Below are 144179 nucleotides of genomic sequence, written 5' to 3' on the forward strand. Positions count from 1 at the left end.
CAGTTCCTAGGTTGAAGGTGAGGTGTATGAAGTTTACATTGCAAATAATCCAATGTGTACATATGGAGACTTTACAAATTTACCACAAGGCAAGCCATACATGGTTTGCAATCACATTTACTTTCTCTTCCTTTGGTACTTTGGATTGGATGTGAATCATAGCATGTTTATCTATCAAAGAAAGCTCATAAATGTAGATCTACTATGAGTATTCAGCTATCGCCATGGCCCGTACTTTGTAATTGATGTAGTAGATCACCTTACAAGTAGTGGAGCCCAAGAACTATTGCTCTAACAAATTGTAACTTGTAATGTGGCTTTGGATATTTGTAACATTTTGAAGTATTTAATTGTGTTATGTTATTGATTTTTGGATGTGTATATGATTGTAAATTGTAGGGCATGGCCCTCACCATTTGTAACATTTAGGGGAGAGAGAGAGAGAGAGAGAGAGAGAGAGAGAGAGAGAGAGAAGGATGAAGCAATCTATTGGAGTGAGATTTTTATTTATTTTGGTTTTTGAGCAACGAGAGCTCTTGGAGCGAGCTTTTTTTTGTTAAATATGAAATGTACTCGAGAGAGACAACGGAACAAAGTGAGATTTAAAAAAAAAACCACAATAATTGAGAGCTTTTAGAACGATCTTTTTTTGGTTAAATATGACATTTAAGCAAAAAGAAAAAAACTTGCTCCCTTCTAGATGATCTATAGTGATAGAGTCATGGTCTCCACTTCTGTTTGCTTTGGTTGCTGGGGCCATCAACATAATGATGATTGACTTCTCAATCCACTTTAATCCCTCAAACACTCAATTGAGACTTGCGGAGAGGCTCTAGGTACAAGACCAGCTCTTGAAGCAGGTCAGAGAAAACCTATAGTTGTCTTCGCACATGATTTGATGACCACTGCAGATAGTTGCATTATAAAAGTTACTTTTGGCTTGCTCATGTGACAACTTCATGTCGAGTTCACTTGCATTTGGGGAGAGTTCACATAGTTCACATTGCCAAAGACGTAGTACACACAATTTGTGAAGTTTACAACTAATCCAGATGCAAGTTTACATCTTCTCTTTTTTGCAATTAGTTTAGGCCAAGTTCACATGCAAACCAATGGTTGAAATGCATGTCAACATGTGATGCAAATTTTCAGCTATAGATCCCCTCCAAAGGTGGAGTATCCTATAGTGACAAAAATGGGGACTTAGTGGCTTTTGGTGGGTCCGAAAAAGGATGCTCTTCTTCTTATGTGTTTCAACCTTTATTTACGACTTTGATCAGAAAGGTTTTTGATTTTTTCAAAATCGTAGGAACTCATTGAAGGGTCTCATTTCGGGGCGATTTTGTCACCTCAGAAAATAAAACAGTGACGTGGAAAATCTCTAAGGAATAGCTACAGTATTGGGGTTATTTTTTAGGGAAAATTACCAAAATACCCCTCTAATTTGTGGAGATTCCCAAAATACCCTTTAAATTTCAAAAATTCCCAAAATATTTTGTCATAAATTTTCAAAATGCCCTTCAAATTTTCCAAAACTCCCAAAAAAATAAAAAAACTTGTTGCTTTTCATAAGAAGACTTATTGTCTATCAATCCAAGATGCTAAAAGTAGAATTTGAGTTGGCTATATAGGTTTTGGAGATGAATTGTTTCATTACTTTTAGACAAGATTGCCTTTCTTTGCTAGGTAATTTGTGACAAATTAAGGGCTAAGCACTCAAAAACGGATCTCAATTGTCAAAAAGTAGTAAAGATTAGAAAATCTTGAACAATCCAACGAAATTAGATACAAGGTATTTTGGGAATGTCCACAAATTAGAGGGGTATTATGGTAGTTTTCCCTGGATTAAGGCTCTGACTGGGAAGGCAGAAGATGGCTCCTCTTACGCCGGAGCAAGTGGAATTCTATGAATCAGAAGGTCAGAGAGAACATGAGAACATGAGAGAGAGAGAGAGAGAGAGAGAGAGAGAGAGAGAGGATTTCGCCATGTTCATTGTGAAGAAAAATTTAATCATCACATGAGAGCCCTTTATGAGAAGCATTTGCTCTCAGACTGTTGCATAGATTCTCGTAGATGAGCATTCACATTGTAAGATTTGAGTGATTGTCTTCTGAATGTTGATTTTGATTAGGCACTAAATTGATTTATAGATGGATGGATAATTAATCAGGTAAACACCAGGTACAATGCTCTAGAGCAATGGCTTCATTATGGCTAAGTCTGCCTTGCATCCCATTTTGATACGTGACAATGAAAACTTGAAATTATCGTTGGGTAAGTTCCAACCCACACAAAAGGCTACACGATCTAAGTGCTCTCTCAGAGAAAGTCTTAGTGACATAGACATGTCTGTCAGGACGCAGACTACTAAAAAAGACCTGCTTCACTGTCCCTGCAGTTCGCTTTGCAAAATACACTGCTCAAGACCAACACAACGGCATGGAAGGTGTATGATCTACTTTACATGCCCTCTATTTCGGCCTCCTTAGTCATGTCAGGAATGCCAGAGAGTTAGCTCTTGTACATATTTAAAGGCCCTTGGCCTACCGAAAGCAGTACATGAAAACGCATCCGGTCCTCAAAAACTTGCGTTCTCAGGGGATGTCCGTACAACAGTGCCACGCCAGCATGTTTCTGTAAAACGTGGGATTCCATACAGCTGCCATGTCAGCAGCAGTTAGCGTGATTTGCGGGCATCCGTATAGTTGCCACGTCAGCATGTCTTCTACGCAAGCTTTGTGATGTGTGTGTGTTTTTGCTTAGGCCCCATCGGCCGGGGTCCCATAAGTTGTTGGGAGTAGGATTTTAATCCTAACCGATTTTAATAATGGGCCACTCGGAGAGGATCTGTAAGTTGGCGAGGACTTCATCTTCTTCCGCTTTTGCTAGGGTTCAGGCCCCTCGGCTGGTATCTGTGTAGGTTGGCTAGGGTTAGCGCTAGGGAGTCCTAACCCTTTGGGTCTTCAGTGGCTTGACACGTCCGCAGTTTGTGACATCCCCTGTCACAAATTGCTTACGTGGCTTGACCATTAATAAAGAAACCCCTAATAAGTTGTTCCTACTTATGGGGTAAGTGACGAGGGGCCAAAGGGACACAAAGAAGCATTAAAAAAATTGCGTAATAACAAAATTGCGTAATAACTGCTGACCTGTCTGGTTGTATGGATGCCCGCGATGTGCGCCGCTGATGTGGCAGGTGTACGGAATTCCACGAATTGTGTTGACTGCTTTGAGTGGCAGCTTTTGGCACCAGATGCTTTTTGAACTGAAGCTTTTCATGTAAACTGCTTTTCCAAGGCCATGGGCCTTTAAATAAGTCCCTTGGGCCTCTCTCTGGCTCATTCAGAGCTGACAAGCAGGTGAGCAGAGGAGAGCCCAGGGAACCTGTACTTGCTCGATTATTTTAATACAAAAAGAAACACCGAAAGGGGTGCCATTCTTTGGGGCCAATCTCTCTTGGCACGGAACTACTCCGGGCCGTGTCGGTCTCGAATTGAACTGTGATTTCAAAGTGAATCTATCTCTTATGTCGTGACAGATTTTAGACTTGGGGTGTCCAAGTTTGTTACAGTGGTATCAGAGCACGCCGATTTCTCTTCTACCGGGAAATCCGATCCTTCTTGCGGCACCTATGGATTCTGTCACAAAGTGGTGACGTGGCATGTCCTACCGCCTGACAAGTTGATGATGTGGCAGAACAGTACGGCATTGCCGAACTATACGGATAGTGACGTGGCAAGCAGTCTGTACAGACCCTGGAAAATGAGCTGACAAGCTGACCGCTTTTTGCACTGACAGGACTGTACGGAATTCCATTAGATGTGCTGACTGCTTTTTGCTGGCAGATTTTGGCCAAGTTGCTTTTGGAAGCATTGTTTTTAAAGTTTACTTCTTTTGGGGGCTCTGCTTTTAGCATCCCCTTGTAAGAATAAATATGTCACGTGCACATCTAACCCTATGTGCATGTGGACAAGCTATCTCAGGTCTAGGTTTCAGGTCCGCCTAGGAAGTGTTCTAGCACCTTTGTGAGCCTGTGTGCAGGCCGTGCATGTCCAGGTATTTAGAGAGTTGCATATCCTCTGGTTGCACAACCATTAGTACCCAACATGTCCATGTTCCAGTCAGTGAACCCAACTTTGGAGGCAATACATTTTATTGGCTATTATTTAGTTTATTAATTAATTATGCCATTATGGGGTCGTGAGGCTGTTGGGAAGGCTGCTCGACCCAGCTTGCTGCAGCCATAGAGGGAGACCTTGGGCGCCCATTTCTAGCAGAAGAGATAGAAGGAGCTTAGGCTTGTAGTGCTCTCTCCTCAGCAAGACGACAGAGACTAAGCGTTTTCAGCCAACAGGACAACCAGCGATTTGGATTCTGCCAGATCCTTAACGTTTTCAGTTGTAGATCAGCCCAGCGTTTTTCTCCAGCAGATTCACCTAGCGTTTTCAGTTTCCATCGCCAGATTCAGCAGGTCAAGTAGCGTTTTCAGATTTCAGCCCTTAGCCATTGCAGATTTTTCCCCTAGCCTCGCAGACCTCACCTACCCGCAGCAGATCCTCGCCGTATCGTCGAGTCAGCCAACGTTTACAGTTTCAGCCCGTTGTTTTCAGATTTCAGCATCTGCGTTTTCAGCGCATTGTCGTCGAGTCGTCGTCATTGCCATCCTCGCTGACACAGTGTCAGTGCTCAACAAAAAGTCCGCGTTTTGCAGATTTCAGCATTTCAGCCCTCGTCCTCGTCGTCGTCATCATTGTCGTCGACATCGTCGGCAAGTACATTGCATCTAGACCATTGTACCAGATTTGTGCAATCTATAGCATAGATCTCTTTCGCCATAGAGAGGGGGGCCCTTGATGGAGGGTTTGAGAACTGTCTGGTGTCGTATTCTCTCTCTCTCTCTCTCTCTCTCTCTCTCTCAGTCTCAACACCTTCATTCACAGTAGCATTCACTTTGTTTGTGATCACCGCACTCTCTCTTTAGAAGAACAGAAGGCTCTCCCTTCCGTAAGTAAAAGGAACTCTTGAGCACAATTTGGAGCACTGATCTTGAGCAATATCAACATTCACTTCTGCTGCACCCTACATTGGTATCGGAGCTTTTGGCAGTGTTTTGTATCACTCAAGGAAATGACCACAAGAAATTTTTTGCTTGTTGCGGTCGGCCAATCGACGTGAGGTGGGAAAAAGCAACTTTGGTGTGAGCGCAAGGCCGCCAAGGGGTGCGCCGGCAGGGAAGAGTCGAGCTCGGATAAGAGAAAAGACTTCTCAAACACCAATTGCAAGCTAAAGAATTCAAGAACCTCAAGAACCCAAGTTCCTCGAGAACTTAGTACCCAAGATCTCAGTGTATGGTCATCACCCGAAGCGGAATGGATACTTTGCGTGAAGGTGATGAAAGTGGAGTTGGTGACGAAGAAGTTTCTCCATCAGGAGGATTTTTCCCGATCATACCTCATCCCCATCTATGCCATGGGTTGCACCAAATCCTATGGAGGCTTTGGTCAAGTCGATGATGGACATGATGCTACAACAAGAGGCGCAACGCGCCGCCATGGAGCAAGCATGTGAAGCTCAACGTATAGCGGTTGAAGAAAGGCATGTGGCTATGGAGTTAGAGCATGAGGCGTCGAGAGACCAACGCACACAAGAGTTGGTCCTACAGGTACTCACCTCGAGATTCGAGCCAGTCAAGGATGTGGGCAGCTCATCAGGTAGCACAAGTAGAGATGCGGACTCCAACAATCTAGTCACTAAGAAGTTGACATTCAGTAAGTATGATGGTAAGATGGATGCTAATGTTTGCGACAACTAAGAAAACAAGGAATAGCAAGGTTTTGACCGCAACCATGTAACTTGCCGGTGATGCCATTAATTGGTATCAAGCATGGCAAGAGGCATAGCTGGCCGCGCACCTAGAGGAAGCCAAGGAAGGCGTGCCCCTTTCTTTCAATTGGGCCGACTTTCAAGACAAGCTCAAGGCGCGGTTTATGCCACCTTAGTACGTAGCGCGGTTGAAAGAAGATTGGCGCAGTCTCAAGCAAAATGGTATGCCAGTTATGTCTTTCTCTAACCGTGTTTTGCAGCTCGGCATCCAATTACGCAAATTGGATGATGAGCGCAAAGAGGCAGTCCTTTTCGGGTTGGACGATGTAACAAACTTGGACACCCAAAGTCAAGATTCTACCGCGACACAACAGAGATTCACTTCAAAATAGTTCACAAAGACGACAGGCCCGACGTAGTTCCATGCCAAGAGGTATTGGCCCCAAAGACTGGCACTCCTTTCGGTATTTGTTTTTATATTAATCTGTGTTCAAAGTATAGAGAGGGCCCGCGGGTGCTCACTCTCAGACTCTACGTCCAGATGCTTTGAGAAGTGAGCCCCTAAGGTCAGTTATAAAGATTACACGAGGTTGCTACAAGCAGAGCCCGCAAAAGCTTCAAACTCAAAAGCAAAGTTCCCAAAAGCAATTGATCTTCCAAAAGCTGCTAAAAACAACCAGTGTTATTTCCGGAAATTCGTATGCACCGCCACGTCATCAGCGTAATTTATGGAAAAATTGTATGGACAATCCAGTGCAAATTCCGGCGGGATTTCCGGGCTGCCACGTCATCATTCAGCCTGCCGGCGCATTTCAGGGGAGACTCTGCCGCATCACCAGTTTGTGACATACCCCCCTCTTGAAAGAATTGTAATCGCCCTCGATTACGCCCGCAAAACTGACAGAGGCCATAAACTGTCTTAGTAGACATTGACTGTTACTACCGACGCACTAGACACAACACATCTAGCACTTGTACAAATCGACAGTCACATCACAGGACAGTCACACAAGAACCATTGACTGTTACTACCGACGCACTAGACACAACACATCTAGCACTTGTACAAATCGACAGTCACATCAAAGGACAGTCACACAAGAACCAAAATCTTCTGAATCTTCAGCTATTTCACTGGGTATCAAGGCTTCTAATTGAGAAGGGGGAGGTTGAGGGAGTTGTTGCCTCTTGAATGATCCTCTTGCTCAAGGAAAGGATCAATAAATCTTCAACTTTACCACCATGAAATAAGAAAGACTTAAATGTAGGGCATGTCTTGCGAGGAGGAACTTGTCCAGCGTCCCGACATTCACGAACGAGTACTCGACTAGGGTCGGATATATGTGCCACTAAGTAAGCCCATCTTGATATGGCTGATGTCTTTTCAAAATGAGTTCCTTTGGAAGCTTTATGTTGCTGATCATTCCAATAAGAAGTAGGTTGCTTAGAATTGTAACACTTCCAAGAATATTCATGCTGAGACTTTTGTTGCTCGCATGGAGGTACTTTTTGTCTAGTTGTCTTTGAGAATCCATTCTTTGGGTGAGAAAATTTGGGTTCCAAAGCCTTTGGTTTGAGTGGTTCTTCTTGGTCGACCATTGAAGCTTCGAAAGAAGAAACTGACTGTATAGGCCTCGCGGAGCGCGAAGAAGTATAATCCTGAAGCATGTCCAAACGTGATGCCATCGATGTAACAATAGAAATAGCTTGTTGGATCTGCTCTTTTAGAATTGCTATCGAATTGTCGGGCATAATATGGTTGTCGCCATCTTGTGATCGGGCCATTTGATTGCTTAAGAGGGAGTAATTGGAACTATGGCGTGATGATGTCTCACATACAACCTGTTTTCTTGCTATATGGGGTTGGCCTCTAAAGCGGGTAATGGGGTGTTGTAGAACCAGTTTTGGAAGAGGGCTCTCTGTTACATGTGCCAATGAGGGACCAAGTTCGGGTACTTGTTCTGGGAGAGGTTCCGGTTCCGGGAGAGGCTTTGGGGTACCGGGAATGATAATGACTTCAGGTGTCGAGAGAGGGTACGCCGGCAATTCTGTGTCGGGAAGCTCGTCTATGTACGAGATGTAGGGGAAAGTTGTCCACTGGTTTGCATCGGCCATTGCAAGGGAGTGCACCGCACGCGGGAATTGAGTAGCAAGAGGCTAGAAATGGCAGTGCTGGCTGTTTGTGAGAGTTCGACGACCAGATTTTTGAAACGCTGGATGATTGGCATCGTTATGTGATGTTCTCTTTTTTAAAAAAATAAAAAAGAAGCTTTCACCAAAAGGTGCCCACTTAGGATAAAATTTGGGCAGCCAGACCAGTTTGTGGGTTGGCGAGGCACTAAGGATATAGCCGGCTGATTATGCAGCACTGGATTATTGGGTTACGTAAAAAATTTCCTCGAAAGGTTGCTGCACAACATGAAAGGGCAGCCAGCGAAAGTGTTTCAGCAGTGCAAATAGGCAGCCAACATTTCATGAAGGGGCACGAGAGACGGCATGTCTGCTAGGAGGAAAGGGTGCGAGTACACGGGTGCAAAGGGGTTTAACCTGATGAAGGGGTGCGAGCTTTTTGGGTACGCCGCACACACACACATAGCTCTTCATCTTTTATTTATTGAAGTGAAGTAATAAAAATCAAGTTACCTCATGTGTTCGTGTGCGTGTTTGTACCACCGTTCGGCTGTTGCCATACAACGCCGGGAAAGGGGAAAGAGGGTAGCGATGAGGGTGAGAGGCTCAAAATCCGTCGGGCCTCGGAAATTTTTTCTCTTATACCACTGTAAAGATTCTAGTTACTAATCCTTAATTAAATACTTAAATTCATGATTAAGACTTAAGTACCTTAAACTTGACTCAGAGATAAGACTTAGAAGATTCTGTGTTTGATTGATTGATTTCTTGAAACTGTGATACAAAGGCTCCTTATATAGGAGATGAACAGGTTCATATGAAAAGGTATGACCCTTCACGAAGAGACACATCCTTTAGGCGAATAAACACATCCATTCGATGAAGAGCCGCAACCATTGGTTGAAGGGGCATGACTAGTCGTCGAAGAGTGTGGCTGTTGATGAAGAGGCATGACTTTAGAGAGAAGGGTTGTGACCATTCGAGAACAGGGTCCTCCTGGGTTAGTCACACTACGCGTTTGCATCTATAATGAATCAAGAAGAGTGTATAATGTACAACAAAGACAAACAATACGTCACAATCGTGACAAGAGTTCCCACCAACTTATGGGACCCCGTTGGATGGGGTTTAAGTGAGCTAAAGGCATTAAAATTTAAATCCGGGCCAACACACAAGCACACACACACAAAGCGTAAAACTTGATGACGTGGCAGCCTGTATGGAATCCTTTTCGCACTAACATGTTGACGTGGCAGCCGTACGGACATCCGCAATTCGCGCTGACATGCTGACCTGGAAGCCATACGGATATCCTTAATTCTCATTGACATGCTGACATGACAGCTGTACGGATTTCCGCAAAACGCGTTGGCAGCTTTGGGCGCTAGTGCTTTTGAGCCAGTTGCTTTTAAGTTTGACTGCTTTTCAAGGCCAAGGGCCTTTAAATTTGTGCAGAGGGCTCATTCTCTGGCATGCTTCAGTGTGAAGGTGCAGGGATTCAAGGATCGGCATTGTACTCAATTGAAGCAATATAAAGAAATACCAAAAGGAGCGCCAACGTTCGGGCGAGTACTCTCTAGGGCGGAATTCCGCCACTCCGTGTCGCGTGTGCTCTCTCTCTTTTAGTTTAGTTGTTATTGAAGTGCTAAAAGTCTGTTCAATTTGTTCTTTTATATTGGCACGTGGTGTCTGTCTCGTGATCGTGGTATCAGAGCATCAGGCGTGTGCTTTTCTCAAAACATACGGGTCCTATCAAATAGTAGACAGAGCACTTGGGCACTTTGGAAATTGTAATTTGAAGTATCTTTGTGTCCCGACCCCAGACTTATTAGCCACTCCTCGTCTTGTGACAGTGGTATCAGAGGACTGGTACAACCAAATGCTTCCCAGTCTGTAGCCTGCGTCGCTTGGAGGTTCAAGCATACAACCGAACGCTCCCTAGACATCCCGTCTGCGTCGTTCGGAGGTTTTCCAGCATACAATGAAACGCTCCCTAGACATCCCATCTACGTCGTTCGAAGGTTTCAAGCATACAATATAACGTCCCCCCACACACCGCAGCCCGTGTCGTTTGGAGGTGTTGAGAGTAAGTACTGCTCAGATTTCTTAATACTCCCCTCGTAAAATAATTATCCAGATCCGGGCCACGAGTAACAACAACAATACCCCCCCCCCCTCCCCACCACAAATAACCACAAGGGTCCCATGAGTCAAAACAACACTTTTTAACATTCAATCATAGGACTATGGATTGGGTTGACGTGGTAATGTATGGAGCTGCTAATGTGGCAAAGTATACGGACACATGACGACATGGCACATCCTCTGTAGGAATTGCTTTCTAAAAGCCAATTTTAAAAGAGATGAATTTCAATTGCTTTTGATATGTTATTGTAGAAGATTGTCACGTTTGTGACTTAACTACATTACAATACTTACTCATTGATACAGATACGCGAAGTGCCATGCCAAGGAGAACCCTTGTGCTTGGATGGTCACACCCCTTTGCCCAAGAGACGTGCCTCTTCGCCAAAAGCCATACTTTTTCGACGACTGGTCACACCCCTTCGCTCTACGGGTGTGACTCTTCGCCCAATGGTTGCAGCTCTTCGCCGAAAGGATGTGTCTTTACGTCTAAAGTCGCGTCTCTTCACCATGAGACGTGTCTTTCCATTTATGTCTCTTTGTCTCCTATATAAGGAGCCCTTGTATCACACTTGCAATCAATCAATCAAACACAGAGTCTTCTAAGACTTTCTTTGAGTTCAGTTCAGTTTCTTAAGTCTTAATCATGAGTTTAAGTACTTAATAAAGGATTAGTACCTAGAATCCTCACAGTGGTATCAGAGCAAAAATTTTCCTGGGACCCTACGGTTGTGAGCCTCTCATCCTTGACGCTACACTCTACCCCTTTCCCGGCGTTGTATGGAATCTGAAGAACAGTGGCCTACGCACACATCTCGACATGAGGTAACATAAAATTTTTGTTCTCGTATAAAAACATAATACAATCAACCAGAGGCAGCAGCATGGCTGTGTGCATACGTGATTCTCGTGCTACTGCATGGGTAAGAGCGGAAGTGTGTGCCTTTTCAAGTTACAAGGTGTACCTGTGAGTACCCCTTCGTGTGAGCACCCTTTGGCGGACTTCCTGCTCCGATGGGCTGAATTACATGCGGGTTGCTTTGCACCCCTTCGCCGGTGTCTCTTCGTTGGTGCCCCTCCGCATGGTACAACCAACCCAAGTGGCACCCTTCTCAAGTGGCATCATCAACGCTGCAAGCCCATGATGGCAGCCTTTCGGCAATTATTTTCTACGCCAGGCAATAAGACAGCGTAGCGTTTTTTCACTGTCCAGCCAGCGTTTTTTTTTAGCAATGCCCAACGCTGGAGTTTATTAAGTGGCTGCCCATTAACAATCACAGGCCAACTTTGGCCGGCCGCCCAATAAGTGAAAGTAGGCACCCTTTTGGTTCCTCAACATTAAAAAAAAAAAAAAAACCAAGGCCAGGCAGCGTAAGAAACAGATGGCGCAAATAACGAATCAAGCCTCTCCTCTCTCTCCCGCGTGGTGGAATTCCTCTTCCAGCGCTGGCAATTTGCTCGCATCGGCTCACGCACGCGATGGATGGCAATCAATTTTGGATTCCGGTGCCTTATCTCTCGTACATAGACGAGATTCCCGACGCAATTTTGCCATCGCACCCGCTCCCGGCACCCGAGGTAATTCTTATTTCCGATACTTCAGAGCCCAAACAATTGGCTGCACCCGCACTAGAGGTCATTATTATTCCGGATTCTCCAGAACCCGTTCCAGAACCCGTCCCTGCACCTTTTCCCGCGCCACAGGCCGTGCTGGCCCAGCAGGAATATTTGCTTTACGTCACCCACCGCCACGAGACACAGTTCCAGACTTGGGTGGTGTGGCATATTTTTCTCACCTGCGACTCTCAGCACCTTCAGCATTACGAGTTTATACTTGGGCTGTCACAAAGTGATGACGTGGTGGACAGCAGAAACCCTAAAATTCTTGCAAACCCTAATTTTTGCCAGAAACCCTAATTTTCGAAAATCGTGGAGGTATTTTTTTTTTCCTTAATGATGAGCGACGTGAATCTTGCTTTTTCTCTATGCAATGAGAAAAAGGGAGAGAATGCTTTTGCTTTCAAGTTTTGACTCTCTGTGAGAGAGAGATAGCAGTTGCTTTTGATTTGAAGCTTTTGGGCATCCCTTGTAACCTTTAAATTAGTGGTGACGGCCTCACTTCTCAGGGCATTTGGACACAGAGTCTGAGAGTGAAACCCTAGCCACTCTCTTGTACTTTGATGTGATTAATATAAAAAGAAATACCGAAAGGGGCGCCAGTCTTTGGGGCCAATATCTCTAGGCACGGAACTCCGCCGGGCCAGTGTACATCTATTGTGATCTGTGACTTGTTTTGAATTGGTTATTTGGTGCTGTCGCGGTTGATTCTTGACTTGGAGTGTCCAAGTGTGTTACAGTGGTATCAGAGCACGGCCGATTTCTCTTCTACGAGAAATCCGATCCCCAATTTTTTTTCCGCGGCACCTATGGCTTCATGCAAGGATCAGTCGACTCCCTCTGCATCTGGAGATGCGGGCAGGGATCACAACGAAGATTCCGGCAGAGAGTATGGCCCGCCTCGGCCTACTCAGGCAGAGCAAAGAGAGATGGAGCGTCGTAAATTGATCGACGATGCAACAAAGATGATGCTTAGTTTTGCGAAGGACCCGAAATTGGCAAAATATATGAGCGAGACCTCTTTTTAGGAAGTGCATGCACAGTGGTGGCAGAAAATCACTATACCATCCCCGAAATCTGCTTTCAAGAAATTTGATCCCAAACAACATTCAGAGAAGGAACTAGAAGAGGTGGTTGATGCACGGATCGCTCAGCTTTTTGACGCACAGAAGAAAGCCAAAAAGCACGGCAAAAAGCAGAAGAAAAGCACTGACTTTCCAGGTTATTTGGGTCGTCAGTCGACATTTGACAAGGCAAACAACAGAAGAAGTGTGTTCGATTTGAAGGAGTACCCAATTCTTCTTCTTCTTCTTCTTCTTCTGACAGTTCTTCCAGATCTTCAAATTCAAGCGAAGAAGACAGAAAAGGTAAAAAAGCGAAGCAAGAAACAAAGCTTCGGAAAGGACAAGAAAAAGGCAAAGAAGACTAAATCTCGCCTAGAGACTGACAGTTCTACTGAGGACTCGTCTACAGACAGCTCAGATTCTGATGATGGAAACTTTTATGCGAACAAGAAGAATTTTCACAAAGCTAAGTAGTATGACTTTCTCGAAGATAAAAGCAAGAAAGTCCGAGAGTTTAAGGAAGGTGGCCACTCGATCAAGTTTGATACTTTTCCAGGATACTCAGATGCTTCGAAGGCTTTGTCTTTTATACAACAGTTTGACATCGCTTTCGCGGGAGGACGCTATTTCAGAGCACTCCAAGAGTCGGAGAGCTACCTCTTACTTTGAGGGGAATGCTCGTACTTGGTGGTCCACTCTTCTTCTAAACAAGACTGCGCCAGTTAAATGGCTGAAATTTGAAAAGCTTTTTATTTCTTCTTGGTTGACGCAAGAATATGAACGAGATGTACGAGCTGCTTGGAACCATCTTCGGATGACCAAGAAAGATACAATCAATGCTTATTGTGAATGATTCTGGAGCTCTTTTCTACCCACCTCTTCATTCAAGAAGATCTCATTCAGAGAACAGATTGAGCGGTTTACCTTGGGTCTACCTACAGAGATCCGAGATCACTGCTTGGAACGGAAGTCAGCTTCTATTCAGGAGTTGATGAGTCATGCGAAGCGGGGCTTTGCCATTCACTCTGGCAGTCTGACCTACCCCACAGATGAGGCCATGACACAATGAGCCGAACAGACTTCTGGGAATGAAAGTAGAAAGAAAAAGAGCAACCCAGAGAAAAAGGATGCACGACCCAAGCTTACTCCTGTGGAGAGAGCTCGCTTCATTAGAGAGGGGAAGTGCTTTGGACGCGGGGAACATGGACATATCTTCGCGAAGTGGCCTAAAAAGGCACAGAAAGAACAGAATGATAAGAACGACGACAGGCCTGACAGTTCGAGAGCTGCTGAGGAACGTGGCAGAAAAGGCAAATAGAAAAGCAGAACTGGTACCACATGGCGTGGGACCTGCATCGAATCTAATGAATGAAAGTACAAACTTTGCCGCTCTTGGGGCAAAGTTAAGGATCACGAAGCTCTTTTGAAGGAGCCAAGGCCAACTTCTTTTCACTTGGAATTGGTGGCTCGATTTGGAAATTACGCCCGACAGACTGACGCCACAGGCGGAGGTAGTTCGACTGGCACCCGGATGGGATGTTGCCATTACACCGAGCATTGGCAAACTTCGTTTGCAATGACAGGGGTGCCAGGACACGCGAGTGACGTTCTTCTCAGGATCCCTTGGTACCACACGAACTATGCCGTGGTTGACTACCGGGCCGAGAAAGCGACTTTGATAAATGAAGGGCTTAGAGATTGTACTTGATGAACTTTAGTTTCTTACTCATTCTTTTGGGAGAGAACTGAACGATGGATAAAGGTTGAATATGTTTTGACCTGATCTAAAGAACGCCAAGATTTTTCTCCACACTCATGCCGATTGCTTTTCAAAGGGCCTGAAGATCATACCATTGATCTGATACCTGGAAGCACGTTACCGAACCGGCCACCCTATCGTGTGAGCCGAGTGCAGAATGAAAAGATTATGAACCCAGTGAAAGACCTCTTGGAAAAGGGTCTTGTCCAGCCTAGCACTTCACCGTATTGCTCTCCAGTGTTGTTGGTTTTGAAGAAAGACGGATTTTTGAGAATGTGCATCGATTATAACGCTCTCAACAAAATCACCATAAGGAACAGATTTCCGATTCTTAGGATCTATGATATACTCGAGAGGTTACAGGGATCCTCGTGCTTTAGCAGGATTGACTTGAAGAGTGGATATCGTCAGATCAGGATAGCGCCAGGAGATGTCTACAAGACAGCTTTTCGGATGACTTTTGGGTTATTTGAGTTTTTGGTGATGCCTTTTGGCTTAACCAATACTCCTGCGACATTTAACCGGATGATGGACATGATTTTTTCGAGAGTACAGGCTATTTGTTGGCACTTTCTTTGACGACATCATTGTTTACTCCAAGAATGAGGCAGAACACAGAGATTATCTGCTTCAAGTCTTTTAGGCATTACGAGATCACACGTTGGTGATTAATGCAAAGAAAAGTGAATTTTTCCTACCAGAGATACACTTTTTGGGACACATTGTGTCAGCAGCAGGAGTGCAAATGGACCCGGCCAAGATAGAGACTATCCGTGATTGGCCCGATTTGAGGAATGTCCATGAAGTTAGAAGCTTCTTGGGACCGTGTTCGTACTATAGGCGGTTCATACGAAAGTTTGCAGAGGTTGCTTCCCCTTTGCATACCTTGACACAGAAAGGAGTACCTTTTTCGTGGGGACCCACAGAGGTGACTGCCTTTCGGACATTGAAAGAGAAATTGACTACGGGACCTATTTTGACTTTGCCGGACTTGGAGAAGTCATTTGAAGTATATTGTGATGCTTGTGGTCGTAGTTTGGGTGCGGTCTTGATGCAAGAAGGCCATGTCATAGCTTACGAGAGCCGTTTGTTCTCTAGGCCGGAGATGACAGCACAGACCTATGAGAAAGAGCTTTTGGCGGTTATCCATGCTCTTACTCAGTGGCGGCATTACCTACTCGGAGCGGATTTTACTGTCTTTACAGACCATCAGAGTTTGCGCTACTTCTTGTCACAGAAGCAGCTTTCGGAAAAGCAGATGCGGTGGGCGAACATCTTGTCACAGTTCCACTTCCAGATTGTCCATGTGCAGGGATAGAAGAATGTGGTGGCAAATGCTTTGTCTCGGAAACCGTTGGTTCTGGCTATTTCCGCGATACATCATAGGAGCTTCGAGGATATGGTCGATCAGTATGCCACAGATACAGATTTTGCAGATATTTTCACACGGATACGGGATGGGGAGACAATAGAGCTGGATACTCCCTTCGGGAAGGCTACTTGATGAAAAAGACTATGTTGTGCGTTACACAGCCGTTGAGGGAAAAGGTTATGACTGAATGCCACTGTCCATCTTTTACGGGTCACCGCGGCATTGCTACCACCATGAAAGGGGTAGAGAGATACTTCTTTTGGCCGTGACTCAAAAAGGACGTGGAAGAGTTGTGTGCAGTATGCCAGAAGGTCAAGTTTGATAGGCATAAGACCCAGGGATTGTTACACCCTTTTACCCATAGCCACCTGCCCGTGGGAAAGTATTGAAATGGATTTCATTTTTGATCTCCCGATTACACAGAATGATCATGACGATTTTCCGATTACATGGCACGTTTGAGATGATTGTCTCCGACAGAGACCCCAGATTTATGAATTTGTTTTGCAAGGCAATTTGGGAGAACATTGGCACGCAGTTGTAGTTCTCGCCATCGTTCCACTTGCAGACTGACGGGCAATTTGAGATTGCCAATTCAGTGGTTTTAGATTTATTGAAGTCTTGTATCTCGGATGAGAAGACTCATGGGAAAAGAACTTACCTTTGGTGGAATTTTCCTACAATAACACGATACACTCTTCGACGGGGAAGACGCCATGTGAGATTGTTGAAAGTGCTGCGAAGGTTCCATCCTTCCTGAGCACGAAAGATTAGATATTTGAAGCGGATGAATATTTGCGAGATTTGGATACAGCTTTTGCCAAGGTTCGCGAGACTTTGCAGGAGTCTCAAAAACGATAGAAAAAGACAGCGGATCGCCATCGTCGCGATTTGAAATTGAAGGAGGATGATTGGGTGCTCTTACGTTTTGAGAAGGCACGCCTAAGAAAGAAAAAGGGAAAGGAGAGGCTTTTTCCAAAGCTTAGTATGCGATACTATGGACCTTTCCATATCACTGACAAGATAAATGATGTCTCCTTCCGATTGAAACTGCCAGATACTTGGACGATTCACAATGCATTGCATGTGAGTCTCTTGAAACCTGTTAAGGGTGATGTGCCTGATGATGGGGAGCCTGATGAGCAACCCGAAGTGGAAGAAAACGAGGAGATCCTTGTTCGTGAACAGATTTTGGCACGTAAAGTCCGAAGGCGGTTCTTAGTTAAGTTCAAGAACTTTCCTGCATTTGATGCGAAGTGGATGGAGGAGGAGGACCTAGCAGATACTCCTCGGATTGTGAAACTTTACCTCGATGTTTTGGTTTAGCATAGTCTACTCCAAACAGAACCCAGAATTGAGCTTGGCCGGAGATCTGGTGCAGTGGGATGCACAAGAGGGGAGTCACTCCGCTCCCTTGTCAACAGATGCCTTGATTTTGATACTAAAGTCACTGATGTCTCTTTGAGCTTCAGGGATACTGATAGCTGACAGTATTCTGCTGGAGATGACTTTATGGAATGGAATTCTTGATAATGATACTTATTTGTTCTTGACTTCTTTTGAGTGCAGGAACTGATAGCCGAAATGACTGCAGCATTTTGGTCTACTTGATCTCGAATAGACATGGTTGCAAGAGGGGTTAGTCAATCAGACATCGATGAGGTCCCAATTGGACCTAGATGTGATTGCTAGCTACATTGCCGATAAATCATGGTCTAAGATCCGAATGAATGTTGAATGTCATGTGATGTCTTGTGATGTCTAGTGATGTTCTGTGATGTCATGTGATGTGACTGTCGATTTTGTACATGTGCTAGATGTGTGTTCCTAGTACGTAGGTACTAACAGTCAGTGTTTGTTAAGACGGTTTATGGCTTTTGTCGGTTTTGCAGGCGTAATCGCGGTCGATTACAATGCTTTCAAGAGGGGGGTATGTCACAAAGTGATGATGTGGCGGACAACAGAAACCCTAATTTCCGGAAATCGCGGAAGCTATTTTTTTTTTCCCTTAATGATGAGCGACGCGAATCTTGCTTTTTCTCTATGCAATGAGAAAAAGAGAGAGAATGCTTTTGCTGTCAAGTTTTGACTCTCTGAGAGAGAGAGAGCAGTTGCTTTTGATTTGAAGCTTTTGGGCATCCCTTGTAACCTTTAAATTAGTGGTGAGGGCCTCACTTCTCAGGGCATCTGGACGCAGAGTCTGAGAGTGAAACCCTACCCACTCTCTTGTACTTTGATGTGATGAATATAAAAAGAAATACCGAAAGGGGCGCCAATCTCTGGGGCCAATATCTCTAGGCACGGAACTCCGCCGGGCCAGTATACATCTATTGTGATCTGTGACTTGTTTTGAAGTGGTTATTTGGTGCTGTCGCGGTTGATTCTTGACTTGGAGTGTCCAAGTCTGTTACATGGGTGCTACCCCCATGTTGCCTACTCACTGGCAGAGTGCAGAGTGGACGTTGTCAACAATATTACATCCCTCCAGCCCCCGGTACGTGTTCACAGCGAGTTACGCATTCCGGAGTACACACCTCTGCCGCCCGCTCCAGCAGAGACACCTCCAGTGGAAGAGATTGAGGATCTCGAGGATTCGGACTTCGATTCCGACTTCCTTGCAGAGCTTGGCGAATCGTTAGAACCAGCTTCTTTTGTCTACATGCCCCATACTTCTCCAGCGTCTCCTCGATACTCTCTCTGAGGCAGAACCATGTCCCAAGCAGAAGAAGATGGCCAGTAGGCACAGATGCTTGCTCTCCTCAAGAAACAAATGGAAGCTTTACAACAGACTTTTACAACAAGTCTTGCTTCCCTCAACACTCGTTTGGAGCAGATGCAGCAGACACACACTTCTTCTCGAGCAAACCCTTCTACTGCTACACCCTCTTCTTCAGAAGCTTCAGTGGACGCACACGAAGACGAACCAGATCCTACAGCAAAGGTAGACAATACTGAATTACAGCTTCTTTATAATTTTTTTAATTCCGCACAGAAAAAGAAGCTTGATGTTAAGCTGCCAGAACCATACAATGGTCGTCGCGACAAGCGCGTGCTACACCAATGGATATTTAAGATGGAGGTCTACCTGTCCAATACGGACTTGGTGGAAAGTAAGAAAACTGCATTAGCCAGTTCATTATTGAAAGATACAACATCCTGTGGTGGCAATGTAGAGTTGCTGATGGTAAATGCACCCCTTCATGGGACAAATTCCGGCTCTCCATTCGCAAAGCATTTGAACCTGCGAATACGGACTTTCATGCCCGGTCTGCTCTCCGCCGCCTGAACCAAACAGGTTACTTGGCTGCGTATATCAGAGAGTTCCAAAGGCCAACTCTGGAGATAGAGACTCTCAGTTCCTCAGAGAAACTACACAGTTTTATGGACGGACTAGAACCCAACATGAAGGATGATGTGCAAAAGTTTAACCCAACAACACTGGATGCTGCCATGGCTTATGTCAAACTGCTTGGAGACAATCGACGTCCAACACGGACCTCATTTATGGGCAATCAGTCTTCAACTAGTGGCCGCTTTCCTCAACGTGGTCATCCAAGCAACTTTAATCCTAATCGGTGCTCACTACAGCAGCCTCCGTCTTCTGGACAACAATTTTCTAGACAACAGTCTTTTCGGCCTCGGTTTTCTGGACAAGCAGCAGCTTCATATAACGGTTCCTCTTCCAGCAACACTAATCGGAATCGAGGACAGTTTCGGTCGACCGCCGACGTAACGGCCGTCGTAATGGTTCAGTAGAACAACAAGCCTCTTCATCGGCTCCCTCCACCTCTTAGTTTAGCAGCACAAGATTGTGCACAATTTGTGGTGGATCACACAGGTGGTATGCATGCCCGAAGCGTCCAAACCCTTCAAATATACGACAAAATTTGAATATGGAGTCGTACAGATTCAGAACACTGTCCACCTCCTATAAAGGACAAAGGCAAACAAGCAGTTCGTGCGATTAGAGTATCCAAAGTGGTTAGCCCCTTAATGCTAAATGTCCACAATCGCACCTCAGTTCCTATTGATCTTTCTAACCAGGATCTCAGTCTTCTTGGTTTCATTGCTCAACATCCAATCAATGTGCTCATAGATAGTGGATGTTTCACAAATTTTGTCAGCACTTCTTTAGTCAGCAAGCTTCACCTACCAACCCAACAGAGTGTGGAAGCTTTTCAAGTGGAACTTGCAGATGGTTCATTTTTGAACTGCAACAGGAAACTTCAACAGTTACAATTTCAAATTTAGGATTACCAGGATCAGTTAAGCTTTGCAGTAATTCCCTTATCGCACTACGACATGATTCGTGGTCAATCTTGGCTGTATTAGTATGATCCTGTCATCAGTTTCAGAGGTCATTCCATTCGGCTTTATCATGATTATCAAGAAGTGGAACTTCGTGGTCTTTTTAATGCAAAGCCTATCACCTTGGTCTTAGCTTTACAAGTTAAGCGTTTGGTTCGCAAGTGTGATTGTGCAACAGCCTTGATTATGTTGCGAGAAAAAGAAGCAGAAACGGAAGAAACCTCAAAATCCTCAACATCAACCACTGCTTACTTGCAACAACCCTTCTTTAAACCATTCGTGGACTTATTTCTTGATGAGCTCCCAACTACATTACCTCCTCGTTGTCCTGTGGATCATACAATCGATTTGATTCCCGGACAACCTCCTCCAGTTCGAGCTCCTTATCGCGTTTCATATTCAGAATCTCAAGAAATTCAGCGACAATTGGAAGATTTATTGGATAAAGGTCATATCCGTCCTAGCAAAAGTCCTTTTGGCGCTCCAGTCTTATTGGTAAAAAAGAAGGATGGCTCCATGCGTCTTTGCATTGATTATCATGCTCTTAATAAGCTGACGATAAAAAATAAATTTCCTTTACCTCACATCGATGAACTCTTTGATCAACTATTGGGTTCAAGGATCTATTCCAAGATCGATCTGAAGTCAGGTTATCACCAGATTCGCATTAGAATTGGCGATGAATACAAAACAGCTTTTCGGACAAAGTATGGTCATTATGAATTTCTGGTCATTCCTTTTGGGTTAACCAATGCCCCAGCAACCTTCATGACCTTGATGAATAAATTTTGGCCCTTATTTGGATAAATTTGTGATCGTGTACCTCGATGACATCCTTGTCTTCAGTAAAACCATGGCAGATCACAAAGAACACTTGCAGATTGTCTTTGAGACATTACGTACAAATGTGTTGTACATCAACAAGAAGAGCGAGTTTTTCAAGGATCACATGGAATACCTTGGACATGTGATTTCTGCTACATGGATCGCTGTGGATCCAAAGAAGATTAAGGCCATTGTTGACTGACCTCTACCTCTCACTATTACAGATGTGCGATCTTTCTTGGGTCTTGCTAATTTTTATCACACCAAAGTCCATAAGTTCTCAAATATTGCTTCTCCTCTAACGGAATTGACAAAGAAGGATAAGCTACATTGGACTCCTGAAGCAGAAAAGTCTTTCAATGAACTTAAGCATGCTTTGACGACAACACCTGTCTTAGCAATTGCAGATCCTACTCAACCATTTGACGTGATGACCGATGCTTCTGATCAAGCATCAGGTGGTGTTCTCATGCAAAATGGTCGTGTCATTGCTTTTGATAGTCGAAAATTTTCAGCAATACAAATGCGATACCCAGTATATGATAAGGAATTTTTGGCTATCGTACATGCTTACTGCACATGGAAACATTACCTTCTTGGCGCAGATTCAGTGGTTAAAACAGATCATCAGTCTCTAACGTATATTTTTACTCAACTAGTGATGAATCCTCGTCAAGGAAGATGGGTTGAATTTTTGGCAAATTTTCACATGACGTTTCAGTATATGCCTGGTCTACAAAATGTGGTAGCAGATGCTTTGAGCCGCATGCCTCAAGCAACCAATTTTGCCATAACAAATGTGCAGATGGAAATTCCTACGTGTTTGAAGAATGAATATTTGACAGACAAAGACTTTGGAGATGTTTTTCGAGCCCTCAAATCTCCAAGTCCCACTCCGTCAGAGATGAATATATGTTTGCAGCATATACAATAGTGGACGAGTTACTCTACTACATGGATCGTATTTGTGTTCCACACAAAGGACCTTTGAGGAAGATTTTGATACAGGAACATCATGAAATACCTTTTGTTGCACATCCTGGAATTAACAAAACATATCGGCTTTTGTCAGCAACATATTTTTGGCCGCAGATGTAAGCAGATGTTATTAAGTTTGTGAAAGCTTGTCACTCATGTCAGATCATGAAAGCTTCTCGACAATTACCTTAAGGTTTACTTCAACCTTTACCCGTGCCTAACGAAAGATGGGAAAGTATCAGCATGGATTTTATTACCACTTTGCCTCGATCCCCTAAAGGCAATGCTCAAATTCTTGTGGTAGTTGATCGATTATCCAAAATGGCGCATTTTATACCTTGCAAGAAAACAGTTTCTGCTCCGGTTGTTGCAACACTGTTCGTACAACATATTTTCAGATTGCATGGATTACCAAAATCCATCATATCCGATAGAGATCCAAAGTTTAAAGGACATTTTTGGACATCACTATTCAAGTCTCTTGGAACCAATCTATTGTTCAGTTTAGCCTACCATCCTCAAAAGACTGTCAAACAGAAAGAGTGAACCAAATTTTAGAAGAGATGCTTCGACATTACATTAAGACTCGATTAGCATCTTGGGAGGATTATTTGCCACTTGTGGAGTTTGCTTATAATAACTCTCGTCATTCGGTAACTAGACTGACACCATTTCAAGCAGCATATGGACATACTCCTCTTGTGCCTACGAACTTTGTTCTTCAACACAAACTAGCGTTAGTAGATCAATTGGTTCAAGAAATGCAAGATGTCCTTCTGTAAATTCGAGATAAATTACTACATGTTCAACAAAGTTATCAGAAGCAGGCAAATAAGCATCGTCAATATGCAAAATTTAAAGAAGGTGACTTGGTCTTATTGTATGTAGCACCTCATCGCTATAAAACAGTGAAGTCAGTCTTCCCAAAATTGCGACCTCGCTTCTATGGACCTTTCAAAATCATCAAGAAGAATTCAGTTCTCAGCTACAAGTTGGAACTTCTACCTTCATGGGGAAAAATTCATCCAACTTTTCACATTTCCCGGCTCAAACAGTATATTCAAGGAGATTCGCCTGTTGCAGACTTATCTTCTTACGTGCCAGAAATTGAAGATGAACACATTATTCTTGTCCCAGAAAAGATTCTCAATGTTCGTCAAAAAGAAACTAGACAAAAGATCATAACTGAATTTCTTGTTAAGTGGATGGACTTAGATGAGTCAGATTCTACTTGGCAAATTGATGAAGAAATGCAACAATACCCTCACCTCCTCCAAGAATTCTTCGACAAACGACAAACTTTCATTTGACACATGGGTTTTATTTTAAGAGGGAGGGAATGTCACGTTTGTGACTTAACTACATTACAATAGTTACTCATTGATGCAGATACGCGAAGTGCCTTGCCAAGGAGAACCCCTGCGCTTGGATAGTCACACCCTTTCGCTCTACGGGTGCGACTCTTCGCCCAATGGTTGCAGCTCTTCGCCGAAAGGATGTGTCTTTACGTCTAAAGTCGCGTCTCTTCACCATGAGACGTGTCTTTTCATTTGTCTCTTCGTCTCCTATATAAGAAACCCTTGTGTTGCTAAATTGGCTTTATCTTACAGAAAAATAATTTCAAATGAATTATTGGATTTATAAGTGAGAGGGTTTTCTCGCTTGGAACACCAAGAAAAATAATTCTAAATGAATTATTGGAATTTTAAGTGAGAAGGTTTTTCTCACTCGAGACATCCGAGTACAGAGTATTCCTAGTGCGTCATTCAAACTAATGACGGGAGAACTGAGAACGGAAATATCTGTAAGGCCACCAGGAACGGGTACTTCTGATGCGTCACATCGGATGGGTGACAGGGAGCATCGGAAAGAAGTATCCGACCATCCGGGAATGGACATCTCTGATGCTTCATAGGATGGGTGACATAGAGCATCATGAAGGAGATTGTACCGTAAGTTCGGTAGGAAAGGACTAGGTGATGGGTATTCTTGATGCGTCACAAGGTGGGTGACGGGTGCATCGGAAAGGGAATATCCATAGTCAGGAGGAAATTCCGAACTGTGTTAGAATTGTGCACAAGGAAAAGCAAGCACTTAAATGAAGATGGGTTCAGAGGAAACTTTGAGGAAAAACAAGTGCTTTTTGAGAAAGCGGGATTGCTTTTCGGAAAAGCAGATGTTTTCCCGCGAGGAAGTCTATGTCTGCATTGCAACTGTGCATGTGATTGCATCCAAGGATGCCTGGGAAGTGCTGTGAAAGCATTGTTTTTAACTTATAAGGTTTTATTGAGTTTTTGGGCAGATTCAGACTATTTTTGAAATATGCCGGCCGCCCACTTAATAAGTGGGCAGCCATCTGATAAATAAGGCAACAGATCAGCGAGTGTTTTCTCTCTCTTTTCCCGGCAAAGCAACGAAAAAAAAAAAGGGCGGTGATCTCTACACGAGCAGCTATTGGTGCTGTGGTCAGGAGATATAAAAGCATCACATGCCCTCACTCATGGGGGAGGATCAGTTTTTGCAAGAAGGAGATGCTGCTGCAGAGTTCACTCGCAAAGAAGAAGTTTGCCGTTGATGCCCATGACTGTCCCAAGTGTACCCGATGTCGCCAAGACCTAGTGCGCGAGTTCCCTCGCGAAGAAGTGCCTACGGAGCGTGTTTCCATCGCGACAAGCTGCTGTTTTTCTCTGTTTTCAGCCCATAAACGTCGTAGACGGGGCTGATTTACGAGAAGGAACCCGAGAACACACCTCTTTTGTGTGAAGGATTGGAAGAGAGGATTTTCTATGTAGAGATCTCTTCCAGGGAATTGCTTTTTCAAAAACCGAGCTGCATTTCGAGTGTCGAGACTTTGAAGGTAACGATTTTCATGTTATGATCTCTGAGTATTTGATTGCAGGTGTACTTCCTCTTCGTGAGGGAGTAGGAACAGAGGAAGGCATGAGCCTCTGCAGGAGAAAAGCGCTTTTAGGAACTAGATCCAGATCAGCCCAAGGGTTTCGTACCCGAGTTTGGGAAGTAGATCCACGATTCCACGGATTGGAGAGAGGTAGTCTCTCAAGTTGTGATCCGGAAGTTGGGATTCCCAAGTAAGGACTTCGTGTCCGGGAAGCAGAGTTGTTTTGCGGGAAGAGGACTCTGGAAACAGAGTTGGAAAAGAGAGTTGCAGGGATGTCATGCCGTGAGTTTGGAAGGTGAGATCCAGAGGCGAGAACCTTGGTTCTCAAGGATTTGGAATAAGGAATTGAAGTTCCTTGGAATAGGGTTTTGCCCTAGGAATCGGAAGCTGAGGCTTCCGGGAACCATCAAGTCTTATTTTAGAATGAGGGTGGTAATACGTTCGGTTCAAGTGCTTGTACAGATTTCTCCTTAGTAATAAAGATACTATTACGGGGGGGGGGGGGGGACCAGCCCATCTTCTGGTCCCCAATATTGTGTCGATCTTCTCACTCTCTATCTCTCTCTCTATTTATTTCTCTCTATATCCTCTGGCTTCAGTAATAAGTGATAAATTCTATTTATCCGAATGTATTTTATATTGTTATGCGCTCCCGTTTGTGACAATGGTATCAGAGCATGGTCTCCTCTCTTTCTCTGTAAAGGAGGACGACTCTGGGAAGATACGGGAAGAAGCCATGACAAGCCAAGATAGAAGTAGGCAGGCGGAGTCCTAAGCCCTGCAGGAGAAAGCTCACAGAGTTGGGAAAATTTTTCTCTTTGCAAGAAGTCGACACAAGACTTGGGATTCTCTGCGAAGGTGACAAGAGCATGATGCTCTAGAACCTAGAGAATCTGAGGAGCGGAATGCTAGAGATACTTCAGAACCCAAAAGATATCCATGAACATCAATCCAGAACCATAGCCAAGAAATCCCGTCATTTCGGGAAGGATATGAAGAAGGTCTTTAGACCTCAGAACCCTCCCGTCAAGTTTGATACTTTTGACGGACGGGAAGATGTCCTGAAAGCTACCGGTATCATTTGACAGTATGAAGTTGCCTTTGCAAACGGCAATTTCGGAGAAGCGTCGAAGGTGAGGCATGTGACCAAACACCTCAAGGGGATTTGCAAGTACTTAGTGGTATACCAAGTCTCTGCAAGGAACTTACAACAAGACGTGGATTCAATTCAAGGCTGAATTTTTCGACAAATTTTTTTCCTCTACGCTTTGAGGAAGGAATACAAGAAGATTGGGATCGGTTTGCCCGATAGGAACATGAGTGAGTCAAAGCAAGTAGTGGTTCACTCTTGCCAAGGTAGCTCCACTCTCGACCCTCTCTGAGGGAGGAAAGATGAAGAAATTCAACGAAGGACTTTTGCCCGAATTTTGTAGACGCATCTGCAAAATACTTTGCAGTAGATGGTAGAGTCAGCAATAAAGTTGAAAGTGTACACCTTAGTGTACATAGAATCCAATCCCCGTAGTGGGACGGGAACCATTGAACACAGGAAGTTTAGAGTAAGGGAATTCAATCTAATTCCCGAGTTCTTGAATAGAAGACCCTCGAACTTTAAGTGAGAGAGCAGGTTTTCGATCAAAGTTACATCTTTGCGGAAATCATAAAGTGCATTGTGCTTGTTTGCTCTTTTGCACGAGGTATGGTTATGTCTAACCGGGACTACTCACTCTCAAGTGTTTATGAGAGCATGATCAAATTGAAACATTGTTTTCTGAGATAAATTGGTTTGCTTAACTAGCTGGAAGGTCAACTATTGATCCGGTATCCAGTAATTCTCGAATAGATTACCTGCTACTACGGGTAGGAAATTATGAAGGAACCATTCTGAGCTTTCCAGCAAAGAAAAGCTTTCATTGCTAAATTTTTCCAAAAGCTTGACCATTACATGACTTGACAAAGAAAAACTTTAAGTACATATGGAGTGCTAAAGCACAAAGTGCCGCACACTCCCTACCCGGTAAGGGAAGATATGGTAGTGCTTTTCGGACAAGTGAATGAACACTCTCTTTACGAGGGAAGGAACAAGCGACGACTACGGCCTGTGCTCGAGGAATCCAAGAATTGAAATCCTAGATTATTTGATGAGCGGGTTTTGCTCTAATAAGATCGAGCCAAGGGATCGTCAAGTTGAGCGTCTTTGCTCTAAGGATCTTACGAAGGGAAGGTAATTTCCCAGGTTCACCGAAACTCTAACACAGCTTAAGAATTATGTACACTTTTGAGTACATGGATAACATACGAAGATGCAGACCTATGCCAAGGAACTGGACGAGAGTTTGTTATACTCTCTTGAGCGCCTTTTTGCGTGCAAGGAAATTCCGACACGAGAATCTCTATTTGAGATGTGTTCGGTAGAAGGAATTTGAGTTTCTCTATGGAGAAGAGGTTTTCTGATGGTCGTTGATCATTGAGTACGCTATGTGCTTTTACCATTACAGTAGCAACTTTTGGTTGCGGTATATGTTTCTCCATGAGCAGGTCAAGTAGCATTTACACGTTGCTTGAATAAATTCGAACTATTATGTTCGTAAGAATATAGTTCGCCAACCGTTTCAAAATGGTAAGAATTACATATGGGAGAACATCCCTGAGAATCAAAGAGGGTTCGCTCTATTGTGAACCGGGTTTGAATGTACGTTCAGAAAATGCTATGGCTAGAATCCTATCTGCTTGAGATTTTGCAAGGCGTCATCGATGCTCGCAAGATGAATCATTTTTTATGATTCTGTAAGGAAGAGACGCGTCTGGAAAACAGTGCTGGTGATAATAACTCGCAGGAGGGAAAAATTGGAAGGAAGTGCCGCCGTGCATAAGGAATTTTCGAATTGGAACCGTCTGCCTACGTTGAGCGATTGCTTGGAACAAGAACCTTCTTTAAGGTGATCGCAAATTGTGAAAGAAAGACATTGAGCTTAATGCTCTCGACATGCCCTATGCGGGAGGACACAAGAGGTTTAATATCCTCAGGACTAATATCGCAAGGTTATGCGCAAGGACATAGACCTAGACTGATTTCTAGGAGGATTATTCTTCTCAGAATTGAGAAGGTGGAATTGAGTTGACAGATTCTCGGATGAGGAAACTTCGAATCTGTTGGAAAGACGCGAATGACGAGTTCTTACATGGCTCGTAACTTTAATGAAAGGTGAAGGATATCCTCGAGGTACTAGAGGAAAGATATGAACCGGTAAGGTAAGTATTGAATTATTGAATTTTTGTTTAATTTAATGTTTAAGTTCTCTTTTGAGAAAGGACTAGCTCAACTCACCATTGAGCAAGATTTGGAATCTTTTCGGTTTCTCCCCGGTAGTTTAGTTGGACCTCTACAGTTGAGGACAACTGTTTATAAGTGAGAGGGATGTTGCTAAATTGGCTTTATCTTACTGAAAAATAATTTCAAATGAATTATTGGATTTATAAGTGAGAGGGTTTTCTCGCTTGGAACACCAAGAAAAATAATTCTAAATGAATTATTGGAATTTTAAGTGAGAGGGTTTTTCTCACTCGAGACATCCGAGTACAGAGTATTCCTAGTGCGTCATTCAAAGTAATGACGGGAGCACTGAGAACGGGAATATCTGTAAGGCTACCAGGAACGGGTACTTCTGATGCGTCAGATCGGATTGGTGGTAGGGAGCATCGGAAAGAAGTATCCGACCATCCGGGAACGGACATCTCTGATGCTTCATAGGATGGGTGACCTAGAGCATCGTGAAGGAGATTCTACGGTAAGTTTGGTAGGAAAGGACTAGGTGATGGGTATTCTTGATGCGTCACAAGGTGGGTGACGGGTGCATCGGAAAGGGAATATCCATAGTCAGGAGGAAATTCCGAACTGTGTTAGAATTGTGCACAAGGAAAAGCAAGCACTTAAATGAAGATGGGTTCAGAGGAAACTTTGAGGAAAAAAAAATGCTTTTTGAGAAAGCGGGATTGCTTTTCGGAAAAGCAGATATTTTCCCGCGAGGAAGTCTATGTCTGCATTGCAACTATGCATGTGATTGCATCCAGGGACGCCTGGGAAGTGCTGTGAAAGCATTGTACTTATAAGGTTTTATTGAGTTTTTGGGCAGATTCAGACTATTTTTGAAATATGCCGGCCGCCCACTTAATAAGTGGGCAACCATCTGATAAATAAGGCAACAGATCAGCCAGCGTTTTCTCTCTCTCTTTTTTTGGCAGAGCAGCGAAAAAAAGAAAAAGGGCCATGATCTCTACGCGAGCAGCTATTGCTGCCATGGTCAGGAGATATAAAAGCATCACATGCCCTCACTCAAGGGGGAGGATCAGTTTTTGCAAGAAGGAGATGCTACTGCAGAGTTCACTCGCAAAGAAGAAGTTTGCCTGTGATGCCCATGACTGTCCGAAGTGTACCCGATGTCGCCAAGACCCAGTGCGCGAGTTCCCTCGCGAAGAAGTGCCTACGGAGCATGTTTCCATCGCGACAAGCTGCTGTTTTTCTCTGTTTTCAGCCCATAAACGTCGTAGACGGGGCTGATTTACGAGAAGGAACCTGAGAACACACCTCTTTTGTGTGAAGGATTTTCTATTAGAGATCTCTTCCGGGGAATTGCTTTTTCAAAAACCGAGCCGCGTTTCGAGCGTCGAGACTTTGAAGGTAACGTTTTTCATGTTATGATCTCTGAGTATTTGATTGCAGGTGTACTTCCTCTTCGTGAGGGAGTAGGAACAGAGGAAGGCATGAGCATTTGCAGGAGAAAAGCGCTCTGAGGAACTAGAGCCAGATTAGCCCAAGGGTTTCGTACCCGAGTTTGGGAAGTAGATCCACGATTCCACGGATCGGAGAGAGGTAGTCTCTCAAGTTGTGATCCGGAAGTTGGGATTCCCAAGTAAGGACTTCGTGTTCGGGAAGCAGAGTTGTTCTGCGGGAAGAGGACTCTGGAAACAGAGTTGGAAAAGAGAGTTGCAGGGATGTCATGCAGTGAGTTTGGAAGGTGAGATCCAGAGGCGAGAACCTTGGTTCTCAAGGATTTGGAATAAGGAACGGAAGTTCCTTGGAATAGGGTTTTGCCCTAGGAATCTGAAGCTGAGGCTTCCGGGAACCATCAAGTCTTTTTCTAGAACGAAGGTGGCAATACGTTCGGTTCAAGTGCTTGTATAGACTTCTGCTCAGTAATAAAGATACTATTACGGGGGGGGGACCAGCCCATCTTCTGGTCCCCAGTATTGTGTCGATCTTCTCACTCTCTCTCTCTCTCTCTCTCTCTCTCTATTTCTCTCTATATCCTCTGGCTTCAGTAATAAGTGATAAATCCTATTTATTCGAATGTATTTTATATTGTTATGCGCTCCCGTTTGTGACACCTTGTATCACACTTTCAATCAATCAATCAAACACAGAGTCTTCTGAGTCTTTCTTTGAGTTTAGTTCTGTTTCTTAAGTCTTAATCATGAGTTTAAGTACTTAATAAAGGATTAGTACCTAGAATCCTCACAAAGATGACATTAGGTGCTTTTAACGACAATGGTTTTTCGCAAGCGATTTTACAAACTTATATTTTGGCAAGCGCCTATAAAACAATGGTCAATGGCCTCATTCGTACAGATCTTGTGAGTGGTCTCACTCGACAATTGTGGCTCGAACATTTATTAATCGAATACCGCTAGGGGCATCTATTTGAGGGCGATCTCTCTCAAGGGGAACTCCACCTGTAACAGACTTGGACACTCCAAGCCGAGAATCTACCACGACACCACAAATTTCACTTCAAACAGTTCATAGTTCACAATAGATTCGACACTGACCCGACGGAATTCCTTGCCTAGAGATATTGCCCCAAAGACTGGCATCCCTTTCGGTATTTCTTTTTGTATTAATCTGTGTTCAAAGTACAAGAGTGCAGGTAGGCACTCACACTCAAGACTCTGCGTCCAGATGCTCTGAGTTGTGAGTGACCTACCCACATATTTAAAGAGTTTACAAAGGATGCTATAAGCAGAGCCCCAAAAGCTTCAAAAGCTGTCCCAAAAGCTTCAAGTTAAAAGCTCTTTGAAAAATAAAGCAAGAGACTCTGCAATCCCAAAAAGCTTCAGTGTAATTTTTAGCGTTGAGCTTTTGCGTAGCAAAAAGCTGTCCCAAAAGCTGTCCGTACAGCCCTGCCACGTGGCTGCCCGCGAATGGCGCCGCATTTTTCGGAGCTGTCCGTATAGCAGGCCACGTCAGCAGCAGGACACGTGAGCATGCAGTCCGTGACCAGCAGGGCAGGAGTATGTGTGTACGGAGCAGCCACGTCACCATTGCTGTCTGCCTAGGACTGTTCCATGCCAAGAGGGTGTGGATGTGTGTATACTGTGCAGGCCACATCACAGCGTTGTGACATAGCCCCCTCTTGAAAGCATTGTAATCGCCCTCGATTACGCCTGCAAAACAGGTAGAAGCCATAAACTGCCTTAGCAGACACTGACTGTTAGTACCTACGCAGTAGGAATACACATCTAGCACATGTACCAATCTACAGTCACATCACACGACATCAGAGGACATCACTAGACATCACAGGAGACATCACATGACAATTCACATTTAACATTCATTCGGATCTTAGACCATGATTTATCGGCAATGCAATTAGCAATCGTATCTAGATCCACTCAGGACCTCATAGATGCCCGATTGACTAATCCCTATTGCAACCATGTCTATTCGAGATCATTCAGACCAAAATGCTGCAGTCATTTCGTCTATCAGTTCCTGCACTTAAAAAACAAGTCAAGAACAAATCAATTTTATATTCGGGAATTCCATTTCATAAAGTCATACAACAGAATATTGTCAGCTCTCAGTACCCCTGAAGCTCAAAGAGACATTAGTGACTCTAAAATTCTAAAATCGAGGCATGTGTTGACAAAGGAGCGGAGTAAAAAAAACAAGTCAAGAACAAATCAATTTCATATTCGGGAATTCCATTTCATAAAGTCATACAGCAGAATATTGCTAGCTCTCAGTACCCTTGAAGCTCAAAGAGACATCAGTGACTCTAAAATTCTAAAATCGAGGCATCTGTTGACAAAGGAGCGGAGTAACTCCCCTCTTGTGCAGCCCACTGCACTAGATCTCCGGCCAAGCTGAATTTGGGGTTCCATTTGGAGTAGACTATGCTAAACCAAAAGCTTCAAGGTAAAGTTTCACAATATGAGGAGTATCTGCTAGGTCCTCCTCCTCCATCCACTTCGCATCCGATGTAGGATAGTTCTTGAATTTAACCAAGAACCGCCTTCTTACTTTACCCTTATTCTTTTCTGTCCTTATGTGCCAAAATGTGTTCAGGAACAAGGATCTCCTCGTTTTCTTCTACTTCGGGTTGCTCATCAGGCTCCCCATCTTCGGGCACATCACCTTTAATAGGTTTCAAGAGACTCACATGAAATGCATTGTGAATCCTCCAAGTGTCAGACAGTTTTAGTCGGAAGGAGACATCGTTGATCTTTTCGGAGATCTGGAAAGGTCCATAGTATTGCATACTAAGCTTTGGAAAAAGCCTCTCCTTTCCCTTCTAGAGCACCCAATCATCCTCCTTTAGTTTCAAGTCGCGACGATGGCGATCTGCTGCCTTTTTCTGTCTTTCGTGAGATTTCTGCAAAGCCTCGTGGACCTTGGCAAAAGCTGTGTCTAAGTCGCGCGTGTACTCATCAGCTTCAAAAATCTTATCTTTCGTGCTTAGGAAGGGTGGAACCTTTGCAGCACCTTCAATAATCTCAAATGGCGCCTTCCCCGTGGAAGAGTGTATCATGTTGTTGTAGGCAAATTCCACCAAAGGTAGATACTTTTCCCATTGAGTCTTCTGATCCGAGATATAAGACTTCAATAAATCTGAAACCATTGAATTGGCAATCTCAGATTGCCCGTCAGTCTGCGGGTGGAAAGATGACGAGAACTGCAACCGTGTGCCAATGTTCTCCCAAATTGCCTTCCAAAATAAACTTGTAAATCTAGGGTCCCTGTTGGAGACAATCGTCTCGGGCATGCCATGTAATCAATAAATCTGGGCCACAAATAGTCTTGCTAAGTGATCCGGCTTGGCTGTTTTCTTCACTAGAATGAAATGAGCCTGCTTGCTAAATCTGTCAATAACAATCCAGATACCATCGTGACCACTCTCTGTGTTCTCGGGAGATCAAAAATGAAATCTATTGCAATACTTTCCCAGGGGCGGGTGGGTATGGACAAAGGCTATAACAATCCTTGTGCTTTATGCCTATCAAACTTGACCTTCTGGCATACCAAGCAAGTGCGCACAAACTCGTTCACATCCTTCTCGAGTCTCGGCCAAAAGAAGTATCTCTCTACCCCTTTCAAGGTGGTAGCAATGCCGCGGTGACCCGTAGAAGGCGGACAGTGGCATTCGGTTAGAACCTTTTCTCTCAACGGCTGTGTAACGCACAACATGGTTTTCCTCATCAAGTAGCCATCCCGAATGGAATATCCCGCTACTATCTCTCCATCCCGTATCTGTGTGAAAACATTTGCAAAATCCGTATCTGTGGCATATTGGTGGACCATATCCTCGAAGCTCCTATCATGAATCGCGGAAATAGCCAGAACCGACGGCTTCCGAGACAAAGCATCTGCCACCAAATTCTTCTATTCCTGAACATGGACAATCTGGAAGTGAAACTGTGACAAGATGTTCGCCCACTGCATCTGCTTTTTCGATAGCTGCTTCTGTGACAAGAAGTAGTGTAAACTCCGATGGTCTGTAAAGACAGTAAAATCCGCTCCGAGTAGGTAATGCCGCCACTGAGTAAGAGCATGGATAACCGCCAAAAGCTCTTTCTCATAAATCTGTGCTGTCAATTCCGGCCTTGAGAACAATCGGCTTTCGTAGGCAATGACATGGCCTTCTTGCATTAAGATCGCACGCAGAGTACGACCACAAGCATCACGATATACTTCAAATGACTTCTGCAAGTCCGGCAAAGTCAAAACTGGTCCCGTAGTCAATTTCTCTTTCAAGGTCTGAAAGGCAGTCACCGCTTCGGGTCCCCACGAGAAAGGGACTCCTTTCTGTGTCAAAATATGCAAAGGGTAGGCAACCTCTGCAAACTTTCTAATGAACCGCCTGTAGTACGAACAAAATCCCAAGAAGCTTCTAACTTCATGGACATTCTTCAAATCGGGCCAATCATGGATAGTCTGTAACAAACTTGGACACTCCAAGTCAAGAATCAACCGCGACAGCACCAAATAACCACTTCAAAACAATTCACAGATCACAATAGATTTGCACTGGCCCGGCGGAGTTCCGTGCCTAGAGATATTGGCCCCAGAGACTGGCGCCCCTTTTGGTATTTCTTTTTGTATTAATCAATCATCAAAGTACAAGAGAGCGGTTAGGGTTTCACTCTCAGACTCTGCGTCCAGATGCTCTTGAGAAGTGAGGCCCTCACCACTAATTCAAAGGTTACAAGGGATGCCCAAAAGCAGAGCCCCAAAAGCTTCAAATCAAAAACAATTGCTCTCTCTCTCTCACAGAGAGTCAAAACATGAAAGCAAAAGCATTCTCTCTCTCTTTCTCATTTAAGTAGAGAAAAAGCGAAATTTGCGTTGCTCATCATTTTCCAAATTTTTAAAAAAAATAAAAATAAAAAAAAATTTCAGCCTCCGCGATTTCTGGAAATTAGGTTTTCTGGCAGAAATTAGGGTTTGCAGGAATTTTAGGGTTTCTGGCAGAAATTAGGGTTTCTGCTGTCCGCCACGTCATCACTTTGTGACATACCCCCCTCTTGAAAGCATTGTAATCGACCGCGATTACGCCTGCAAAACCGACAAAAGCCATAAACCGTCTTAGCAGACACTGACTGTTAGTACCTACGTACTAGGAACACACATCTAGCACATGTACAAAATCGACAGTCACATCACACGACATCACCAGACATCACAGGACATCACATGACATTCAACATTCATTTGGATCTTAGACCATGATTTATCGGCAATGTAGCTAGCAATCACATCTAGGTCCAATCGGGACCTCAACGATGTCGGATTGTCTAACCCCTATTGCAACCATGTCTATTCGAGATCAATCAAACCAAAATGCTGCAGTCATTTCGGCTATCAGTTCCTGCACTCACAAGAAGTCAAGAACAAATCAGTATCATCATCAGGAATTCCATTTCATAAAGTCATCCAGCAGAATACTGTCAGCTCTCAGTATCCCTGAAGCTCAAAGAGACATCAGTGACTTTAGTATCATAAACGAGGCATCTGTTGACAAAGGAGCGGAGTAACTCCCCTCTTGTGCATCCCACTGCACCAGATCTTCGGCCAAGCTGAGTTTCTGGGTTCCGTTTGGAGTAGACTATGCTAAACCAAAACATCGAGGTAAAGTTTCACAATCCGAGGAGTATCTGCTAGGTCCTCCTCCTCCATCCACTTCGCATCAAATGCAGGAAAGTTCTTGAACTTAACCAAGAACCGCCTTCGGACTTTACCTTTCTTCGTATCATTTTGTGCCAAAATCTGTTCAGGAACAAGGATCTCCTCGTTTTCTTCCACTTTGGGTTGCTCATCAGGCTCCCCATCATCAGGCATATCACCCTTAACAGGTTTCAAGAGACTCACATGCAATGCATTGTGAATCCTCCAAGTATCTGGCAGTTTCAATCGGAAGGAGACATCATTTATCTTGTCAGTAATCTGGAAAGGTCCGTAGTATCACATACTAAGCTTTGGAAAAAGCCTCTCCTTTCCCTTTTTCTTTCTTAGGCGTGCCTTCTCAAAAGTAAGAGTACCCAATCATCCTCCTTCAGTTTCCAGTCGCGACGATGGTGATCCGCTGCCTTTTTCTGTCGTTCTTGAGACTCCTGCAAAGTCTCACAAACCTTGGCAAAAGCCGTATCCAAATCTCGCGAATATTCATCCGCTTCAAATTTCTAATCTTTCGTGCTTAGGAAGGATGGAACCTTCGCAGCAGTTTCAACAATCTCACATGGCGTCTTCCCTTTCGAAGAGTGTATCGTGTTATTGTAGGCAAATTCCACCAAAGGTAAGTTCTTTTCCCATTGAGTCTTCTGATGCGAGATACAAGACTTCAATAAATCTAAAATCACTGAATTGGCAATCTCAGATTGCCCGTCAGTCTGCAAGTGGAACGATGACGAGAACTGCAACCGCGTGCCAATGTTCTCCCAAATTGCCTTCCAAAACAAACTCATAAATCTGGGGTCTCTGTCGGAGACAATCGTCTCAGGCGTGCCATGTAATCGGAAAATCATCGTGATCATTCTGTATTCTCGGGAGATTAAAAAAAATGAAATCCATTTCAATATTTTCCCAGGGGCGGGTGGGTATGGGTAAAGGCTGTAACAATCCCTGTGCCTTATGCCTGTCAAACTTGACCTTCTGGCATACCAAGCAACTGCGCACAAACTCTTCCACATCCTTCTTTAGTCTCCGCCAAAAGAAATCTCTCTCTACCCCTTTCATGGTGGTAGCAATGCCGCGGTGACCCGTAAAAGGTGGACAGTGGCAATCAGTCATAACCTTTTCCCTCAACGGCTGTGTAACGCACAACAGTCTTTTTCATCAAGTGGCCTTCCCGAAGGGAGTATCGCGCTACTGTCTCCCCATCCCGTATCCGTGTGAAAATATCTGCAAATCTGTATCTGTGGCATACTGATCGACCATATCCTCGAAGCTCCTATGATGTATCGCGGAAATAGCCAGAACCAACGGTTTTCGAGACAAAGCATCTGCCACCACATTCTTTTGTCCCTGCACATGGACAATCTGGAAGTGGAACTGTGACAAGATGTTCACCCACCGCATCTGCTTTTCCGAAAGCTGCTTCTGTGACAAGAAGTAGCGCAAACTCTGATGGTCTGTAAAGACAGTAAAATCCGCTCCGAGTAGGTAATGCCGCCACTGAGTAAGAGCGTGGATAACCGCCAAAAGCTCTTTCCCATAGATCTGTGCTGTCATCTCCGGCCTAGAGAACAAACGGCTCTCGTAAGCTATGACATGGCCTTCTTGCATCAAGACCGCACCCAGACTACTGTGAGGTCCCCACCCCGCCGTACCAAACAACGGATCTGATGGTAAACCTGGTGGCCACTAGATCTATAGCGGAAGCAAACAAAATGGTTCAGGGTTCACTAGCGGACGATCTCTCATCACAAAGTGAGTCGAGTTCGAGCCTACTAGCAACGAGATCTAGCTCCACCTCGCAGGGGAAGCGTACTTAACTATCTAGCGATCCTAAGACCCACCTTCCAAGAGGAGAGAAGCCTCGAGTGCCTTTTTCCCCATGTTTCAGAGGCACGTACTCTCGAGAATTCCCCGCTCTAGGGGCAATGAGCATTACTAATATTGAGTAAGCACTATGGGGACAGAGAGTTCCCGACCAATCGGGACCACCCATCTCGTAGGCATTGGCAACCTGAGCCAAGCCCCCACTTTCCACCCCCACACTCACACTTCATCGTGTGACCTAATTACTACCACAAAGGTTGTTCAACATAAATATTCCTTGTTTAATTCCGAATCACATTGTTCGTTAAAAGAGCCCTTCAACCAGTATTGCAAACAACACCAAGACAGAATTCTAATAAAAATTCTACTCAAACTTATTCATAAAAATTCCAATGTTCTGGAGGTACAACATCCCCCCTCCAGCGAGAGTTCACTCCTCCCGTTGTCGCCTAGCTGCCCATACAACTAGGTATGTCCACCGCATAGAAAGCACGACATGGACATTCCCACCGCTTAACCAGCAGACGTGGGTTCCCACCGCATAGAAAGCAAGTCGTGGGTATCCACCGCTTAACCAGCAGACGTGGATTCAAGAGCCCTTAACCAAGAACTCTGCCCCTATGATCAGGAGGGGGTTCATGACTAATTCAACATTGGAAATAGAATGAACATGCCGAGCTAAATTTTCCCTAGCAAACATTCTTTCCTCTTGCAAACAGCATACCCATCAATCATTTCCTTCCTACTTTAGAACTTAATGTACAATGCTTTCAATGCCGAGGTTTCCGTCGGATTTCTCCAACATGTTTGGGGATATGAGCATTCCTAATTAGCGTATGCAATGTTAGTTTAAACAACTTGAATAAAAATATGATCTACCTCTTCCATTTCTTCATCGAAGGCTCGTGAGATGGCCGGTATTTGTTCCTCCATGGGAGCCTTTCCTTTTCCGTTGACATTGCTTGTTCCCGCTTCGCGGTCGTGGGCTCCACCGAAGCGAGTTCTCTTAACCGGGGCCATTTTTCTCACTACTTAAATGATAGACTTAAAAAAAAAGAGCTAAGGTCCGAGAGTAACATGACAAACCAATTGGCAGATTAGATTTATTAAAGACTCCTCCTTATGCACGAGGTTAGATTTTTCTCTTTTTGCCCTAGCAATTTTTAAGGGTAATTCTGTATCCACCCTATGGGAAACGACTCTAAGGTTAATTACTTGGCTTAGATGATTAAGAAATTCAGAGTTTTTCTAATTGATTCACGAAAGATATGAAGTAAGCAAGCTCATTCATTTTCCTAGAGCAATATGAAGGTGCTGAGTGACTGCAGGCATGTGTGATGAAAAACCCTTCTTCTTATTGGACTAATGACGGATTAATTTTCAGCCTTAATTGCATCTAAATGTGGGAGAAGATTAAGTATAATTTAATTACAACTCTATTGAGTAGTGAAAGATTGAATTCTGACAAATCTACGCTATTACTAGCTGACAATTTATTGACTATACCGCCTAGAGAGAGAATCTTTCCTAATCATGCATCAATCCTTGATTAAGGATGATGAATGGCTGAATAAACTAACTAAATGAATGATAATTATGTAATGAAGTGTAGCTATGAAAACTTAGAGAGCAGCTATAGAGAATTATAGCCAGAAGTAGGCATAGTAGACAAGAATTATGAGTGGGTAATGATGAGATTAAGAAGAGCAGTAATTAAACCTTAATTACCGTGATTAGGGGCTGAGAATCCTCTTAAATTTCTGATGCAATGAATCCTCAAGATGGGAATTTCGGCAGCACCTCCCTCCTTGCGTCTCCTTCAAAAGTTGTGTGTGCCGGCAGCACCTTCCCAGTGTGTAGGTGTGTGAGTATGCAATGTGTGTGTGTGAGCATACATGCCTCTGTGTGTGTGTGTGTGTAGGCCTTTAAATAGGCTCCTACAGGCTGAAAATCGATTTGTGCTGCTAATTGCATCTGGATGAGCACTCAGTCCTTGCATGGCAAGTCCAGTTGCCTACCCACCAAGTGTCCAGTTGGCTCAGTAAACTGACTCTCACACTGAGTTGCAGGCTTGGCAGCTTCCCCAAGACTCCCACAAAGCAAGAGGGCGCCCCCTAGCTGCTATAGCTGATCTGGAGTGGCCTGGGACCTGTTCCCACACAGTCCCGGACCCCCGGTACCTCCCCGGACAATTTTTAGGAAATTTGGTTCTAGGCTAAAACGGGTCATACGAATCGGATTTTGACGTCGTAAATTGCCATACAAAGCTCTAACTAAGGCGTACTGGCCCGAGTACCTGCCATATTTAGCAGCCCTCGGGGTCTCGAAAATGCATTTTTTTTCAAATTCGGGGTACGGGTGCAGATTTTCGAGACGGTCAAAACTAGACGGGTCGGGTGACCAAAAACTTACTATTTTTGGAAAATTTTCACAAAAATTATTTTAATTCACATTTTTAAGCTTTATAACATTCTAAACATCATGGCACTGACAGAATCTGAAAAACTGCTAAAAATAGTAACTTATTCCATTATGATTATTTCATGGTACAAGGGTGTTCCTTTTGATCGGGGTCAGAAACCTTACAACTACGACCACAAGCATCACAAAATACTTCAAATGACTTCTGCAAGTCCGGCAAAGTCAAAATAGGTCCCGTAGTCAATTTCTCTTTCAATGTCCGAAAGGCAGTCACCTCTGTGGGTCCCCACGAAAAAGGTACTCCTTTCTGTGTCAAGGTATGCAAAGGGGAAGCAACCTCTGCAAACTTTCGTATGAACCGCCTGTAGTACGAACACAGTCCCAAGAAGCTTTTAACTTCATGGACATTCTTCAAGTCGGGCCAATTACGGATAGTCTCTATCTTGGCCGGATCCATTTGCACTCCTGCAGCTGACACAATGTGTCCCAAAAAGTGTATCTCTGGTAGGAAAAATTCACTTTTCTTTGCATTAATCACTAACTTGTGATCTCATAATGCCTGAAAGACCTGAAGCAGATGATCTGTGTGCTCTGCCTCATTCTTAGAGAAAACAATGATGTCGTCAAAGAAAGTGCCAACAAATAGCCTGTACTCTCGAAAAATCCTATCCATCATCCGGTTAAATGTCGCAAGAGCATTGGTTAAGCCAAACGGCATCACCAAAAACACAAATAACCCAAAAGTCGTCCGAAAAGCTGTATTGTAGACATCTCCTGGCGCTATCTTGATCTGATGATATCCACTCTTCAAGTCAATCCTGCTAAAGCATGAAGATCCCTGTAACCTGTCGAGTATATCATCGATCCTAGGAATCGGAAATCTGTTCTTGATGGTGATTTTGTTGAGAGCTCTATAATCGATGCACATTCTCCAAGATCTGTCTTTCTTCAAAACCAACAATACTGGAGAGCAATACGGTGAAGTACTAGGCTGGACAAGACCCTTTTCCAAGAGGTCTTTCACTTGGTTCATAATCTCTTCATTCTGTGCTCGGCTCACACGGTAGGGTGGCCGGTTCGGTGGTGTACTACCAGGTATCAGATCAATGGTATGATCTTCAGGACGAGCAGGTGGTAACTCTCCTGGCAGGCCTTCTGAGAAGCAATCGGCGTGAGAGTGTAGAAAATCTTGGCGTTCTTTATCAAGTTTAGACATATTTGTCCTATCATCATCACTCAACTCTTTCATAAAGATCGAGTAAACAAACAGACTGGATTTCATTAATTTTGAAATGGCCGAAGCCGATATAATAGGGACAGACTCGCCCTTGAATTTAATATCAAGTACAATTGTTCTGCCCTTTTCTGTAGTCAAAGTCGCTTTTCTCGCCCGATAATCGACCACGGCGTTGTTCTTGTGGTACCAGGGAATCCCTAAGAGAACATCACAACCCTCCAAAGGCATTATGAAGAAGTCCTCATGCCCCAAATACCCCTGACAATGCAACCGAAGTTTGCCAATGACAGGTGTAATGGCTACGTCCCTGCCGGGTGCCGCTAGAACTGCCTCTGCAAGTGGTCCCATCCAATCGGGAGTAATCTCGAGCCGTGCCGCCAATTCCGGTGAAATGAAGTTGGCCTTGGCTCCTCCATCAAAGAAAATCAGGGCCTCTTGATCTTTCACTTTGCCCCAAGCTCAGCAAAGTTCTGTACTCTCATCCATGGTGTCGGGATCAGTACCCACACAATCTGGAACCAGTTCTGTTTTCATCTTGCCTTTTCGTACACGGTCCTCAGCTGCTCTCGAACTCTCAGGCCTTTCGTCGTCCTTGTCATTCTGTTCTTTCTGTGCCTTTTTAGGGCACTTCGCGGAGATATGTCCAGTTTCCCCGCATCCAAAGCACTTCCCCTCCTTGATGTAGCGAGTCCGCTCCTGAGGAGTAAGTCGGGGTCGTGCATCCTTTTTCTCTGGGTTGCTCTTTCTTTTTCTACTTTCATTCCCAGAAGTCTGTCCGGTTCGTTGTGTCGTGACCTCATCTGTGGGGTAGGTCAGACTGCCAGAGTGAATTGCAAAGCCCCGCTTCGCATGACTCATCAACTCCTGAATAGAAGCTGACTTCTGTTCCAAGGAGTGGTCTCGGATCTCTGTAGGTAGACCCAATGTAAACCGCTCAATCTGTTCTCTGAACGAGATCTTCTTGAATGAAGAGGCAGGTAGAAAAGAGTTCCAAAATCTTTCACAGTAAGAATTCACTGTATCGCTCTTGGTCATCCGGAGATGGTTCCAAGCAGCTCGTATATCTCGCTCAAACTCTTGAGTCAACCAAGAAGAAATAAAAAGCCTCTTGAATTTCAGCCATGTAATTGGCACAGTCTTGCTTAATAGAAGCGTGGACCACCAAGTGCGAGCATTCCCCTTAAAATAAGAGGCAGCTCTCCGAATCTTGGAGTGTTCTGAATAGCGTCCTCCCGCGAAAGCGATGTCAAACTGCTGAATAAAAGACAAAGCCTTCGAAGCATCTGAGTATCCCGAAAAAGTATCAAACTTAAGTGCTTGGCCACCTTCCTTAAACTCTCGGACTTTCTTGCTTTTATCTTCGAGAAAGTCATACTGGTTGGCTTTGTAAAAATTCCTCTTGTTTGCATAAAAGTTTCCGTTGTCAGAGTCTGAACTGTCCGTAGACGAGTCCTCTGTAGAAGTGTCACTCACTGGGCGAGACCTAGATTTCCTTGCCCTTTCCGAAGCGTTGTTTCTTGCTTCGCTTTTTGCTTTTCTTGTCTTCTTCGCTCGAGTCTGAAGAGCTAGAAGAACTGTCAGAAGAAGAAGAAGAATTGGGTAGGCCTTCAAACTTGACGCGCTTCTTCAGTTTCTTTGCTTTGTCGAATGTCGACTGACGACCCAAATATCCCGGGAAGTCAGTACCTTTGTTCTGCTTTTTGCCGTGCTTTTTGCCTTTCTTTTGCACGTCGAAAAGCTGAGCAATCCGTGCATCAACCACGTTCTCCAATTCCTTCTCCGTATATTTCTTGGAGGCAGAAGGTTTCTTGAGAGCGGGTTTCGGGAGTGGTGTTGTGGTTCTCTGCCACTCCCTCTGTACCTCTTCCAAAGAGGTCTGGTTCATATATTTTGCCATCTTCGGGTCCTTGGCAAAATTGAGCATCATCTTTGTTGCATTGCCAATCAATTGACGATGCTCCATCTCTCTTTGCTCCGCCTGAGTAGGCCGAGGCGGGCCATACTCTCTGTCTGAATCGTCGTTGTGATCCCAGCCCGCATCTCCAGATGCAGAGGGAGTCGACTGATCATTGCCTGAAGCCATAGGTGCCGCGGAAAAAAAATTTCGGGGATCGGATTTCCCGTAGAAGAGAAATCGGCCGGGCTCTGATACCACTGTAACAAACTTGGACACTCCAAGTCAAGAATCAACCGCGACAGCACCAAATAACCACTTCAAAACAATTCACAGATCACAATAGATTTGCACTGGCCCGGCGGAGTTCCGTGCCTAGAGATATTGGCCCCAAAGACTGGCACCCCTCTCGGTATTTCTTTTTGTATTAATCAATCATCAAAGTACAAGAGAGCGGTTAGGGTTTCACTCTCAGACTCTGCGTCCAGATGCTCTTGAGAAGTGAGGCCCTCACCACTAATTTAAAGGTTACAAGGGATGCCCAAAAGCAGAGCCCCAAAAGCTTCAAATCAAAAACAATTGCTCTCTCTCTCTCACAGAGAGTCAAAACATGAAAGCAAAAGCATTCTCTCTCTCTTTCTCATTTAAGTAGAGAAAAAGCAAAATTTGCGTCGCTCATCATTTTCGAATTTTTTTTAAAAAAAAATAAAAATAAATAAATAAATAAATACAAAAATATCAGCCTCCGCGATTTCCGGAAATTAGGTTTTCTGGCAGAAATTAGGGTTTGCAGGAATTTTAGGGTTTCTGGCAGAAATTAGGGTTTCTGCTGTCCGCCACGTCAACACTTTGTGACATAGTCTCTATCTTGGCCGGATCCATCTGCACTCCTGCTGCTGACACAATGTGTCCCAAAAAGTGTATCTTTGGTAGGAAAAATTCACTTTTCTTCGCATTAATCACTAACTTGTGATCTCGTAATGCTTGAAAGACTTGAAGCAGATGTTCTCTATGTTCTGCCTCATCCTTGGAGAAAACAATGATCAAAGAAAGTGCCAACAAATAGTCTATACTCATAACCCAAAATTCGTCCGAAAGGCTGTCTTGTAGACGTCTCCTGGCGCGATTCGGATCTGATGATATCCACTTTTCAAGTCGACCCTGCTACAGCATGAGGATCCTTGTAGCCGGTCAAGTATATTATCGATTCTAGGAATCGGAAATCTGTTCTTGATGATGATTTTGTTGAGAGCTCTATAATCGATGCACATTCTCCAAGATCGGTCTTTCTTCAAAACCAACAACACTGGAGAGCAGTACGGTGAAGTACTAGGCTGGACAAGACCCTTTTCCAAAAGGTCTTTCACTTGGTTCATAATCTCTTCGTTCTGGGCTCGGCTCACATGGTAAGGTTGCCGGTTCGGTGGTGTGCTTTCAGGTATCAGATCAATGGTATAATCTTGAGGATGAGCGGGTGGTAACTTGCCTGGTAGGCCCTCTGAGAAGCAATCGGCATGAGAGTGGAGAAAATCTTGGCGTTCTTTATCAAGTTCAGACATATTTGTCCTATCCTCATCATTCAACTCTTTCATAAAGATCGAGTAAACAAACAGACTGGATTTCATTAACTTTGAAATGGCCGAAGCCGATACAATAGGGACAGACTCGCCCTTAAGTTTTATATCGAGTACAATGGTTTTGCCCTTCTATGTGGTCAATGTCGCTTTCCTCTCTCAATAATCGACCACGGCGGCATTCTTGTGGTACCAGGGAATTCCCAAGAGGACATCACAAACTTCGAAAGGCATTATGTAAAAGCCCTCATGCCCCAAATACCCCTAACAATGCAACCGAAGTTTGCCAATGACAGGTGTAATGCCTACGTCCCTGCCGGGTGCCGCTAGAATAGCCTCTGCATGTAAGGTGCAGTGGAAGTGAATGTTGAACTTTGCTCAAGATGAGTGCTCCGAACTGTGCTCAAGGTTCCTTTTACTTAGGGAAGGGAGAGCCTTCTAACCTTTAATGAGAAAGTGCAAGTGATCACAAACAATGTGGATAAACACTGTGAATGAAGGTGCTGAGACTGAGAGATAGAGAGAGATGAATACGACACCAGAATGTTGTTAAACCCTCCTCCGAAGGCCCCACTCTCTAAGGCGAGAGCGGTCTACTATTGATTGCACAAATCTCTACAATGCTTGGACTTGCCGACGATGAGGACGATGAGGAGACGGGCTGAAATTTGAAAATGCTAATGGCTGGAATCTGCAAATCTTTATCTGCTGAATTTTGACTCTATGTCGGTGACGATGTCGATGACAACAATGCGACGACGACGCACTGAAAATGCAAATGCTAAAATCTATGTTTTTCGGGCTGAAACTGCAAACTGTGCGGGATCTGACCGTGCGGCGAGGATCTAATGCGGGAAGGTGAGATCTGCGAGGTTCGGGACTTCTAGTGCGGAGTCTGACTGCTGAAAACTGAAAACGCTGATGCTTCTTGGAGTTCGGTCGTGGTGAATCTGCAAAACGCTGAAGTGTTATGCTGATGCAAAAACGCTAGGGATGATTCTTGTCTCCTTGCAAAAACGCTAGGGCTTTTGCTGGTTTTGCTGTCGCCGGTTGTCTTGCAGATGCAAAACGCTAGGCTGATCTGTTGTTCTACTGTCGCCGGGAATCTACAAGTGCAAAAACGCTGGCTGATCTGGGTGCAAAAACGCTAGCTTGTTGCAGATGGTGCAAAACGCTAGGGTCCTGGTGGGGGTTCTGCTGAGAAGGTGCATGTTGAGCGAAGGTGCTTCTGCTGCCTCTTCTGCCAGAAAGTGCTAGCGCTAGGTTTCTATATATACAAGCTTATCAAATTTGCCCTACCTAGTTCCCAACAAAAATCACTTAAAAATAATAAGTGAAAAATGTCAAAAATAGGAAAAATAGGTCTATGCACTGTAAAAATGCTCATGATGGGTTCTGATGGAAATCTGATGATCATGCTGTGTGCAACCAAAGGATATGTATCTACTCTTAGTGTCTGGGCATTCACGGTCTGTGAACAGACACACAAAAGTGCCATATTACTTCCTAATCTAACTGAATTGAACCCATGTCATGAAGTAGCTTGTCCACATACACATAGGGTTAGATGTGCACGTGACATTGCAAGTGGTCCCATTCGATCGGGAGTGATCTCGAGCCGCACCGCCAATTCTGGTGAAATGAAGTTGGCCTTGGCTCCTCCATCAAAGAAGTTCAGGGCTTCTTGGTCTTTCACTTTCTCCCAAGCTTGGCAAAGTTCTGTACTCTCGTCTATCGTGCTGGGATCGATACCCACGCAATCTGGAACCAGTCCTGTTTTCATCTTGCCTTTTCTTCCACGGTCCTCAGCTGCTCTGGAACTCTCAGGCCTTTCATCGTCCTTGTCGTTCTGTTCTTTCTGTGCCTTTTTAGGGCGCTTTGTCACAAAGTGATGATGCGGCAGACAGTAGAAACCCTAATTTCTGCCAGAAACCCTCAAATTCCTGCAAACCCTAATTTCTGCCAAAAACCCTAATTTTCGGAAATCGCGGAGGCTAAAAAAAAGAATTAAAAAAAAATAAAAAAATAAAAAAAATATATACATATTTTTGGAAAAATAATGAGCAACGCGAATTTTGCTTTTTTTTTTTAATATAAAAAAAGAAAAGACTCTCTAAAGAGAGAGAGAGGACTACTGCTTTTGATTTTAAAAGCTTTTGGGGCTCTGCTTTTGGGCATCCCTTGTACCTTTAAATAAGTGGTGAGGGCTTCACTTCTCAGAGCATCTGGACGCAGAGTCTGAGAGTGAAACCCTAACCACTCTCTTGTAGTTTGATGATTGATTAATACAAAAAGAAATACCGAAAGGGCCGCCAGTCTTTGGGGCCAATATCTCTAGGCACGGAACTCCGCCGGGCCAGTGCAAATCTATTGTGATCTGTGAATTGTTTTGAAGTGGTTATTTGGTGATGTCGCGATTGATTCTTGACTTGGAGTGTCCAAGTCTGTTACAGTGGTATCAGAGCACGGCCGATTTCTCTTCTACGGGAAATCCGATCCCCGAATTTTTTTTTCCGCGGCACCTATGGCTTTAGGCAATGATCAGTCGACTCCCTCTACATTTGGAGATGCGGGCTAGGATCACAACGAAGATTCAGACAGAGAATATGGCCCGCCTAGGCCTACTCAGGCGGAGCAGCAAGAGATGGAGCATCGTCAATTGATAAGCGATGCAACAAAGATGATGCTCAATTTTGCCAAGGACCCGAAGATGGCGAAATATATGAACCAGACCTCTTTGGAAGAGGTATAGATGGAGTGGCAGAGAACCACAACACCACCCGAAACCCGCTCTCAAGAAACCTTCTGCCTCCAAGAAAATATATGAAGAAGGAACTGGAGAACGTGGTTGATGCACGGATTGCTCAGCTTTTTGACACGCAAAAGAAGGCCAAAAAGCACGGCAAAAAGCAGAAGAAAAGCACTGACTTTCTAGGTTATTTGGGTCGTCAGTCGACATTCGACAAGGCAAAGAAACAAAAGAAGCGTGTCAAGTTTGAAGGCTTACCCAGGTCTTCTTCTTCTTCTTCTTCTGATAGTTCTTCTAGCTCCTCGGATTCGAGCGAAGAAGACAGAAAAGGTAAAAAGCGAAGCAAGAAACAACGCTTCGGAAAGGGCAAGAAAAAGGCAAGGAAGTCTAAGTCTCGCCCAGTGAGTGACAGTTCTACTGAGGACTCGTCTACAGACAGCTCAGATTCTGATGATGGAAACTTTTATGCGAACAAGAAGAATTTTTACAAAGCTAACCAGTATGACTTTCTCGAAGATAAAAGCAAGAAAGTCCGAGAGTTTAAGGAAGGTGGCCACTCGATCAAGTTTGATACTTTCTCAGGATACTCAGATGCTTCGAAGGCTTTGTCTTTTATACAGCAGTTTGACATCGCTTTCGCGGGAGGACGCTATTCATAGCACTCCAAGATTCGGAGAGCTACCTCTTACTTTAAGGGGAATGCTCGTACTTGGTGGTCCACTCTTCTTTTAAACAAGACTGCGCCAGTTAAATGGCTGAAATTTGAAAAGCTTTTTATTTCTTCTTGGTTGACGCAAGAATATGAACGAGATGTACGAGCTGCTTGGAACCATCTTCGGATGACCAAGAGCGATACAGTGAATTCTTATTGTGAAAGATTCTGGAGCTCTTTTCTACCCCCCTCTTCATTCAAGAAGATCTCGTTCAGAGAACAGATTGAGCGGTTTACCTTGGGTCTACCTACAGAGATCCGAGATCACTGCTTGGAACAGAAGTCAGCTTCTATTCAAGAGTTGATAAGTCATGCGAAGCGGGGCTTTGCCATTCACTCTGGTAGTCTGACCTACCCCACAGATGAGGCCATGACACAATGAGCTGAACTAACTTCTGGGAATGAAAGTAGAAAGAAAAAAGAGCAACCAAGAGAAAAAATGATGCACGACCCAAGCTTACTCCTGAGGAGAGAGCTCGCTTCATCAGAGAGGGGAAGTGCTTTGGATGCGGGGAACATGGACATATCTCCGCGAAGTGCCCTAAAAAGGCACAGAAAGAACAGAATGATAAAGACGACGACAGGCCTGAGAGTTCGAGAGCAGCTGAGTAGCGTGGCAGAAAAGGCAGAAAGAAAAGCAGAACTCGTACCACATGGCGTGGGACCTGCACAGAATCTAATGAATGAAAGTACAAACTTTGCCGCTTTTGGGGCAAAGTGAAGGATCGGGAAGCTCTTTTGAAGGAGCCAAGGCCAACTTCTTTTCACTTGGAATTGGCGGCTTGATTTGGAATTACGCCCGACAGACTGACGCCACAGGCGGAGGTAGTTCGACTGGCACCCGGATGGGATGTTGCCATTACACCGAGCATTGGCAAACTTTGTTTGCAAAGACAGCGGTGTTCAGGGCACGTGAGTGACGTTCTACTCAGAATCCCTTGGTACCACAAGAACTACGCCGTGGTTGACTACCGGGCTGAGAAAGCGACTTTGATAAATGAAGGGCTTAGAGATTGTACTTGATGAACTTTAGTTTCTTACTCATTCTTTTGGGAGAGAACTGAACGATGGATAAAGGTTGAATATGTTTTGACCTGATCAAAAGAACGCCAAGATTTTTCTCCACACTCATTCCGATTGCTTTTGAGAGGGCCTGAAGATCAATGATCAAACCATTGATCTGATATCTGGAAGCACGCCACCGAATCGGCCACCTTATCGTGTGAGCCGAGTACAGAATGAAAAGATTATGAACCCGGTGAAAGACCTCTTGGAAAAGGGTCTTGTCCAGCCTAGTACTTCACCGTATTGCTCTCCGGTGTTGTTGGTTTTGAAGAAAGATGGATCTTGGAGAATGTGCATCGATTATAGCACTCTCAACGAAATCACCATCAAGAACAGATTTCGGATTCCTAGGATCGATGATATACTCGACAGGTTACAGGGATCCTTGTGCTTTAGTAGGATTGACTTGAAGAGTGGATATCATCAGATCAAGATAGCGCCAGGAGATGTCTACAATACAGCTTTTCGGACGACTTTTGGGTTATTTAAGTTTTTGGTGATGCCTTTTGGCTTAACCAATGCTCTTGCGACATTTAACCAGATGATGGACGGGATTTTTCGAGAGTACAGGCTATTTGTTGGCACTTTCTTTGACGACATCATTGTTTTCTCCAAGAATGAGGCAGAACACAGAGATCATCTGCTTCAAGTCTTTCAGGCATTACGAGATCACACGTTGGTGATTAATGCAAAGAAAAGTGAATTTTTCCTACCAGAGATACACTTTTTGGGACACATTGTGTCAGCAGCAAGAGTGCAAATGGACCCGGCCAAGATAGAGACTATCCGTGATTGGCCCGATTTGAGGAATGTCCATGAAGTTTGAAGCTTCTTGGGACTGTGTTCGTACTATAGGCGGTTCATACGAAAGTTTGCAGAGGTTGCTTCCCCTTTGCATACCTTGACACAGAAAGGAGTACCTTTTTCGTGGGGACCCACAAAGGTGACTGCCTTTCGGACATTGAAAGAGAAATTGACTACGGGACCTATTTTGACTTTGCTGGACTTGCAGAAGTCATTTGAAGTATATTGTGATGCTTGTGGTTGTAGTCTGGGTGCGGTCTTGATGCAAGAAGGCCATGTCATAGCTTACGAGAGCCGTTTGTTCTCTAGACCGGAGATGACAGCACAGATCTATGAGAAAGAGCTTTTGGCGGTTATCCATGCTCTTACTCAGTGGCGGCATTACCTACTCGGAGCGGATTTTACTGTCTTTACAGACCATCAGAGTTTGCGCTACTTCTTGTCACAGAAGCAGCTTTCGGAAAAGCAGATGCGGTGGGCGAACATCTTGTCACAGTTCCACTTCCAGATTGTCCACGTGCAGGGACAGAAGAATGTGGTGGCAGATGCTTTGTCTCGGAAATCGTTGGTTCTTGCTGTTTCGGCGATACATCATAGGAGCTTCGAGGATATGGTCGATCAATATGCCCCAGATACAGATTTTACAGATATTTTCACACGGCTACGGGATGGGGAGACAGTAGCTGGATACTCCCTGCGGGAAGGCTACTTGATGAAAAAGACTATGTTGTGCGTTACACAGCTGTTGAGAGAAAAGGTTATAACTGAATGCTCTGTCTACCTTTTACGGGTCACCGCGGCATTGCTACCACCATGAAAGGGGTAGAGAGATACTTCTTTGGGCCGAGACTCAAAAAGGATGTGGAAGAGTTTGTGCGCAGTTGCTTGGTATGCCAGAAGGTCAAGTTTGATAGGCATAAGGCACAGGGATTGTTACAGCCTTTACCCATACCCACCCACCCCTGGGAAAGTATTGCAATGGATTTCATTTTTGATCTCCCGAGAACATAGAATGATGACGATGATTTTCCGATTACATGGCACGTCTGAGACGATTGTCTCCGACAGAGACCCCAGATTTATGAGTTTGTTTTGGAAGGCAATTTGGGAGAACATTGGGACGCAGTTGCAGTTCTCATCATCGTTCCACTTGCAGACTGACGGGCAATTTGAGATTGTCAATTCAGTGATTTTAGATTTATTGAAGTCTTGTATCTCGGATTAGAAGACTCAATGGGAAAAGAACCTATCTTTGGTGGAATTTGCCTATAGTAACACGATACACTCTTCGACGGGGAAGACGCCATGTGAGATTGTTGAAAGTGCTGCGAAGGTTCTATCCTTCCTGAGCACGAAAGATTAGATATTTGAAGCGGATGAGTATTCGCGAGATTTGGATACGGCTTTTGCCAAGGTTCGCGAGACTTTGCAGGAGTCTCAAGAACGACAGAAAAAGGCAGCGGATCGCCATCGTCGCGACTTGAAACTGAAGGAGGATGATTGGGTGCTCTTACTTTTGAGAAGGCATGCCTAAGAAAGAAAAAGGGAAAGGAGAGGCTTTTCCCAAAGCTTAGTATGTGATACTACGGACCTTTCCAGATTACTGAAAAGATAAACGATGTCTCCTTCTGATCGAAACTGCTAGATACTTGGAGGATTCACAATGCATTGCATGTGAGTCTCTTGAACCCTGTTAAGGGTGATGTGCCTGATGATGGGGAGCTTGATGAGCAACCTGAAGTGGAAGAAAACGAGGAGATCCTTGTTCCTGAACAGATTTTGACACATAACGATACGAAGAAAGGTAAAGTTCGAAGGCGGTTCTTGGTTTAGTTCAAGAACTTTCCTGCATTTGATGCGAAGTGGATGGAGGAGGAGGACCTAGCAGATACTCCTCGGATTGTGAAACTTTACCTCGATGTTTTGGTTTAGCATAGTCTACTCCAAACGGAACCCAGAAACTCAGCTTGGCCGAAGGTCTGGTACAGTGGGATGGACAAGAGGGGAGTTACTCCGCTCCTTTGTCAACAGATGCCTCGATTTTGATACTAAAGTCACTGATGTCTCTTTGAGCTTCAGGGATACTCAGAGCTGACAGTATTCTGCTGGATGACTTTATGAAATGGAATTCTTGATTATGATACTGATTTGTTCTTGACTTCTTGTGAGTGCAGGAACTGACAAACGAAATGACTGCAGCATTTTGGTCTGATTAATCTCGAATAGACATGGTTGCAATAGGGGTTAGTCAATCGGACATCGATGAGGTCCCGATTGGACCTAGATGTGATTGCTAGCTACATTGCTGATAAATCATGGTCTAAGATCCGAATGAATGTTGAATGTCCTGTGATGTCCTGTGATGTCTGGTGATGTCCTGTGATGTCATGTGATGTGACTGTCGATTTTGTACATGTGCTAGATGTGTGTTCCTAGTACGTAGGTACTAACAATCAGTGTCTACTAAGACGGTTTATGGCTTTTGTCGGTTTTGCAGGCGTAATCGCGGTCGATTACAATGCTTTCAAGAGGGGGGTATGTTACAAAGTGATGACGTGGCGGACAACAGAAACCCTAATTTCTGCCAGAAACCCTAAAATTCCTGCAAACCCTAATTTCTGCCAATAACCCTAATTTCCGGAAATCGCGGAGCGACGCGAATTTTGCTTTTTTTTTAATATAAAAAAGAAAAGACTCTCTACAGAGAGAGAGAGGACTACTGCTTTTGATTTTAAAAGCTTTTGGGGCTCTGCTTTTGGGCATCCCTTGTACCTTTAAATAACTGGTGAGGGCTTCACTTCTCAGAGCATCTGGACGCAGAGTCTGAGAGTGAAACCCTAACCACTCTCTTGTAGTTTGATGATTGATTAATACAAAAAGAAATACCGATAGGGGCGCCAGTCTTTGGGGCCAATATCTCTAGGCACGGAACTCCGCCGGGCCAGTGCAAATCTATTGTGATCTGTGAATTGTTTTGAAGTGGTTATTTGGTGCTGTCGCGATTGATTCTTGACTTGGAGTGTCCAAGTCTGTTACACGCTTCGCTGAGATATGCCCCGTTTCCCCGCATCCAAAGCACTTCCCCTCCTTTATGTAGCGAGCCTGCTCTTGAGGAGTAAGCTTGGGTCGTGCATCTTTTTCTTTCTTTTCCGGAGTGCTCTTTCTCTTTCTACTTTCATTTGCCGAAGTCTGTTCAGCTCTTTGCGTCATGATCTCATCTGTGGGGTAGGTTAGACTACTAGAGTGAATGGCAAAACCCCGTTTCGCATGACTCATGAACTCCTGAATGGAAACTGACTTTTGTTCTAAGCAGTGATCTTGGATCTTTGTAGGAAGACCCAAGGTAAACCGCTCAATCCGTTTCTTGAACGAGATCTTTTTACATGAAGAGACGGGTAGAAAAGAGCTACAGAATCTCTCGCAATAAGCGTCCACTGTATCCTTCTTGGTCATTCGAAGATGGTTCCAAGCAGTTCGTATGTCGCGTTCATACTCTCGAGTCAACCATGAAGAAATAAAAAGCCTTTTGAATTTCAGCCATTTAACTGGCGTTGTTTGTTTAATAGAAGCGTGGACCACCAAGTTCGAGCATTCCCCTTAAAGTAAGAGGCAGCTCTCCGAATCTTAGAGTGCTCCGAATAACGCCCTCCAGAGAAAGCTATGTCAAACTGCTGTACAAAAGCCTTTGAAGCATCTCTATAACTAGAAAACGTCTCAAATTTAATTGACTGTCCACCTTCCTTAAACTCTCGGACTTTCTTGCTTTTGTCTTCCAGAAAGTCATATTGGTTGGCTTTATAAAAATTCTTCTTCTTTGCGTTAAATTTGCTGTCATCAAAGTCCGAACTATCTGCAGACGAGTCCTTTGTAGAACTGTCAATCACGGGGCGAGATTTAGGCTTCTTTGCCTTTTTCTTGCCCTTTCCGGAGCTTTGCTTTTTGCTTCGCTTTTTACCTTTTCTGTCTTCTTCGCTTGAGTCAGATGAGCTAGAAGAACTCTCATAAGAAGAAGAAGGAGAAGAACTGGGTACTCCTTCAAATCGAACACGCTTCTTCTGCTTTCTTGCCTTTTCAAAAGTAGATTGACAACCCAAATAACCTGAGAAGTCAGCGCCTTTCTTCTGCTTTTTGTCGTTCTTATTAGCTTTGTTCTGCGCGTCAAAAAGCTGAGCAATTCGTGCATCAACCACCTCTTCTAATTCTTGCTCTGTGTACATCCTGGGCGTAGGAGGTTTCTTGAGAGCCGATTTGAGGGGTGGCTGTGTGGTCTTCTTCCACTGTGATTGCACCTCATCGAAAGAGGTCTCGCTCATATACTTTGCAAATTTAGGGTTCTTCGCAAAATTGAGCATCATCTTTGTTCCGTCGCCGATCAATCGTTGATGCTCCATCTCTTTGAGCTCCGCCTGAGTAGGCCGAGGCGGGCCATACTCCTTGCATGAATCTTCGTTGTGATCTATTCCCGCATCGCCGGATGCAAAGGAAGTCGATTGATCTTTGGCTGAAGCCATAGGTGCCGCGTAAAAAGGGATGGGATTGCCCTTAGGAGAGAAATTGGCCGTGCTCTGATACCACTGTAACAGACTTGGACACTCCAAGCGGAGAATCTACCACGACACCATAAATAATCACTTCAAACAGTCCAGAGTTCACAATAGATTCGACACTGGCCCGGCAGAGTTCCGTGAGATATTGGCCCCAAAGATTGGCGCCTCTTTCGGTAATTTTTTTTGTATTAATTTGTGTTCAAAGTACAAGAGTGCAGGGTAGGCGCTCACACTTAGACTCTGCGTCCAGATGCTCTGAGTTGTGAGTGACCTACCCACATATTTAAAGAGTTTACAAAGGATGCTAAAAGCAGAGCCCCAAAAGCTTCAAAAGCTGTCCCAAAAGCTTCAAGTTAAAAGCTCTTTGAAAAATAAAGCAAGAGACTCTTTTTGTCTCATTCTTGCTTAATGTAAAATAAAGCAATCCCAAAAAGCTTCAGCGTAATTTTCAGCGTTCAGCTTTTGCGTAGCAAAAAGCTGTCCCAAAAGCTGTCCGTACAGCCCTGCCACGTGGCTGCCTGCCCGCGAATGGCGCCGCATTTTCCGGAGCTGTCCGTACAGTAGGCCACGTCAGCAGTAGGACACGTTAGCATGCAGTCCGTGACCAGCAGGGCAGGAGTATGTGTGTACTGAGCAGCCACGTCACCATTGCTGTCTGCCTAGGATTGTTCCATGCCAAGAGGGTGTGGATGTGTGTATATTGTGCAGGCCACGTGACAGAGTTGTGACACCACCTCTTCTATGTCGACATTAAAAGCGAAGAAGTGTGAAATTATTCAGTGTTTTTCCAGTTCTATCACACCTACAGTATTGGCGACCCCTAGACCTAAGAAGAGAGAACCCAAAGTAACCTCACACTTTTTCTCCTTTTTTGCGCGAACCACACATTTTCTACAGAGTTTTCGATAAGAAAGCATATCATGACATTATCTTAGGACAATCATTGATATGCCTTGAGATGTTTTTATGATCAAGGCTAAAAATGCTCTTGTTGACATTATCATAGGACAATCATTTATTTGTCAGCTTTAGATGTTTAGGATAAGGGTATATTCGCATCTACTCATAGCAATTGGGTCTTGGGAACTATAAGAAAGATACATATAAAAATCATCCTTATTGAGATGTACAAAGACTTCTATATGGAGGAAATTTGACTCCAGTACTGTTGAAACAAACTTGTGTCACACAATGATGCATGCATGGATTGGGGGGGCGGGTGGGTTGGGGTTGGGGTTGTGGGGGGATGCTGTATTTTAGAGTGAAGCAAGGAAGATAAGGCTTATGTGCTATAACCATGTATGCAGTACAAGCTCAAGCTGTTCCAGCGGACTTACGTACTGGCAGCACTAATATGTTTTCTATCATAGAAAACAGAGCGCTTTATTCCCTCTTATAATTCGTGAGTTCAGACTATTCTGAACTTATGAAGGTATATATAAGGATTGACCATTATGCTAAAGATTAAGATAAGCTCTCTACTTAGGACCGAGAAATCCAACGTGTATCTTCCCTGAAGTAGATCAGGCCTCCAAGAAAATTGCTCTAAAAAAGGTTATTTTCAGCCAAGAAGTCCAAGACCTAGCCCTACATACCTATTCCACACGAAGATAAGAGGTAATGCTCTGGAGGAGCGATGTGTACCCATCAAAAGAGAAGTTTGGAGGATTTGAAAGATTGGACAGTGGCTACAGCTGGAGTGTCATTGAAGGTGTGCTTTCATTGCATGGGGATCCAAAATATGATCTCACTGTCTCTCTCCACCTCTCATACATGAGGTGAAGAAACCTTTTATACGCAAGAAAGAACCAAGAAACTAAGAAACCCAACCAGAGATGGTTTTGTGTTGGTGTTATAAATTATTGTTGTTCATGCTTTATCAGCTGCTGTGCTTGACAGTGCACATGTCACCACGATACGTTTCAAGGCTGTGCTGTTTCATGAATGTAAGAGCACAGTGAAATATAGGACCAAAATGTTCATAGATGGATATCCCAAGGTCCGAAAATGTGTTGGTAGGAAATGACGTGTGTTTCTCTTGATCAGCGAAACGTTTTAAGACTTGAAACATCTTACCTGTCTGGACCCGTTGAAACGTGTTTCATGGTTATATGAGGTCCTGGTCCATGCTAGGCTTACTCAATAGTTCCCACTCCTAGGTTTTCTTAGACTCCCTGAACTCTCTGAAGTAGGTACAACATGTTGTCATAGCTCATTGAACTGCATGAGCATGTATGGTTTTTCTTTTGTAGGTAGTAGTTTTTGCTGCAGTAGAAGTTAACATCGGCTTTACTCTTTCGTCCGCTCTCTTATTGTAGCGCGGATAATGTGTCGTGCTCTCTACAGTGTGGGTGCCCCTCAGTGCAATGTGCGTGACAATCTCACTCAAACAAATGAAAACTCTCTCAAACAGAATGAAACACAGAAACAACGGATAACAACACAGAAACAATGGATAACAACAGAGACACAACAGTGGACCAGAACATGTGGACTCGACTAGCTCAAAGAACCATGTACAGACTCTGGCGTGGCAGCACACTCCGCTCCAGCCCAGGACTCACAGGTACAAATGGGGTGTCGAGGCTCAGATGTGCAGGGATGGTGAAGCAGTGCTCTGTGTAAGACTTCCTCTAGAAGACTACGTGCAAGATAAGATAGAACTGCCCCAAAACACGACTACTCATATGTACAACCATAAGAGCCACCAACGGCCCATAAATGTCCAGCCAGCTAAGTCTATCTCCAAACTGAGTGGTGGTGGTGACCTAGCCACGATGTCCACTAGACCACCGTAGGTACCCTACCACGTGTCACTCCCAGCCCAAATGGTCCGTCCAGTGTGAACCAGACCAACTGTAGCTAACTGTCCAATTGCCTGTCCTGTGAAGTGACTGTAGCCCTGCTACACTTATGCTGTTTCATAATAACAAGAGTCTCTGTAGAAAGGGAAAAGAAAACTGGTCACATGGTGCTAATAATGGTACAAATGGGTTCTCCATTCGATTTGATTTCTGCAGATAAATCTTTCATTTGCACTTGCTCGTTGCGCATACTACAGTATTAAGAACGTAGAGGATTACATGCACAGTGTAAAGTAGGCATATAATAACTGAAGACATTGAGTCATCAGTTGTGTTCACACAACTATTTTTTCTGCATTTACAACATGATTATGGGCATGATCTTACTTGATTCAGCTACTGAGCAATGGGTTTGATTTTGATTTTTAAATGTATAATATCAGGCTATTTGGTCATAGAAGATTTTACAAGCCAGGATGAATGCAAGCAGCTGATGTGTCGCATGGGGGAACTTGTCCACAAGTTTGATCCTTCCCAAATCACCGTGTTTTCTACAACTACCAGGGTGCTTACGGAACCATTTGAGCACCCTTCTTTTTACTCAAAACATTCCTCTCTTTAAGATTTCATGATGGTGGTTTTTCTCATAGAGCTTTCTCAAGTAATATGCACATGAGCGTAGCTTACTAAGATGCCTTTGGGCAGGAGGATCTGTCAACAGCCTGGTAAAAAAGAATCTAACATGCTTACTGATGATTAATGCAGAGGCATAGTTTGGATAACTACTTCTATGAAAGTGCGGATAATATTTCGTTTTTTTTTGAAGGTAATTTGATTGTGCTTTTCATGTATCATGCTTTTCCCTCTGGCATCGTTTTCGTCATCATATGAGTGTGATCATCAGTAAATTGGGCTCTTTGATCTCATACTTGACCTACCTTGAGGAAACTGTCAGGCATTCTTTTGTTGTTTTTGCTTGAAACTGATCAGCAAGCATAGTCTAAGTTTAAACAGCATCATTCTGATGCATCATATTGTGGCTTCAACAGAGAAAGCTTTTGATGAACAGGGGCAATTGAAACAGTCCAAGGAAGTCTCTATAAATAAGGTTGGTCATGGTAAGTTTCTCATGGTAATTGTCTTGTGCTTTAGAGACTAAAACTGTTAGTGAACTAAAAGCTGCTCCTTCCAGCGTTACATGAGAAAGACCCCCTCTTCACAGAGTTTTCACAATCCTCTCAAATAGCTGATGTATTTAAATATTTGAATCTCAAAAAGCCGGTGCTTATTCAGTCCATGTACATATTTAAGGTGAGTGAAAATGTTCTGCAGACAGTGGTGTATGGCTTTATATTTGCTAGGCGATTTCATGTTTTTGTATTTGGAAACCATTCATGTGAAAACAGCAACCAGGAATAGGTGGCGAGGTAGTTCCACATCAAGACAGCACTTTTCTATACTCAGATCCACCTTCTCTTGTTGGTTTGTGGATTGCTTTAGAGGATGCTACAAAGGAGAATGGATGTTTATGGGCACTACCTAAATCTCATAGAGGTTTGCTGTATTTCAAGCCCTTATAATTTCCCTATAACGTAATAAACATGTTGGAGGTAGATAAAGGAGAGGAGTGTGGAGATATTTTCCAAAGTAGAATATATAATCTGTTGCAGTACTGAAACTGCACATTTTTTAAGGTGGATTGAAGAGACGTTACGTCAAAGATGCTAATGGTGGAAAATTCATTGGAGATAGTCCCGAGTATGATTACTCTGAATTTGTACCACTTGAAATGAAAGCTGGGTCATTGGTCGTCCTCCATGGAAGCCTTGTCCATCAAAGGTATGGAATTTGAATGAAGCTTTGTGTGTGTGTGTACACACATGATAGTATGCGAGTTGTATGCATGCCTGTGTGCAAGGATGTACATAGAGGCACTGGTGCAGGCATGTATGTGCGTATGTGTATGCACACACCCCCAGAAATTGTGGGTGCTCTTGACACTATGTCTTCTCTAAGCTGCCATTCGTTTTATCTCTGCAGTTTTGAAAATAAATCACCAAAATCTAGGCATGCTTACAGCATACATGCTTTTGATGCTGATGGCAGCTCGTGGGCTCCTGAAAACTGGTAAGCGATCAGGAAAAAATTGTATAAATGGGGTTCATCTTTTCTCTTGAATAGCATGGCTGTTCCCCTTTAATCCTTTGGTTTTTTCAAATCTGCATGCACATACCTTTAAGCCCTCCACTTTGGGCGGTTCTCTTCTTTGATCTTGATGTCTTGTGATATAATGTGGTACCCCAAAAAAGGATGCAGATCTACGGCACAACCATAGTGTACAAGAGGCAGGAGGTACCCAATCATCGTCACCACAAAAGACAATGGAAGGTTCCAAGATGCACATCTCTTTGACCAAACCAACTTCCCCAAGGCCTCACTAAACTGACTTGCAAACAACTCTGCAAATTTTATGATATCTTGACCATTGTTTGCTCCTGTATGGTATCTTTAACAGACTCCCTCGTCCAAAAGGTACCATCATGTAAAACCTACACTCTGAATTTGATCATGGGTGCTCTCTGGACCAAGGAAAATCTAACATCCTCCTGACAATTGTACGAAAACATGTCAACACAAAATGGGCCACTCTGCAAAGATACATCTGGAAATCTCCATGTACCAACTATGAAGAACTGGGTAGATACGGGGACATCTTCTTGTGATGCAAAACTTGTTAAATAGGCAAACTCCTCTGCAACTGAGGAGACTCACTCTCTTGCTCACCCCCAATAGTGTCTATTGTAAGAGGCAATTGTGACTGGATCTCCAAAGAATCCACAGCCTATTGAACTGGCCTATCCTGGGGCACCTTAGGCTGAGCTTCAGCTGCCTTGGACTGCTGGTTTCTTGTTTGTTTGCATTCGTAGCGTGGTTGGTTTTGTTTTTTCTCTGTGTATGTGTGTGTGTGTGTGTGTTTGCTTGCGTGTGGTCTTTGGCTTTGTATGTTGCTGCTTGCTTTGCCTGCCATGCATGGTTTACTTATGGCCTGCTTGTATGTCTATTAGTGGTGTGGGTGCATGTATGCTTGTGTATGGTTGTTTGTGTCTGTTGTTTCTCCGTGTGTGGAGCAGACTTAGGAAGGTGGGTGGAGTTGGGTTGATGGCTGGGTTGATGGTGGGTGGTCCTCCTCTCTCTTCCCATGCAAAGCAGTTTTCTTGCCTTGAGTTGCATGGGTGAAGATAGTTAAGCAAGACTTATCTCTTGGGCAAGCTCAAGATTTTTGGTACAAGCTGCTCTTCATCTTGTAGATGGTGACTTAGCTTTTTGCTGTCCTTATGCTACTGGTTAATGAGGAAAGCTCAGTAGGTGGTTGTCTTCTTAAAAGTGCTACATTGCTTGGTTCTAGAGGGGTTTCCATACAGATTCATGTGGATCTTCCCATCTAGCCCAATGTCTACGCCAGCGAAGAGGCACACAGAAGGGCCATGCCTCCAGCGAAAGGACACACCCATGCAAGAGCTGCCGAAATCCTTATGGTTGTGTGTTCCAAGTACTCAAGTACTTTGTACTTTGTCAGCATACCACAAGGGTTATGGGCATCTAGTATGCATGCACACCTCAGTGTCTTTAGCCTAACTTTAGCCACTCCTTTTCCATGAAATCTCCACATAAGGAGTGGCTCATATTAGCTTACCAATAAAAGTGTATTGAAGTTAGATTACCTCAGAGTGTTGCCAAATTAGCTTTATCTGAAGGAAATATAATTTCAATAAATAATCGGATTTATAGGCGAGAGGGTTTTCTCACTTGAGACATTTGAGTATAGATATTTCTAGTGCATCATTCAAAGAAATGACGGGAGCACTGTGAACGAGAATATATGTCACGAGGACGTGGCAACTGTTAACTATGTCACGAGGACGTGGCAATTGCTAACCTTAGTTGTTGGTTTCTTTCCAATGATTTTTGTTTTATTTTCTGAGACCCTCTTTTTGAAGTAGCAAACGGTCGGACATTGTATGGCCAATGTGAACGGTAGTTTCACCCGTAGACGGGAAGTGGTCGGCACTGGAATTCTTATAGTAAGAGGATGTCTAGGCTCAGTGCAAGATCATGTAGGTCCCCCCGTCGCACTTAGCAAGTTGGTGGATACTAGGAAGTGAACTCAATGAAGGCATAAAGTCAAGGTGGGACTACCAACAGAAGTATCCAACAGTTGGGCCACATTGCACTTCTGGATGCGGTCCCAATGAGGATAGATGGTCAAATGACCAGTGGGAGCCCAATGGAAGCATCTCCTAAAATTTAGGGAACTGCTATTTTGGGCCGTGAAATGTGTTCGCGTCATTACCTCCGGAATGACAAGGAGAACATTTTACAACTTTGCCGCCAAGTCAACTGGGCAACCGGTCGGAAGATTTTTAGGCGGCAACCCCGAAACGGGAAAATGCGTGTAATTGTGCAAAGTGGCGCATTTTAGTGTACTTTCCTATTGCAAAGAAGAGGTAGCGCTGAATTATAAGCTGGGAGGCCTCATTATGAAGGACTGTCACAGGTTAAGAGCTATGGAGTGCTTCCTTTCCCTCTCATGTAGAGTGTGATGCTAGGAGTGATGCCCTGCACACTACACACTGCTCTCTCTCTCCCCTACGTGTAGTTATGTGATGTGCCACAAGAGGGCTTTTCATTTGACTGATGTACAGTTGTGTGGGTTCATGCGCGATTGCCGAGGCAAGAGCCTCTTGCACAGGTACTGGATTAGCTAGTGGCTAATCCCCCGCAAGTACAGGTGCATTCGGAAAGGTTTCACGTGAGAAATCTCGTCCGATTCAAAGGGCAAGTAGGCCAACAAATGCGGGAGCTCGAGGACTTCGTACGGATGGGACCGACACGCGAAATGGAGCCCAAAACAGGGAATTACAGCCTGCTGTGTATTTTTGCAGGTTTAGGGTTCCGGCCCTAAACGGTCCCTAATACCCCCAGGAGGTTCGTGGACGCGAGGGGACCGCTGTAGAGTAGAGGTGATCTGACGCATTTTCGGGGCAGAAAACAGAGAATTCAGCGTGCTGCAGATTCTCGCCAGGTTTTGCAAAGTGTCCGTATGCGTCGGGAAAGTCATCTAGTGCGTGGGGATACTGATTGTGAAGCGTCCTAGTATAGTTATGCTACCGAAATCGGGCCAGAACAGGTGGATTTCAGCCCGAATTATGCGGGACAGCTCGTAGGAAATCACAGGTTTTATTCCCTCTGTTAAAGAATAAAGAAATACCGAAAGGGGCGCCAATTTTGGGGCCTACAGGTTGTCGGCGTCTGCCCGGGGCATTCTAGCTTCCGAGCCGTGTGTGTGCTTAAGTGTTAATTCCCGTCGTAGGTTTCCTTTGCACGTTCTCTCTGTGTGTGTTTAAAGTAAAGAATTTCGGGTGAAAACCAAAGCCTACCGCCCCACGGGCCGGTTTCAAGGTTCCATTGCCAGATATCAATCACTTTTTCCTCAAAGAGTGAGGCTCGGTTGTTTTGGGTAAAGACACAGAGTACAGGAACGCGAGATTACACTATGGCCGACAAAGGGAAGGGCATTATGGAAGAGGGTTACTCTTCAAAGGACAGACAGGAAATCCCTATGGTCTTCGAGATTGGCGAGAGCTCACGGCCACGTCAGTCTGTACCTCCTGTTAATGTGAATGTCCCTCCAGTAGTACAGGGCTTTATGACTGGGCAACTTGAGGATGATGCGTTCAGGACTAAGTTAGTTGCCGCGGTGAATGTCTTTTCGCAACTGGTGTAGAATCCAAGGTTTATGGAGTTCTTGCAAGCGCCACTAGTGCAACAGCAAAATAGGCAACCTACACCGCGTACGGAGCTTATTGAGGCTCAAGTGCCAGTACTTAATGCGACTCAGCAGGATAGGGAACACTCGCATGCTGCGGAGTCAGGGGCTCCAAAACAGGTTCCTCCCGTGCTTGAACAGGTGGCTAGAACGCCTATTCCACAGGTTATGCTAGTTCAGCCTGCCATCTTTCAGAGCTCGCCTGTTGTCTTGAATGGACAAGGAACTTGATACGAGGCTATGCACCCAGTTTTTCCACCACCCACGGTGCATCTTGGGTATTTCGGGGGTGGATCAGTGTTCCAAAGTATGGCTGGTTATGCGCCTGGAAGTCAGCCATACATACCAGGAACAATGTTTGGGGTATGCAAGGCATCATGCCAAACCCTATGTATGGTACTATTGGCATGCAACAAGGTTTTCACTGCAACTAGGGCCAGTTTGGGGTGCCACAGGGTCATTTTGGTATGGCTGGTTTTTCTGGACAACAGCCAGATATCACACCTCTGACGCAGAATGTGAATGGCCAAGATGTGCCGATCATGCCTACTACAATGTCCATGTTCCAGACCATTCCTTATGACAACTTGGGGGCACTGGAGAAGCCGAAAGCTTACAAAGAGGGTGGTGCAGTTGTGAAGTTCAGCACCTTTAGTGGCTTTGAGAATAAAGCAAAGGCTCTCACTTTCCTCCAGCAATACCTTATGCAGGAGGGAATTTTACAGAGGCCTCGAAAGTCAGGAAAGCTGCCACTTTCTTAAAGGACAATGCGCTTACATGGTGGACGACATTGTTAATGCAAGGACAGGCACCCACCACTTGGGTTTACTTCAAGCAAATGTTTGCGTCTGCTTGGCTGTCAAATGAATTTGAAGCAGACGTCATGACAGATTGGCACCAGCTTACTTCGGCTACATGCAAGAGCTTGCTGGAGTACAATCGGAGGTTTTGTAAAGCGTTACTCTCAGTGACCTCCTACAGATTTGTGCCAATTGATAGAGCAGATAGAGAAGTACTGTTGTGGGCTGCCTAAAGGGCTTCGTGATTACTGTACCAAGAATAGAGTGGCTACCCTCACTCAGCTAATGGAAGTTGCTAACATTGGTCTTGCCCTTTTGAAAGGAGAGGACAGTGGGTTTCCGAGCAACGAGAAAGGAGGGTAGCAAAAGAAAAATTCAGCGAACAAGCCCTTTGTGAAAACGGCTCTTGAAGCGTCACAGGGGTCGGAAAAGGCCCCCAAAGACGAGGATTCAGCTCGGACTTCTGGAGCGCAGGCAAAGAAACCAAAAAGGAAGCCTTTTGTGCGCAAGTGGCTCGAGGAAAAGAAGGTCCTAATGGCTGAAAATAAATGCTTTATTTGCGAGTAGCCTGGTCACTTTGCTACCAATTGTCCACAAAGGAAAAGACCAGCTGACTCAGATGATAAAGAAGACCAGAGAGACAAGAAGCTTAAACCCACGGCAGGTTTGGTGCCAGACATGGTGGGTGACAAGCCCAATACAGATGCCAGTGAGTTACACAGGGTATGGGGTAAAGTTAGGGATCAGACGACACTCATCTTCTTTGATCCAGGTGCCAAAGCCAACTTTATCTCACCAGAGTTAGCCATGAAGGTGGGCATCAAGGCTGAAGAGATGGGGTACATTTCCTGGCCACTTAGAGTGTGTTACTCCCATTATTGGAAAGTTGCGTCTGCATATTCAGTCGTATGTGGACACAGAAGAGTTCTATATCATGCCGCTGGAAGGATGTGATGCCTTGTTGGGGATCCCGTGGATGTTCCGAGTGCATGGAGTCTTGGATGCCTACAACAAAAAGATTACTGTACAGCATAGGGGCAAAACTCACATCTTGGATGTAAAGCTAAAAGGAGAGTTAGTCCCTATTGTATCTGCTTCTGCTATCACTTCTGTAATAAAGTATCATCTTTCTGTGTACTTGATTTTTGCACGTGATGTCTCAGATAATGATCAGTCAAATTTATCTGTGCTAGATAAAGAAAGGTCAGCATTTTTGCAAAAGTTTAGTGACTGTTTTTCTGATTCATTACCGTCGGATTGCCGCCAGAGAGACCTGAGAACCATCGGATAGATTTGGTGCCAGGGTATAGCCCATCAAATAGGCCTCCCTACAGGGTTAGTGCGGCGCAGCAGAAAGAGATTATGGCCAGTTTGAGGAGTTATTAGAGAAGGGGCTGATTCAGCCTAGTTCTTCACCCTTTTGCTCCCCAATGCTCCTAGTGCAGAAGAAGGATGGCTCATGACGCATGTGTATTGATTACCGTGCGTTCAATAAGAATACCATCAAGAATAGGTTTCCTATTCCTCGAATTTATGATAATCTCGATCGTTTAGAGGGTGCTGCAATTTTCAGCAAGATAGACCTTAAGAGTGGGTACCATCAAATTCGTATAAGGCCAAAGGATGTGCACAAGACTGCGTTTAGAACGACATTTGGTCTTTATGAGTTTCTAGTGATGCCGTTTGGGTTAACAAATGCTCCTGCCACGTTCAACAGAATGATGGACCGGATTTTCCGCTCGTATCAACAGTTTGTTGGGACGTTCTTAGATGACATGATAGTCTATTTGAAGAATGAAGAGGAGCATATGGGTCACTTGACCATTGTGTTCGAAGAGCTGTGCAGTCACATGCTACTTGTCAATCATAAGAAAAGTGATTCTTCCTGGAAGAGATCCACTTTCTTGGCCACATAGTCTCAAAGGATGGTGTTAGAATGGATCCCGCAAAGGTCGAAGCTATTAAGACATGGCCAGACTTGAAGACTGTGCACGATGTCAGAAGCTTCTTGGGATTGTGTTCCTACTATAGAAGGTTTATCAGGAATTTTGCAGAGATAGCATCACGTCTCCACGCTTTGCAAAAGAAAGAGGTCACTTTCAGATGGACCCAAAAAGAGATTTCAGCTTTTAGTCTCTTAAATCCAGCAATTGTTTTTCTAGATCTCAGGAAGTCGTTTGTGGTCTAGTGTGACGCGTGTGGCAGTAGCATTGGAGCAGTGCTAATGCAAGACGGACGGGTAGTAGCTTATGAAAGCCGAATGCCGAATTTTGCAAGGGCCAGAGAAGACTATGTAAGTCTATGAGAAAGAGCTCTTGGCCGTGATTCATGCGCTTTCTAGCTGGAAGCACTACCTCTTAGGTGCTGATTTTGTTGTCCAAACAGACCATCAGAACTTGCGATACTTCTTGACATAGTCAAAGTTATCCAAAAAGCATATGCGATGGGCAAACATTCTTTCTATGTTCCACTTCCAGATTATGCATGTGGAAGGCAAGAAGAATATTGTGGCTGATGCGTTATCAAGAAAGCCACAAATTTCAGTTGTGTCAATTCCTTATCATCATGAGCTAGATGACATGAAGGAACAGTATACTGTTGATGAAGATTTTGCAAGGATCTATGAACAGTTACAAGAGGGGCAACATCATGAGCACTACCTCCTCAGAGATGGTTTTATGATGATGCATGGTAGACTTTGTGTCACTAGGCCATTGCGACGTAAGGTCATGGAAGAGAGTCATGTCCCACCGTATGGAGGGCATCGTGGTATTGATGCGACAGTTAAAGCGGTAGAGATATTCTTCTATTGGCCTACCTTGAGGAGAGATGTGGATGCCTTTGTGCGAGCATGCTTAATTTGCCAACAGGTCAAGTTTGACAGGCAAAAGGCACCAGGGCTGTTACAACCACTGCTGATTCCGGATAAGCCATGGGAAAGCATTGCTATGGACTTTATCTTTGATCTTCCAAGAATGGCAACAGGGAATGATGGTATATGGACCATTATCTGCAGGTTCAGCAAGCAGGCCCATTTTATCCCTGTCAGGAAGAAGATAAAATCTGATCAGATGGCACGCTTGTTTATGTACAATGTGTTTAAGTACTGTTATGAGCGCGTATAGAGCTAGAAGAGAGCAAGAGGAGCCGCTCACAATGTACAAGAACTTGGATTTGATGATAAGGTTAATATTGATTACAAGACTTAATACTTTATTAAGAGAGCTAGATACAAGACTTGGATTACATGACTTGAGTACAAGACAAGGCTTGATTGCAAGGACAAGACTTGAACATAAGAACTAGAAGAGGGATTTCCTCATAGGAGGCTCACTGGTGTTGGCAAGACTGAGGGGCTTGTGGCCCAAGACCCCTATTTATACTAGTGCTTGAGGAGGTTAGGACTTTCTAGGTTCTTCTTGAGGAGGTTAGAATCTTCTAGAAACTTCTTGATCCTTCTAGTTCTGCTAGAACCTTCTGGATGCTTCTTCAACTTTCTAGAGCTTTCCAGAAACTTCTAGATTCTTCCGGAATCTTCTCCAAGCTTTTAGAACCTTCTAGATCCTTCTTCCACTTTCTAGAGCTTTCCAGAAACTTCTAGATTCTTCCGGAATCTTCCCTATGCTTCTAGAAACTTCTAGAATCTCCTTGATACTTTTAGAACTTCTAGAATCTTCTAGATCCTTCTAGATTCTTCTAGAGCCTTCTAGCGATGATGTAGGCAATGACATAGGCGATGATGCAAGCAGCGACTTACTCTCAAGCATCCATGACGTTACCCCCTCCTCTAGCGACGAGTTCCACGAGGAGCAGTGGTGTTCCTTGAGTTGGGCTTCCATGGATGTTGTTGATGGAACTCTTGGACTTTGAGAGATGCATGCTGTAGATTGTGTGCTGGTTCCGAGGTTCGTTCACTAACATCATAGCCTTTCCAATGCACCAAGTACTGTAACCTGCCACGCGAAACTCGAGAATCTAGGACTTTCTCGACCTCATATTCGTCATGTCCTTGAATCTCAACCGGAGGAGGTGGTTGTAGGGCTCTTCCTGGGATCTTAGATGTGTGACAAGGTTCTAGGACTGAGACATGAAAGACCGGATGGATTTTCATGGATGAGGGCAATCGGAGTCGATAGGTGACTGGATTGACTTGACGGATAATTTTAAACGGGCCAAGCCTTCGATAATCAAGCTTTTGACAGGGACGAGATGAACGCAGATCACGTCGGAGGAGCTACACTTTATCCCCTTTGTATTTTGGATGCTGCATGTGATGGAGATCTGCACTTTCCTTATACTTGGATTGAGCTTCTTTGATATGAATTGTAAGTTCTTTGTGAATTGCAGATAATTGTTGTGTAAGATGAATAGCAGTTGGATTCTTGACTTGATAGTGTCTGTGGATATCCTGTTTGGGATGTTGACCATAATTAGCAAAGAATGGAGTGTGACGGGTGGAGGCATGAAAACTATTATTGTAGGAGAATTCTGCTAGCGGTAGGAGCTCTACCCAATTATCCTCGTGATAATTGATAGTACAACGGAGATATTGTTCCAAAACTTGATTTACTCTCTGTGTTTGTCCATCACTCTGTGGGTGATTGGCTGAGGAGAGGTTGATTTGTACTCCGAGTAGCTTGAATAAGCTTTTCCAAAAGCTAGAGATGAATTGTGGGCCTCGATCAAAAACTATGTCATCCGGTAATCTGTGATAATGATAGATATGCTGTAGAAAGAGTTTGGCCGTACCTTCGCTGGTGATGGTTTTAGTGGTTGGAATGAAGTGTGCCATTTTTGTAAACCGATCCACGACTACTAAAATGGAGTCAAATCCTTGTGACAAGGATAGCTCTACAATGAAATCCATGGAGATGGATGACCATGGTTTGGTTGGAATGGGCAACGGATGGAGTAACCCATGAGGATGATGACGAGGGGCCTTTGATCTATTGCAAGTGTCACAAGTGCCTACATACTCCTTGACAAGCTTCCACATTTGAGGCCACCAAAAGTCACGGGAGAGAAGCTCAATTGTCTTATTAACCCCAAAATGCCTTGCTGATGGAAGATCATGCCGTTGCTGAAGTACCTCCAAGCGTGTTGGTCCTGGCGGAATATAGAGAAGACCCTTATAGTAAATTAGTCCATCAATTTCTTGAAAGTCCTCATTAACCTCTTGTCCTTGTAGTTGTTGTCTAATATTCTGAGCAAGTGGGTCTTTTGGCAATTTGCGTCTTCACCTTAGAAAGAAAAGTAGAATCTTCAGGAGATTGGCTTATGGTGGCGTTTAGCTTAAGCTGCTCAGGTTTCAAAATCACTGTCTCTTGTTGATCAAATGCTGCGTCGCCTTCTCTAGGTGCAAGGTAGGATCTTCTTGATAAGGCATCTGGCTTAGCTTGTTGACGGCCAGGTCTATAAGAGATAAGAAAATCAAACCTTGATAGGATACCACTCCACCTCGCTTGGCGACGATTCAAGACGCGGGATGTCATGAAGTATTCCAAATTCTTGTGATCTGTATAGACAGTGATCTTGTGAGGAGCTCCTTCAAGTAGGTGATGCCAAGTGTCGAAGGAGTCGATGATTGCTAAGAGCTCTTTGTCATGGATTTCATAATTGATTTCTGCAGCTGAGAACTTGCGGGAATGAAAAGCCACTGGATGTACTCGACCATCCTCTCCTACTTGGGATAGAATAGCACCAAGGGAAAAATTTGAAGCGTCTGTTTCTAGGATGAAAGGCTTTGTAGGATCTGCGTGAATTAGAATGGGTGCGGTCGTGAAAGCTTGCTTGAGAGTCTGAAATGCTTTCGCGGCCTCTGAGTCCCAGACAAACTTATTATGGCCTGTCAACCTTGTGAGTGCTGTAACCACCTTGGAGTATCTCTGTATAAAGATACGATAAAAATTTGCAAATCCGAGGAAACATTGAACGTCTCTTACCGAGGTGGGTGTCTCCCAATCAAGGATGGTTTGAACCTTCTTCGGATCCATGGAGATTCCCTTTTCAAAAATTACATAACCAAAAGATTCCACCTTAGATTGATGAAAAGAGCACTTCTCCAAGTTTGCATATAACCCTGATGCACGAAGCTTTTCAACCACTAATGGTACATGGTGCTCATGCTCTTCTTGATCCTTGGAAAATATCAAGATATCATCCAAATATATTACCACAAAATAATCCAAATACTCCCGAAAGATATCGTTCATTAAATGTTGAAAAACAGCTGGGGCATTTGTGAGACCAAATGGCATGACGGTATATTCAAAGTGGCCATACCTTGTCCGAAAGGTTGTCTTCCATTCATGACCTTCTTTGATTCTGACTAGGTTGTAAGCACCACGAAGATCTATTTTTGTAAATATTCTTGCCTTGCCAAGGCGCTCAAGAAGCTCTGGGATCAAGGGAAGGGGATAGCAATTCTTGACGGTGATCTTGTTTAGGCCCCTATAATCTACGCACATCCGGAGAGTTCCGTCCTTCTTTTTTACAAAGAGTATTGGAGCTCCTGCTGGGGACTTTGAATGCCGTATGAACCCCTTAGCAAGATTCTCATCAATATTTTTTCGTAATTCTACCAATCATCTTGAGATAGCTTGTATATTGGGCCCTTCTGAAGCTCTATAGCACAATCATAGGGTCGATGCTCCGATAAGAGGTCTGCATTCTTCTTCTCAAAAACATCATTGTAATCTTGATATTGACGTGGCAATGCCTCCATGATTTTTGTTGTCGACGTGTCGGTTGGTGTTGCGAATATCAGGTTAGTTGGATACTTTTTGGCTGCACACATGAAGACCTTGGCTCCAAGATATATAGGCCTATTATGCCTTCCCTTCTTCTTTTGGACTTTTCGTGGTTCAATTCTCCGAGCCCTCCAATCGATGTCAGGATTATGTAATTCAAGCCACAGTAGCCCAATAACAATTGGAGTGCTTGGGCTTTGTATAATATTGAACGCCATTCTTGAAACATGCTCCTCCAATCTTACTTTTATGGGGCGAGTTTCATACCTGACATCCCCTGAAGCCAGGGGACGACCATCAATGACTTCAACAGTTGCTGGATTAGACTTCTCCACAAGTGGTATGTCTTGTTCTTTTGCAAATTCTTTGTCCATGAAGCACGCCGTTGCGCCTGAATCTAGTAATGCTTCACAATCCATGTGCCTACCCGGCATATGGATCTTGACTGGTAGCATAAAACTTGAAGTGGAATCAGCGGGAAGAAAGAGACCTTTTTTTGCTTGTCTTTTGTCCAACCGGTCGGTCTCTATTGGGGTTGGACGTCCATGTTTTCCGAACACGTTGAGGCCATTGTACCATGAACCTTCATCCTTCTCTTCCTTGGACACTGTTGAACTGTGCCCCTGCTCTCCACAATACATACATAAGCCATTAATGCGTCGCCTTTGCTTCTCCTGGGCTAAGAGAGGTTGAAGCCGTGCTGAATCAATTTGCATGGGCCCAATGCTTGATTCATGGCCCTGTTGAGATGTGTAGCCATTATGTGTCACTTTTGTTTGGGGTCGCAATGGTGCCCCAAGACGCCTCTCTTGTCTCCTCTCAAACAGTCGATTATCACATTCTATTGCTTGAGAGATGAACTCGCTTAGTGTGTGAGCCTTTGGCATAGTCAATAAAAGATCTTTTACGTCATCCTTTAATCCCCACCGAAATTGGCTAATGAAATATTCCTCATGCCAAGTCAGATCACAAGTGATTTGTTGAAATTCGGATGTATAGACGGATGCAGGTCTTGATCCTTGGTGGAGATTTCTAAGTTTGGTTTCAGCAACCCTCGCTCTATCAGTATCCCCAAAGGTTGCAGAGCACTCCCGCACAAAAGCTTCAAAGTCATGAAGAAGAGGAGATTCTTTTTCAAGCTAGGGAGCAAACCAAGAGAGAGCCGTACCCGAGAGCAGGGTCCCTGTAAGGCCTACTTGAGAGGCATCATCTAGATAACGCTCTTGTTGCATTCGAATGAAGAGACGCACTTGTTGGAGAAAACCTCTAAACTGTGATCTAGTCTCATCAAATTTTTCAGGCATGCTGACCTTCGGCTCCTTCTTATGTTGTTGAGAATAGCTAGATCTTGCAGCTTGTGCTTGATGTGTGCTTGTCTCTTAAAGCTCTTGAATTTGACGTTGAAGATTTTGCAACGCCGGTCCCAAGATTAGGGGTTGCCCTTCTTGAAGTTGAGCGTTACTCTTGCGAAGTTCTTGTAACTGAGCTTGGATGTTTTGCAATGCGTTGATGACACCTTCCATCGTCGGCTCCATGATGGCTTGAGAAGATTAAGAGATGGTGGTCTTGCCAAATTGTTATGAGCGCTTATAGAGCTAGAAGAGAGCAAGGAGGCGCTCACAATGTACAAGAACTTGGACTTGATGATAAGCTTAATATTGATTACGAGACTTAATAATTTATTAAGAGAGCTAGATACAAGACTTGGATTACATGACTTGAGTACAAGACAAGGCTTGATTGCAAGGACAAGACTTGAACATAAGAACTAGAAGAGGGATTTCCTCATAGGATGCTCATAACTGGTGTTGGCAAGACTGAGGGGCTTGTGGCCCAAGACCCCTATTTATACTAGTGCTTGAGGAGGTTAGGACTTTCTAGGTTCTTCTTGAGGAGGTTAGAATCTTCTAGAAACTTCTTGATCCTTCTAGTTCTGCTAGAACCTTCTGGATGCTTCTTCAACTTTCTAGAGCTTTCCAGAAACTTCTAGATTCTTCCGGAATCTTCTCCAAGCTTCTAGAACCTTCTTGATCCTTCTAGAACCTTCTAGATCCTTCTTCAACTTTCTAGAGCTTTCCAGAAACTTCTAGATTCTTCCGGAATCTTCTCCATGCTTCTAGAAACTTCTAGAATCTCCTTGATACTTTTAGAACTTCTAGAATCTTCTAGATCCTTCTAGATTCTTCTAGAGCCTTCTAGCGATGATGTAGGCAATGACATAGGCGATGATGCAGGCAGCGATTGACTCTCAAGCATCCATGACAAGTACCATGGTATGCCACAATCGGTCATCAGTGATCGTGATCCTCGTATGACCAGTTCGTTGTGGAGAGGATTGTTTGAGAACATGGGCACTACGCTCAAGTCTCGTCTTCGTTTCATCCACAAAGTGATGGACAGTTAGAAGAGGCTAATTCTACTGTCTTAGATCTGTTGAAATGCTATGTGTGAGATAGTAAGGGCAAGTGGGAATAGTATTTGCCTATGCTTGAGTATGCGTAAAATAATACGGTGCATTCGTCTACTGGCAAGGCACCTTTTGGGATTGTTGAAGGCGGCAAAAAGGTTCCTTCCATTTTGCATACAAAGGACAAGATCTTTGAGGCAGATCGATATGTTGAGAACATGGATGAGATGTATAAGAAAATTAAAGTTGCCTTGAAGAAGACTCAGGCAAAACAGAAAAAGGCTGTTGATCGTCACCGTCGTGAATTGCTATTATCTGTAATAGACTTGGACACTCCAAGTCAAGAATCGGCCGCGATAGCACCAAATAACCACTTCAAAACAATTCACAGTTCACAATAGATTTACACTGGCCCGACAGAGTTCCATGCCTAGAGATATTGCCCCAAAGACTAGAGCCCCTTTCGGTAGTTCTTTTTGTATTAATCTGAGTTCAAAGTACAAGAGTGGTTGGGTCTCACTCTCAGACTCTGCGTCCAGATGCTCTCCATAGTGGGAGCCCAAGCCACTTATTTATTTATAAGGGATGCCAAAAGCAGAGCCCCAAAAGCTTAAAATCAAAAGCCTAAAAATAAAGCAAAGGCTCTTTCTCTCACAAGCTCTCTTGAGCTTTCAGAATAAAGCAAAAGATTCTCTCTCTCCCATCCTTTGCGTAGCCAAATAGAACAGCCAAAAACTGCCGTAAAAAGCCTCCGCAATTTGCACCGCGTTTTGCAGGCTGCCACGTCAGCAAACGTACGAAAAATCTGCCAGGTCAGCAATCAGCAGGGTTAGGGTTAGGGTTAGGGCTAGGTAAGGGCAGAATTAGGGTTTCAGATTTTTAGGGTTAGGGTTTTTTCTCTCGGGCGGCCACGTCATTACTTTGTGACATACGCCTCTCTTGAAAGCATTGTAATCGCCCTCGATTACGCCTGCAAAACAGATAGACGCCATAAACCATCTTAGCAGACACTGATTGTTAGTACCTATGCACTAGGAACACACATCTAGCACATGTACGAATCGACAGTCACATCACACGACATCACAGGACATCACTCGACATCCAACATTCATTCGGATCTTAGACCATGATTTATCGGCAATGTAGCTAGCAATCGCATCTAGATCGAGTCGGGACCTCTTCTATGTCCGATTGACTAATCCCTATTGCAACCAGTACTATTTGAGATCAAGTAGACCAAAATGCTACGGTCATTTCGTCTATCAGTTCCTACACTTAAAAAGAAGTCAAGAACAAATCAGTATCATATTCAGGAATTCCATTTCATAAAGTCATACAGCAGAATACTGTCAGCTCAGTATCCCTAAAGATTAAAGAGACATCACTGACTCTAGAATTCTAAAATTGAGGCATCTGTTGACAAAGGAGCGGAGTAACTCCCCTCTTGTGCATGCCACTGCACCAGATCTTCGGCCAAGCTGAGTTTCTGGGTTCCGTTTGGAGTAGACTATGCTAAACCAAAACATCGAGGTAAAGTTTCACAATCCGAGGAGTATCTGCTAGGTCCTCCTCCTCCATCCACTTCGCATCAAATGCAGGAAAGTTCTTGAACTTAACCAAGAACCGCCTTCGGACTTTACCTTTCTTCATATCATTTTGTGCCAAAATCTGTTCAGGAACAAGGATCTCCTCGTTTTCTTCCACTTTGGGTTGCTCATCAGGCTCCCCATCATCAGGCACATCACCTTTGAAAGGTTTCAAGAGACTCACATAAAATGCATTGTGAATTCTCCAAGTGTCAGGCAGTTTCAGTCAAAAGGAGACATCATTTATCTTTTCAGAGATCTGGAAAGGTCCGTAGTATCGCATACTAAGCTTTGGAAAAAGCCTCTCCTTTCCCTTTTTCTTTCTCAGGCGTGCCTTCTCAAAACGTAAGAGCACCCAATCATCCTCCTTCAATTTCAAATCGCGACGATGGCAATCCGCTGCCTTTTTCTGTTGATCTTGAGATTTCTGCAAAGCCTCGCGGACCTTGGCAAAAGCCGTGTCTAAGTCGCGCGTATACTCATCCGCTTCAAAAATCTTATCTTTCGTGCTTAGGAAGGGTGGAACCTTCGCAGCACCTTCAACAATCTCAAATGGCGCCTTCCCCGTCTAAGAGTGTATCGTGTTATTGTAGGCAAATTCCACCAAAGGTAGATACTTTTCCCATTGAGTCTTCTGATCCGAGATATAAGACTTCAATAAATCTAGAACCACTGAACTGGCAATCTTAGATTGCCCGTCAGTCTGCGGGTGGAACGATGACGAGAACTGCAACCGCGTGCCAATGTTCTCCCAAATTGCCTTCCAAAACAAACTCGTAAATATGGGTCCTGTCGAAGACAATCGTCTCAGGCATGCCATGTAATCTGAAGATCTGGGCCACAAACAGTCTCGTTAAGTGCTCCGGCTTGACTTTTTTCTTCACTGGAATGAAATGAGCTTGCTTGCTAAACCAGTTAATAACAGTCCAGATACCATCGTGACCACTTTCTCTTCTCGGGAGATCAGAAATGAAATCCATTGCAATACTTTCCCAGGGGCGGGTAGGTATGGGCAAAGGCTGTAACAATCCCTGTGCTTTATGCCTGTCAAACTTGACCTTCTGGCATACCAAGCAACTGCGCAGAAACTCTTCCACATCCTTCTTGAGTCTCGGCCAAAAGAAGTATCTCTCTATGTCACAAAGTGATAACGTGGCTACGGACAACAGAAACCCTAATTTCTGGTAGAAACCCTAAAATTCTTGCAAACCCTAATTTCGCCAAAAACCCTAATTTTCGGAAATCGCGGAGGTGAAATTTTTTTATTTTTATTTTTTTTGGAAATTTTGAGCGACGCAAATCTCAGCTTTTTGCTATGATTTGGGAGAAAGAGAGAGAAAAAGAGAACTTGCTTTTTACTGACTCTCATTGAGAGAGAGAGAGAGAATCTGCTTTTGCTCTCAAGTTTTTGGGGCTCTGCTTTTGGGGCAACCCTTGTAACCTATAAATAAGTGGTGAGAGCTTCACTTCTCAGAGCATCTGGACGCAGAGTCTGAGAGTGAAACCCTAACCGCTCTCTTGTACTTTGATGATTGATTAATACAAAAAGAAATACCGAAAGGGGCGCCAGTCTTTGGGGCCAATATCTCTAGGCACGGAACTCCGCCGGGCCAGTGCAAATCTATTGTGATTTGTGAATTGTTTGAAGTGGTTATTTGGTGCTGTCGTGATTGATTCTTGACTTGGAGTGTCCAAGTCTGTTACAGTGGTATCAGAGCACGACCGATTTCTCTTCTACGGGAAATCCGATCCCCAGTTTTTTTTTCCGCGGCACCTATGGCTTCACACAAGGATCGGTCGACTCCCTCTGCATCTGGAGATGCGGGCAGGGATCACAACGAAGATTCAGACAGAGAGTATGGCCCGCCTCGGCCTACTCAGGCGGAGCAAAGAGAGATGACGCGTTGTCAATTGATCGGCGATGCAACGAAGATGATGCTCAATTTTGCGAAGGACCCAAAATTTGCAAAATATATGAGCGAGACTTCTTTTCAAGAAGTGCATGAGCAGTGGCAGAAAACCACTACACCCACTCTCAAGAAACCTTCTGCTCACAAGAAATATTCAAAGAAGGAATTAGAAGAGGTGGTTGATGCACGGATTGCTTAGCTTTTTGACGCGCAAAAGAAAGCCAAAAAGCACGGCAAAAAGCAGAAGAAAAGCACTGACTTCCCGGGATATTTGGGTCGTCAGTCGACTTTTGATAAGGCAAAGAACAGAAGAAGCGTGTTCGATTTGAAGGAGTACCCAGTTCTTCTTCTTCTTCTTCTTCTGACAGTTCTTCTAGCTCTTCAGATTCGAGCGAAGAAGACAGAAAAGGTAAAAAGCGAAGCAAGAAACAAAGCTTCAGAAAGGGCAAGAAAAAGACAAAGAAGGCTAAATCTCGCCTAGAGCCTATAGTTCTACTGAGGACTCGTCTACAGACAGCTCAGATTCTAATGATGGAAACTTCTATGCGAACAAGAAGAATTTTTACAAAGCCAACCAGAATGACTTTCTCGAAGATAAAAGCAAGAAAGTCCGAGAGTTTAAGGAAGGTGGCCACTCGATCAAGTTGATACTTTTTTAGGATACTCAGATGCTTCTAAGGCTGTCTTTTATACAGCAATTTGACATCGCTTTCGCGGGAGGACGCTATTCAGAGCACTCCAAGATTCGGAGAGCTACCTCTTACCTTAAGGGGAATGCTCGTACTTGGTGGTCCACGCTTCTTTTAAACAAGATTGCGCCAGTTAAATGGCTGAAATTTAAAAAGCTTTTTATTTCTTCTTGGTTGACGCAAGAATATGAACGAGATATACGAACTGCTTGGAACCATCTTCGGATGACCAAGAAAGATACAATCAATGCTTATTGTGAAAGATTCTGGAGCTCTTTTCTACCCGCCTCTTCATTCAAGAAGATCTCGTTCAGAGAACAGATTGAGCGGTTCCTCTTGGGTCTACCTACAGAGATCCGAGATCATTGCTTGGAACAGAAGTCAGCTTCTATTCAGGAGTTGATGAGTCATGCGAAGCGGGGCTTTGCCATTCACTTTGGCAGTCTGACCTACCCCACGGATGAGGCCATAACACAACGAGCCGAACAGACTTTTTTCTTTTTCCGAGAAATAGATCCTTCTATTAGTTAATGAAAACTGCCCATACGGCTACATCCACCTCTGCGAGAGAGGGCTACAACAAGCATGATGGGGAGACTCTCCCAATGAAAAAACAGCATATATAAAATGAGGCTAAATCAAGAGATGGGAGGAGGGAAGAGCCACACAGGTGGACAGTAGTGCCATCTGAGCACCCCCTGGACTATGGTGTAGAAAGGCCCAGGGCGCCAGAGTCGAAGAAAAGCCTCGCGGCGCTCCCGCATGCGGTCGGAGCTGCCTTGTAGTCCCTCAAGCTGTCCTCTGAGAGTATGGATCAGCTCTAGCCAAAAGTCACGAACAGTCTCTGCTGGTGGCACAGGACGAGCCTCAAAGATGCGGAAACAGCGGGCCCGCCAGATGAACCAGAGAGCTAGGCCGCTGATGAGCTCCCAACACTCCTCTCTCTCACTGCACCACTCCTGTGGAGTAAGCTCTGTAGCAGGCTGGAGTGTAAGTCGCCCCCCCTGTATCACTATCATCCTGCTGGTGGAAGATAGCTCAAACTGAAGTGCTGGGCCCATGAGGGTGGACCAAGCCGCTGTCCCCCAAGTGTACTGTCGAGCCGTGGAGAGGGCAGGCATCAGCCGAAGAACACGTAGCCACACCTGCTGGGCCGAGGGACAGTCCCACAGACAATGATGCTGACTCTCCACCAACTGGTCACAGGCTGCACATGCGGCCGAGAGACCACTATGCACAAGCCAGCTCCCTACTGCTGTGGCTCTGTGTGCAACCAGCCACTGGAACAAAGTGACGCGCCTCGGCTGTCTGGAGTCCCACAGCCTCTGCCAAAAAGCTGCCAAGAACTCGACTGTGAGGCCCTCCTCCTGCCAATGACGTGCTGCATTGGGGCGGGCCTCTCTCTGTGCTGCAAGTATATGACGTCCAAGCCGAACAGTGTACTGAAAGAAGGGGACTCCTGGGCGGTCTGCAGAAGAGAAGGGGTCCCTCCATAGCCACTCACCAGGATCCCACTGAACTCGTGCCAGTGGACAACACTCCCAAGCCCATAGCCTCCAGTGTCCAGTCTCAAGCGCTGCTGTGTCAGGGTCTATGACGCAAGTCCTCCCACAGATGCCCACAACTCGGATCCTCTGGAAACAACACTCTGCTACCTGCGGGGCCTCTACTGCAACTCGCTGTAATCGTCCCCCACCCTGAAGCTCGAAGAACAGGGCTGGGACAGTCTCTGAGCAAGCCCTGACTGAAATGAGAACCTCCAATCGTGTGAAGGCTCCCATCCACCGGGGTGCTACTGGCTCGAGAGGCGTGAGCCACTCAGCTGGAACTGACTCTGAGATGTCCTGACACATGCTCTGCACCAGCACCCCTCTCATGCCCTGTAGCTGGACAGCCTGTACCTCCTCTGACAAACCTGTGAACTCTAGCCAGTCACCTAGAGAACGCGCTGGACCTGCCGCCATGGGACCCCAAGAAACATGAGGCCGACTCCCAACCAAGTGGCCTCTCTGAGTGCTAACCATGGGGTTCCAGACGAGGGGCTGCCGTAGGCGCTCCTCCCTGCACGTCGGCTGTCTCTGCTCTAGGCCACGCCGTAAGAGCTCCCAAGATCGAAGCAAACTCACAGCGAATCTGTCCTCCAGTCTCCTGCTCAAACCAACTCGGCGCAACTCTGTAAAGATCCATCTGGTCGAAGGTTGCCAAGGGCCTCCTGACTTAGGCACTCTGGCACGAAGCCTCTGCAACAAGAATTCCTTCCAGGGCTCCTCGCCTGGAAGAAGTCCTCTGACGACAAACTTCCCAAGAAGGGCTCTGCTCTGCTGTACAGGATCAATGATCCCAAGCCCTCCCTGAGAACAAGGAAGTGTGATGACCGACCAAACCACCTTGGCTCGGGCAATCTGAGTATCGCGACCTGACCAAAGGAAGTTCCTGATCAGCCTCTCTACCTGGCTGATACAAGAACTTGAGAAGATCCAGCAAGAAGTGATGTACCACATAGTTGCCAACAACACCTGGTTGGCAACTACTACTCTACCAGCCAGCGAAAGTCGTGCTGAGCTCCAATGTAGCAGCTTTCTCCTGATGGACAGGAGAAGAGGAGCAATCTGCTGCTAGGGGGACAAGTCCAAACCAACCTGACAACCCAAGTACCGAACTGCAGTCTCTGGAGGAATCCACCTGAAACCCTCTCCTGGCATCCAATCTGGCACAGGAGCATTGCCAACCGAGAAAGCCACTGTCTTTCTCGAGTTGATCAATGCGCCCGATGCACAGCAGAAGGTCTCCAAAGCCTGCTCACATCTGTGCAGATTGGCCTCCTGGCCCTCTAAGTACAAGGCTGAGTCGTCGGCAAACTCAGCGTCCAGAAGCTCATCTCCTCGTATAGGGAGTGCTAAGCCTCGCAGACCAACCTGCTGTGACACCAAAAATCTGCTCATCGCCTCCGCATAGAACAGAAAGAGAAAAGGGGCAAGAGGACAACCCTGTCTGACCGATCGTGTGAGCATGAAGCGCTCACCTCTACCTCCTGCCAAAAGCACCTGACTGTGAGCCTGTCTGTACAAAGCTGACACCCCTCTGATCCAAGCATCTGAGAAGCCCATCCTGCGTAGCGTGCCCTCTAGAAAGTCCCAGTCAACTCTGTCGTATGCCTTCTCAAAATCGAGAAGAAGAATCACAAGGTCCTCCCCACGGAGCCGTGCAAGGGCAGAAGCCTCCCAAAAAGTGAAGATGTTGTCAAGGATACTGCATTCCTTGACAAAACCTGTCTGAGTCCCATGTATAAGGCTCTCCAAAAGTGGCTGAATCCTCAAACTCAGAGCCTTGGCAAGAATTTTGTAGGCTGAGTTGAGGATGGTGATGGGGCGCCACTGTCGAATCTCATCCAAGGAGCCACCCTCCTTTGGAATAAGGTAAATCAGGTCCTCACTCATGCTATCCGGCATCACTCCTGTGTGCAAAATGTACTGAAAGGCACTACAAAGATCTGGGCCAAGCAGGTCCCAGTACTCCAAGAAGAAGCTGGGAGTCAACCCATCCTCACCGGGACAGCTACCACGAGGGAGGGCCCTAAGAGCCGTGTGCAGCTCCTCAAGCTGAAGAGGCATCTCTAGCCTCTGGTGCATCTCCTCAGTAACAAGACAAGGCATCTGTGCCCAAACCTGCTCCCTGCATGCATCTTGTCGCTCTAACTGGGGCTCAACCGACAGTAACTCACGGTAAAAGTCAGTAGCAACTGTACGCATATCCTCGGGCTCACAAGCAACTGACCCATCGGGTCTCCTCAACTAATTGACCTTGGCATGTGAATGCCGAGGTTCCACTGTCTCAAAAAAGGCACCTGTAACTCTGTAACCCACCTGAGTCCACTGAGATGCCTGTCGGTGAAAGGAAAACTCATGACGCCTCTCCTCTGTGCAAGCAAGCTCCTGTCGAGCCTGCTGTAACAGCTCCTCCAACCATGGACTGTCTGGATGCTTGCATCCTCTATAGTGAAGCAATGCCTCGTCTGAGACGTTGCTCCTCCTCTCTCGCTGCAGCCCGTCGAGCCAGAGATTCCTGGAGAAAAAAGTGGCTAAGCTGAGCTAGGCCTAAGGCCACTGTGTCTGCAGGCAGAGCCTGGCTGTCCATGCCCTCTGTCCAGAGAGCCTCTACCCTCTCTCTGAGTGCTGAGTCCAACACGACCCACTCTGGGATGCGAAGCATCGTGCTCCCACTCCTTTGCCTGTCTGCCACTGTGAGGATCACTGGTGCATGTTCCGAGAAGGAAGTCCCTGCCAGGATGCCCACGGCCCCCCTGAGGTCACTGAAGTGGTCACTAGTGTAGAAGCGATCTATCGGCGATAGATTCACTCCTCCCACTCTGCGGTCCGATCTAGAGAAGGCAAGACTCTCTGGAGGCCTCACAAAGCCAGAATGCTGCCATGTATCCGAGACCCTCAAAGTCATACACAACCTCTCCCAAGCTGCTAACTCGACTCCATGCACAGTAGCATGGCTGCCTCCGATCCTGTCAGAAGGGTCCTCCAACATGTTGAAGTCCCCTCCTACACACCAATGGTCAACCTGTGGTAAGGACTCAACAATCTGTGACCAAAACTCTGCACGAGCACTCGCCACATTGGGCGCATAGATGTTCAGGAAGCCCACAAGGCCACCCTGAACTTGCATAGTGATCCACTGAGCCCTGCCTGGCACAATAATCCCTCTGCCCACAATGGCCTGCTGCAATGAGTCCGCAATAGTCATACATACCCCTCCCTGGATGCCTCCAGGTCCAAAAGCAGCTGACCAAAAGGTATCATAACGTCCACGCAAAATCTGACCACATCGCCGAATGCGGCTCTCAGACAAATAGTGCTCCTGAAGCATAAGGAGATCATTCTCTCCTCCCACAAGGCAACGCTGAAGCTCCTGATGCAATCGGCCCTGCTGTCGCTGAAACTGGGGCCTACCGGTTGCCCAGTTGACTTCGTGCCAGGGTTGTAAAATGTTCCCCTAGTTATACCCAAGGTAATGACGCGAACACATTTCTCGGCCCAAAATAGCAGTTCCCTAAATTTTAGGAGATGCTTCCGTTGGGCTCCCACTGGTCTTCTGACCATCTATCCTCATTGGGACCGCATCCAAAAATGCAATGTGGCCCAACTATCGGATACTTTCAGTTGGTAGTCACACCTTGACTTTAGGCCTTTATTGAGTTCACTTCCTAGTATCCACCAACTTGCTAAGTGCGACGGGGGGACCTATATGATCTTGCTCTGAGCCTAGACATCCTCTTACCATACGAATTCCAGTGCCGACCACTACCCATCTGCGGGTGAAACTACCGTTCACATTGGCCATGCAACGTTCGACCGTTTGCTACTTCAAGAAGAGGGTCTCAAAAATAAAACAAAACCCCTTGGAAAGAAACCAATAACTAAAGTTAGCAGTTGCCACGTCCTCGTGACATAGTTAACAGTTGCCACGTCCCGGTGACATACCTCCCTCTTGAAATCGCAAACGTCCTCGATTGCATACCATAAATACACGCCACTGAAGATCTTTTGCTATTAACACTGTTTTATCATCGCATGTATTTGCAAGAAAGGTCATAACATATAGATACAAATGACTTAATGAGGCCTTCATACTTTTGTCATTTCCATCTGTTACACTGAATTCATATGTACATTTGATGTACTAGCTCTGTCATTAGCCCTCCTTTGCACACGTTGGGTTGGGGCATAAGTAGGCTGTAACCCAAAGGCTTCAAGGTAAAGCTGCAATACATTTGGTGACTCTGACAGTTCATGCTCTTCCATCCACTTTGCATCCATAGGTAGATAGTTCTTGAACTTCACCAAATAGCGTCTTGCAACTTGTCGTTTAACTTTTCTATCCTTATGTGCCAAAACTTGCTCAGGTACCAGGATCTCATCAAGTTCCTCAACTTCTGGCTGATCCTCATCTGGCATATCTTCTGGCATATCACCCACGAAGGGTCTTAGAAGACTCACGTGAAACGCATTATGAATCTTCCACGCATCAGGCAATTTCAGCTTGTAAGCCTCATCGCTGATCTTGTCAAGCACTTGAAAAGGCCCATAGTAACGCATGCTGAGCTTAGGAAATAACCGTTCCTTGCCTTTCATCTTCTTTAACCTTGCCTTCTCGAACCTTAACAGAACCCAATCACCAGGTGATAAGAGCAATTCACGACGGTGACGATCAGCAGCCTTTTTTTGCTTTGCCTGAGTCTTCTCCAAGGCAACTTTAATCTTCTTATACATCTCATCCATGTTCTCAACATATCGATCTGCCTCAAAGATCTTGTCCTTTGTATGCAGAATGGGAGGAACCTTTTCGCCGCCTTCAACAATCTCAAAAGGTGCTTTGCCAGTAGACGAATGCACCGTATTATTGTACGTATACTCAAGCATAGGCAAATACTGTTCCCACTTGTCCTTATTATCTGACACATAGCATTTCAGCAGATCTAAGACAGTAGAACTAGCCTCTTTTGACTGTCCATCAGTTTGTGGATGAAACGAAGACGAGAACTTGAGCGTAGTGCCCATGTTCTCAAACAATCCTCTCCAGAACAAACTGGTCATGCGAGGATCACGATCACTGATAATCGATTGTGGCATACCATGGTACTTAAACACATTGTACATGAACAAGCGTGCCATCTGATCAGATTTTATCTTCTTCCTGACAGGGATAAAATGGGCCTGCTTGCTGAACCTGCAGATAATGGTCCATATACCATCACTCCCTGTTGGCGTCCTTGGAAGATCAAAGATAAAGTCCATAGCAATGCTTTCCCATGGCCTATCCGGAATCGTCGGCAGTGGTTGTAACAACCCTGGTGCCTTGTGCCTGTCAAACTTGACCTTTTGGCAAACTATTCATGCTCGCACAAAGGCATCCACATCTCTCCTCAAGGTAGGCCAATTGTAACCGGCCTGCTAACTTCAAAAAGGGCGGTAGACTTTACTTCAAACCTTGATTTAGCTTTCACCCATTATTAGTCGTCTATTCTACCTATGCTATAATGACAGAAGAGAGGGGAATGGGATACAGATGTTAGAATGCATCTGTATGCGAGTCAGACACTAGATTGGCCCCTAAATAGGCGTCCCTTTCGGTATTTCTTTATTCTTTTACAGTTAAGAGGAAGTACAAAGAGTGCTTATAGCACTAAACCTGTATCCCGCAGTTCTTAACCCGTATCCCGCAGTTTCTATCCTGTTTGGAGGAATTTGGGCAGCATAACGGCGCAGAACCCTGCCCAACACAGTCTGCAAGTAGGGAATTCTAAGGAGACCACTGTCCTTGTCCCGATTCCACCTTTAATTGACCAAAACAGAGCATAACCAGCCTCTGTAATTTTTGGTTATTGACTGGTTTTTCTCTGTTTTCAGCTCCCTGTAGCCCCTGTACTATTTCCTGCACCTTGGGCTAGTTGCCCCTTGAATCTGGAAGGATTTAGGGCATCGAAACAGCCCCAAACCTGCAAAAATCAGAGTTCCGGGAATCCTAATCTGTATCCAGCAATACAACACCTGTTTTGGCTAAATTTTGGCAGCACAACGGCTCCAAAATTGACCCGAAACCAATTCCCCTGCTGGAACTCACTTCCACTGGCATAAACCCTCTGATTCCAACTCAAAAAGAGCAATTACAGCTCGCTGGAATTTTTGGTTTTTCACTTGTTTTGGGCCGCAACACTTCCCAGAAGTGTTCTTTGACAATTGGGCACTGTTCCCAATGCATCTGGCATCCATACGATTGCAAAACAGTAAATTTCAGACCGCTGTATTTTCTGGTTAGGACCTGTTTTTGACCTATTTCAGTTGTCAACTATCCCTGCACTGTTCTTAATGCCTTGGACTACGTGCCCCTTGATTCTGGCATGATTCCGAGCACAAAACAGTCCCAAAACAGCCCAAAATAAGCAATAAAACAGTGCTGATTTTTGTGTGGTTATCACTCTCTCCTTTCCCTGCTTTGGAGTAGCAGTTAGCTACTCCTGTTCCTGTTCAGGGAGACTCTTGCCTCAGCAATAGAGCATCAAACCACAAGACTATACATGGTCAATCCGATGAGCCCACTAGAGGGGCATAACCATAAAGAATAGGGGAGAGAGAGAGCAGTGAGGTGTGCAGGTCATGACATCCTGCACCTCACTGTACATAGAGGGTAAGCCAACACTCCATTGAAGCTCTCCCACCTGTGACAACCCTTAGAAACGAGCTCACAGCTGAAAATCACGTTTTTGCCTTCTCTTTAAGTAGTAAACTGGCCTTAGAGTGCCAAGTGTCACTCATTTGTGCATTTTCCCGCTTTTGATCCTCGGGTCTAAAAATATCTCACCTGCAGTCTCTGTTGACTTGGCCACAGAGTAACAAAATGATCCCCATGTCAAACTGCACTTAATGACGCGAAGACATTTTGCCGTCCAAAAATAGTAATCCCTAAACTTTAGGAGTTTCTGCCATTACATTCTTCTAGGTCATCTGACTCTCTTTGTACACTGCAGCCACACCCAGAACTGAGATGTAGCCTATGTAGCAAAGGATTCCGCTTTGGCTGGCCAATGACCCCACTTTGGCTAACCATAGTCCTTGTCCAACCTTAGTGCTCTTTAGCCCTCAGGCCTAGACTCTCTTTGAACAGTTCCACACTGGCTATGCAATGCAGGGCAGGTAGATTTCCAGAGGGGTGTTTCCAAAAGGTAAAACAAACGAAATTCCCCAAAGAAAGAGAAAATAAACAAAAATGGAATTCCCATTGGTTGGTGACACCAATAGAAGAATGTCTCTACCGCTTTAACTGTTGCATCAATGCCACGATGCCTTGCATACGGTGGGACATGGCTCTCTTCCATGACCTTATGTCGCAGTGGCCTAGGGACACAAAGTCTGCCATGCATCATCATAAAACCATCTCTGAGGAGGTAGTGCTCGTGATGTTGCCCCTCTTGTAACTGTTCAAAGAGCCTTGCAAAATCTTCATCAACAGTATATTGTTCCTTCATGTCATCTAACTCATGATGATAAGGAATTGACACAGCTGAAATTTGTGGCTTTCTTGATAATGCATCAGCCACAACATTCTTCTTGCCTTCCACATGCATAATCTGGAAGTGGAACATGGAAAGAATGTTTGCCCATCGCATATGCTTTTCGGATAACTTTGACTGTGTCAAGAAGTATCGCAAGGTCTGATGATCTGTTTGGACAACAAAATCAGCACCTAAGAGGTAGTGCTTCCAGCTAGAAAGCGCATGAATCACGGCCAAGAGCTCTTTCTCATAGACTTGCATAGTCCTCTCTGGCCCTTGCAAAATTCGGCTTTCATAAGCTACTACCTGTCCGTCTTGCATTAGCACTGCTCCGATGCTACTGCCACACGTGTCACACTGGACCACAAATGACTTCCTGAGATCTGGCAAAACAATAACTGGATCTGAAGTCAACTTTTCCTTTAAGAGACTAAAAGCTGAAATCTCTTTTTGGGTCCATCTGAAAGTGACCTCTTTCTTTTGCAAAGCGTGAAGAGGCGATGCTATCTCTGCAAAATTTCTGATAAACCTTCTATAGTAGGAACACAATCCCAAGAAGCTTCTGACATCGTGCATAGTCTTCAAGTCTGGCCATGTCTTGATAGCTTCGACCTTTGCGGGATCCATTCTAACACCATCCTTTGAGACTATGTGGCCAAGGAAGTGGATCTCTTCGAGGAAGAATTCACTTTTCTTAGGATTGACAAGTAACCTGTGAGACTGCGCAGCTCTTCGAACACAATGGTCAAGTGTGACGCCTATGCTCCTCTTCATTCTTCGAATACACTATCATGTCATCGAAGAACGTTCCAACAAACTGTGGATGCGAGCGGAAAATTTGGTCCATCATTCTGTTGAACGTGGGAGGAGCATTTGTTAGCCCAAACGGCATCACTAGAAACTCATAAAGACCAAATGTCATTCTAAACGTAGTGTTGTGCACATCCTCTGGCCTTATACGAATCTGATGGTACCCACTCTTAAGGTCTATCCTGCTGAAAATTACAGCACCCTCTAAACGATCGACAATATCATTAATTCTAGGAATAGGGAACCTATTCTTGATGGTATTCTTATGCAATGCACGGTAATCAATACACATGCGCCATGAGCCATCCTTCTTCTGCACTAGGAGCACTGGGGAGCAAAAGGGTGAAGAACTAGGCTGAATCAGCCCCTTCTCTAATAACTCCTTAACCTGGCCCATAATCTCTTTCTGCTGCGGCGCACTAACCCTGTAGGGAGGTCTATTTGGTGGCCTACACCCTGGCACCAAATCTATCCGATGGTCCTTAGGTCTCTCTGGCGGCAATTGCAACGGTAATGAATCAGAAAAACAATCACTAAACTTTTGCAAAAATGCTGACCTTTCTTTATCTAACACAGATAAATTTGACTGATCACTATCTGAGACATCACGTGCAAAAATCAAGTACACAGAAAGATGATTCTTTATTACAGAAGTGATAGCAGAAGCAGATACAATAGGGATTGACTCTCCTTTAAGCTTTACATCCAAGATGTGATTTTTGCCCCTATGCTGTACAATGATCTTTTTGTTGTAGGCATCCAAGACTCCATGCACTTGGAACATCCACGGGATCCCCAACAAGGCATCACAACCTTCCAGCGGCATGATGTAAAACTCTTTAGTGTCCACATACGACTGAATATGCAGACGCAGTTTTCCAATGATGGGAGTAACACACTTTGAGTAGCCAGGACATGCCAACCTTGCCTCTGCTGTGTACCCCATCTCTTCAGCTCTGATGCCCAGCTTCATAGATAACTCTGGTGAGATAAAGTTGGCTTTGGCATCTGGATCAAAGAAGATGAGTGCCGTTTGATCCCTAACTTTACCCCATGCCCTGCATAACTCACTGGCATCTGTGCTGGGCCTGTCACCCACCATGTCTGGCACTAAACCTGCCATGGGTTTAGGTTTCTTGCCTTTCTGGTCTTCTTTATCCTCTGAGTCAGCTGGTCTTTTCCTTTGTGGGCAATTGATAGAAAAGTGACCTGGTTGCTCGCATATAAAGCATTTGTTCTCAGCCATTAGGACCTTCTTTTCCTCGAGCGACTTGTGCACAAAAGGCTTCCTTTTCTGTTTCTTTGCCTGTGCTCCAGAAGTCCCGGCTGAATCCTTGTCTTTGGTGGCCTTTTCTGACCCCTGTGACGCATCAGGAGCCGTTTTCACAAAGGGCTTCTTCGCTGAATTTTTCCTTTGTCACTGCTCAGAAATCCACTGTCCTCTCCTTTCAACAAGGCAAGACCAGTGTTCGCAACTTCCATAAGCTAAGTAAGGGTAGCCACTCTGTTCTTTGTACAGTAATCGCGAAGCCCTTTAGGTAGTCCACAATAGTACTTCTCTATCTGCTTTGTCAATAGCAGAAATCTGTAGGAGGTCACTGAGAGTAACGCTTTACAAAACCTCCTATTGTACTCCAGCAAGCTCTTGCACGAAGCTGAAGTAAGCTGGTGCCAATCTATCATGACGTCGGCTTCAAATTCATTTGACAGCCAAGCAGATGCAAACATTTGCTTGAAGTAAACCCAAGTGGTGGGTGCCTATCCTTGCATTAACAATGTCGTCCACCATGTAAGCGCATTGTCCTTTAAGAAAGTTGCAGCTTTCTTGACCTTCGAGTCCTCTGTAAAATTCCCTCCCGCATAAGCTGTATCAAACTGCTGGAGGAAAGTGAGGGCCTTTGTCTTATCCTCGAAACCACTGAAGGTACTGAACTTTACCGTTGCACCACCTTCTTTGTAAGCCTTCGGCTTCTCTAGTGCCCCCAAGTTGTCATACGGAATGGTTTGCAACATGGGCACTGAAGTAGGCATGATCGGCACATCTTGGCCATTCACATTTTGCGTCAGAGGTGCGATATCTAGCTGCTGTCCAGAAAAACCAGCCATGCCAAAATGACCCTGTGGCACCCCAAACTGACCCTGGTTGCAGTAGAAACCTTGCTGCATGCCGATACTACCATACAGGGGGTTTTGCATGATGCCTTGCATAGCCCCGAACACTGTTCCTGACATGTACGGCTGACTTCTAGGCGCATAACTAGCCATACTTTGGAACACTGATCCACCCTCGAAATACCCAGGATGTACCATGGGTGGTGGAAAAACTGAGTGCATAGCCTGGTATCCAGCTCCCTGTCCATTCAAGACAGCATGCTGGCTCTGAAAGGTGGTAGGCTGAACTGGCATAACCTGTGGAATAGGCGTTCCAGCCACCTGTTCAAGCACGGGAGGAACCTGCTTTGGAGCCCCCGACTCCGCAACATGCGAGTGTTCCCTTTCCTCCTGCGCCACATGAAGTACTTGGGCTTGAGCATCAACAAGCTCCGTACGCGGCGTAGGTTGCCTATTTTGCTGTTGCACTGGTGGCGCTTGCAAGAATTCCATAAACCTCGGATTCTGCACCAGCTGCGAAAAGACATTCACCGCGGCAACTAACTAAGTCTTGAACGCATCATCCTTAAGTTGCCCAGTCATAAAGCCCTGTATTATTGGAGGGACATTCACGTTGATAGGAGGTACAGACTGACGTAGCCGTGAGCTCTCGCCAATCTCAAAAATCATAGGAATCTCTTGCCTGTCCTTTGAAGAGGAACCCTCTTCCATAATTCCCTTCCCCTTGTCGGCCATAGTGTAATCCCCGCGTTCCTGCACTCTGTGTCTTTACCCAAAACAATCCAGGCTCACTCTTTAAGGAAAAAGTGATTGATGTCCCGGCAACGGAACCATGAAACCGGCCCGTGGGGCGGTAGGCGTTGGCTTTCACCCGAAATTCTTTACTTTAGACACACACACAGAGCACTTTGCAAAGGTAGCCTGTAACGGGGATTAACACCTAAGTACACACACGGCTTGGAAGCTAGAATGCTCCGAGCAGACGCCGACAACCTATAGGCCCCAAAATTGGCGCCCCTTTCGGTATTTCTTTATTCTTAAACAAAGGGAATAAAACCTGTGATCTCCTACGAGCTGCCCCACATAATGAAGGCTAAGAAACACTTGTTCTGGCCCGATTTCGGCCGCATAAACTATACTAGGACGCTTCACAGTCAGTATCCCCACGCAATAGGTGACTTTCCCGACGCATACGGACACTTTGCAAAACCTGGCGAGAATCTGCAGCACGCTGAATTCTCTGTTTTCTGCCCTGAAAATGCGCCAGTTCACCTGTACAGCGGTCCCCTTGCGTCCCCGAACCTCCTGGGGGTATCAGGGTCCGTTTAGGGCCGAAACCCTAAACCTGCAAAAATACACAGCAGGCTGTAATTCCCTGTTTTGGGCTCCGTTTCGCGTGCCAGTCGCATCTGTAGCAAGACCTCGAGCTCCCGCACCTGTAGGGCTACTTGCCCTTTGAATCGGACGAGATTTTTGGTGTGAAACCTCTCCGAATTCACCTGTATCTGCGGGGGATTAGCCGCTAGCTAATCCAGTACCTGTGCAAGAGGCTCTTGCCTCGGCAATCGCGCATGAACCCACATAACTGTACATTGGTCAAATGAAAAGCCCACTAGTGGGGCATAACATACTGCTTGTAGGGGAGAGAGAGGGCAGTGCGTAGTGTGCAGGGCATCACTCCTGGCACTGTACTGTACATAAGAGGGAAAGGAAGCACTCCATAGCTCTTAACCTGTGACATTATGCAAAAGAGGCCCTCTCCCAGCTTAAAATTCAGTGCCCATTTTTCCCTTGACAGGCAAGTGCACAGAAATGTGCCACTTGGCGCATTTACAAGCATTTTCCCGTTTCGGGTTCGCCGCTTAAAAATATCATGACCGGTTGCCCAATTGACTTCGCGGTAGAGTTGTAAAATGTTCCCCTAGTCATACCCAAGGTAATGACGCGAACACATTTCTCGGCCCAAAATAGCAGTTCCCTAAATTTTAGGAGATGCCTCCGTTGGGCTCCCACTGGTCTTCTGACCATCTATCCTCATTGGGACCGCATCCAAAAATGCAATGTGGCCCAACTATCGGATACTTTCAGTTGGTAGTCACACCTTGACTTTAGGCCTTTATTGAGTTCACTTCCTAGTATCCACCAACTTGCTAAGTGCGACGGGGGAACCTATATGATCTTGCTCTGAGCCTAGACATCCTCTTACCATACGAATTCCAGTGCCGACCACTACCCATCTACGGGTGAAACTACCGTTCACATTGGCCATGCAGTGTTCAACCGTTTGCTACTTCAAGAAGAGGGTCTCAAAAATAAAACAAAACCCCTTGGAAACAAACCAACAACTAAAGTTAGCAGTTGCCACGTCCTTGTGACATAGTTAATAGTTGCCACGTCCGCGTGACAGGAGTCACTCCTCTCCCTTGTCAACAGAGGCCTCGATTTTGATACTAAAGTCACTGATGTCTCTTTGAGCTTCAGGGATACTGATAGCTGACAGTATTCTGCTGGATGACTTTATGAAATGGAATTCCTGAGAATGATACTGATTTGTTTCTTCACTTCTTTTGAGTGTAGGAACTGATAGACGAAATGACTGCAGCATTTTGGACTAATTGATCTCGAATAGACATGGTTGCAATAGGGGTTAGTCAATAGGACATCGACGAGGTCCCGATTCGACCTAGATGTGATTGCTAGCTACATTGCCGATAAATCATGCTCTAAGATCTGAATGAATGTTGAATGTCATGTGATGTCCTTTGATGTCGTGTGATGTGACTGTACATGTGCTAGATGTGTGTTCCTAGTACGTAGGTACTAACAATATATGTCTGCTAAGACGGTTTATGGCTTTTTTCGGTTTTGCAGGCGTAATCGCGGTCGATTACAATGCTTTCAAGAGGGGGTATGTCACAAAGTGATGACGTGGCTACGGACAGCAGGAACCCTAATTTCTATCAGAAACCCTAAAATTCCTGCAAACCCTAATTTCTGCCAAAAACCCTAATTTCCGAAAATCGCGGTGTTTTTTTTTTTATTTGGGAAATTTTGAGCGACGCAAATCTCAGCTTTTTGCTATGATTTGGGAGAAAGAGAGAAAAAGAGAACTTGCTTTGTACTGACTCTCATTGAGAGAGAGAGAATCTGCTTTTGCTTTCAAGTTTTTGGGGCTCTGCTCTTGGGGCAACCCTTGTAACCTACAAATAAGTGGTGAGGGCTTCACTTCTCAGAGCATCTGGACGCAGAGACCCTAACCGCTTTCTTGTACTTAGATGATTGATTAATACAAAAAGAAATACCGAAAGGGGCGTCAGTCTTTGGGGCCAATATCTCTAGGCACGGAACTCCGCCGGGCCAGTGTAAATCTATTGTGATCTGTGAATTGTTTGAAGTGGTTATTTGGTGCTGTCGTGATTGATTCTTGACTTGGAGTGTCCAAGTATGTTACACTCTACCTTTTTCATGGTGGTAGCGATGCCGCGGTGACCCGTAAAAGGTGAACAGTGGCATTCAGTCATAACCTTTTCCCTCAACGGCTATGTAACGCACAACATGGTTTTTCTCATCAAGTAGCCATCCCGAATGGAATATCCCGCTACTGTCTCTCCATCCCGTATCCGTGTGAAAACGTCTGCAAAATCTGTATCTGAGGCATACTGGTCGACCATATCCTCGAAGCTCCTATGATGTATCGCGGAAATAGCCAGAACCAACGGCTTCCGAGACAAAGTATCTGCCACCACATTCTTCTGTCCTTGCACATGGACAATCTGGAAGTGAAACTGTGACAATATGTTCGCCCACCGCATCTGCTTTTTCGATAGCTGCTTCTGTGACAAGAAGTAGAGCAAACTCTGATGGTCTGCAAAGACAGTAAAATCCGCTCCGAGTAGGTAATGTCACCAATGAGTAAGAGCATGGATAACTGCCAAAAGCTCCTTCTCATAAATCTGTGCTGTCATTTCCGGCCTTGAGAACAATCGGCTCTCGTAAGCAATGACATGGCCTTCTTGCATTAAGACCTCGCCCAGACTACAACCACAAGCATCACAATATACTTCAAATGACTTCTGCAAGTTTGGCAAAGTCAAAACTGGTCCCGTAGTCAATTTCTCTTTCAATATCTGAAAGGCAGTCACCTCTGTGGGTCCCCACGAGAAAGGGACTCCTTTCTGTGTCAAGATATGCAAAGGGGAAGCAACCTCTGCAAACTTTCGAATGAACCGCTTGTAGTATGAACACAGTCCCAAGAAGCTTCTAACTTCATGGATATTCTTCAAATCGGGCCGATCATGGATAGTTTCTATCTTGGCCAGATCCATTTGCACTCCTGCTGCGGACACAATGTGTCCCAAAAAGTGTATCTCTGGTAGGAAAAATTCACTTTTCTTTGCATTAATCACTAACTTGTGATCTCGTAATGCCTGAAAGACCTGAAGCAGATAATCTCTCTCTATGTTTAGCCTGATTCTTGGAGAAAACAATGATATCGTCAAAGAAGGTGCCAACAAATAGCGTGTACTCTCGAAAAATCTTGTCCATCATTTGGTTAAATGTCACAGGAGCATTGGTTAAGCCAAAAGGCGTCACCAAAGACTCAAATAACCCAAAAGTCGTCCAAAAAGCTGTCTTCTAGACGTCTCCCGGCGCGATTCTGATCTGATGATATCCACTCTCCAAATCAATGCTGCTAAAGCACGAGGATTCCTGTAATCTGTCGAGTATATCATCGATCCTAGGAATCGGAAATCTGTTCTTGATGGTGATTTTGTTGAGCGCTCTATAATCGATGCACATTCTGCAAGATCCGTCTTTCTTCAAAACCAACAACACTGGAGAGCAATACGGTGAAGTACTAGGTTGGACAAGGCCCTTTTCCAAGAGGTCTTTCACTTGGTTCATAATCTCTTCATTCTGTGCTCGGCTCACACGGTAAGGTGGCCGGTTCAGTGGTGTGCTTCCAAGTATGAGATCAATGGTATGATCTTCAGGACAAGCAGGTGGTAACTCGCCTGGTAGGCCCTCTGAGAAGCAATCGGCGTGAGAGTGGAGAAAATCTTGGCGTTCTTTATCAAGTTAGACATATTTGTCCTATCCTTATCACTCAATGCTTTCATAAATATCGAGTAAACAAACTGACTGGATTTTCATTAATCTAGAAATGGCCGAAGGCGATACAATAGGGATAGACTCGCCCTTTAGTTTAATGTCAAGTACAATGGTCCTGCCCTTCTCTGTAGTCAATGTCGCTTTTCTCGCCTGATAATCGACCACGGCGTTGTTCTTGTGGTACCAGGGAATTCCCAAGAGAACATCACAACCTGCCAAAGGCATTATGTAAAAGTCCTCATGCCCCAAATACCCTTGACAATGCAACCGAAGTTTGCCAATGACAGGTGTAATGGCTACATCCCTGCCGGGTGCCGCTAGAACAGCCTTGGGAAGTGGTCCCATCCGATCGGGCGTGATCTCGAGCCGCGCCGCCAATTCTGGTGAAATGAAGTTGGCCTTGGCTCCTCCATCAAAGAAGATCACGGCCTCTTGGTCTTGCGCTTTGCCCCAAGCTCGGCAAAGTTCTGTACTCTCGTCCATTGTGCTGGAATCGGTACCCACACAATCTGGAACTAGTCCTGTTTTCATCTTGCCTTTTCTTCCACGTTCCTCAGCTGCTCTCGAACTCTCAGGCCTTTCGTTGTCCTTGTCATTCTATTCTTTCTGTGCCTTTTTAGGGCACTTCGCGGAGATATGTCCACGTTCCCCGCATCCAAAGCACTTCTCCTCCCTGATGAAGCGAGCTCTCTCCTGAGGAGGAAGCTTGGGTCGTGCATCCTTCTTTTCTGGGTTGCTCTTTCTCTTTCTACTTTCATTTGCTGAAGTTTGTTCGGCTCGTTGTGTCATGACCTCATCGGTGGGGTAGGTCAGACTGCCAGAGTGAATGACAAAACCCGTTTCGCATGACTCATCAACTCCTGAATAGAAGCTGACTTTTGTTCCAAGCAGTGATCTCGGATCTCTGTAGGTAGACCCAAGGTAAACCGCCCAATGTGTTCTTTGAACGAGATCTTCTTGAATGAAGAGGCGGGTAGAAAAGAGCTCCAGAATCTCTCGCAATAAGCGTCCACTGTATCTCTCTTGGTCATCCGAAGATGGTTCCAAGCAGCTCGTATATCGCGTTCATACTCTTGAGTCAGCCAAGAAGAAATAAAAAGCTTCTTAAATTTCAGCCATTTAACTGGCTAGTCTTGTTTAAAAGAAGCATGGACCACCAAGTTCGAGCATTCCCCTTAAAATAAGAGGCAGCTCTTCGAATCTTAGAGTGCTCTGAGTAGCGTCCTCCCGCGAAAGCGATGTCAAACTGTTGTATAAAAGACGAAGCCTTCGAAGCATCTTTATATCCTGAAAACGTGTCAAATTTAATTAACTGTCCACCTTCCTTAAACTCTCGGATTTTCTTGCTTTTGTCTTCCAGAAAGTCATACTGGTTGGCTTTATAAAAATTCTTCTTGTTTGCATAAAAGTTGCGGTCGTCAGAGTTTGAACTGTCTGTAGACGAGTCCTCTGTACAAGTGTCACTCACTGGGCGAGATTTAGACTTCTTTGCCTTTTTCTTGTCCTTTCTGAAGCGTTGTTTCTTGCTTCGCTTTTTGCCTTTGCGGTCTTCTTCGCTCAAATCAGAAGAGCTAGAAGAACTGTCAGAAGAAGAAGAAGAAGAAGAAGAAGAATTGGGTACTCCTTCAAATCGAACACGCTTCTTCTGTTTCTTTGCCTTATCAAGTGTCGACTGACGACCCAAATATCCCGGGAAGGCAGTGCCTTTCTTCTGCTTTTTGCTGTACTTTTTAGCTTTGTTTTGCGCGTCAAAAAGCTGAGCAATCCGTGCATCAACCACCTCTTCTAATTCCTTCTCTGAATATTTCTTGTGAGAAAAAGGTTTCTTGAGAGCGGGTTTCGGGGGTGGTGTTGTGGTTTTCTGCCATTGCTTGTGCACTTCCTGAATAGAAGTCTCGCTCATATATTTTGCAAATTTGGGTCCTTTGCAAAATTGAGCATCGTCTTTTTTGTATCGCCGATCAATTGACGACGCTCCATCTCTCGTCTCTCCGCCTAAGTAGGCCGTACTCTCTGCCGGAATCTTCGTTGTGATCCCTTGCCGCATCTCCGGATGCAGAGGGAGTCGACTGATCCTTGCGTGAAGCCATAGGTGCCGTGGATTTTTTTTTTTGGGATCGAATCTCCCGTAGAAGAGAAATCGGCCGTGCTCTGATACCACTGTAACAGACTTGGACACTCCAAGTCAAGAATCGGCCGCGACAACACCAAATAACCACTTCAAAATAGTTCACAGTTCACAATAGATTTACACTGGCCCGGCGGAGTTCTGTGCCTAGAGATATTGGCCCCAAAGACTGGTGCTCCTTTCGGTATTTCTTTTTGTGTTAATCTGAGTTCAAAGTACAAGAGTGGTTGGGTCTCACTCTCAAACTCTACGTCCAGATGCTCTCCAGGGTGGGAGCCCAAGCCACTTATTTATTTACAAGGGATGCCAAAAGCAGAGCCCCAAAAGCTTAAAATCAAAAGCCTAAATATAAAGCAAAGGCTCTTTCTCTCACAAGCTCTCTTGAACTTCCAAAATAAAGCAAAAGATTCTCTCTCTCCCCCATCCTTTGCGTAGCCAATAAAACAGCCAAAAACTGCCGTAAAAAGCCTCCTCAATTTCCGGCGCGTTTTGCGGGCTGCCATGTCAGCAAGCGTACGAAAAATCTGCCACGTCAGCAATCGTACGAAATCTGCCACGTCAGCAATCAACAGGGTTAGGTTAGGGCAAAATTAGGGTTTCAGATTTTTAGGGTTAGGGTTTCTACTCTCGGGCGGCCATGTCATCACTTTGTGACATTGTCACCCGGTGATTGGGTTTTGTTAAGGTTCGAAAAGGCAAGGTTAAAGAAGATGAAGGGCAAGGAACGGCTGTTTCCTAAGCTCAGCATGCGTTACTACGGGCCTTTTCAAGTGCTTGACAAGATCAGCGATGTGGCTTACAGGCTGAAATTGCCTGATGCGTGGAAGATTCATAATGTGTTTCACGTGAGTCTTCTAAGACCCTTCATGGGTGATGTGCTAGAAGACATGCCAGATGAGGATCAACCAAAAGTTGAGGAACTTGATGAGATCTTGGTACCTGAGCAAGTTTTGGCACATAAGGATAGAAAAGTTAAAGGACAAGTTGCAAGACGCTATTTGGTGAAGTTCAAGAACTATCCGCCTATGGATGCAAAGTGGATGGAAGAGCATGAACTGTCAGAGTCACCAAATGTATTGCAGCTTTACCTTGAAGCCTTTGGGTTACAACCTACTTATGCTCCAACCCCACGTGTGCAAAGGAGGAGTAATGATAGAGCTAGCACATCAAACGTAAATTCAGTGTAATAGATGGAAATGACAAAAGTATGAAGGTCTCATTAAGTCATTTGTATCTATGTGTACGACCTTTCTTGCGGATACATGCGATGATAAAAGAGTGTTCATAGCACAAGATCATCAGTGGCGTGTATTTATGGTATGCAATCGAGGACGTTTGCGATTTCAAGAGGAGGGTGTGTCACGAGGACGTGGCAGCTGTTAACTATGTCACGAGGACGTGGCAACTGCTAACCTTAGTTGTTGGTTTCTTTCCAATGATTTTTGTTTTATTTTCTGAGACCCTCTTTTTGAAGTAGCAAACGGTCGGACATTGTATGGCCAATGTGAACAGTGGTTTCACTCGCAGACGGGAAGTGGTCGGCACTGGAATTCGTATAGTAAGAGGATGTCTAGGCTCAGTGCAAGATCATGTGCAAGATCATGTAGGTCCCCCCATCGCACTTAGCAAGTTGGTGGATACTAGGAAGAGAACTCAATAAAGGCATAAAGTCAAGGTGGGACTACCAACAGAAAGTATCTGACAGTTGGGCCACATTCCACTTTCGGATGCAGTCCCAATGAGGATAGATGGCCAAATGACCAGTGGGAGCCCAACGGAAGCATCTCCCAAAATTTAGGGAACTGCTATTTTGGGCCGTAAAATGTCATTCGCGTCTTTACCTCCGGAATGACAAGGGAAACATTTTACAACTTTGCCGCCAAGTCAACTGGGCAACTAGTCGGAAGATTTTTAGGCGGCAACCCCGAAACGGGAAAATGCGTGTAATTGTGCCAAGTGGCGCATTTTAGTGTACTTTCCTATTGCAAAGAAGAGGTAGCGCTGAATTATAAGCTGGGAGGCCTCATTTTGAAGGACTGTCACAGGTTAAAGGCTATGGAGTGCTTCCTTTCCCTCTCATTTACAGTGTGGTGCTAGGAGTGATGCCCTGCACACTACACACTGCTCTTTCTCTCCCCTACGTGCAGTTATGTGATGCCTCACAAGAGGGCTTTTCATTGGATTGATGTACAGTTGTGTGGGTTCATGCGCGATTGCTGAGGCAAGAGCCTCTTGCACAGGTACTGGATTAGCTAGTGGCTAGTCCCCCGCAGGTACAGGTGAATTCGGAGAGGTTTCAAGAGAGAAATCTCGTCCGATTCAAAGGGCAAGTAGTCCTACAGGTGCGGGAGCTCGAGGGCTTGCTACAGATGCGCTTGGCACGCGAAACGGAGCCCAAAACAGGGAATTACATGCTACAACCTGCTGTGTATTTTTGCAGGTTTAGGGTTTCGGCCCTAAACGGTCCCTAATACACCCAAGAGGTTCGGGGACGCGACGGGACCACTGTAGAGGTGATCTGGCGCATTTTCGGGGCAGAAAACAGAGAATTCAGCGCGTTGCAGATTCTCGCCAGGTTTTGCATTGTGTCCGTATGCGTCGGGAAAGTCATCTATTGCGTGGGGATACTGACTGTGAAGCGTCCTAGTACAGTTATGTTGCCGAAATCGGGCCTGAACAGGTGGATTTCAGCCCCGTTTATGCGGGACAGCTCGTAGGAAATCACAAGTTTTATTTCCCTCTGTTAAAGAATAAAGAAATACCGAAAGGGGCGCCAATTTTGGGGCCTACAGGTTGTCGGCGTCTGCTCGGGGCATTCTAGCTTCCGAGCCGTGTGTGTGCTTAAGTGTTAATTCCCATTGTAGGTTTCCTTTGCACGTTCTCTTTGTGTGTGTTTAGAGTAAAGAATTTCGGGTGAAAGCCAAAGCCTACTGCTCCACGGGCCGGTTTCATTATATGTAAGGCCACCAAGAACGGATACTTCTGATGCATCACATCGGATGGGTGGCAGAGAGCATCGAGAAGTAGTTGACCATTTGGAACAGACATCTCTGATGAATCATGGGATGGGTGATATAGAGCATTGCGAAGAAGTTGTTTCGTAAGTTCGTTGAGAAAGGACTAAGTTATGGGTATTCCTGATGCGCCACATGGTGGATGATGGGAGCATCGAAAAGGGAATATTCCTTAGTCAAGAGGAATCCCGAATTGAGTTAGAATTATGCACAAGAAATGAGACAAGCACTTGAATGAAGATGGGTTCAGCGTAAGCTTCGAGGAAATGCAGTTGCTTTTTGAAAAAGCAAGTTATTTTTCGGGAAAGCAGACGCTTTCCCATAAAGGAGTGTATCTTCACATTGCATCTGAGCATGAGATTGCATCCAGGCTCCAAGATGCTTGGGTTGTGTAATCATGGTTTTCAGCATATAAGTTTTTAGTGTGTATTTTGCAGGTTCAGATTGTTTTTTAAAGTACCCGTCCACCTACTTAATTATTGGGCAGCCCTAGATAAAAAATGCAGCAAAAACCAGGCGTCCCCTACTCTCTCTCTCTCTCTCTCTCTCTCTCTCTCTCTCTCTCTCTCTCTGTGGCACAGCCGAGCTTTATTCCTTGTATTCAGGATTTCATAGTGGGAGCCAGACCAATGGGCGTAGCAGTGGATTATGCAGTTTTGACAGTCTGTTTCATTTCACTTTAGTACAGCCAAACATCAGGAGGCAGGTCACATACCCGTTATACATTTACACTAGAGACTGGCTCGGTTTATACAGAGGAGATCTTAGCCATCTATGCACAGCTGGTCCTGGCCTCTCAGTGGAGGAGTGCACCACTTTACTGCATGGTGCAGCATCAGAGGCATACCCATACACTCAGCTGGATCTGAGGCGATATTCTGGGAGCATGCCCGAGAATAGTTGGTATTATGAGGAGTGTAGAGAGATGAGAGCCCAGCTTTAGAGGGATCTTCTTTTAGGAGTGATCACTTTTAGACAATCTCGGATTGCTTCTTGGCGCCTTGTGCGACGGAAGAAACAAGCTTACTTGGCCCAGATGAAGCAAGACTTGTATCATCTGTTCTTGAGTAGAGACTCAGGAGAAGCATGGCGATTCTTTCATGAGTACTCCCCTCCCCTAGTGATTACTTGTCCTGATGTGTGGGGCGAGTATGCCTCATTATTATACACGGTTCTTGGACAGGATTCCCTTCCAGATCCTACAGAGCCATGCCCACCTAACAGCACCTTCTTTACCATTGAGATGGTAAAGAGAGCCATTGATAGGATGAGGGCTAGCAAGGCATATGATCATGATGGTCTAGTAGCAGAGCACTTTACACATGCTAGAAATATGCTGGTAGAGGTTCTTGCAATGTTGTTCAATCGTGTCAGGTGTGAGGGGTTACCTAAGACTTGGAGGTTGTCTACTATTGTGCCTATCTACGAAGGAGGTGATCCTACAGAGCCTAGGAATTACTGCACTATTATGGTTGGGCACACATTGGCACGGTTGTATGCATCCATTCTTGAGCAATAGTTGAGTAATTGGGCAGAGGGTGAGGGTGTACGAGCAAAGGGCCAGGCTTGTTTTAGGAGCGGTTTCTCCACTCTTGATCATATTCTGACACTCAGAGCCATCATTGAGGAGGGAAAATCACATGGGAGACAGATTTTTTGTAGCTTTGTGGATTTCCGCAAAGCATTTGACATGGTACCGAGAGCTCGATTGATGCGTAGACTGCAGGAGATGGGGTGCCCATAGTGTTGATTTGGGGGATTATGGCTCTATATAGCTCAGTGATGGGACATGTACACACTCCGGAGGGGATATCTGATTTAGTTCACTCCATCATTGGGGTGAAACAGGGTTGCCCTTGTCTCCTACTCTATATTGGGTATGTATGTTGATGAGGTGTATGATTACATTGACAGAGAGGGTGATAGAGGTGCCCAGCTGGCAGGGGCGTGGATCCCATTGTTATATGCTGATGATATTGTGTTGATCTCTGACTCACCAGAGGGTATGCAACGACAGTTGGATGCATTACACAGTTTTGCAGAGGATAGTGGATTGTTTGTAAACCTTGGTAAAACCAAGGTTATGGTGTTTAAGACCACACCACAGTGGATCAGGAGATCTGCACTGACTTTCACATATGGTCAGGAGATTGTAGAATATACAGATGCATACATTTACCTTGGGTTGTCTTCACTGGACCGAGGTTTTCTTTGGGGAGAGCAGTAGGCGCTAGACTAACTAGAGCTTTTGCGGCCTTGGGAGGCTTGGAGAGGATGTGTTCGCAGGTTCAGTTCCAGGAACCTCGGACAAAGTTATGGCTCTTTGATACTTTAGTAGCCTCAGCTATGTTGTATCGGGTGCAGATATGGGGACCTTTTGTAGGCCAGGATTGTTGGAGACGTATGGAGAGGCCCTTGGTATCTATGATCTCTCAACTGATCAGAGCCAAGGCATCCATATCCCACGCTATCATTCGAGCAAAGCTAGTTGCCTCTCCTATGGAGATTGAGGCTCTTATCAGACCAGTCTCCTTTGTGCACAGCTTGTGGGATACTACTAGAGACAGATATGCTAGATTGGCCCTTGAGTCTTCCAAACAGTTAGCTCTTCACTGGGACACTTTATGCTGGTATGCACAGATGACATCATGGTTTCAGACGCATGGCTTCGCCATGGACAGGCTGCCCCCTTTCCAGTATTCTCTTCAGGCACCCTCGATGTCTCTTACACGGGTGGAGCTTACTAGACTCATTCGTCAGGACCTGATCTAGTTGGATACCAAGAGGACATGGATAGAGCCGCCACAGGAGCTGGGCACGAAGATGCCTTTCTATAGAGAGCATCTTCTCCACCTCACAGGAGATGGGTTTGTGATTCGACCCAGCTACATGGACATACATATGTCTCATGGTTTGCGGTGTGCCATTGGTTAGATATGCACATCCTCACATCAGCTAGAGATTGAGGCTGGTGGATTCAGAGGTATACCAACAGACAACAGGATATGCCCGTTATACCAGCTAGAGCCAGAGACAGAGCTACATTACATATGTCAGTGCACAATGTACTATGAGATACGAGGCCATTTCTATTGCTTATTCAGAGAGGGTTTCGGTCCTTTCTCTAGGGTCATGAGTTATGAGGATCAGAGATGTCTTGGGCTATATCTACTTGAGTTACACAGATATAGAGACACTTTACTGGGGAGAGATAAAGAAAGACGGTCCCAGAGACAGATTACAGATTTCTTTTCACTAGACATGGGACAGCCAGAGGAGCAGCCATCACTGTAGAGCTCGGCCCACACTCATTCGACCACTACCGGCACTCTCACCGACCGGGCAGTGGAGCTACGGAGATCTAGACGGCCACGATTGAGGAGGGGGGCTACACATCATCGATGGAGACTACAGAAGAGGATTCGAGCCATACTCTCTCGACATCCAGAGTAAGGATGATCACAGAGGAAGAGAAACTGAGTGTGGCAAAGACATCTTCATGGGCGGAGATGATAACAAGGACACAAAAAAAAGCGGACGAGGCTGAAAAATGGATTGAGGTCGTCAAGAAAGGGAAAGGTCAAGTAACTCCTTGTACACCGACGCTTATCAACATGACTCTCGAAGAGGAACAAAGAAGGCGGATGCGAGCACTGCATGTGAGAGTGACCGGTCCCAAGGACATAAACAATGTGGAGAAAGAGGTCACAAGCCTTACATCCATGATGGGGATGGAAAAGCCTTTGCACACAAAGGCATGGAGGGTAGGTAAGAAAAGTGATGGCACGGGAGAGTCTTCAAAGGGGAGAGCTCTCATACTACGCTTCCCCTCGTTGGAAGAGAAGAAGGAATTCTTGAGGAAGAGGCCTACTCTCAAAAAGATAGGTATTTTCCTCGGTGATGACGTGACTCTCTCACAGCTCGCACATATGAGAGAGGTAATGCCAGAGATTACAGCGGCAAGGGAGAAGGGAAAGATAGCCTTCTACAGAGATGGACGGGTGGTGATTTTAGAACGGCGTACTGCATGACGGTGCGAGAACTATGGGACCACACTGAAGATGGCTACCTGGAACTGTAATGGGTCTATGAGGTTGGACGTGGGTGCATTTGAGGAGAGTTTCAAAGACAAGGATATTGTGTTCTTCTTAGAGACGCATCAGGCCCGTGGACAAGTAATGCCACATGTGGTGGGATACAGATGGGAAACAGCTCACAGGACAAATGCGAGATATGAGCACGGGAGTAGAGGTTCAGGAGGAGTAGCAGTGCTATTCAGAGAGGAACTACAACCATTACTGCATATTGTACGAAGAGATGATCATGCTAGATATATGTGGGTGAGACTGAGACCTGACACAGGTCGATTCCTATATATTGCCATATGTTACTTTCCTCCCAGTACATCAATGTATGCTGCATCCAAAGGGCAGGCGCCTTTCTCTATCCTAGATGATGACATTTGGGAGTTTTCTAGGGATGGTGATATCATTCTCCTAGGGGACTTCAATGCCCGAACGGGCAACTCGCAGATAGTCTTCTACGACACTTCAGATGAGATGCTTAGAGAGCTGGATGTGGGTGAGTTGGGGCTTGACAGATGCTCAGATGACAGAGAGCAAACGGAGTACGGGAGATACCTCATGGAAATGATGACTACACATGGATTAGCCATACTTAATGGCTTACAGCGATTTCCTGGAGCAGTCGGTTTCACATGCTTTCCACATAGACATGGGGCCAGTACAGTGGATTATGTTATGACACAACCATCCCCTGCATTCAGGATTTCACAGTGGGAGCCAGGCGAGTGGGCATAGCAGTAGATCATGCTCTCTTGACACTATCCATTAAATTTCAGTATAGTACAACCCAGACATAAGGAGGCAGGTCACACACCCGCTATACATTTACTCCAGAGACTGATTTTGTTTATTCAGAGGAGATCTGGGACCGTCTATTGGAAGGCACAGCTGGCACAAATGGTACAGGCCTCTCAGTGGAGGAGTGCACCACGCTACTGACTGAGACATTGCATGGGGCTGCATCAGTGGCATACCCACACACTCAGCCGGGCAAGAGACGACATTCTGGGAGCATGCCCCAGAATAGTTGGTATGATGAAGAGTGCAGAGAGATGAGAGACCAGCTTCAGAGGGATCTTCTTTTAGGAATCATCACTTACAGACAGTCTCAGATTGCTTTCCGACGCCTTGTGCGACGGAAGAAGCGAGCTTACCTAGCCCAAATGGAGCGAGACTTGTATCAGATGTTCTTGAGTAGGGACTCAGGAGAGGCATGGCGTCTCTTCCATGAGCACTCCCCTCCCCCAGTGATTACTTCACCTGAGGTGTGGGGCCATTATGCGACATCATTATATACGGTTCTTGGATAGGAACCCCTTCCAGACCCTACCAAGCCTTGCCCAGCTACGAGCACTTTCTTTACACCTGAGATGGTACAAAGGGCCATCGACAGAATGAAGACCGGGAAGGCATATGATCATGACGGTCTAGTATCGGAGCACTTTATACATGCCAGGGATATGCTGATGGAGGTTCTCGTAGTGTTGTTCAATCGTGCCATGTGTGAAGGATTACCTGAGACTTGGAGATTGTCTAATATTGTGCCCATCTTCAAGGCTGGTGACCCTATAGAGCCTGGGAACTACCGCACTATCATGGTTGGACACACATTGGCACGGTTGTATGCATCTATCCTAGAGCAACACTTGAGTAATTGGGCAGAGGGCGAGGGGGTACGAGCAAAGGGTCAAGCCGGCTTCAGGAGGGGTTTCTCCACTCTTGATCATATTTTGACACTCAGGGCCATCATTGAGGAGGGCAGAGCACATGGGAGACGGATATATTGTAGCTTTGTGGACTTTCGTAAAGCATTTGACATGGTACCGAGAGCTCGATTGATGCGCAGGCTACAGGAGATGGGGGTGCCCATAGAGGTGATTTGGGGGATTATGGCTTTGTACAGATCAGTGATGGGACGTGTACGCACTCCGGAAGGGGTATCTGATTTAGTTCACTCTACCATTGGAGTGAAACAGGGCTGCCCATTGTCTCCTACTCTATTTGGTATGTATGTTGATGAGGTGTCTGATTACATCGATAGAGAGGGTGACAGAGGTGCACAGCTGGCAGGGACGTGGATCCCATTGTTGCTATATGCTGATGATATTGTGCTGATATCTGACTCACCAGAAGGTATGCAACGACAGTTGGATGCACTACGCAATTTTGCAGAGGATAGTGGATTGTGTGTAAACCTAGGTAAAACCAAGGTTATTGGTGTTTAACACCACACCGCAATGGGTCAGGAGATCAGTACCCACTTTCAAATATGGTCAGGAGATTGTGGAGTATACAGATGCATACACTTACCTGGGGGTAGTCTTTACTGGGCCGAGATTTTCCTTGAGAAGAGCAGCAGAGACTAGACTAACTAGAGCTGGTGCGGCTCTGGGAGGAATGGAGAGGATGTGTTCGCAGGTTCAGTTCCAGGAACCTAGGACAAAGTTATGGCTCTTTGATACTCTTGGTTGCCTCTACTATGTTATATGGGGTGCAGGTTTGGGGACCTTCTGTAGGCTAGGAGGGGTGGAGGCGTATGGAGAAGCCCCTGGTATCCATGATCTCTCAGCTGATTAGAGCCAAGGCTTCCGTACCACATGGTATCATTCGAGCGGAATTAGCTGCCCCCCCTATGGAGATTGAGGCGCTGACTAGATCAGTCTCCTTTGTACACAGTCTGTGGGATACTACCAGAGACAGATATGTCAGGGTGGCTCTAGAGTCCTCCAGACAATTAGCTCTTAATGGGGATACATCATGCTGGTATGCACAGATGGCATCATGGTTTCAGACACATGGTTTCACCATGGACAGGTTGCCTCCTTTTCAATACTCTCTACAGGCACCCTTGAGGTCTTTGACGCGGGTAGAGATTAATAGACTCATTCGTCAGGATCTGATCCAGCTGGACACGAGGAGGACATGGATAGAGCCGATACAGGAGTTGGGCACAAAGATGGCTTTTTATAGAGAGCATTTTCTCCACCTCACGGGGGATGGGTTTGTGATTAGACCTAGCTATATGGACAGGCATCTTTCTCATGGTGTGCGATGTGCCATTGGCCAGATACGAACGTCCACTCATCAGCTTGAGATTGAGACTGGCAGATTCAGAGGGACACTAGCAGATAGCAGGATATGCCGCTTCTGCCATCTAGAGCCAGAGACAGAGGTACATTACATATGTCACTGCACAGTGTACTATGAGATACGAAGCCGTTTTCATTGTCTATTCAGAGAAGGTTTTGGGCCTCTATCTAGGGTCATGAGATACGAGGATCAGAGATGTCTTGGGCTATATCTACTTGAGCTACACAAGCATAGAGAAACTTTACTGAGGAGAGTTGAAGAGAGACAACCCCAGAGACGAATCACAGATTTCTTTACACTAGATATTGTACACCCAGAAGAACAGACAGAGGAGCAACCAACAGTGGAGAGGTCTACCCGCACTACTGGCATTCTCATTGACCGAGCATTGGAGCTAGGGAGATCTAGACGACCCCGATGGAGAAGAGGAGCTACACAGTTTCGAAGGAGGCTATAGCAAAGAATTCGAGCCATACTTTTTCATCGTCCAGAGTGCAGATGAAGATGGATCTCTATGAAGATAGATCTCTACTTCCCTCCCAAATTGTCTACACATTGTATAGCTCAGTTCACACATCTCACGCCTTTCGCCTTCACACCTATTCGCCTTTCACACCTATCCGCTTAGTTTAGGATTCCGCAGTATTTATATCTTGTTATCCCTAGTTGGATTTATTTTGTTAATCTGACTTGGTATCAGATACACCGCATTGTAACTTCCTGGTCTCTTTGGTCACTTTGGCCTTTTGAAGACGTTAATATAACATTTCATTTCTCTCTCTCTCTCTCTCTCTCTCTCTCTCTCTCTCTCTACCCAGAAAAGCAAGGCGCCCCTTGTGCCCCTATTTTGGGCAGCCAACCTCCCTATGCCTATAAAAGCAACCAAGTGCCCCAGTTTTAGGCAGTTGCAAAATTAGAAAAGCCAGCACCAGAGCACCAGAGCCCATCTTCTGGTCCCAAGTACTGTCTCGATCTTCTTTCTCTCTGTTTTTTTCTATTTATCAATTGGCTTCAATATTAAGTGATAAATTCTATTTACCTGTGTCACAAAATGATGACGTGGCATGTCCACCCAAATGAGATTAAATGGAAACTGACAGACATAAGTTGTTGCAACTTATGGGCTCCCTTTCGATGGGGCCTACGGGACACAAGGCATTAATTTTAAATGCGTAAAGAGTGTTGGCGTGGCAAGCTGCACAAATGTCCGCAAAATGCGTTGGCTATTGACGTGGCAATGTGTACGGATTTCCGTGATTTATGCTTGCTGCCTACAGCGCTAGCTTTTGGGGGTGAGATGCTTTTAGAACCTGAAGCTTTTCATGTGCTGCTTTTAGAAGGCCATGGGCATATAAATTGTAACTAGGGCCTCTCTTCCCCCTCAGATTGAGCAGAGAGGACCCGCGGACTTTGTACTTTTCTCAAGCATTAATATAAAGGTAAATACCGAAAGGGGTGCCAAACTTACGGGCCAATACCTGTGGGCACGAAACTATGCCGGATGGTGTCGTCTCTCTCTCTCTCTATTAAAGTTCAGTGATTTTGAAGTTTTTGTTTGCGTGTTGCTATTGATTTCACGCTTGCGGTGTCCAAGCCTATAACAATGGTATCAGAGCTCATAAAGATTCTTCTATGGAGGATCTGACCCTATTTTGTAGCACACAGTTTTTTTTGTGAAAGAATCTTCGTGTCATGACCCCGGACTTATTAGCCACTCCCACCCTTCGTCCATCGTGCATCGGGCGCGCTCCCGTCTTCATCACTCTGTCTTAAAGGGCATAAGCCTTAAAGAACTGCAGATTACACATGGGTTCTCGTGGAGAATCTGATAGAGATAACACCTCTCAATAGGAGGCAAAGAAAAGTTGAAATCCGGCACGGGAACTGAGAAAAAGAATGAAGATTTGGGCAAATTTTCGGCGGAGAAGTTTGCTAGAGCGGAGTACAAGCATCAACTGCAGGTTGACACGTGTGTGAAAAGATTGATCAAGTACTCGAGAGACCCGAGATTTGTGAAACACCTGAAGAATTACCCGATTGATGAGACTCACTCGGGATGGCGTGAGGCCATTGATTCTCCTCTCAGGTCGGGAGGAAAGCTTAAAGGACAGATGAGTGCAAAAGAGTGGAAGTTGTGCTTGCAAGAAGAGCTGGATAGAGCTGTTGATCAGAAGATGAACAAGATAATGAAAGGCTTGAAGCACTTTCGAAAGAAGAGAAATCGGTGGATTTCCCCGGTTATTTGGGCCGAAAGTCGAGTTTCGAGGTGGCAAGCAGATCTAAGAAGCGTGCTCGTTTAGAGAGCGACTCAGATTTCGTCTTCAGAGAGTTCCAATAGTTTCTCGTCCTCTAGTTCAGGAGAGGATGAGAAAAGGCGGAAGAGGCGGAGAAAAAGCAAGAAAAGCGGATTTTTGAGAAAGTCTAGAAGGCATGGAAGGCCATCTAGCAGTTAAGAGGAGGAGAGCTTATCCTCTTCTGACAGTGACCAGATGAGCAAGAAGACCAAGGAGTTCAAGGAAGGGGGTCAGGCCGTCAGGTTTGAGATGTTTTCAGGCTACCAGGACACCCATCGAGCCCTTGAGTTTGTACAACAGAGTTTGATGTCCCCTTCTCTGGAGGTTGGTTCACAGAACACTCCAAGTTGCGAAGGGCGGCATCTTACTTGAAAGGAATTGCACAGACATGGGGGTTTACTCTGTTGTTTAGCAAAGAAGCACCTGCGACGAGGTTAAAATTTAAGAAAATTTTTAGGTTAACTTGGATATCACTTGAGAATGATTAAGAAAGATACATTGGATGACTACTGCCAGAGGTTTTGGGATACTTATCTGCCAGTATCTTCATTTTGGAAGATTACTTTGAGAAACCAGATTGAGCTGTTTTGCTGTGTTTTATCAACAGAGATTTGAGATTATTGTCTAAACCGGAAGTCTAACTCCGAGATGGTGAGTGGTTTTGTGGCGGGCAGCCTGTAGCAGGGCTACAGTGTCACTTGCACGGGATAGGCAGTTACAATTATAGTTGATCCTGGTTCACATTGGGTGGACACTCGTCGTCGGCAGTGACACGTGACAGATACATGGAGTGGTGGTCTAGTAGATACCGTGGCCAGTTCACCACCACCACAGTTCCGCGATAGACCTAGCTGGACTGTCAGTGATATTTTGTTAGCCGTTGGCTCTTCTTTATGATTGTATATATGCTCAACTGTTCTAGTTATGAAGGACACTCTCAATTGTCTCGAGTCTAAAGTCTTGGGTCGATTATCAGTTTAGCACTTGCACGTCTGCACTCTCCCTACACATATAGAGCCTTGACACCCTATCGTACCCGTGAGTCCTGGGCTTGGAGCTGAGTATGCTGCGAGCTAGAGTCTGTACTGGTTCATGAGTTAGTCGAGTTCCTTTGTGTTTGGAGCCTACTGCTGTTTCATTTGTTGTTCCCTTAAGTTGTTTTGTCCATTTCCCTTCTTGTCTACTATGTATTCTATTGGAGTGAGGTTTCTTGCATATTGCACTGAGGAGCACCCATAGTAGAGAGCACGACCATTTTCCATGCTACAGTTTCAGTACTAACTTTTAAGTTCTGAATCTCGGTAATTTGGTTATCGAAAGCTGAAAGTTGAATTTGAATGTGATTTTTTGTGCCATGTCATCTAATTCATAAAGTATATACCTAACTTATGTTTAGGGCTATGCAAGAACACTCTATAATATATAAACCATGTTCTTTATCTGGGGTCTTTAAAAAAACGTGGAGTACACGTATTATACTTCTATGTATATATGCCCTGTCCCGTACCTGGCTGCTATGCTTTCAAGATTAAGTGCCAGAGGATTTGGTGCTTGAGGAGCAGATATGGTGGAAGAGACAAGGAAATCCTTTGACCTGAGAAGATCTTGGCACACAAGGAAAAGAAAGTGAAGGGAAAGCTGGACTGAAAATACTTGGTCAAGTTCAAGAACTACCGTGCTCTTGATGCCAAGTGGATGGAGGAGGACTTGTCAGATAAGCAAATGATAATCACAGTGATATACTCAAATACTCCATGGGAGGTGTTCCAGAGGTGGACTTAAGCTTTCTGCTTATGTCATAGTGTAGGATGCTAGCATAGAGAGGGTTCCCGGCTGCCCTAGCCAAAACTTCTTGATGTCCTCTTCGACATTGTAATCACTTCGGGCAAGGGACCATATGGAAACAGTACAACTCTCGAGGGTCCAAGTCTCTCTGTTACTCTATGTCTAGATGCTCTACAAAGTGAGAGGCCCAAGGTTCCTTATAAACAGTACAAGCAATGCCAAAAGCAGAGCCCCAAAAGCTGAAGACGTAAAAGCACTTGGCATCCAAAAGCTCTGTTCCTACAAACATGCGCTGAAAACTGCAAAAAGCTGCCACTGAGAATTGCGGAATTCCATACAGGCTGCCACGTGGCAATTCACTGAAAATTCCGTACAGTCAGCCAACTGTCGGCGCAGATTGCGGGTCCGTACATTCAGCCACGCAAGCAAAGGCATAGGGCTGATTTTAATCTGCTAGGGGGCCTTTTTATTTTTTTTAGGCCACTCAAAGAGAACTTGTAAGTTGGTAAACCTTTTAACTCCTTATTCTTTTTCTCGGTTTTAGACCCCTCGGCCAGTTCCTACCAAACTCAATAAAGTTAATCCAAGATCCGAAGGTCACTCAAATGTCCTGGTGTCATGCAAACGATCAAAGATGCAAACACCACATACAGAGAACTAGTCATAGCACATAGGATTTTGGCTTTGACCAAGAGATTGGCATGGACCAGGTTTCTAGGGAGAGTGAGTCTGTGCCTGGCCAAACAAACGCATGGATCAGAGGCGTCTATGACCTTGACGCAGAAACCCTAACCCTAAAATCCGTCACAGACATACTTAAGACCTTGGCTGCCGGTCTCAAAAGTAGAAGTGTTCCAAACTAAAAGAACTGCTGGAGGACTTCAGATGCAACATCTCCACTATGGATGATGATTATCCCAGCCTCGGAACTGTAAACTAGTAAGTCTCACATGAGACAGAGGACCGTAAGTAGAGACCACCTATAAAAATGAAACATCAATTTGAGACAAGCCACAATCCAAGTGGTGAGGCCATCACTTGGTGGAGAACCAGTGGCCCCAAACTTAGTGCCCCTTTCAGTATTTTATTTATATCAACTTGGGTACACAGTGCAGGTACAACTCTCCCCCTCTTAGGTGCTTATGCTCAAGTACACCACACAAATCTTGCTTTGCTCCAAGTACTCAGACTTCTTTTCGTTTTTGCCAACTTGAGGGCTCCTGGATACTCCTTCTCTGTTACAATTTCCTCGGGCATACTGCAAAAAAGAAAGACCCAGAAAAGCTCAGGACTTCTCATCATCTGGTGCTCCTAAAGCACCCTCTTGCGTGATCTGGGCTTCAAAAAAAGGGATCTCTGAATTTTGTTTTTATCCAGTGCAGGGTATGGTCAGCCATGTTGGGCACATGCTCTGCTGCCATGTATGCACGACTGGCTGAGTCCCATGTAAATACTTTCCAGTGGTTGCCATAGTCGCATTACCATGCCTTCCCTGGACCTAGTTGTTATGGCAGGTGATTATCAGACCTGGTATCATACCCACTAAGACTTTCATTCAATGTACTTTTTAATTCTGACATTGAATTACTTCATTCACTGCGTATGAGGCACGGGCATCCTGCTTGGATGTGCCGAAACGATTTACCCCTCTTTATCAGCAATTCTTGCGGCACACACAACTCTGTTATTCCAGCCCAGAGGCTGCTTATGATTCAAGCTGGTCAATATGTTCAGTCACACGTTATTGTGGAAGTATGAGCCAAGGAGTTTCCGCCCAAGTTTTAGTGGGTCTATAATCAATTTGGCCACCAGCTTTGTTCATTTCTAGTTGGGCATATCTCATGTATCACTCTCCATGTGTTCCCATCTATTACACGACCTTTGTGGTAAATACTTGAAATAGTTGTGAAACATGAAAACCTTGCACTCTGTTTTAACAAGCACACTTCCTGCAGTTTGCTTTTCCCCCCCCCCCCCCCCCCCCCAATGCCCCTCTATTTTTGGTTTTCATTCTAAAGAGTGACTTGCTTTTGATTTGTAAACAGGCTACAAAAAAGAGAGCTTCCAGGGCCTCTTTATGGTTTTTGATGGGTCTTTTACGTACCTGAATCCCAAGGATTCGTTTACTTATCTTAATCATAGCTCCTAATTGTTCTGTGAAGGTATTATTACATTTTTTCATGTGAACATGATGAAGTGTTTGCTCAGCCTATTTGTACAGCTTTGTAATGTAGATATGGAGTTGGTAATTGAGCTGGAAAGTGCCTTTGTAAAGGAGGAAGAATAGAATTTGTGTTGTGTTATTTCGAGGTCTTTTCACAAGAAGATTTAGAAATTTTCTCATGTAGGAAAAGGGAGCCTTTTTGAGCGTTTTTTCATACAATGCATAACATTGTGAGCTTCTGCTCGGGAGGCACCGCATACCTAGCAAGGTACGATTGGGGGTAGGGGACCACCCGCGCCCCCACCGGGCAGGCGGTCCCCTACCCCCAATCGTACCTAGCTAGGTATGCCGTGCCTCCCTCACAAAAGCTCATGATGTTGAGGTAAGTCATAATGTGGGAATTATTGTGAGAAATCTGTCCAAAACTTCTTGTGTTTGAGTATAGAAATATTGTGTGATAGAAATGAGGAGTTATGAAGGTGGTGGTTGTGTACACGATGTTTATTACAGCATAAGAATAGCTCATGCTTCAATAAGTCATTTGGAACTTGTAACACCCCCCTCTGAACACCATCCAAAAGCCAGTCCATCTGCACTTCATTTGGAATTCAAGATTTGTTCACCATCGTGAGGATTATGCAAAGCAAATTCTCTCAATGGAGTCTTTGCTCAAAAGCGAAGCTATATGTTGATTGTAGAATTGAAATGCATGTGTGGAGAAAGAAGGTTTTGTTGTGGGGAAAAGACCTTTAGTGGCCTTTCCCCGTAATCACTGCGACTGCATGGCAACTGGCGGGGAGCCGGGAGCCGTGTGCGCGGGAGCAGTGATTACGGAGGAAAAGGTCACTGAAGGACCTTTCCCACCGGCCGTCAAGGTCCAAGGGAGAGGGGCCAAGCACTGGTGTCTGAGCATGAAGATCTCCCTGTAGCAGCGCACAAACACTGTTCATCAGCGCAAGTACACTGTATTTTAATTACCGATTTTGACTCGTCAGAGATAATTATTGGCTCAACTGGTGGATTACGGCTTTTAGATGAAGGGCCCAAATCTTCAGCCACGCGACCCTGGACCTTGATGGATAAAGCATAAAAAGAAAGATTGTGAAGGGACGCCATAGTCAAATTATTATGGCAACAAGTTCTCCATTTGAACAGGGTAACTAAGGAATTGACAAATAGAGTCTCCTTGCATCTCCTAAGTTATGATAGGAGCTTAGGAAGTAGTTCTTCCTTGTGTTGGTATTTATGCAAGGGGTGTGCTCATGTTTTCGGCAGAAGAAAGGGAGGGGGTTTGTTTGGTGTTCTATCAAATATTGATATTAATACTCATTGCCATGGCGTATTGCTGCTCCATCTCGATTGTACAACGCCTTCTACGTGCAACCTTGGAATGAGCTCGGTTATTGCTAGATCACTTGGCAAGCAGACTCTCTCTCTCTCTCTCTCTCTCACGCGCACACGTTTTTTTGGTAAATCTTGATTGAATTTACAAGTGGGAAACCTAGGAAAACCCACAATAAATAAAAGGTACAAAAGACGACGCACTAGAAACAATCAAAGTAAATCCTATAAGCTTAAAGAGAGATGTCTCCCACATCATGAGCAAAGTGTAGTGCTTGTCCAAGCGACAATTTGAAGCAAGGGAAATAGTCAATTTGCATGGCATGAAACATTTGAGAGCTTTGTTGGTGCCGTATGGTCCATATACCCAAAATTTGACCCAAATGAAGATGACCTCAAACGGAGACTCTTGCAATTGGAAGACCCCAAAAATCCAAAACCGTTTGTGTAAGATCACGGAGGGGAAATGAAGGCACAAAGCAAAGGACACTTGACTGCTGATGAAAGTGCAAGAGCAGCGGCAATCCCAAAGCAAATGCGGCACAGTCTCGCTAGCCCCATGATATTGGACACAATGAGGGGACGATGCGCCACACATGCAATAAGGAAATGCGCTTTTTAAGTGGTACATTATTCAAAAGACATTGTTCTTTGTCACCACAACTGAGACTCGGAGAGTGACCACAACTAATTTTCGAGATACAACCCATGCATCGGGCTGTAGTAAAGCATAAATTGATCCCGTTGATATGCAGTCCAAAAACTAGTATGGACGAGACTCCAATATGAAAGCCAAGAATCCTTAAATAATGGAGGCAATAGGGAAACACAAGCAAGCAGCTACTGAATTTATTGCCACAAATGTCGATAATGGGGTCCTAGCTCATTGTGAAGAGCGGCAGTAGGAAAGCAGAGAACTTGCCTTGAGTCATCCACCTCTTGATGAACGTGGCATACCCCTTTTTACAAAAGAAAGTATGCATGTTGAGAAGAGCCTTGAACGAAAGTGAGAATGCTTTACCCCAATGAATGCTCTACAACTAGAGGGAGTTACCTTGAGGGGAGTGGCGACCATACTTGAACAAACGCGAGATAACAACCTTCCAATCACCAACAAGGGACGAAGTGAAGGGACATCTACGAATATGGCTATCAAGCCACCCAAAGTGGGTGCCAATGACTAAAAGAAGGCGTGACAATACCCCCGCATAAATGTGAACCATGAGTGTCTAGAGTAGTTGTTGTTCCACCAAAGTAGGCATGAGCATGGCTTTCCTGCCAGAACATGTCGACATAGATCCAAAATATTAATTCCCAATCGCTTAGGTGTGCGTAACTTATCTGCCGCAACCCCTTCTCGTGGGAGGATGGGTGCTATAAATGCTTCAGCATGCAAGAAATAAGGGACCCAAGCCACTAATGAGGCTAGAAGTAATAAGTAGAACTACGCGTAAGCCATTATAATGCATTGGACAATTTTCAGACGCACATGCAATGGCTACGTTGATAATTTCCAATAGCTTAGCTTGAATTGCAATCTTTGGAGTACCCAACCTAATTTTTGTGCCGCGGACACATTCCAACCAACCGGATATCCCAGATAACATACTATCAAGGCCTCAATCTCAGGCATATTATCTTGGGAGCATTGTTGAGACAAGGACCCTGAGACATTGTACTTGTGAAGCATTAATAATAAATAAAGAAATATCGAAAGGGGTGCCAGTCTTTAGGGCCAATCTCTTTGGCAAGATTTGTCGATTGAATACATAAGTGTTGTGAGTAAAGGGATCGGATCATTCATAGAAGAAGAATCGACCGATCTTTGATACCATTGTAATAGACTTGACACTCCAAGTCAAGAATCTACCATAACACATGCGAGAAAACTGAAAGAACTGAACAAAACTGAGAGAGAAACGACACGACACGGTGAAGTTCCGCGCCTAAGAAGGAACTGTGATGCTGGACCAACCCGCCTCGGGCGAGAACAATTAAGATGAAGATTTCAATGGACATTGCTGTTACCATATACATGTGATAGTGATGTGTGTGAACACACTAGGACTACCGGGGCATTTTTTCCCTCTTTAGGAGGTTTTTTCCCCCGAGCATTGTATATACGCCCATCACCAACAACACAGACGTGTTCAAAATGTTTGCTGCTAAGGACAAGGTTGGATGGGGACAACTACCCTACGTGGGCTTATATGATGCAACATGTTCTTGTGTCAAAGGGCGTTTGGAACATTGTGTAGGGCATTGATGTACGTCTTGGTTCTGAGGATGTAGGCGATGTTGAGGATGTTGCAGGTCTTGCTGCAAGGATTGCAGTTGTTAGAGTTGTTTTGCCTACGGCAGAACAAGCTCGTTGGGATGTTAAGGATAGGCATGCTCATGCATTGATTGCGTTGTCTGTGAAGCGCACCATTGTTCCTCACATCCGTTCAACAAAATCTACAAAACAGGCTTGGGATATTTTGGCTGGTCTTTATGCAAGTCGCAATGAGGCTCAAATTGCTTTGCCGCATAAAGAGCTCGATCGAAGATTATGCATGAGGAAGATGATATGGACACTTTCCTTGCTAGTGTCAAGGATATCAATGAGCAGCTTATTTCTACAGGTGAAGTCATTTCAAACAGTTCCCTTGTGCAGACTGTTCTTGATGCCTTACCAGATTCTTACCAAACTTTTGCTAGTACTTGGAGACTTATGACCCAAGGAAATCCTGAATTTGTCAAGTTTGATGCATTATGCACATTGCTGTTGCAAGAGTCACTTTCCAGAAAAAACAGGACTAGGCAACGTGCAGTTGAACAGGCTTTTATTGCTTCTCAAAGAAAGGGTGGTAATAGCAATGCATCCACTTCTTATGGTTCTGCTGTGAGCGGCAAAAATATGTTAGGAAATAAGACGTAGCTAAATAGATAATTGAGTAGATTACTTAATGGAGAGAGACAGATTTATATACACGAGATTATAGAGTAGAGAGAGAGAGAGAGAGAGAGAGAGTACACACGATATACGTGGTTCACCCAATGTGGGCTACGTCCACGGGAAAGCAGCCACTCAATGGCTTTAGTACTTCAAAACAAAAAGTAGTTTACAAAGGGATTATACCCTTAATGGAGCTCCTGTCTTGCTTCACTCTCACCACCTCACACTCACCTTGTTGCATCAACTTCACACTATGAAATGTGTGTAGAAATGGCCTCCTTTTATAGGCCAAAAGGGCTTCCCTCTCTTATGAGAGACAGCCATGTGTAGCCGCCCTTGTGCGAATAAATCCAAATCGGACCCTCCAATCCGCCCATGTGTGGCCGCCCTTGAGAAGACAAGTCCGCTTTTGAATTCGGCCATCGACCACCGACCATTGACTTCCGACCACCGACCATTGACTTCCGACAACCGGCCATCGGCCAACCGACTGGTTGTTTTCCAATCACTTTCCGGCCGCCGTCCGACCATAATATTCCGGCGGAAAAAAAAAGTCTCGGGGGCGGAGTTTAAAGTTGCCCTTGATTCTTGTCCGTGAAAATTTTGGTTTCCGGTGAGTGATTTTCCTTCACGCACGATGGCTTCTCCTCATAATGGGGGCCTTACAAATGTGCGCTTTTACCACAGAAAATTACAAGGGTAAATCAGGCTCCATACTTAACAATCTCTCACTTGGAGACTGATCTCCAAACCAAACCTGTGACTGCTTTCCATTCTGGCTTCTTATCCTTGAATGCCGATTGAAGATGAGCAAAAGCTCAACTTCTCCTTGTTGACCACCTTTGTAAACATGTCTGCAGGATTTTCACTTGTATACACCTTTCCTAGCTTTAGTTGTCCCTCTTCCAAAAGAGTGCGTATGAAGTGATATCTCACCTCAATGTGCTTTGTCCTTGAATGAAAGGCTGAGTTCTTCGCAAGATGGATAGCGCTTTGGCTATCACTGTACAAGACACAATTGTCTTGTTTGAATCCAAGCTCTTCTAAGAATCTGTGAAGCCACAGAATTTCTTTGCTTGCCTCCGTCATTGCTACATACTCTGCTTCCGTGGTAGAAAGTGAAATCACTTTCTGCAGCTTTGAAGCCCAGCTTACTGCTGTGCCTCCAACCGTGAACACATAGCCAATAGTGCTCCTTCGAGTATCTTTGTCACCTGCCATATCTGCATCAGCATACCCTTCTAGAAAAATATCAGTTCCTCCAAAATACAAAGCATTTGTTGTTGTCCCTTTTAGATACCTAAGTATCCACTTCACAGCTTGCCAATGCTCTTTACCTGGGTTGTCCATGAACCTACTCACAACTCCCACTGCATGTGCAATGTCTGGCCTTGTCCAGACCATAGCATACATTAGAGAACCTACCACTGTAGCATATGGAACTTTAGACATATAGGCTATCCCCTCTTGTGTCTTTGGACACATATCCTTCGTTAGTTTAAAATGACCAGCCAAAGGTGTAGAAACTGGTTTTGCATTTTGCATTGCAAACCTTTCTAGTACCTTCTTGATGTAATCTTCTTGCGATAGCTTTATTGTCTTCTTCGTCCTGTCCCTTGATATTTTCATACCAAGTATCCTCTTTGTAGCACCTAAATCTTTCATTGAAAAAGATTTGGACAGCTCCTCTTTTAGGTCTTTGATGTCCTGCATGTTAGCACTTGCAATCAACATGTCATCAACATACAACATTAGGATGATGAATTTCCCATCTCCCAAATTCTTCGTGTAGACGTAGTGATCCAGTTGCATCTTGTGAATCCATGATCCAACATCCATCGATCAAACTTCAAGTACCATTGTCTTGATGCTTGCTTTAAACCATACAAGCTCTTCTTTAATCTGCAAACCATTTTCTCCTTACCTTTTACTTCATACCCCTTTGGTTGAAGCATGTAGATTTCCTCCTCTAAGTCACCGTGAGGGAATGCCGTATTTACATCCATTTGCTCGAGATTTAGATCATGAGCAGCCACAAGGCTTAAGACAAGTCTAATTGAGTTCATTTTTACAACAGGAGAAAATATTTCATTGAAGTCAATACCTTTCTTTTGAGAAAAACCTTTTACCACAAGCCTAGACTTGTACCTTTTCTTCCCACCTTCTTCTTCCTTCAGCTTGTACACCCATTTGTTTTGAAGTGCCCGCTTACCTTTAGGCAACTCAACCAACTCCCATGTTTGGTTGCGACGTAGTGAGTCCATCTCCACTTGCATGCTCTTAGTCCATTGTTCTTTGGATTCATGTTGCATAGCTTCTTCGTATGATTCTGGCTCTCCAGAATCTGAGATCAAGAGATGGTTGAAGGAAGGAACAAACCTTTCTGGAGATCTACTTGCTCTTGTAGATCTTCGGGGAATAGGTTGAGGCTCCTCATTTGGTTGACGTTGTTGCACATTGTCACCGTTTGCAGTCCTTGAGTCTTCACCGTCCTCAAGCTCCATGTACTCATCACCTGTTTCTTTTGTTTGTTTTCTTTCCAAGTAATCTTTGTACATATTTTGTTCGTTAAAAATTACATCCCTACTCCTTAAGATTTTACCATCTTCAGGATTCCATAGGCGATACCCAAAGTCTCCTTCTCCATAGCCAATGAAGAAACACTTTTTAGACTTTGCATCTAGCTTTGATCTTAGGCTTCTATCTATGTGCATGAAAGCCTCACACCCAAACACTTTGAGAAATGCATAATTCACCGGTTTACCTGTCCATGCCTCTTCTGGAACTCCCCCATCCAATGCCGTTGAGAGTGACCGATTGATTAAGTACACAGATGTACTTACAGCTTCCGCCCAAAGCTCAAGCGGTAGGCCTGCATGTAGCCGCATGCTTCATGCTCGTTCCATGATTGTCCTGTTCATCCTTTCCGAAATCCCATTTTGTTGAGGTGTCCTTGGGGTTGTCCTTGCCTTTGAATGCCATTGCTAGCACAAAAGCTTTCAAAAGCTTGGCTGCAATATTCGCCTCCATTGTCGGATCTGAGGCATTTAACCTTGGTACCTGTTTCATTTTTCACAAAGGCTTTCCACCTTTGAAATATGGAAAATAAATCGGATTTATTCTTCATGACATAAACCCATGTTTTTCTACTCGCATCGTCTATGAATGTTACATAGTACAATGAGCCACCAAGTGATGGTGTACTTGCAGGACTCCAAACATCAGAATGAACCAAGTCAAGTTTTTAATTTTTTCTTTCATTTCCTGATTTTTGAAATTTTACCCTCTTTTGTTTACCATAAACACAATCTTCACAGAACTCTAAGTCCACTTCTTTCAAACCTGGTAGAAGCTTCTTTGTTTGAAGGATTTGCATTCCTTTGGCACTCATATGCCCAAGTCGGTAGTGCCACACCGCACTGTTAACTTTTGTAGTTGCTGCACAAGCTGAAGGTTGCGTGCTAACAGTACACAAGTAAAGTGTACCGACTTTTTCTCCCTTGGCAACCACCAAAGATCCCTTTGAGATCTTCCACCGTTTGTTTCTGAATGCAATGTTGTGACCTTCATCGTCCAATTGTCCTGTAGAGATCAAATTTTTGCGAAGAGAAGGAACATGCCTAACATCTTTAAGCTTCCATTCATTTCCGTTAGTAGTTTTGATAGAAACTGTACCTTTGCCGACAATCTCACAAGCTTCATCATCTCCCAAGTATACATACCCAAAATTACCTTTGGTGTAGTCTTGGAAATGTTGCTTGTGTGGTGTCGCATGGAATGAAGCCCCGGAATCTACTATCCAAGAATTAGACACATTGTCTAATGAGAGAATTAGAGCATCTTGCTCTACTTTACCTGCCACATTGGCCTCCGATGTTGGCTTGTTGTCTTGAGACTCTGTCTCCTTCTTCTTCTTGGACCAGCAATCCTTCTTGACGTGGCCCTTCTTGCCGCAGTTCCAACATTCAAGAACTGACTTTGTGCGTGACTTGCTCCGCCTTGAGCGATCACGACCCTTTTGGTTTTTGAACCTCTCCTTAGGCCTTCCTCTTGTTTCCACTGATAGTGCAGCACTTGATGATTCTCTTGTGCTTCTCCTTCGCATTTCCTCGCTTAGGAGAACACCCACAACATCATCAAACTTAAGAGTATTTGTGCCAGAGATAGAATTACTTACAGCCATCACAAGGCTGTCCCAACTATCCGGTAGAGATGATAGTATAAGGAGAGCTCGCACTTCGTCATCGAAATTGATTTTCACTGATCGAAGTTGACTTATGTTTGTGTTAAAGTCATTTAGGTGTTCTGCAACTGAACCATTCTCTGCCATCTTTAGATTGAACAAGCGCTTCATAAGAAATACCTTATTGGATGCTGATGGTTTCTCGTAGAAGTCGTCAAGTGACTTCATCAAGTCCTCCGTGGTCTTCATCTCCGAAACATTGAAGGCCACCGTTGAAGCCAAGCTTAACCGGATTGTTCCCAGTGTCTTTCGATCAAGGACAATCCATGCTTCATCTGCCATTGTTGCGGGCTTCTTCGCAAGACCGCCTAGTGGCAAATAGAGGTCCTTCTGGTAGAGATAGTCTTCAATCTGCATCTTCCAATGTTGGTAGTTTTTGCCGTTGAACTTCTCAATCTTGATCTTCCCTTCCTCCGCCATCAATAATTTAGCTACGAGCAAACCTTGCTCTGATACCAGTTGTTAGGAAATAAGACGTAGCTAAATAGATAATTGAGTAGATTACTTAATGGAGAGAGACAAATTTATATACACGAGATTATAGAGTAGAGTAGAGAGAGAGAGAGAGAGAGAGAGAGAGTACACACGATATATGTGGTTCACCCAATGTGGGCTACGTCCACGGGAAAGCAGCCACTCAATGGCTTTAGTACTTCAAAACAAGAAGTAGTTTACAAAGGGATTATACCCTTAATGGAGCTCCCGCCTTGCTTCACTCTCACCACCTCACACTTACCTTGTTGCATCAACTTCACACTATGAAATGTGTGTAGAAATGGCCTCCTTTTATAGGCCAAAAGGGCTGCCCTCTCTTATGAGAGACACCCATGTGTAGCCGCCCTTGTGCGAATAAGTCCAAATCGGACCCTCCAATCCGCCCATGTGTGGCCGCCCTTGAGAAGACAAGTCCGCTTTTGAATTCGGCCACCGGCCACCGGCCATTGACTTTCGATCACCGGCCATCGGCCATTGACTACCGGCCACCGGCCAACCGACCGGTTGTTTTCCGACCACTTTCCGGCCGCCGTCCGGCCATAATATTCCGGCGAAAAAAAAAGTCTCGGGGGCCTCCGCCCCCGAGGCCTTTAAAGTTGCCCCTGATTCTTGTCCGTAAAAATTTTGGTTTCCGGTGAGTGATTTTCCTTCATGCACGATGGCTTCTCCTCATAATGGGGGCCTTACAAATGTGCGCTTTTACCACAGAAAATTACAAGGGTAAATCACGCTCCATACTTAACAAAATACTGTTCCTAATGCTTTTGTTAGCAGCACTTTGTCTGGAAATTCTGGTGACAAGGGCAAAAAGAAGATGCGTTGCCATTATTGTAAAGCTAATGATCGCTTGATGAAGTCGTGTCCTAAGTTGAAGGCCAAAGAGGCTAAGAAGAAAGAGGGTGGTTCCACTGCAAATGCTGGTTCCACCACAAATGCAGCCATTGTTGAGTCTTCTGTGAAAGGAGACTGTAATGCTGATGTTGATGCAGAATGGGCTTTTAGCGTAGAGTGCACTTACAATCTTGCTGTCCATGATGCATGCTTGTCAGTTGCTGCAGATTCACATGTGTGGTATTTCGACAGTGGTGCTACAAAGCACATTACCTCACATCGTGAATTGTTTACCTCTCTCGAGTCTGTCCCTCATGGGAATTCAGTTACTTGTGCCAACAATGTCTCTTATCCAGTTCAGGGAGTTGGAAAGATTGTGCTTATTGCTGCTAATGGCAGTTCTTTCACACTTGTTGATGCACTTTATGTACCTGGGATCAAGAAGAATCTCTTGTCTGTATCCGCACTTGCTAGACTTGGACTTATAGTCAAATTTGTGGATGACAGATGTACAGTTCATGATCTCAGTTTTGGTGATGAAATTGTTGCATCTGGTCTTTTGTGCCGTGGGCTGTATAAGCTCACTTTGTATGACAAGTGTGGACAAAATTTTGCAAATGCTGTTGTAGATTCAAGGGCTATTTCAGATGCAAAACTTTGGCATGCACGTTTTGGTCATCTGAATTTTGCCAGTTTGCTGCATTTGCAGAAATCTAATATGGTTGCTTCTTTGCCACCTCTTGAAGAACCTGTCAAACATGTTTGTGAAGGCTGTATTTTGGGTAAGATGCAGTGTTCTAAGTTTCCAAAGGATGGTTCAGTCCGGGCCGCATGCAGGTTGCAGCTTGTGCATAGTGATGTTTGTGGGCCCATGCAAACTCTGTCCTTGGGCAATTACTTGTACTTCGTGAATTTCATTGATGACTACTCCAAGCATGTATGGGTATTTCCGCTTAAAGCGAAGTTCGAAGTTTTTATGTCCTTCAAATAATTTCTGGCTATGGCTGAAAATGTCTCAAAATGTACTATGGGCACCCTCCATTCCGATCGAGGGGGGGAGTATATGTCTCATGAATTTAATGTATTTTTGGCTAGTCATGGGATAAAACACCAATGTACAGTGCCTTATACACCTCAGCAAAATGGTGTTGTTGAGAGGAAAAACAGGTCACTGACGGAAATGGCACGATGTATGGTCAAAAGTCAAGCTTTACCGCATTCTTTTTGGCTTGAGGCCATCATGTGTGCCACTTATGTACTAAACAGGTGTCCTACGAAAGCTTTGCAGTCTATTACTCCATATGAAGCATGGCATGATAGAAAGCCTTCTATTGAGCACATGCATGTTTTTGGCTGTTTGGCATATGCTTTGGTGCCACAAGTGCAGCGCAGAAAATTGGATGATAAGGCTGTCAAATGTATTTTTGTTGGTTATAGTGCTGAAAGCAAAGGTTACAGGTTGTATCATCCGCAAACAAAACATATTCTGGTTTCTCGGGATGTAGTGTTTGTGGAAGATTCTGTTCAGCCCTTGCTGTCATGTACTAGAGACAGTAATGTAAGCTCACAGGACATTTATGACACTTTGTTGCCTCTTTTCAATGGTGGAAATACGAATGTAAGTTCCAATGAGGCAAATGTACAACCTATGGCGGTTTCTGAAAATGTTTTAGATCAGCCTATTACTGATGGAGATGTCCATGATGTACTTGATGAGGAAAGGGCTGAAAATGAGCAGGCTAGAGGTATGCCAAAATGGCTGGTGCACACTTTGCATGACAGTAAATTGGATGCACCTTTGTCTAGTCGTACTCGTTGAGGCTCTCGCCATGCATCTTATGCATCAGATTGTTATGCTTTGGCTGTGTCTAGCTTACATGATGTTGAGGAGCCTCTATCTTTTGATGAAGCACAGAATTCAGAAAATTGGATGGCTGCCATGCAATCAGAATATGATGCACTCATAAAAAATGACACATGGACTTTATGTGATTTGCCTCCTGGCAAAAAGGCCATTGGTACGAAGTGGGTTTACAAGTTGAAACGCAAGCCGGATGGTGAGATTGATCGCCATAAGGATCGACTTGTTGCAAAGGGTTATGCACATCAAAAAGGCATAGATTATGAAGACACTTTTGCTCCCACTTGTCGTATGACTACTGTGCGTTTTCTATGTGCATTGGCAGCTCATTTTGGTTGGGATCTACATCAATCAGACATTGTTACTGCTTTCTTGAATGGTGACCTATTTGAGGAAGTTTATGTAACGCAACCTCGCGGTTTTGTCATAAAAGGACAAGAGGACAAAGTGTGCAGATGTAAGAAGGCTTTGTATGGGTTGAAGCAATCTCCTCGTGATTGGTATGAGAAATCTCACACTCATTTGGTGAAACAAGGCTTTTGTAACAGTCCAACAGAAAGCACATTGTATGTAAAGCGTGAGGATGATGTACTTCTCACTGTGGTTCTTTATGTCGATGATTTGTTGATCACTGGACCAAATGAGAGACATATTGCTGAATTTAAGGCTGATTTGAATGCTACTTTCAAGATGAAAGATTTGGGGCTGTTGCATCATTACTTGGGTATATAGTTTAAGCAGTGTGATGGTGGTATTGATTTGTGTTAGAAAAGTTACATAGAAACATTGCTATGTAAGTTTGGACTTGAGGATTGCAAACCTATTGCCACTCCCATGGAAACAGGTTTGAAGTTGAGTCTATATGATGCTGGCGATCCTGCTGATGTCACTCTTTACCAAACTGCTGTTGGCTGCCTCATTTATGTATGTAACACGAGGCCAGATATTCAGTTTGCAGTCTCACAGGTTAGCAAATTTATGCATAGCCCAGGGTCTAAGCATTGGCAGGCTGTCAAGAGGATTTTCCGCTACCTTAGTGGCACTTTACATCTTGGCTTGTTTTATCCCAATGGGGGATCATTGCCGCCAGACTTACATGCTTTTTCGGACTTAGATTGGGCTGGTTGTTTTGACACGTGAGTGTCCACAAGCGGTTTTTGTTTCATGCTTGGCAGTTCATGTATATCATGGTTGAGCAAGAAGCAACCTACCATGGCCACTTCGAGTTGTGAGGCTGAGTACAGGGCAGTCTTCACATCTACAGTTGAGTGTGTATGGCTCAGACGCCTTATGGTTGATTTGGGTGTTGGACAGGACATTGCCAACACTATCTACAGTGACAGTCAGAGCGCATTGGCAGTTGCGAGGAACCCAGTTTTTCATGCTCGCACAAAGCACATTGAGGTGCATTACCAGTATGTCAGGGAGAGGCTCTCAGCAGGAGAGATCAGCTTGGCTTATGTGCCAACATAGGACAACCTTGGAGATCTTTTCACAAAGGCATTGTCTCGTGAGAAGCTTGAAGCTTTCCGCAAAGCTTTGGGCTTACTCCCATTTGTGGACTGATCATGTCCTCAGGGCATGGCACTTCCCTTTACTCATGTGCCAGCTCTCGTTCACTGCATCACTCCAGGGAGGATTTGTTACCATATACATGTGGTAGTGATGTGTGTGAACACACTAGGACCATCGGGGCATTTTTTCCCTCTTTAGGAGGTTTTTCCCCCCGAGCATTGTATATACGCCCATCACTCTAGGGCTATCTATCTTTCCATTGCACACTAAGTAATACACTCTCTATTGTGTGCCTTGAGCTTCCTTCGTCTTCTCCAAGCTGTGTGCGTTTCTCTGCAACCCTAATTCCAACAATTGCCCATCTTCTGAAGATTCAAAGTAGTACGAGCCATCTACTTCTACTAAGTACGAAAGGATGGTGTCACAAACTTATGATGTGGCATGCTATAAGTTATCCCAACTTATGGGCACCTGCCGCCGAGAGGGCCCTTGGGACAACCAGAATTAATAGAAAGCAAAAGACTCGCTGGTTGTATGGAAATCTGCAAAGGCATTGAAGTGCTGACATGACTGGCCGTACAGATTTCCGCAAAACTCTCTAGCTGTGCTAATGTGGCAGGCCGTACGGAATTCGGCATAATGCGCTAGCTGCTTTAGCGCTAGTGCTTTTGGAGCTAAGAGATCTTGAGAGTGGAAGCTTTTCATGTACTGCTTTTCTATGGCCAAGGGCCTTTAAATAAGTCCCCTGGGCTCTCTCTGGCTAACAAGTGTTGACGAGTCGGTGTAAAGGAGACCCACGGGCAACTCTACTTTGCTCAAGCATTAATACAAAAAGAAATACCGAAAGGGGTGCTAGTCTTTGGGGCCAATCTCTTTGGGCATGAAACTATGTCGGGTCGTGTCGATTCAATTGAACTGTGAATTTAAGTGTGGATTATTTTAAAGTGACTCTCTTGTGTGTCATGCCAGATTCTAGACTTGGGGTGTCCAAGTCTAGTATAGTGGTATCAAAGCTCAGTCGATTTCTCTTCTACTGGGAAATCAGATCCCTTTTTTCGCGACACACATGGATTCTAGCAAGAATCAGACGGCTCCTTCGGCCACTTCGAGAACGGGAGGCAACACGTGAAATTTGAATGGATAGGCAGATTAAGAATACGAGCCACCTCAACCTACATAGTATTAACTAATGGAGATGCAAGGTCAGCACCAAGTTGATGAGTACGCAAAGCAGATGCTCCAGTTTGCGAAGGACCCACAATGTGCCAAATTTTTGACCCGGTACCCGATTGACGAAGTGCATACGTACTAGCAGAAGTCCATTGACACACCAATAAAATCAGCCCTCAAGAAATCTCCTACCCCAAGGATGTTTACTGAAGAAGAACTTGATGACGTTGTCGAAAGACGAGTCAACCAACTTTTGGGGGCGAAGAAACGCAAAAAGGGGACTGGCTACCCCGGTTATTTGGACTGTCAATCTTCTTTTGCAAGTGCAAGAAAACAAAAGAAGCATGTATGCTTCAAAGGACTATCCAATTCGTCCTCATCTTCTTCTGGCAATTCAGATAGCTCTTCCTCTTATGATTCGAGTGATGAGGACAGAAAGGGCAAGAAACAAAGAAAGAACCAGAGTTTTGGAAAGAACAAGAAGAAGGCAAAGAAGATGAGATCATACCGCAGATCTTGACATATTTCTGACAGTTTTGGCGAGGATTTATCCTCCTCTGAGAGTTCGGACTCCGATGACCACATGCTCTATTCAAAGAAGACGCACTTTCACAGCGCCAACCAATATGATTTTCTTGAGGAAAAGCGAAAAAAGACCAAGGAATTTAAGGAGGGTGGACATGCAATAAAGTTTGAATACTTTTTAGGGTTTCGAGATGCTCCCAAGGCTTTAGCATTTATTCAACAGTTTGACATAGAATTCTTTGGAGGGCGCTACTCAGAGCACTCCAAAACCAGGAGGGCAACATCATTTATAAAAGGAAATGCACGAACATGGTGGTCCACTCTTCTCTTAAAGAAAGAAGCCCCAAGTTCAAATGGCTCTTTATTCTCTCTTGGTTGACTAAAGAGTACAAACAAGGTGTGATTACCGCTTGGAACCATCTTCAGATGACCAAGACTGACACTTCGAATACTTATTGTGAGACTTTTTGGGATGCTTTTGTACCTGTCTCTTCTTTTAAGGTCACTTTCAAGCAGCAAATCGAGTGATTTTGCTGTGGACTTCCCAAAGAGATTCGAGATTACTGACTTGAGCAGAAGTTCGAGTCCCTGCAACAATTGATGGGACATGCTAAGCAAGAATTTTTCTATGCATTCAAGTAACCTGACTCACCCCACGATCAAGCTTCGACACCAATGACCGAACAAAATTCGACAAATGATGATAGAAGAAGAAGGAAGTTTTAGAAAAAGATGGATGCATGACCTGATTGACCGAGGAACAGAGATCATACTACCTCAAGGAGGGGATGTGTTTTGACTGCGGAGAACAATGAATTATCTAGAGACACGCCTCTTCACCAAAAGACACACTCCTTGGACGAGTGGTCACACCCTTCACCCAATGGTTGCAGCCCTTTGTCCAAAGGATGTGTCTTTACATCTACAGTCATGTCTCTTCATCGTGAGACGTCTCTTTTTCTTTGTGACTCTTCATCTCCTATATAAGGAGCCTATTGTACTTAGTGTCATTAAGTTAAAAAGACTTTCTTATGCAGAATGATCGTGTGATAGCTTTTGACAGGTCATACATTTTCAAAATTTTAGATGCATTTTATGGATAAAGAGTTCTTAGCCATTGTTCATGCTTACCGCACCTTGAAGCTTTTTCTTCTTGGTGCAGATTCAGTGGTTAAAACAAATCATCAGTCTTTGATATATATTTTGACTCAACCAGAGATGAATCCTCGTAAAAAAGATGGGTTGAATTTTTGACAAATTTTCATATGATCATTCAATACGTGCATGCTCTTCAACATGTGGTAGCAGATGCTTTAAGCTATATGTCTAGAGCCACAAATTTTGCCATAACATATGTGCAAATGGAAATCCTTGCGTGTTTCAAGAATGAATATTTGACATATAAAGACTTTGGAGATGCTTTTCAAGCCTCAAATCGATTACTCTTGCTCCTGTAGAGATGAATATGTTTGCAGCTTATACAATGTGGATGAGCTATTGTGTTGTATGGATCGTATTTGTGTTCCTGACAAGGGATCTTTAAGGAAAATTTTGATTCAAGAACATCATGATGTTCCAGTTGGCGCTCACCTTGGAATAAGCAAGACATATTGTCTTTTATTGGCAACATATTTTTGGCCTCAGATATAGCAAGACGTTATCAAGTTTGTCAAAGCTTCTCATTCATGTCAGATTATGAAGGCCTCGAGACAACTTCCTCAGGTTTACTTCCATCCCTGATGGGAAGGAATGTCACGATTGTGACTTAGTTGCATTATACACTTTCTCATGGTTGCATATATGCAAAGTGACATGCCACAAAGGACCATTGGTCACGATTCTTTGCTTTAGAGACATGCCTCTTTACCAAAAGCCACACTCCAACCAAAAGCCACACTCCAACAACTGGTCACACCCTTTCACCCAATTGTTGCAGCTCTTTGTCCAAAGGATGTGTCTTTGTGCCTACAATATTGTCTCTTTACCATGAGACATGTCTTTTCATTTGTGACTCTTCATCTCCTGTATAAGGAGCCTATTGTACTCAGTTTCATTTAGTTAGTCACTCAAACATTTGTGTACAAAAATCTTAAGAACAAATAGCTAAATAGGATGAAATACTAAGTAGTAGCAGTCATCCCTAGTGTGCGTGCGTGCGTGTGTGTGTGTGTGTGTGTGTGTGTGAGAGAGAGAGAGAGAGAGAGAGAGAGAGAGAGAGAGAGAGAGAGAGAGAGAGAGAGAGAGAGAGAGAGAGAGAGAGAGAGAGAGAGAGAGAGTCAGGTGTAGTGTGTGTACCTCTAGATTGGAGATAGCATTACTGTATAAGGTTTTGCAATAGACACATGACAGATAACCCCCGCATCTACAAGCAATGTGAAGTGATGGACTCTCGATCGCTTGATATTATGTCCCTCATTAAGGAATGCTTGCAAGAGGATTTTGAGGATGCTTGCAAGGCTTGGGGGTTCGGAACCTGAGAAAGAAGTCCTCATTCCCATTCAATAATTGATGAATCCTACCATCCAATATGCGCTAAATAAAGTTATACTCTTCTTTATGGATAACCCCTACATCGATTTGCATCTACAAAGTAATGGACTCTTCATCAGTTGATGCTATGTCCCTCATTAAGAAATGCTTGCACGATGATTTTGAGGATGATGTAGGGCCTGAAAGGGTCCGAAACCTGAGAAATAAGTCCTCAATCCCATTCAACAAATGATGGATCCTTCTTTCCTGGTCAAATGCCTACAACACATGATGTGGATGATTGGTGGATTTCTTGCTTAAGAATCAAGTGGTTCGAGGAGTTTATTTTGAGGCCCGAGGATTCTATGAGGTCTTGTTCGTAGATAGTGAGGCCAGAGATGCCCTACATGAAATGTCACCATTGTCCTTTATCACACAAATGACACATGTCCTGCCATGGGATCTTTCCAAGGATTATCAGAGTCTCATTCAACATAAATGCCCAATATGGGTGGTGGTGGTGGATTTTCCCCACACGTAGGGTTACATTCTTTCGCTACTAGCTACCAATTTGGGTAAAGCCCTCCTAGATTGGATGCGAATACCAATAGATTTTGCATCTTGTGGGATACAAACATCCCCATGCAAGTAGGTCTAACGATCACTCAGGTGACTCCTTGGTAGGGAAATGGCCATTTTCAGTTGAAATGGGGAAAATTTGCCAACTCATGTTTTTGTTGTGGTAAATTTAGTAATATGCAATCAGAATGTTCAAAGCTGCACCTCCAGCCTCTTGCTTCAGCTATACCGCCTCCACAATCTTCCCCTCCTCCAAAGTCCCCCTAAAACTTAGGCACAGTGGTACTTCAGCTTTTGTAGCACCTTCTTTTGTGGATAAGGGAAAGGGAAGTAGGCATTGATGTCCACAATATCTCATTCGGCAAAGAGAAAGACACATTCTAGGATGTTAGGATCATTCCCAAAAAGACAATTAAGGTTTGAACTCTCACCTAAAGACTGCATCTCGAACGAAACATTCCAATAAGTCTCTAGCATAGGCATGGGATAAGTTGGTGTGTTTTGTATAAGGAAGCACTTACGGGTGAACCAGCTTCCTTGTTGGGCTCCTTTCATGCCATGTATTCTAACCCATGTCATTATGTACCTTCAGTTTCTTCTTCAACATATAAAGATGTGCCGATGAGCACCAATGCTTTTGCACATACCACATAGCATGCATAGTTCTTTGAGGTGCATTTCATATAATGTGCGTGAATTATGCAATCATGACAAGTGCAGGCTAACCTGTCACTATGTACATACATTTAAGGCAAATGTGGTAGTTCTTCAAGAGCATAATCAACATCATTTCATCGATTAGACATCTTATTTTGTGGGATATTGGATAGCTTATAAAGGCAATGGCAACTATTCAGGAGTGCTTATGCTTGTTCGGCATGAATTATGGACAATTTCACCCAATTCTCTATTCAAAAAAGAATTCTTTACATCCATTTGTTTCAACAACCATCCTAAAGTTGTAGCCACTACAATAAGCACACAAATAGTAGCCACCTTGGCTACAAGGTTGTACGTCTCCTCATAATCGATCGCATATGTCTCCTCATTGATCCAGATGGTAGGTGGATGGCGGTTCAATGTATTGTTAATGGGAAGTCTTTGATTTTGGAGGGATATATGCTTTCACAGCCTCTAGCGATCAACAAGATTATGGAGTGATATCTCCTCTTATTGTTGGCATTTTGATGCATTTCTTTGTGGAGATTTTAACAATATGTCAAACCATGCAACAATACTACTCTCCAGACACTTGTGTTTCATGTGGAAAGTCAAGCATGGGATCATATGATGCTCTCTTGTAATGCATTGGACTTGTGGCCACTTTACATGATGGATATTCAAGATTCACTTTCTTGCACAATGTTCTCTCCTCCTACCGAGCTCACCTTAACCGTTGGTATTTCATAGAGGCACCAATATGATGCCTTTGTGTGTGATTTGAAGGTTGATTATAATTTTTCTTTTAGATCATGCTCCCATATGTCTGGCTTTATATTTTGGCCTATCTCCAAATGTTACTTCTTTGCCCAAGAAAGGGCTTTTTCATGTCAATAATGCATGCATGACTCATGAAGTTTTTTGTAATATGATTATGGATATAATCCAGCAATTAATCTCCCATATGTATATTGATATGGATGTTGTGTGGTTTCACTTTGTTATATGTGTCCAATGTATTGCTAGCAATTATGGCAAGTACTACATATCTCAGTTGTGGGGCAATGGTTAGCATGCAAGGGATACATGTCAACGATAACAAAGTACAAAGTCTGAGGGTCCTCTCTCTCTAGCAAGATCCAAGTTAATTTGTCGAGAGAAGAGGCCTTGGCACACTTAAAGGCCATTGGTTGGATCAAAAGCAGTTACATAAATAACATTAGTCTAAAAGCATATGATAGCCAAAAACTAGCGCCCCATGGGCTGTCCATATGGCATACCATGTTAGCAGCTATTTTCGCAAATCATACAGCTTGCCAGGACATCATCCGGCTATGCAAAACTTGATTCTTGCTTTTATTTTCAAGGTTTTAGATCTCTTGATTGGGGGCAAGAGCAAGGGTACCATAAGTTGGACAAATTTTGGGTTAGGTTTCTAAACCTGACCCCTTCCGAGCCACTTGGAAGAGTCTTGTAAGTTGGTAAAACCTCTTCTGCCTCTTTTCCTAGGGCTTAGACCCCCTTCTGGCCATTCCACATCATCACTTTCTGACATACCCTCTCTTGAAAGAAATGTAATCACCCTCATTTATGCCTGCAAAATAGACATAGGACAAAAACCACTTCAACATACACTGACTTTAAGTACCGACGTACTAGACGACATATCGAGCACTTACACAAAGACGACAGTCACTGAAAATTCATGTCACTATTTTCATCGTGATCTTAGATGAGAATCATGATCATTGTAACTTATTTAGCAATCATACCCAAATTGTGTTGATCTTTCCACATATATCTTAATCTACTACATCTTGTTACTATCATATCCACATCACCCCTCAGGTGAACCAGACAAAATAATGTTGTCATTTTGTCTTTCAAACATGCACTCATACCATACATACATGAGAGAGTACATATAAGAGATTCATTTTAGAAATCCCCGTTTCAAATTATCCAACAAAATACTGTCGTCTTAGGAATTCCCAATTTAAAGTCATCCAACAAAAAACTTGTCAGCCCGTTTAGTATCCTTGAAAGAAATCAGTGATTTTATTCCATCAAGGTAACTTGTGACAAAACAGCGGAGTAGCTCCCCTCTTGTGCAATCGGCACCGCACAAGATTTAACATACTGATTTTGAGGTAACTTGTGACAAAGGAGCGGTGTAACTCCCCTCTTGTGCAATCTACACCGCACCAAATTCAACACGCTGATTCATCGGTAACTCTTGGAATAGTCGGTGCTAAACCAAAAGCTTCAAGGTAAAGCTCTAACATCTGAGGAGTATCTGCTAGGTCCTCCTCCTCCATCCACTTGGCATCCATACCTAAATAATTTTTGAACTTGACTAGATACTGGCATACCATCTTAGCTTTCACTTTTCTTTCCTTATGGGACAAGACTTGTTCGGAAATGAGAATCTCCCCTTTGGGTTGCTCATCTGGCTGCGTGTCCACTGACAATTTACCTTTCAAAGGTCTCAATACACTCACATGTAATGCATTGTGAATCTTTTAAGTACAAGACTTGTTCGGAAATGAGAATCTCCACTTTGGGTTGCTCATCTGGCTGCGTGTCCACTGACACTTTACCTTTCAAAGGTCTCGATACACTCCCATGTAATGCATTGTGAATCTTTTAAGTACTTGGTAACTTCATCTAAAGGATATATCATTTATCTTTTCTTGGATCTAGAAAGGTCCATATAATCACATACTTAGCTTTGGAAAAGCCTCTACTTGCCCTTCCGTTTTTATAGGCGTGCCTTCTCAAACCGTAGTAGCATCCAATCATCTTCCTTTAGGTGCAAGTCACATTGATGCTTGTCTGCTGCCTTCTTATGTCGTTCTTGAGACTGTAAAGTGTGAGCTTTGTCCCAAAGTGTGAGTCAAGGAGAGAAGAGTGAATTTATCCAGCACATGCAGTGAAGCAAGGTTGTAGAGCTATTTAAAGCTCATTTCATGAATGAATAAATACAAGTCTATTTTGCATTACATCTCCCTTGTTTATGGTGAGCTCGTGATCGCTAAGATTTTGTTTACGAGTCCAAGTTAATTGATCTTGGAACCTAATTCTCTTGAGTGATAATCTAGCCAACACACACTCACTTGTGTTCACGATGTTTCTCTTTCATCCACCCTAGCTAGCACGATCCCATTCCCATCAAGTGGTATCAGAGCATAAGTGTGCTAGCTCAATTTTCTAGTATGCATTTGTGTAAAGAGGTAGACACTGGCTAGGAGAGTCTCTTATATATATATATATATATATATATATATGAATGGGTGCCTTGGAAAGGGTATGAATGTGTGGGAAGGGAGGCCGCTCAATTAACCTTTAAGGGGCCTCCCTTCCCACACATTCATACCCTTTCCAAGGCGCCCATTCTCATGGCTTGCAGCAGCCTGACATCTTCGGCTCAAGTTCCCACGAGGAGCAGCATCCCATTTTTTTTTCATAAGGAGGATTCTTTTCAAGGCTAGAAAAATATATTTTCCCTAAATGGTGAAAGTAAGGGAAACCTTGGAATTCTCCCGGTTTTAGGTCAAATTTTCAAACTTTTGCCAGTAATTGCACGTAATTTTTTTTTGGATTTCTTAAAGGTGAGTCATGGAGTTTTTTTAACAAGCATTCAAAGCACCTTGTGAAGAGGAGCTTCACTCAAAGTGAAGAGAAGCTTCACAAAAAGGATCTCTCTCTCTCCCTCTCTCTCACATTAAAACCTTAAATTTTGCAACCAAGCATAACAATTTTGGAAATGCACATCATTATCTACATTTTTGAGGGTGACATTTTCATCGTGCTTGTGTAAAGAGGTAGACACTGGCTAGGAGAGTCTCCTAAGCTAAGACCCCTCTATTAGAGCAATGGAAGAAAAGGGACTTGGGAAATTTAACGTGGAGGGATTTCATACATGGCAAAGCAAGTTGAAAGGCTACTTAATGAAAAGCAATTGTGGGGAATAGTCAAGCCAATGCTCACTGATCCGACATCTATTGCTGGTGCACAAGTACTGACACGAGCTATGAGTGCACAAAATCAAGCCAAGGACGAGCGGACATTAGGAACTGCCAAATTAGTAGAGCCAATTGTTTCTCTAAAGGCTCGGGGGAGTCACTTAAGAATTATGTGACTATCACGTGAATGTAGCAAAAGGGGATATTAATTTTCATTTTTTTTCTCACATTTTCACATACAAAAGGGTACCATAAAATGGAATTGGAAAAAAGAATACATATTGTAGAAAAAGGGTGTATTTTATTTTTCAAAAATTCACAGAGAAGAAGTTTAAAAATAGTCCTTGAACACAGGTGATATACCCCCCCCCCCCCCCCCCCCCCCCCCCCCCCCCCCCCCAACCCCCCGAGTTTACAGGCTTTCCGGCAAAGTTACCTCCTCAACGACCTGAAGATCACATGATTGATTTGATTCTCGATAGCACACCACCAAATTGGCCACCTAACCAAGTTAGCAGAGCCCAAAATAAGGAAACTATGAACCAAGTGAAAGAGCTTCTTGAAAAGGTCAAATTCAACCTAGTACATAACTTTACTATTCGCCAGTGTTGTTGGTATTGAAGAAAGATGAATAGACTTGGAGAATGTGCATTAACTATAGAGCACTCAACAAAATCACTACTATGAAGAACAGGTGTCCAATACCCATGATCCATGATAAACTGGATAGATTATAGGATTCTACATGCTTTAACCAAATCCACCTAAAAAGTGGCTATCATTAGATCAAGATTGCTTTTGGATATGTATACAAGACCGCATTCGGGACGTCCTTTGGATTGTACGAGTATTTGGTGATGCCTTTCAATCTCACAAATGCTCTTGCAATGTTCCATACGATGATGGATAGGATTTTTAAAGAGTACCAACCATTTGTGGGGACCTTTTTCGACGATATCATCGCATTCTCGAAGAGTGAAGTAGAGCAAAGACACCATCACTACAGCAACATCGACGAATGGTTAATGGAAAAAGAGAAAAATTTTCTTGCCAGAGATACACTTTTTGGGACACATAGTCTCTATGGAGAATGTAAAGATGGACCCGGCCAAGGTTGAAACAATTGGAGATTGGCCAGATTGAAAGAATGTGCATAGAGCTCATAGATTTTTGAGTATATGTTTGCATTACAAGCGGCTCATTTGAAAGTTTGTAGAGATTGCTTCTTTGATACATATTTTGCCACAGAAAGGGGTTCCTTTTTCCTGGGGACCATCAAAGATTGCAGCATTAAAAACTGGAAAGGAAAAGTTGATGATTGGTCTAATGTTGTACTACCAGATTTGCAAAATCCATTTGAGGTTTACTGTGATACATGTGGTCACAGTATGGGAACGATCGTGATGTAATCGGGCCATGTTGTAGCTTATGAGAGTAGAATGTTCTCGCGACCAAAGTAAGTTGTAGAGATTTACAAAAAGGACCTATTGGCAGTCATCCATCAACTCTTGGACAAACAAATGAGATGAACATTTATTTTGTCGTAGTTTCATTTTCAAATTGTCCATGTTAAGGGAAAAAAGAACTTGGTGGAAGACGCATTGTCTCACAAGCCATAGATAGTGGCTATTTCGGTGATTCACAATTAGAACTTCGAGGATATGATTGATCTGTACGCCATAGATCCAAATTTTCCAGACATCTTTGATTTTTTGCAGAGTGGAGAGACAATTGCAGGCTATGCTCTGAAGAAAGGTTACTTAATGAGGAAACCAATGTTGTGTGTTACTTAGACATTAAAAAAAAAAGGTTTTGATAGAGTGCCATTGTCCACCTTTTGAGGGCCATTGCGGCATTGAGACCACCTTGAAAGGTGTAGAGAAGAATTTTTATTTGGTCAAGACTCAAAAAGAATGTGGACAAGTTTGTTTGCAGTTTCTTGTCTTAAGTACATAGCTTAAGGGGGATAGATTAGGCTTGCATTCATGATGATAATGAAAGCATCATGTGCAGCCACACTAAGTGCAATTAGGACACTCAATGTACAAAGATAACAAGCACAAATTGGATTTATTATTCCACTAGAGTACAAGTACATAGTAAGTCATTATATAGGCTTCTAGAGGGAGCTTTGGATGGCATCAAGATCAGCCCAACTCTTTTCTTGCTCGGGCATGCTTTTCCATGGGTGTATGTGTGGGTGTGTGTACCATGTAGAGTCAATGCAAGCATCAACTAAAAGTGGTAAGCAAGTTTAGTAGGCAGATACAAGGAATCTAGATAAAGTGACGTAAGGGGAGAGCTCCATGGTGTGGGCTTAGGCACAAAACCTAAAAATCCTCCCCTTTTTGTGTCTGTGCACATCAAAGAAACCTTCTAGTGGGTTCTATGTCTCATGATTTAGATAGGTGTACAAAAGTGTGCCTCCCAGAGAGAGTGGTGACAAAAGGGTGTAGGCCAAAAATCCCTCCCTTTGAGAATAGTAGGGACAACAAGGGTCTAGGGAATAAATTCCTCCCCTAGATAATTGTAAGCAGCTAGGGTGTAGGATATGTGAGTGTCTCAGAATACATTTATGTAGCACACTGCTTCATTGTCTTCTTCGCTAATTTCTTCAATTATGTTGACTTTGCCTTTATCTTTGTTTTGATCTTTGTACAGACACCAACTAGACCATCGCTATTTTTACCACAACGCACACAAGGGTTGATTTTGTAACATTTATTAGGTGTGGCTGCAATGTTTGCATTCTTCTTTGTTGGGTTCCTTGATGATGGAGCAACCAAATCTCCTCCTCAAGTCTTTGTATCTCACATCTTCTTCTCATGCTCTTGAAGCGAGTTCACGACTTTGTCCAAATTTGGTACATGCTCCTCGTGTTTGACTATTGTGTCAATTTGATCGTAGTTTGCATCTAGTACAACTTTGAGTAGAATGGCTACTTGGATCTTCTCCTAGTTCCATGGTGAGAACATAGAGCTGCAATAGGAATTAGTGCATTAGTTTAACTAGTGGATGTAATTATCCTCCACAAACAGTGAGAAGAATCTCTAATGCTTGCTCATTTTGTGTTGTTTATTGTGCTTTAAACTGCCTAGTCTTGATTCTCTCTACCTCTCCCAATGGTTTGATTGTGAACCACAATTTTTTCTTCATTAAGTTCTCCTTTGTCTTGATTTTTTAGGTATGAAAACCTTGGCCATAAAAAACTGCAAGATTTTTCTTGTCCATGGTGTATCCCAATGTGTAGTGCGGAGAAAGTCTTACCCGTTTATTTTGGGGAGTATTTAGTCTCCATGTGCAATGAAAAAACTCCAAAAAGAAAATTGCAAAAGATTTTGTGAAGTTACTCTCCACTCTTGTGGAACACCTCTCACAAAACATGCAAAAGAGACTATGAAGCTCAAGGTTTGATCCCTTGAATTAGGGTTTACAAGGCCTCGGGATTTTATATAGAGTAAGCACAAAGGGTTTTCGTTCAAATGAAGGGTTTTACAAGGTGGGATTAAGTGAAAGATGATCGAGCTTCTTTTGCAAGGATAGAATCTACGATTTGGGAGTGGCTACCAATGGCCAAATGGTTGTGGGATGGCAACCAACCAAGGTCCTTGGCCTCAAATTTTGTGGTACACGGGAATGGCCTCTCTCATTAGGAAATTTTTGAGCTCATTTTTGGGCATTGTAAGAATTGTTGATGTGGCATAGCTTTCAAAAAGTGGGGATTGGTAAATTTTTTGTAAATAAGATCCGAACTTGTCGGAGGTTGGATATTTTGAATCTACTCTTCAAATGCTATCTATTGATATATAGCATGCATGTATCGGACATTGCCTTCATATAGATCTAGAAAAAGGTGACTTTAGATTACCGTAACGGTAACAAAAATTGGTTGATGAAAAAAAAATGGCATAACTTTCATAGAATTCATCCAAACTTTTCGGACCTTATCTCTTTAGAATCCATTTTTTAAAAGCTTTCCAATGATAGGTCATATCATGGGGTTCTGAGAAATATTTAGAGGGGTCTACCGGGTTGCTTTCTTTTGTACAACTTTGATGATGTGGCACTCTTAAAAGGCCCAAAAATGAGTTCAAAACTTTCCTAATGACTAGGGGTTTAGGGCTACGGATTGTGGGAATGGGCTCCAAGTTGTATTGCATGATGACCAGAAAGCGTGTGTGAAGGCAAAGGAAGCAGGGAGTTTGAGTTTCAAAAAACGAGAAATTGAAGCTGTGTGAGCACCGCTAGCGGATCCGATTCCTTCTTTAGGTGATATTGGAGAATGCCCACATGTCCGCCAACGCTCTTAAAATTAAAAAACTGGTATTGACTACATGACCCCATCATGTTGATTTAGGATTCAACGCCCTAGACCAAGCCGCCAATGGTGCAATCTTGTTGGTGTAGTCGTGCTCTGCAGAATTTGGCCTCATTGTAACACTCATATGGAAGCTATGGTGCAGGGGATTCATACACATATTTTGATTGCAGAGGATTTGGAATGTATAGGCTCAAAAAATGAAATGCAAAGCGAGCTTTAATGCTCACACACAATAAAATCAATCCAAAGGCTTATCATGCAAAAACCTAAATGCAAATGCAAGAGTTATGAGTGGCGACCATCCAAGCAAGAGAGATATATTGGAATGGCCTAGATTAGGAGAGAATGATGCAACTATACAAAACTCCAGATTTAAACCTAAGCCAATAGAGATAGCTTAGTTTTAAGTTCTCATATCACATGTTAAGTACATAGTTTAAGGGGGATAGATTAGGCTTGCAATCATGATGATGGTGAAAGCATCATGTGCAGCCGTACTAAGCACAATTAGGAAACTCAATGCACAAATATAACAAGCATAAATTGGATTGATTATTTATTTAGAATGCAAGTACATAGTGATCTATTATGTACTCTTTGGAAGGAAGCTTCGGATGACATCATAGATGATGGGAAGCATCGAGATTATCCCAAATCTCTTCTTGGTCATGCATGCTTCTCCATGGGTGTGTGTACCATGTGGAGTCAATGCAAGCATCAACTAAAAGTGATAGGAAAGTCTAGTAGGCAGATACAATGAATCTGACAAAGTGAAGTAAGGGGGGAGCTCCATAATGTGGGATTAAGCACAAAACAAAATAGCTTGGTGTGCCAAAAAGTCAAGTTTGGTCGGCATAAGGCACCTAGTCTCCTACAAACTTTACCTATTTCTAGACGACCTTGGGAGAGTGTAGCAATGGACTTAATTTTTTTTCTTCCCAATACTCAGAGTGTGTATGATGGCATTTAGACAATCATCGACCAATTCAACAAATAGGCCCACTTTAATTCGATAAACAAAATAGTTAAAGCCAACCATTTCACTAAGCTTTTTTTGTCTCACAAATTTTCAAATTACATGGTATGCTTGAATCTGTAGTGTCAGATAGAGATCCCCGTTTAATGAGTTTGTTTTGAAGGAAAATATGGGAGATTACAGGCACAAGGCTTAAAGTTTTTTCCTCCTTTCACCCACAGACAGATGGGGAAATGGAGATAGGTAGCTCACTAGTCTTGGACTTGCTAAATTTGTACATCTCTGATCACAAGGCTCAATGGGAGAATTATTTGCCAGTGGTGGAGTTTGCCTTTAACAACATAGTTCATGCATCTACAGGAAGGGCACCATTCGAGATTATTGAGGGTGTCGAGAAGGTTCCACCCATTCTGAACACCAAAGATAAGATTTTTGAAACAAATCAATATACATAGGATCTAGACACTGCTTTTTCCATGGTACATGAGGCTTTGGACAAGTATCAATGGACAAGTCTCTGATGGGAATGGGATCGTGCTAGCTATGGTGGATGAAAGAGAAACATCGTGCACACAAGTGAGTGTGTGTTGGCTAGAATATTATCACTCAAGCGAACTAGGTTCCAAGATCAATTAACTTGGACTCACAAACATGATCTTGCGTATTTGCTAAGCCATCACAAGCTCACCATAAACAAGGGAGATGTAATGCAAAATAGACTTGTGTTTATTCATTCATGAAATGAGCTTTAAGTAGCTCTACAGCCTTGGACCATTGAATGTGGGATAAATCCACTCTTCTCTCCTTGACTCACATTGTAGGACAAATCTCACACTTTACAATCCTCCCCTTGAGGTTTGGACTAGGAAGAAGCTGAAGAAAACTGAAATCTCTGGCACACACCAATCTAGGAGCAAAAAGAACATCTCCAATCCAGGAGACAAACTATCTCTAATCCAAGAGACACTCAAAACACCTCCCTCGAACAAATGTATAAAACTAAGACCAAGCTAGTCAAAGCTATCTCGAAAAAAATACAACTGATAGGGAAAGGCAAAACAAAAAAGCTAGAGAATGTCATTGTAGACTAGAAGGATATTGTCGCCTTCTTCTTCATCTTCATCTTTGTCTTCTTCTGCCAAATACACATTGGGCCTTGGATTTGTGTTGGTGCTGCCTTTGTCCCTTTTGAAACACTTGGAAGGAATGTGACTCTTCTTCCCACAAATGCTACAAGTCTTTGATGATAGACAGTCCTTTGCTATGTGCCCTTCTTTGCCACACTTGAAACAAGTTTTGTTGCTAGAGATAACTACAAAAGATCCTCCCCTTGAAGAAACATTCCTCCCTTGCTTCTTCTCCTTGGACATTAAAGAGTTGACGACATCTTGAAATTCTGGTGTTGGGTCCTTCTCCTCAATGATGGTCATTATCCTATCAAAGCTAGGTGGTATGGTTGTTAGAAGAACTATGATTTTGTCTTCCTCTAGTACTGCATTATTTACATAAGCTAGTTGTGGGTTCATGATTTTGAGGTGATTGACAAAGCTTGCAATATCTTTGTTATGTTCCATTTGAAATTTGTATAGATCTTTCTTTAAGCTTACTTTGTTCTTCCTTTTCCTAGCTCCAAAGTTTTTTTCTAGTGCTTCCCATGCAGTTGATGAGGTATCAAAATCATCGATTGGTTTTGTGGCATGCGTCCAAGAATCAAATCATATGTGTGATATTTAGGTCGTTGATGAGATAACTCTCCCGAAGGCAAGCCTTCAAAGAAGCAATCTGCTTGAGCTTGTAGAAAATCTTGTTGTTCCTTTTCAAGGTAAATTTTTTTTTGATGTTTTATTGTCATTTAATTCATTGAGATAGATTGAGTAAACAAATATATTGGATTTCATTAATTTTAAATAATCGAAGCTGATACAAGTGGGATGGACTCGCCCTTGGATTTTACATCAAGTACTATATCTCTACTCTTTTCATTCTTCAAAGTTGTTCCTAGCCCTGTATTCAATCACAATGCCATCCTTCTGGTAACAGGGGATTCCCAAAAGGATGTCACACCCTTCCTAAGGCATGATGTAGAAGTCATCATGCCCTACATACTCCTAACAATGAAACCAAAGATTGCTTATGACAGGCGTAATGGCAACATCCCGTCTTGGTGCTGCTAGAACTGCTTTGACTGGTGGTCCTATTTCTTTGTGTATAATGCCTTGTCTCCTCCGTCAAAGAAGATAAGGGATTATTGATCTCGCACTTTTCCCCACACTCTCTAGAGCTCTATAGAGCTCCGTACTTTCATCCATGTATTCTAGGTCGGTCCCCACAAAATCAATACTCCTGCTTTGGTATTTCCTTTCAGTGCTCGCTCCTCTGTCCCTTTAAAACTCTTTTGGCTTGCCGTCAAGCTAATCATTGAGTTTTTAGGGCACTTGGTAAGAACATGCCCCTATTCCCCACATTCGTAACATTTGATCTCTCTGTATTACTCGGCGCGCTGCTCTACTAACAATCTAGGGCCTCATGGTTCCTTTTTCTGTTGTTTCGCCTTCTTCCTATTGTTGTTAGTGAAGGGGTGTGGTGAATCTCCATGTGCGTGTGTGCAAGGAAGGGGGAAGGAGAAGAAGAGGAGAAGCACAACTGGGGGAAACACACATCTGCTGTAGCACAAAGCTTGTGTCTCTTTATTGATATTTTGTATATATGATAAATGAAGTTAGGTATGTACAACCGTGAAGCACGACAACTTCACCCGTGTACAAAACTGGGGATGGGTATGGAGAGGGATTTTGAAGGAAGCTTTTGAGGGAGCTTTTTTCTATTCCTCTACTTGGGCAATTTTTGCTAGCCAAAAGCTTTCCACACTGTCGCCGGAGAGAGCTTGTTGGAGGGAGTTTTTTTTTGTTATTTATCAATCCCTTAGAATATTCAAACTACCATTGTTTGTGATAAAAACTATGCTTGGAAGGACAACAAGATACATTCCACACTTTTAGGACATGTGAGCCCCGACAAAAATCACAATTTCAACTCAGCACACAACATCTATTAGCAAAGAAATATAAACTGCACAAAGCAGACAAACTGCAAAACAACTTCAACCCTGCACATAGCAGGGACATAGTATCTATAAACAAAGTAATATGATAAGCTTAAAGCAGACAAATTGCATAACAATTAGCATCCATTAATAAAGAAATATGTTACGCACAAAGTGGACGAATTTCAAAAAAATAGACATTACATCATCCCGAAGATGGAATTCTCATTAAAAGAGTTCCAATACCAAATCACTCCGCAATTACATACAAAGTCGCAAGCGCCCAATGGAAATTATGTTGCACGTCGACAATTGAACACACATAGCAAATCTTCATTTGTAAGCTTGCTCTGATGGACAAACATATTGTGGTTCATATCCAAGCCAAAATAGCGGAGGAATATGTAGTTTATATGCTTGCATGCAATATATGGTTTACTTTGAGCCACCCGTTCTGCAAAGTCTCCACATGTACACATCAGACTACTGGCAACATGAACTTCATACCTCTCTCCTCAAACTTGAGAAGAAGTTGTCTCCACCATGAATTTTTCATGCATGCCTACCTTTACAACAGTGTGTTGTACAACATGTTCCTCCATGGTTATGGCATATTCAA

The 144179-nt window shown here is 44.3% G+C and overlaps 2 protein-coding genes across 3 annotated transcripts; both read left to right on the plus strand.

The window, feature by feature from the left end:
* Window positions 1–1761: 1761 nt before the first annotated feature.
* PAHX (phytanoyl-CoA dioxygenase (PhyH) family protein) lies at window positions 1762–112767 on the plus strand. Of its 2 annotated transcripts, XM_086517209.1 has the most exons (10): window positions 1762–1918; window positions 57449–57570; window positions 57771–57831; window positions 58055–58123; window positions 58198–58316; window positions 58412–58559; window positions 58700–58844; window positions 59046–59132; window positions 111847–111910; window positions 111979–112216. In XM_086517209.1, exons 1-10 carry the CDS (start codon window positions 1873–1875, stop codon window positions 112033–112035), a joined length of 918 nt encoding a protein of 305 aa, XP_086373335.1. In that variant the 5' UTR covers window positions 1762–1872; the 3' UTR covers window positions 112036–112216. The 2 variants fall into 2 exon arrangements, with proteins under 2 accessions (XP_086373335.1, XP_086373334.1); XM_086517208.1 differs by lacking the exons at window positions 111847–111910; window positions 111979–112216 and adding an exon at window positions 112510–112767.
* On the plus strand, window positions 103272–105872 carry LOC147453847 (uncharacterized). The gene is made up of 2 exons (XM_086516904.1): window positions 103272–103791; window positions 105793–105872. Exons 1-2 carry the CDS (start codon window positions 103272–103274, stop codon window positions 105870–105872), a joined length of 600 nt encoding a protein of 199 aa, XP_086373030.1.
* Window positions 112768–144179: the final 31412 nt, after the last annotated feature.

Source organism: Adiantum capillus-veneris, chromosome 7 (genome assembly GCF_014529385.1).
Source record: "Adiantum capillus-veneris isolate H3 chromosome 7, ASM1452938v2, whole genome shotgun sequence".
NCBI classification, from domain to species: Eukaryota; Viridiplantae; Streptophyta; class Polypodiopsida; order Polypodiales; family Pteridaceae; genus Adiantum; species Adiantum capillus-veneris.

What these genes read in the sequence shown, in the direction of transcription:
- PAHX (XM_086517209.1), top strand. Translation starts at nt 1,873, where the DNA reads ATGGCTCCTCTTACGCCGGAGCAAGTGGAATTCTATGAATCAGAAG. An exon ending in AGTCCATGTACATATTTAAG is followed by an intron (nt 58,317 to 58,411) that starts GTGAGTGAAAAT and finishes ATGTGAAAACAG; the next exon opens with CAACCAGGAATAGGTGGCGA. An exon ending in TCGTGGGCTCCTGAAAACTG is followed by an intron (nt 59,133 to 111,846) that starts GTAAGCGATCAG and finishes TATCCAGTGCAG; the next exon opens with GGTATGGTCAGCCATGTTGG.
- LOC147453847 (XM_086516904.1), top strand. Translation starts at nt 103,272, where the DNA reads ATGGCTACCTGGAACTGTAATGGGTCTATGAGGTTGGACGTGGGTGCA. An exon ending in GCTTAGAGAGCTGGATGTGG is followed by an intron (nt 103,792 to 105,792) that starts GTGAGTTGGGGC and finishes TATGGGGTGCAG; the next exon opens with GTTTGGGGACCTTCTGTAGG.